The sequence below is a fragment of the Patagioenas fasciata genome, chromosome 1 (assembly GCF_037038585.1).
Source record: "Patagioenas fasciata isolate bPatFas1 chromosome 1, bPatFas1.hap1, whole genome shotgun sequence".
NCBI classification, from domain to species: Eukaryota; Metazoa; Chordata; class Aves; order Columbiformes; family Columbidae; genus Patagioenas; species Patagioenas fasciata.
In genome coordinates this window covers 122231279-122375457 of record NC_092520.1, presented here as the reverse complement: position 1 = coordinate 122375457, position 144179 = coordinate 122231279, and the positions used below count along the sequence as shown (strand labels likewise).

At 39.5% G+C, this 144179-nt stretch overlaps 1 protein-coding gene across 5 annotated transcripts; it reads right to left on the bottom strand.

The window, feature by feature from the left end:
* Nucleotides 1–32858: 32858 nt before the first annotated feature.
* NECTIN3 (nectin cell adhesion molecule 3) lies at nucleotides 32859–132811 on the bottom strand. Of its 5 annotated transcripts, XM_065853780.2 has the most exons (9): nucleotides 132356–132811; nucleotides 104298–104636; nucleotides 97895–98191; nucleotides 95915–96032; nucleotides 90631–90782; nucleotides 77089–77227; nucleotides 76097–76178; nucleotides 66290–66352; nucleotides 62384–65738 (listed from the first exon to the last, which is right to left on the bottom strand). In XM_065853780.2, exons 1-9 carry the CDS (start codon nucleotides 132576–132578, stop codon nucleotides 65562–65564), a joined length of 1590 nt encoding a protein of 529 aa, XP_065709852.2. In that variant the 5' UTR covers nucleotides 132579–132811; the 3' UTR covers nucleotides 62384–65561. The 5 variants fall into 5 exon arrangements, with proteins under 5 accessions (XP_071669818.1, XP_071669821.1, XP_065709852.2 ...); XM_071813717.1 differs by lacking the exons at nucleotides 62384–65738; nucleotides 66290–66352 and adding an exon at nucleotides 32859–32898 and having other exon boundaries at nucleotides 132356–132809; XM_071813720.1 differs by lacking the exons at nucleotides 62384–65738; nucleotides 66290–66352 and adding an exon at nucleotides 40126–40146 and having other exon boundaries at nucleotides 132356–132809.
* Between the last annotated feature and the right edge of the window lie 11368 nt (nucleotides 132812–144179).

The following is a 144179-nucleotide window of genomic DNA, read 5'->3' as shown; positions in this document are numbered from 1 at the left end:
AAAATCACATCAAGAGTCTTATTATATGACTCCATTAAGAAGATCTTTTTAATCAATACATGGTATGCAGTCCACATAACTCAATTTGAGAAAATTTTAACTAGATTATATCTTGGCAAGAAGACCTTATAGGTCACTTTAAACTCAATTTTTATCTGTCCAAATAATGAACTGTAGAAGGGTAAGAGATTAGCACTCCAGAGTATATTTTAGTTCAATCAAAGGTTTCCTGAGAGGAAGCTATTGTACTGAATTGTCAAAATCTTGTCTGGATTATCATATAGACAAGAAAACCCCCAAGAATTAATATCTGTCAGTTTCCTCTGGCAAGATAAATAAGGCACAGACAAGGTGCTAAAGAAATGCAGACAGTCACTTCCATTAATGAAAAAGCTTACCCGAAACAACTGCGGGAATGCTAAAAAAGAAAATAGTAACAAATTCCCCAATACAAAACTATAAAGATGATAGATATTTGTGAGACATTATTCAAAATATAATTAAATGTCTTGTTTCTCACAAACAATTCTCAACTCTTCATTCTTTTCACTCACAAATGATTGCTACCTTTCTTCAGATTTCCTTCTTTCCTGTGAACATCAACACCATAACCCAACTTTTACCCTGCGTTTTTATCTTCAGCTTTTGAAGAGAGTAGCAGGTGCAAATCTCAGCATTTCTATCCCCTCTGGCTTGCACTTCCATGCACAGAAAGCAGGAGGGGGAAGAGAATTAAGAGGCAGCCTGACCTGCTGCCTTCCAGAAGGGAGGCCCCACTTCTATCTCTGTAGCTTTTGACAGACTTGTGTCTCATACATTCTTTGGTGGCTGCCAGGAGCTGAAATGCCACTACGTCCCCAGGCCATCTGTTCCCATGTTTCCCCATTTTTCAGCCTTGAGAAGATTTTTCTTACTTATAGCTTAGAGAAAACTTTTTCTTTTTTTTCCCCCTCTCTACTAAGGATGGGGAGAATTGAGCATCTTCTCACTGCTACAGTCCTTTACCTACCCACGCAACACTAAGTCCCCAGTTTCAGTGATCTGTGCCAAACTTTCACTTCTTCCAGCCCTTCTCTATGCTTTCCAGTCCCTGATCACACCGTAGACACAGGAAAGGCTGACTTGCAGAGTGCTGCACCACCCCTGAGACCCTGTGCCACTGGCAGGGGCTGGAGGCACATACAGAAGCCAGGCTGCTGGCTCCAGTGGGCACTTTGGGTGAGGGGCAGCTGTCGTAGCAGGTTGACCAATGCCTTGTCCTGGCTGGAAACAGAGTGTCCTGGCTCTGTGCTGCATGTGAGCTAGCTGGGCAGTTGCTGCAGCTCACAGATCTGGCCTCAGAGGAGACTGCTGTCTATCACTGCTCCAAAATGCTGTCAGTCAGCAGTCCTACCCATCAGTGATGAGCAAAGGCTGATGGACACTGCAGCTGCTGGGGCACAGTCTCTCAGGATTCCTCAGGGAGCCACGGCCCTGTGACTTACACTCAAGTCAGTGACAACTGAGATCCAAGAGCTTTTTACAAAGATAAAATACCTCCCTCGAGCTGGCTGGCTTTATCTAGCATTTGAGAAAGGCAAGCTGCTCCAGAGCTGGCATGTTGTACAGGAAATGCCTGGAGGAGCTAGGGGAGAAGGGTGACTGTATTTCTGCAGGGACCTTGAATGGAAATCCCAGAAAACATTAAAAAGAAGAAACAGTGGTATAATCCCTCTGTGTCATGTAAACCACTACATCCTGCATTTACTATGAATGCTGGATCAGGCTGTGATAAGGCTCTGTTGCTAGTACCAACAGACAAAGGCTGGCCTATCTCTGGCTATCAGCCTCATTACTGTTTCTGGAGGGCCTGTTTTCCTACTGCCTGATATAGTTGCATGTGAGCTTCTTATATTTTCTATATGATGAATGGGTAACTTGGGTTATCCAGAAAAAGTGTAATTAAAAATAACATGAGGACAACCAGACAGAGATAAGTTAATATTAAAGCACCTGACCAGGCCAGGTGCTTGAAGATATTACTGAAAAGGTCTTCAAGTTAAAAAGAAAACACTAAAACAACAAACCCCCCACCTTGACAGATTATTAAACATTTAAAGCTTCTGGCAATAAGAGCTGCTAATAAAGAAACAGTGTAAACCAGAAGGCAACAGCAGCAACAGTAATTATGCAGCAGAATGATTAAAAAGCATGCAGCTATAATGACTCTAATCTATTTTATGAGAGGAAGTCAAAGATTCAGCATTCAAAAAAAAAAACAATTAGGGAGCAAGGGAGAAGGAAAAATTCTATTTAAACTGAATTCTTACAATCAAGTGATAAATCAGTCATGAGTAATTGTAGGAATCACTGCGGCTCACCATGTTTTGATAACACTGGCTACTCCACCAGAGACTGAAGAACTGCTCAGTTTCTCAGCATCTCAAGGGACTCCACAGATCAGTCTGTGAGAAATTGTGCCCGACAAACTGTGCTGCTTGGCTGGAAGAATATTCAGCACAACCAAAATTAAGATTGCTTCAGATAACTTTTCTTATTTTCATAGCAACAGAGCTAATTTCAGTTCAGTGTCACCCAACAGGCTCCTTACCCTTAACTACTTTTAGATATTTTGTTTCATTTCCTCTTCCTGCTTTTCCTTTGCATCTTTCCTCTGCCAGATAAGAGTTTTTCAGCTAGCAGCTTCTCACTGTGACACTAGCCAAGAAAAGGTTGTTTTTGGACATTTGCCATGTCCCCCGTCCTCGGCAGAAGCCAGGGAGTTCGAAGGAAGAACAGGAGAAAGATGCCTGGGAAAAGCTGAGGTGATTCCCATCCCCTCCTCTCATAAAGCTCTGTTCCTTACAACGGGACGCACGTGCCTGAATGTGATGTTTCATGTGCTCCCTCATGTTCACGGCTGGACAGGATCCCACCCCTCATCATGTCCTCTCTCTTTAGCTGCCAAACTTGAACGGCTTCTGGCTTTGTGGTTCCTCCAGGGATGCACTCACACATTGGCTCTAAGAAGTCCTGGAGGTGAAAAGCCAGCTCTTTCCCAGACACCTGTTCACACTCTTGAAAAGGATGCTCACTGTTAGATAGAGTTTCAGGTCATGCACCCCTGGATGCAATGTGGGGTAACCCCTTCTCAGCACAAGCCCAGGCTGCCCCTGCCCTTGTCTTCGCCAGCTCACTCCCTTCCAACTTCCGCACGCCATGTCAGCCCTGTGCCCATGTAACTGCACTGACATTCACCGTCACCTGTTGCTCCAGAAAACTGCCCTCAGAAAGGGCGTTGTTTTTTACTGTACTCTCACCTGATCCACAGACCTGCTGGCAGGGAAGAGAGACAAGGTCTGGCATTGGCAACAGCCTGGATTTGGGTCGGACTAAGTGTGCAAGAGAAAAAGAAGTTGTACTGAAAACTTTCTATGCCAGATTAAACCGACCTGTGTTATTCTAAAGGTTATGTTATTCTGTTCCCCTATTTGTACCTTCCTGGCTCATTCTCGTGATATTATTTTATGTATCAAAAATCAAGGCCTTTCTAAAGCTTCTGTGTTTATTCTTGTAGCTTTTTCCTCCACCTTCTCCTGTGCAAATATTTTTTTGAAACACAGAAAACAAAAACTGACACAATCAAATATCCACCTTACAAATATCAGAGAAAAAACAAAACAAAACAATACCACACATAAAAAACAAAACAAAACAAAACAAACCCAGACAAATGAACAAAACTCCCAGCAAAAAAACAACCAACCAACAACAAACAAAAAAAAAACCCCAAACCCAGCAGCTTTCACCCCACAAATATAGACATGTCTCTGTGAGAGAGATCTTTCACATGGGCTCTTTTTGGCCTTGTGGTATTGGAGAACTGATCTGACATGCCTTCATTTCTATAAGCACCTTGAAGGTCTGTGTGTGCCAGGATGAGGTCCCTGCCCTTCCACATCATTCAGAACATGCAGAAATGCTTCTGAGAGCAGACAGATGGATTGAACTAAGCACCTCACATGAAAGGATTAGTATAACAGATAAATAGCAAGAACGTGGATCGGGTTACAGGAAAAACCTGTGTGTTGAGATACAATATATTTTCTTATTTGCTGCTTTTCTACATACTTTCCCTTTTTATATTTGGTGCACATACATTGAAAGAATTTTTTATATAATGATAATGTACCTCTACTTTCTGCAGAGTAAGTGTTATACCCTTATCAAATACTTTAAAAGTCAATTTTCACAAAAAGGTAGGAGACAAAGAAACTCCAAGAAGGACCCACCTGTGCCAAAGCTGCTCTGCTTCTCAGTATTTCCCTGAGAAAAAATCTTTGACCATTATCATCATATGATGCCTCCTAATGTGCTTACCATTCAAACTTCAGAGTGAGATGCAATTAATTAATATGGGTTTACAGGCATTATGTTTTTAGACTTAGACGTTGTTGACAGCCAGCTGACATTAATTATTTGTATTATTGACATCTTTACACTGTTGAAAGCTCTCTGGAGAAAAGCTTGGGAACACACCAGAGGTCATGAAGAACCATTACTAAAGGAGGTAGGAAGATGTTGCTGTCAGACTGCTGCAGACTGGGAAAGCAGGTGTTGCAACATGCTGAGCTCAGGGTACCTTAGGTATTCCTATTGTTTTCATCAGTGAGGCTCAAATGGCAGAAAGCCTGCTTCGTTTTTTTTAAAACATCACTTCAAAATATTTAGGTGCAGCATGACCCTCCCGAGCTTTGGGATGTGACTTTGGCACAAAATACAGTCAGAGAGAGAAACCTCCCCCTGTCACATACACACACATGAAAAAGCAATTTAGCCCACCTCAGCTAGGTGCTCATGGGCAGGTGAGTTGAAAGTTAAGCGGGTCCCTGAGGTTTCCTACAGAGAGGCATACACACTAAATTAGCAAATAAATGAGTCAAGTAATTAGCAGAACATTTAACTTCAGAAACAACACTAGAGAGGTGAAGCTGTAGGGATGCTGAATAAAGTTCCAGAAATCAGAGAAATCCAAGCCACAATGCTGCAGGTGGAGCAGCATGGCCTTGGTGATGAAAATCAGGCAGACACCAGTCTGAAAGCAGGTGTGAGGGATCTGCACAACACCCCCAGTGATGCTGCCTGCACAACAGTAGGTGGGGGGGAAAGCAACCTTGGCGTAACCTGGGGGTCAGTATAAGACCCACAGCTGTCTGAGAGGGTGTCTGCTCAAAAACTGGTAGCATAGGGAGGAAATTACTGATGACCATCAGCTGGATTACACAACAAGCAAGGGACTACCAGGAGACTTCGGGAGCAGGAGTTATCTGGAAAAGAAACAAAAAGTTACAAAAATTTGTGACTGTGGAGAGAGATGTTGGAGTAGGAGGGTGTTAGCAGAGTGGTAGTCAAAACTCAGTTAAAAATTCAGAAAGTTGTAGGTGTTTGCTAAAATTTTGTTAATGTCTAGTACTGTGGTTTACATTGTTGATATTGATCCTGAACATGTATTTCATTGATTGTTCTTTAATTACTTTTCATTAAAAAAAATATATCAAACTACATAAATTGTACGGCCTTTTTCCTGAGAGAGTAGGCAAAATACATGATGCACATTACATAGTGAGGAATTAAGGTATCAGAGAAACAAATTGTCCAAAGGAAATGTTTCCTGCTCACCTGTAGGTGTTGAAGTTGAGGTGAACACCCACCTGATTCTCATGCACTGATGACAGCTTGTGAGCCAAAGGGAGGTAACATGGCCACATGCTTTTCCCTTTGCCTAGCTCACGCAATAGGCCAAAGAGAGGAATGAAATAAGAGAGGATTAAAACATTTCCACTCAGAGAAAAGTTCTCCCCCTAATTACATGGGCAATAATAAGGAATTTAGCTTTTTCCTCTCTACACATGTCATATTGTGCAGTAGTTTTTAGGGAGGTACAAGCAGAGGAAACATATTAACAATACCAACATGGGATGCTGCTTCCCAATCACCAGCACATCCCCAGAGGTCACCAGCCATCACTGCATATACCACTGCTCTACAGGTCAGGGGAAGACACACTCATGTTTTAGGTTCTGGTGGCTGCTTCTGTGAGTCTACAGCAGAAAAGAGGAAGTAAATGCAGCTCAAAAAGCTGTTTAGTGAAGAAGTATTTTATTAATGATCAACAGCACAGATTTAAAAGTTTCAAGTTTTAACAGCTTTCCTTAATCATTTATGAATTGCACCCCAAGAAACACAGCAGTGCCTTTGTCACCTTCCCATCAAACGACTCTCACTTTGTTAGGGTTTTTCCTGATCATGGTTGGATCACAGCTCCCTCCTCCTCTTCTTGTTCTGCTTTAAACACAGGATATAGCTCCCTGAGGTCTGCTGTTATCCTCTGTACCCCAAAGCCAACCTCAAAAGCTCCCTCTAAGATTGAAACACATGCTTGTCTCTGGTGGCCTCGCTGCAGTTTGCAGCGTGCTTCAGTTAGCAGAACAGCCAGCTGGGGCAATAAGTCAGAGAAAGGCGTTGTTCCCAGAGTAACTTGTTTCCTTTATCCACTCATTAGATTAACACATTTCAGATCAAAGGTAGACATTAAAATATCTAAGAAGCAATAGTCTGAGGTATTACTTAAATTTAAACTAAACCATCCACACTGTCTCAAAAACAGTACTGCTTAATATCAGGGCATACATCTATACCTGCAATGCTCATTACACTGGCCTGCCTGAAAATTATCTAAAACATCTCAGGTAGTTCATTTTGTTGCTAGTTTGCAGACAATTACTGAAGTACTGAAACAAATAGGAACTGCACTCTATCAGATCAGAGCTGCAACATAGCAAATAAGTTCAGTGTCTCTGTGATCAATGCTTTTGATGCACTCAACATTTGGGTAACATTTGCAACTTTGCTGCAGAAAAGGTCTGATTCGCTCTGCCAGCTGCAGAAAATCTCTTATCAGTTTCAGCTTCCCCAAATTCGACTTTACATTTTTAGTACTCCAGTGTGAGTTGTCTTAATGGAAGTTGGAGTTCCAGGAAAAAATTCATGCACCAACTCCCTGTGTCCAAACAATGTGAAAAGCCTTCGGGCTGCTCCTGCTCCACCATCATACAGAAACTCTGCCATGCATGGAAAGCACAAGAGAAGCCCTGAAAATTGCATGAACCCTTTGCCATAGAAGGTTCCCAATAACACCTTCCAGTAAAACATGCAGGACACAGGGGTAGGGAACAAGAAACCTTTCCTGGCTTTCGTCATGCTTTCTCTGGAGCTTTAGATAAGTGTTTCATATTTCCCAAGTGCAACTCCCCAGATGGAAAATAAGATGATTCTTTCATGTCTTCAAACTGATTTTATGGTTCTCATAGAGTATCTTACCAGATATATATGTATATATGCACACATACACAATACCTTCCACGTATAATGCTTGTAAATACTGCAGTTGACATAATGGGTCCTGAAGGTACCTCTAAATGCTACTGTAATGCAAGAGTAACAGCAACAGTGAGCTTGCTAAAACCCCTATTGCCAACCCTTTGGCGAGGCCTGAGTAGAGCCTATTTACACCTAACAACATAATTCAGACACTGAGTCTTGCTGGCATTTTTCATGTCAGTGTCCCCTGTCCATTTGTATCTGAGGAACAGGATGTTCCTGATGACAGCCTGCAATTTCACCAGTCTGTTAGAATCACCAGGAATTGAACTTTGTTCTTTTTTTTTTTTTTTTTTTTTTTTTATTATTATTATTTTTCTCTACACCTCACTTTGTCAGAAATCTCGTTTGTCAGTTGTGCTGTCTTGGTGCACCACTCACCCCACCAGCATCTCGCCAATCTTTTCTTCAGTACAGCTCCTCACAAAAGTGCAATTTGCAGGTGGCGAAAAATAATTCTCATCTCAGAAAATTGCCCTACAGTTCTGGTAAAAACTTATACAAAAGGTGTGATGTATATTAAGAACACAGAAGAACCGATGTTAATAATTTCCGATGGTAAAGTCAGTGCACCCTTTGTCTGGTGAGGTGGGGGAAAATCTCATCTGTGTCCCGATTAAGGTCTCTCACATCAGATATTGTAACACCCTCTCCTAATAGCTTCACAGTATTGGCTCATTTGAATTTTTCCTTCATTTTCTTTTGTCCCATTGGCTTTCTGACCATCCTGCTCTTATTCGTTTTATTCCTACAAAAAAAAGGTATCACTGGATTCTTGTGAAATAACTCACATCAACTCTACAGTGATTGTTGGTGTATGACTGCGTCTTTGTTTTTTGTACCAGAGACCCTCTGCTGTTTTCTGTCACCTGGGGAGACAGAAATTTGGTCCTAGTTTCCAAGTAAACTGCAGATGAAAGAGTCTTTGCCTGCTTTGTTGTGTTATAACCTCAGGCTAGAGCTTTAAAATATATATGATTTTGGTCATTAAAAAAAAAAAAAGTAGCCTTTTTCCTGTCATTTACGTTCTCTATACTTTGTGCCTCATTAGAAACACGAGAGAAATACAGGCACTCTAACATGATGGAAAGGCCAGCCAGCAGCCAGTACATTTTAAGTGTTAAAATGCACACAGAAAAATAGTATCTAAATGTAAAGAACAAACAGCTTTTCTCTTAGCTTCTATTATTTTCTGCATTTAAAGTATAGTAGTCAAAACAAAATCACAGGCTTTTAAATCAGTGGAAGGAAGCGAATGGTAAAGCTGACCATGAATTTAATAAATTACTGCTACTTAATAGCTGTAGCCCACTGTGGCTCTTCACAAGAAAATACGTGTCAGCCATGTCACTACTCGGGGAATAATCATTCTCTGAAACTCATCTACTTGCTTCTTTTTATTGGCAGAGTATAACTGGTTAATCTACCCTATTTCTGCAGGGAAAAGCTGCTCCCCACAGGCAGGCAGCCCCTAATCTCTGTGGACACATGAGGAGTAAAGGGGCATTTCCAGCTCTGAACTAACTGCTGTTCACTCAGGAAACAGTTGCTGCCTGTCTCAGGGCACAGCAGAGGAGGGTTGTACCTTTCATCATCAGATACCAAGGTAACATCGACTGGTTTTCCTCTCTCTCAACTCTGACACGTTGCTTTCCTCATTTTAAGCATCCAAAAGCAAGAGAAGAAAGTTGACTGTATTCCCCAGAAGAGAAATCCGCAAGCACTTGTGCTTGTGTGAACTGTTTCTCTTACCTCTTTTCACAAAAGGAGATGGCCGGCAATTAGAAGGCAGACAGTGCTTTGGGAATAATTTTGTGACACTCTCTGTTTTGGCATTTCAGAAGCTGCTCCTCAATTAAATTCCCACAAATAGCAGACAAACATCCTTTCAAGTCTACCTCTGGACCAGACTCAGTGTCATTCATGCCCGTAAGTGGTGCCTTCTACTTTGTAAGGCAGAAAGTAACCTACTACACAGACTGTCAAGGTTAGCTGAGCTCTTCTGGGACCCCAAAATTTTACCAGAGGAAGGCTAAACTACTTGGCTACGTGGCATGTTACAGACGGAGAAAGAGAATAACCGTCCCCAGTGTTTCTGAGGTGGCCATTTTTTAACCCTTGCTCTCGATGTTTGTGGGGTAAAATGGCACACCAAACCCATAAGAGCGCCACCTATTTTCATGACTCTGTATCATTGCAAATACAGAGAAAACTCCAGCCATTCTTCTCCTTTTAAACATTTCTTGCTCCTTGCCAGCTCCATCTCCTGCAGCACAAACACCTTTCTATCCTGTCAGCCAAATGATTTTAAAGCTGGCAGGAGTGATGTTCCAGGTGGGAATGGTGCTGCACCACTTAGCCATAGTGCATGCATGTGTGTTTGGAAAAAGCTAACTTCAGTGTTTAATTTGTATCACTGCTTTGCACTTACTAGAGCTTTACTTCAGACTGCTTTCAGTCCTGTCACAAGCTACTCATCTGTATCTTACACTTAACTACATATACCTCCTAAACAATAACCCATATATGGGGGGTTTTGGGGAATTTAATTTAATTTAATTTAATTTAATTTAATTTAATTTAATTTTATTTTATTTTATTTTATTTTATTTTATTTTATTTTATTTTACTTCTAAGTAGACATTACCCTAGCTGCTCCCAGTAGTTAAACCTGTCTCTGATTTAAATGTCATGCTCTGGTACATGATGTTCCTGTTCACCTCCTGGGATCCACCTACAAACCATATCAATACACCATGCAGAACACAGATTACAAGAGGTGCCACCCAGCCACCTTTGTGCACATAGTTGCTATCTCTCTCTTGCTGGCAGCTTTCCCAGCAGCATTGCAGACGGCAGACACAGCACAATGAAGAGTAAAAGTAGTTTATTGGCAGAGATGAACACTGTCACACAAATTGCAGACAGCTGCCCTAACACATCCTGACAAGGAAGCTCTGATTGAGCTTGACATATACATGATATACAACTCTCCAACTTGCACAAAGGTCTTAAGGGAGTCCATCGGAGACCTGTTCCCCAGGTGAGATGCAGGTTAATATGCCAGGAGTTAGCCAGCATTTCTACTCCCTTGTTAATATAAACAGCAGCAACTTGCCTTAAAGAGGAAGGCACGAAGTGACCTTCACTGCCTGGCAGTCAGCAGTCCTAAATACAACAGCAAGCACAGCACAATACGTTACAAGTCTCAGAATGGTTTTTAAAAAGAGCTGGAATGTAATAGCTGCCTCCCCCATGATATCTCAATTCAGCCTGCGACTTCAGCTATTATGCGTTCTCTTGCTAAACCTTCTGCAGCAATTGCTCCAGCTGTTCTATGCCTGAGGGCTGTGTTGACTGCACAGCAAGGGCCCCAGAGGCACATGTGTGGTACAAAACAATACCACATGATAGGGCACACAGCAGCACCTCCTGAATGTACATGTGTCCACTACCCGGCTGAATGCATTCACTTCCCTGAGGTTGCCAAGCACTACCTGGATAGCAGTGCATCAAACCGTTCCTCCTCATCAAACCTGCAAGAGAGCAGCCAAGTTCAATACGAGAGAGATAACCCTGCAGATCAAGCAGAAAGATGCTGTAGACTTGAGCAAGGAAAGCATCGTAACAGAGCAGGTGGCCCTTGTAGGAGGAAATGCCTGGCTGATATAGCCTGCCAACGTTTTGAGCTGCTCACCAAGCATCTTTGCAAAGGGCTGAAAGAATACATTCCCAACAAACTTTCAGACAGTGATTCACTTTCTGAAATCAAAAAGCTTTATAAAGGAAGTGCTTGAATTTTAGTTATCTGCTTATTAAAAGCAGCTTGAGCAGGGCTGAATGTTTTCATGAGGTTTCAGGCAGCTGCAGTACCTGCAGCACTAAAACGCATTCTGGACCTCGGTGTTGCTTCCCTTCCCTCTTCTGATAAGCGGCATTTCCTCTGCAAAGGTTGCCTCTAACTTATCAGTTGGTTTTTATCTTTGCCTCCTAGCACTCATGATCTAAGAAAACATATTCACAGGTTGTGACGATTCTTCTCCAAACAGCCAAATGCTGATCCATCTCTCCTCCTCTGCAATTCTCTTGGATGAGACTGTGCTTCTCAGAACAACACAAATCAGCTGATACCAGACTTCTCTTAAGCAATAGTTTAAGATTTTTTTTAAGTTGTAAATCAACAGCACACAGTGCACGACAGTGCTAGATATTGTAATAATATTGTATATAATTCTCTAAATTGCTCTCCCATCTTGGAGACTGTTTCTGAGGTGACTGGTGACAAGTATCACAATAGGGAGCTCAACCACTGCAGTGGGCTGCAGAGCTCTGCTCTGGCCACACTTCCTCAGAGGAGCCTGGCACAGCATCCTTGCCCTGTGACCCAGGTGACAGAATGGCTTACTACAGTGAGCCACCTTAATTGTGCTCCTCATGTTCAGCTTAACAGCTGGTAACACAGGCATATTTTTCATTCACCTTCCACTTAGCACTGTAGAAAACCTGAAGTTTGATACAGGCTACAGGTTCCACAAGCACAAGCCGTCAGCTGGACAACATTTTTATTCCAGGTTACCACAACACACAGCACCCTAAAAAACATCTCTGGTTTAGGTCTAAATACTTATACAGAAGAGCAGTTCAGCCAAGTACCTGTTTGAGTTGTTCCTTAGCATTGTTTTTTTGGATGAATTAAGGGAAGAGAGGACAGATAGGCAGATACAAAAAGCGCATTAGGAAGCCACTAACTCCAGAGAAATAGCTGTCAGCTTGCTTTCTCTCCCATTCACGTGGTTCTGAGACACAAGGTAAAATCTTATGCTGAAGAGTAAAGTAGCAAACCAGGATCTGCAGTACAATGTCATCTATTTTTACTCTTCTACTGCTTCTCAAGTGACAGTCACTTAATAAAGAAAGTCTCTGGGAGCTCTGTGAACAAGTGCACTAAACATGAAATTATGTCTCATTTTATTTCCAGTCCCTTCACATTTATGATGTGGTTCTCAAGGCTTCTCATCACAATGCGACCAAGCATCTTCAGGCGTTTGCTAATACATTATCATTGGCTCCTCGCTAAATAAATCATGCACAGAAACAACTTTTGAGTCATATTGCATGTTAATAGTCATTCAACTTGAGAACAGGAATTTCCATTACCTAAAATACATTTCAAGGTAAAGCTCAGGTAGAAAAAATAGAAATTATTTTGATGGTCACTTGCCCAGGTCTGCAGTACATTTTTAAATAAAATGCAGGGGACCACTAAATCTTCACAATCTTCTTGTTTATCAATCGCCAGAAAGGATAAATATGTGATCCAAAAAGCACTTATTCAGCCTTAACCTGGTAGTTTGCCACAATCCAGGTTTTTAAAAGTATCCTGAAGAAAGCTCCCGGAGAATCTGGGATACATTGAAAGAAGAATCTCCCTGTAGCCTTATTAAATGTTTTAAAACCCCATTTTCAAATGAGTACATTTAAATGGGATTTTGCTCAGTTAAAGGAGTAAATTTAAACTGGTTACTGAATACTTACCTCCTTTACACTGGTTTCGTGACTCCTGTATAGCATGTGCAGTATGCATTTGCAAGTTGTGGCAATGGAGGTTTCAAAACCACATCTAAATTGCTGTATCAGATTGAAATTTTTTTTGTCAGGCAGGTTAAAATTTAGAAGTTCTCAACCATCCAGATAAAACCCTGGGGAGAACAAGATCTTTTTTTTTTTTTTGGGGGGGGGGTGGGCAGGAGGGGGAAGGGTGGGGAGGAATTGATGGTTTGTGGGGTTTTTTCTTTTTTTCTCCCAAATGTGCAAACACAAACACCACACACCCCTCTGTGCTCACACAAAAGAGAAACAGGAACAAAAATCCTGACTACTTTTGCCCCTTTGAAAATGGGGCAAACACCATGAGCTGCCTCTCAACTGCCTGTCTGATAAACCCTGCCGGCTAAAATTTTTAAAGAGCCTGAGGTACTCACTGGAATAACGGCTGCTATATAATATGGGGCAGAAAAGCCCCCACTCCACCACAAACTGCCTTTTCAGGGCCAACAAGCCTCACTCCAGAAGCCTGTTTGCCAGCTATGGCCGCCCAAGCGCCACGCTAGGCCTGTGCTTTCTCCTGTGCCTGGACATGCCTTCTGCTGGGGAATGCTGGGGAAAGTTGCAATCTCAGGCTCATGCTGAAAGGTTATGTAGTTGTCATTGCTCCAAATCAACTCTTGCCCCATCTGCTTCCCCGGCATCTGTTCCCATAGTAGTTCCTGGCTCCCCCCAGCGAAGGAAATTGATCTGCTGCATGCTGCCGGCGCTTGAAGGGATCGGAACGGAAGAAGCAAAACTGGCGCTGTAGCAAGCGCATAAGTATTGCACGAGCCCTGTTGAACAAATCTGTTCTGCACAGGGCACAAATCACTGGCAATGATGAAATTTTTGCCTGTCTCCAAGATCCCTGTGGAAGTGCCAAACATGATTCTCACTTCTCTGGTTCCTAGACAGGGTAGCAATGATACGTGACTAAGTTGGGAGGAATAGTCATCTACTGTCATTTGAGAATAGAGTTATATGTGACTTACTAAAGAGCTTGAGACATTTTGATAAGGTCTAATACCCTAACTACCTCAACAGATGCCATAAGTACATCTGTAGGGAAAAGAACGGAAACATAGGGATGTACATGAACAGCAATAAAAGGCAGGGTGGAAAAATTAGGAAGAAGTAACTAATTTATTAGGAACAGAAATGAAGGGAATAGGGAAGAATCTGAAACATAAAATTAAACAACTCGATTGTAGTCAGGAGCCAGACCATGCTTTTCAAAGGCAGGTGAATTTACAAATGCAGACCTGGTTTAATAGTGTCAAGACTGCACAATAAGGATGACAAGAAAGCACAGAACAAAACAAAGGTCTCAAACTTACATTTTGCTCACCAGAGCAAATATAATGTCCCAACACTTACTAGGAAACTCTGGTGAGTGGGCTCCTAGCAGTGCCCTGGTGAAGCCAGGGAATCAACTGAGATATTCAGAGAAGTAGGCAGCAACAGACAGTATTGAAACATGTGAACAAACGCTTCTTGCTTCTAAGTCTGATGAAGATCTGGACCTGTAATTCCCCAAATTGTCATTAAATACTTTAGTCTTCCCTTTCAATCCTGAACCAGGAGTCCAGGCACAGCATTTAATTAGTGTCTCAATTATAATTTACATGTTTGCTCATCAAGTTCAATAAAGATCAAACGGCAGAATTTTGAGACAAGTGGCTGTGTCATCAGTGATCTCCTAAGGGGTTACTTATTTGAAGGTCAGCAATTCAAGCAGAAGATTCTAAAAAAGCAGTTAATCAGTATAAATACTTTTGGCTGCAGACGCTGCCCCTGCCAGCAAGTGCCCAATTCATTTGATCTTAATGGACTAGAATGTATTTCACACGTCACAGCAACAGACTGGTCCTAAGCTGCAGTCACCAACTTCAGAGAGGTCATATCCCTCTAAGCAATATTTTCTATCAAGCAAGTCACAATTGTATTGTAGAAAATTAGCAAGTGATTCACTAAAATAACCTAACTACACCAGCTGCTGAAAGAAAGAGGCAGAGAGATGTGCAGTTGAACTTCAAATATATGTTCTAGTGGCTAGAAGCCTGCTTCTCAAATGAAACAGTCTTCCATTTGCCTGATCTCCTTTCAGCCATCTGTCATCAGCCTATTTCATAAAACATTTGTTTCTGATCACTGGAAAGGAAGAAGGCAGGAAAGCAACGAAAAAATCCTCAAAATCATTATGTCTTTTTAAATGAAGCTGCATCATCTTTGATTTTATCTCTCGTCTCCCTGTAAAGTCTCCTATATGCAGAAAATGTAGGAATTTTCCTTCAGCATAGGCATTTGCAGGGACTTTGGAGATGAAGAGAGCAGAGTTCTGATCTTGGATGTCACAAGCAAAATACATAAGGAATTCTTCCCACAAAGCAGACATATTATTTATAAATCAAGCAACTGCTGGAAGAACAATGCCCAAATATGCCAACAAAGCTGCCTGGAAGTGACATCTGTAAGTCTTATCTGCCCTCTACATCCCCCAAGAGACACCTGCACAATAGTAACACTTGATGAACAAACATAGGCAAGCTTTCCAGAACATGTTTCCATGTAAGGAGGAATAGAGAGGACCAAAATCATTAGTCATACCCCTAGACTGAATTGCTGGAGGTCAGAGGCAAAGGCAGGACATGGAACAAGGCCAACAACAGCAGAAAGCTGAGTAGTTCAAACACACTCATCTGATCCCAATGCAGGATACATACCATGCCACAGAAGAAATCAGCCACCCCAAATATCTGTCAGGACATCCTGGCAGGAAATCCCTTCATAGTCTCCTGGTTTGATGCAGAGTCCCTGAGCTGCAGCTCATTCTGCATACAGTTGCAGAACGGAAGGGAAGGGAAGGGATGCTCTGCCATTTGAAGCTGCAGTTTTTCATTACAGCATCCCATCTCCAGACACAGCCAATGCATAGTGTTCCAGAGGAAAACCTGTGTTGGGAAATTAGCTCCTGAAGGTAAGCATTTGAAACTCCAAGCCTAGGAGACCTGACCCTTACCTTAATGAAATGATACAATAGGTAAAAGCATACCGAAGTGCAATACATGAAAGCCTGGTCCACTTGCAGCCATGAAGTGATGGGACCTTCAGACACCAGATTTTGTGCCACTCTGACATCAGACCTCTCACCTTCTTCTGATGATGGCACTGAACGACTTGTCAAGTCTCATTGGGAAGCTTGTCATGCCATCCTAAATTATCTAGAAGACTGGTGGTCTGTCCAATACAACCAAGACACTGACCCATGGGCTGAATAACTGGGCAAAAGTCTTCATGTTTCTTTTAGAAGGCAGAACATCTTCCTTGATGTTTTGCTTTCTTTTTATAAATCCTAGGGGCCTCTGGTTGCCACAGATATTCCTCAAGAGCTCCATCTGGGACAGTACTTTCCAAGCTCCCTCTGTCTTCTAGCCAACTGTTTTTCAAGGCAGTTAGGATGTTAAGCAAACCCTTGCTCTCAGTTCCTACACATATATATCACCTTGCTTTTGTCTACATCAGGAGGCACATCACCAGAACACAGCCATACAAGTAGACAATCTTGATTAGTGCCTCAGTAACATCCATGTTTAACGTTTGCTACTATCATTTGCAAGTTATATATTGCCTCAGATTTCAAGTCATTGAAATCAGAAATATTCATCAACACTGAATCAGGAAAATATCCATTGCTAAGAATTCACAAACATCCTCTCATTGACACATATGTTGAGATATGCCAGTAAGCAGACCAGTACTGAATTAATCTGTTTTCTGGTAACATCTTGTATGATTTAAGTAGGTTGTTTTTGTTTTGGAGTCTTTGTTTGAAGACAAAAAAATCAGATGTTACATGGCATTTATGGCCAAATGTATCAGAGAAACCCAAGCAAACTGTATCAGTTCAGTTTCTTTTGTTCATCAGCTATGCAGTCCTACAAAGAGACAAAATTAATATCACCAAGGCCATCCATGCATGCATTTTAGACCAAGCTTTATGGACAGAGTTCTAAATTAACTATTTCATTAAATTGTTCAGCTGCTGAACTAACGAATCTACAGTTTCATCTCACCATTTTAAATTCATTTACTCTCATAAGCTTTACCTGTTACTGGCAGAGATTTTTTTAGCTGTCTCCAACCAATTAAATTTATTGCAAGCTTCTGTCATAGTCTTTTTCCTCAGACTTTTGCCAATTACAGAAGAGACTTAAAAATCAGCAAACTCAAGACTAATGTGGCTAAGATTACACTCTCTGCTAATGAAATTGAACTAAAACAGCTTGGCACCAACTGTAACAATATGAAATAGGGCTATGCAAATAACTGATTTTTCAGCTTGGTGCAAACTTAAGATTTTTTGCCTTAGTTAGAATAATTATTGTGTTGTCTTAAAAGAAATAATAAATGAAGTGAAACTAGTTAGTGTTGTTTGCGCTGAAATAAACTGCTCTGTTTCCTTGTTGATGGTTTTAACCCGTACAATGCAACTAAAATGCCTGAGCATTATTCACCAAAGAAAGGAAAAGGAAGAAATTGATGACAGATGCTCTTTCTCCCCTCCTCAGTCAGATTTTAGAGGACTCAGTGGAAACAGGGAAGCCCTTTTGCTGCATGCTGAAGAAGACATGTCTTCCCTTGACAAGCTGTCACTCAATCCCTGCAGATGATTACAGCACTCTGATTCATCGGCACTGCCTTCCCATTCCCCAAGATTCTGAGCTGGGAAGGGAAAATTTTGATACCCCAACACTTGGTTGCATTCTCTGCTCTAATTCCTGGGATGCCTGGTTAGGGATCAGTAACCTCTGAACTGGATGAAGGACTGCAAGACGACAGGCTATGGCACATCTCCAGCTCGGGTAATTATTACCAGCTGGAATAGGCCTGCACAGGGGAGTAGAGGAAGCTTTTCCAAGGTGAAAAGCAGCACATCAAGGCTTTCAACAGCTTCTCACAGAACAGCCTGAATCTCCAACTCTGTGAGTTTTTTAGTCCAGTGATTTAAGAGTCATGGATCCATGAGTCAGTTCTCAAACATTTCAGGTCAAGGTTATTATTGAATCATAACCATTGTGAAATGCGTTGCCTCACTTTTTATGCAGCATTTTTTCTTTCCTGCTGTTTGTATTGTTGCCTGGGTGTTGCAAGCAAGCCTTACAATACAGGAACGGTTTAACTCTCCCACCTCTCCGTGCATAGATATAATTCTGCCTCCCCTCATCCCCATGCTTAGTGTATTAACACACAACTCATTCAAGACTGAGAGCTTCCTGTTTTTAAGCATGGAATACACCAGAGGTGGTGGAAATGTACAGTGCTGTGGGTAGAAGGGAAAGAATACCAGTAGTACAAGCTAACACCTGCTAGACAAATATTCTGGCATCACAATCCTTAACGTTGTCTTGGATGGCATTTGAAAACCAAAAAAAATAATTTGGGGAAGAAGACTGGGTGAAACGTTCTTCTCATCTTCCCCTCTTATGTCTCAGTCTACCCCTTGAAAAATGCCCTTATCTAAGCAGAAATGCCACAAAGAAACTTCCAGAAGCCAAAATCAATCTCCAGGCCACAGCAGAGAAGAAACAGAGAGGCCTGTTTGGGTGCAGCCTGGCTTTTATGTCTTATCAAATGGTCTATAAACAGGGTCCTCTCACTGCTTTTGTTTTTCATCTGGGTAATTAAACCTGTTACCCCTGTATAATAATACAGTAGTAGGTATGTAAACTATCCCACGCTGCTTTTTCAAGAGAACAGGCTTATCTCTGCTGTATTTGCAAGCAACAGAGATACAACAGTAACCGCCAGCTATTTTCGTCTCATCCCGGCATCAATTGTAAGGCATTTTTATCATCACAGTTCAGGGTTCAATCCTTTAACATATTTTTTTGGAAGAAAGAAGAGAGACAGTGCAACATCCGTACCTGCAACTTTGTAATTCAACTGCTAGATGAATACATGCGTTTAGGAGTTGAATCCAGCATCAGGGTGACTTAGCTCCGATGAAGACTTTAACGCAGGGAACTGACTTTTATGATAACAGACACTAAGCTCCCGAAGGAAAAGACAAAGTGCAGACATGCCAACCCACCTGTTCATTTAAAACTGCTTTGGAACAGAAGACTGACTGCCAAAAAAATCTCACTCTAAATCAAGAAGAAAATAATTATGCTGATTAGGCACTTACATGCACTTGTTATGCCACTGTACATGTGCCACTGTACTCAACACTGGTGAGGCCCTACTTTGAATACTGTGGTCAGTTTTGGGCCCCTCATCACCAGAAGGACATTGAGGTACTAGAGAGAGTTCAGAGAAAGGCAGTGAAGCTGCTGAGGGGCCTGGGTTACAAGTCTTATGAGGAGCAGCTGAGGGAACTGGGGCTGTTCAGCCTGGAGAAAAGGAGGCTGAGGGGAGACATTATCACTGTCTACAACTGCCTGAAAGGAGGTTGAAGCATGGAGGGTATTGGTCTCTTCTCTCAAGCGGCAAGATGAGAGGAAAAGGCCTCAAGTTGCACTAGGGGAGCTTTAGGTTGGGTATTAGGAAAAAATTCTTCACAGAAAGGGTTGTCAGGCATTGGAACAGGCTGCCCAGGGAAGTGGTGGAGTCACCATCCCTGGAGGTGCCTAAAAGGCCTTTAGACGAGGTTCTTAGGGACATGGCTTAGTGCTAGAGTTAGGTTATGGTTGGACTCGATGATCTTGACGATCTCTTCCAACCAAAACAATTCTATGTATTAAGGGTGAATACTAGTCTCTGGTTAAAAGCATCTGCCCTGTCATTATTGTTCTGTACTGTTGAAATTACTTCTGCCCTCTATCTTTTACATGTGCAAATATTATAATACCACTGAATAGCTGCCATCAGGACTTTTCCTTCAGTACAGCTCAAAATATTTGATTAAATTAGGTTGGTTTCAATATTGTAATTTTATATGCAAGGGAACAGAGGCAGAGGGAAGGGATTTACCTTGAGATCTTTCAACAAATCTGCAGCAAACTTGGTAGAGGGCTCACTCAGCTCTGCCCTAGAATTAACTAGGAGGGCAGCCCAGCATTGCCTCAGCCCTGGGGCTGGATGGAGACACCTCTGCCCACCTGCCCTGGGGCATCCACTGGGCAGGGACCACCCTATGTGCAACAGCAGAGTCCTTTCCCAGGCTCCCACTAACCTCATCTAACAGCAGCAGCCCACAGCTGAAAAAAAGCCAAATATTGGTCTTTGGAAGTAATATCTTTTAAAGAGTAGAGAGAACAGATGTCCATGTGTTACGGTTCTAATATAAATATCAAGCCCATTGCTTCTGTTGCCAGGCGTTCAGATTGTGACTTCAGTTTTCCCACAAAGGGAGCATGTAAGTAAAGCACAGATGGGGAAATATTAGTTAAACCACCACCAAAAAAAAAAAAAAAAGAAAAGTAATTGCTTTTATTCTGCAAAAAAGAAACAGCATTTCTAGAAAACACAAATGCAATTCCAAGCTAACTGTTGAGTACTTCTCTTAAATTTAGATGGAGTGCTGGATCAAATTTGTAATCAGGATCTAAAAGATGTAAATTCTTGTCTTCTGCAAAGATGATTTTTTTTTTTAAATCAATATATATTTTTACACTACTTAAATGTGAGATCATTCCTAGAATAAAGGCTGAACCTGTTCCCACTTTCCTAAAAATATTTGGCACATTGCAGAATCACTCTGATTAAATTTAAAAAATCTTTTTTTTTTTTTTTCACCCCATTCTAAGAGAAGACAACTATTTTCCAAGATCTCTCAAGAACAAAAATGGGATTCTTACAGATACCTTTTTAAACTGTTTTTGTTTGTTTGTTTGCTTTTTTTTATATGAGAGTAAGTTTCCTGGAATGCTCAGTCTTCAAGGCGATACATGCACTGTTAGAAGTCTTCTCAAAATATATATGGTCACAGAGAAAATGTAAAGGTGCACGCCACAGTACTAGTGAGAATAATATCCTCCAGTCCAAAGAAAAATATTGGATGGTCATAAGCAAAAGTCAAATCATGGGGAACACAAAAAGATAAACACTAATTAAAAAACAAACAAACTAACAAACAAACAAAACAACAAAACAAAAACCAAGTAAAAACATGCGACAAGCAGCAATGCAGTGGTAGAGAAGCAGCCTTAATGTGTTTAACCAGGACAGCTATTTTCTACATGCTACCAACTCATTTGCAGCCCTTGAGGTTTCAAGTTCTGTTGCTTGTACGCGGAAAAATTGTGTTTTACAGTTTCTATTACCCTACGACCTTTACCTCATAGGGCAAGAAATTCCCAGCAAAACAAAGGAAATTTATAGCTGCAAGTCTGGAGCCTCAAAGAACAAGTGGAATCAGCAAGTTCAGCAATCAAATAAAAGGCTAGGAGTGCAAGCAGGAAAAAGAAAATGGCTTCCGCAGATATATCAGAACATGTAAGAAGTTTGTCAAGATTTGTCACCAAGAGGCAATGACTGCAAACAGAAATACAGGAGATTACACTTGACCGTAAGAAAGAAAATTGTTTTACTGTGAAGGTGATCAAACACTGGATCAGGTTGCCCAGAGAAATTGTGCGATTTCCATCCTTGGAGTCACAGTCCTGGACAACTTGCTCTAGCTAACCCTGCTTGAGCAGTGGAGTGGACTAAATGGTCTGCAGAGAACCATTCCAACCTCAACCTTTCACTGTGTGATTTTCTGTAATGGGAAAAATGGCACCCACATGGCAGCACTATTGCAGGCTCCCCTGCCTTAGTTCAGTGACTCTGGTCCAAACAACGGACATTTACAGCTTCCAAAGCTCATTCAAACTGCAGTGACTGTCTCTTCATCCCTTGAAAAAGAAGCAAAGGAAAGTAACCTTTTTCTCTCAAATTGTTTAATAAGGTCCTAGACTGAGAGCAAAAATCCTTGATTTCTTCCCTGGGAGTGGACCAAACATATTTGTAACATTACCCCTTCCCAAGTCTGGGGTAATAAGCTGTCAAGTCATCAATGCGACAGTTTATTTCACTAGTGACTAAAAAGGCTTCGTTTACTCCGTGAGACTACTGAGGAACAGATTTTCTATCACAAAACATGACAATGTTACAGACTTTTCACATCATTCCTTTAAAATTTATCTGGGGCTAAAACAGATTGTAGGAGTCAGGCAGTAATTACTGTGTTTTTCTGCTGACTTGAGCTAGTTTTGGTTCACTGACCACCTTGTCGTGTTTTTCTTTTATGAGAACTAAAACAAGTAAATAAATAAATAAATGGAGTGAAAGAAATCACCTTAAAGATGGAGATAGATCCTGTAAACCATGTTTATCGGAATGTCAAAGTTCAGCCATTAGCAGCACATTTTATATCTAGATTTCCTTCAAAAACTGCCCTCCATCTAAACATGTCCCTGATAACCTGGAGAAATAAACTGATAAGATTGACTGTCTCAGTGCAGAAAAAAATAGTGAAAAGAAAACAAAATTTGCCTCTTCTAATGATTAAATATCAAAACCTACAAATATACATGAGGTGTCTCTTCTCAGATCACCAGGAGAGAAAATTTTGTAGCTTTAAAACCTTGCTTCTCTTTCTGAATAATGGTCTGATGACTGTGATTTCAAAATATATATTAATGCTCTTACTGCAAGTTTATTCCCAAAAGTCCAAATCACCAGCAGAAAGGCAACTCAGGAGGTTTCAAGAATAAGAGTTGAAGCAGCAGAAGCAATGACAGCCCATTGAGTACTTGTGAATGGGAGCTGTAGAAATCAAAGCCTTTGCTTTCTGCTTTGTGGCTTGATTTACTCGGCACTTACTCAGGCCACTGCTTTGATCTGATGTAAACTTTCTCCCATAGCATAATGTCTTGTTTTTTAAGGAATTACGTCCCTGATCAGATTTTTGTTTCAATAACTACCTTCTTTTCATCGATGGATGGTTGATGCATGGTAGAGTGGGGTAGAAGCAAAGAAAGAGAAATCATGTAGAAGCAAGTTATTTGTGTCCAAAAGCAAACTGGCAGTATTTGTTCAGGTGGAAGAAAATCATACTAAACACAGTGAATTATTACAATGTTTTATCAAGAGACTGCATACTTCTTGAATCAAGACCATTGACTTTCCATTGTTCACAAAATCAACAGCCAAATTGAGGCATTAGTGACCATCAGTTTGGACTGAAAAGCCAGTGTATAATTTCTGCTAATTTACTCTGTACACAGTCTAGTCTTGCCATGCCCTTGGATGTAGCTCCTTTTAAGCTAAGACATATGTATAGATCTTGGAGGCCATGCATTCAAACGACTGTGCCACAAGTGAAAAAGGACATACAGAGGCTTTAGCAGTCCAGGCATTGAGAAGGAGTGTAGAAACATATTTTCATTTCACTTCTATCGATAAGAAAAAAGGTTTATGAGATTCACCAGCAAGAATGTGCTACAAAAATACTCCAACATTCTGCAACTGTCTAGAAAGAAACTGACATTTATTAATCAATCCTACTCGTTCACAGCCCAAATGAGTGCCAAAGGCTGATTTTCTTATAAAAACCAAGTGCAACAAAACAAACAAACACATAACCCCATAATCAACCAAAACCCAACAAACAACAAAAAAACCACACAAAAACCAAACCCACCACAAAACCAAAACAACAACAACAAAAAACACACAAAGCGAACAAATCAAACCACCAAAATGATGGCAGAACCAGGAAAAGATAACTTTCATCTTCCCTTGTGGGTCATGTTGAAGAAATTACATACCAATGTTTTCTAATGGTACCTACAATCTCTCTATATTGCTCTTGCATGCTTTGACAGCTTAGGACAGGCTGAGTTGAATTTTTTCCTCTTTGAGTGAATAAGGAAGGTTTTAATTTCTATGAATGAGATGTAAACTCTCGTTTTAAAGAACAGAATAGAATTTAAATTCCACTCTCACGAAGATGAAAAATTAGATTATCTCTGACAAAAATTACACTGAAAAGTGAGGAAAGACGCTTCTCCACTCTAATTAAGAGACAGAAATTACTTTGAACAGAGGTCGCTGTTTCCAGATCAACCAGGGCCGTGGGCGCTGCCGGCGCTGTCCAAGGTACTGCCGGCCCTTCCCCAGCACCGGCGGCCAGCGCTACCAGCTGCGGGGAAGGCCAGGCTTAACTGTAAATAGGGCTTAACTTTCAGTGCCAACCTGCCAACACTGTCCCCTGTTGAGCTGTCACACGACCCATGCTAATTTTGTTGTAAGGTCCTGCAAAATAAGTGTATGCAATGGACCCTTACGCCCCTCCTCTCTGTATTCAGTCTGCTTTGTTAACCATGACACACATCACACTGCTCTGCTCTGCACTGGTGCAGCCTCGCCTGGAGCATTGTGTGCAGTTTTGGGTGCCACAGTATAAAAATATATTAAGCTGCTGGAGAGTGTCCAGAAGAGGGCTACAAAGCTGGCGAAGGGTTTGGAGAGGAGGCCGTACGAGGAGCGGCTAAAATCACTTGGTTTGTTCAGCCTGGAGGAGACTGAGGGGAGACCTCATCACAGTCTACAGTTTCCTCACAAGGGGAGAAGGAAGGGTAGGCACCAATTACAGAACCTGAGGGAATGTCAGGAAGATGTGCCAGGGGAGGTTTAGGTTGGACGTTAGGAAAAGGTTCTTCACCCAGAGGGTGGTGGAGCACTGGAACAGGATCCCCAGGGAGGTAGTCATGATCCCAAGCCTGTCAGTATTCAGGAAGAGACTGGACAACACCCTCAGATACACGGTGTGAACTTTGGGATTGTCATATGCAGGGACAAGAGCTGGACTCGATGATCCTTGTGGGTCCCATCCAACTCAGGACATTCTATAATAAGCTAGAAGAACAGGAGGGGAAGACAGTCTTGATTGTTTAAAACAAAACCACAACACACAAATGTTCCAAGCCAGAAACAGTGTCTGCTGACTCAGAAGCCATGACAGTCAATCCATATCTGAGAAGGCTAAAGATTGGCAGAGACACAAGCACAAGTAAGGAGCTCTTGAGAGCGCTCAGAGGCCCAGTGACTTGCTAACCTACAGCTCCAGTCTTTATTGCTCAGTTACGTTCACATCCAGCTGCAGCGTAGGCAGCCGTACTGCAGCAGCAGTTGTCTGGCACAGTTGTGCCTGTATTTGGCACACACACTCTCCCTGTACATTTTTATTCATAACCACATCCTGGAACTGGCTTCTCAAAACCATTTGCAATTTAGGCAGCACCAGGGGAAAAGCAGAGGAAGAGCTAGCCTCGGAAAAAAAAAAGACAACATACTAGGTAGCTGTGGGTCACATTTACCGCTAAAAGTCTTGCCCTGTGAGACTCACCTCTTCCTAACATAAGGTAAGGTCAATCCTGTCAGGTCCCAGAGGCACTGACATCATTAATTCCTGTAACTTGCCTTTCCTCCTTACCCTGTCTCCCCTCCTCCGTCCAGCCCCCACTTCTTTCAGGCCCAGGGACACAATTTTGCCTTGGTCAGGCCCCCAGGTCTGCTCTGACACGGACCATGTGGATGCTAGTGCCTGGCCCTGGGCCCTGCTGCCTGACAAGGTTCCCTGGCCATCACCCTGGGGCCACTGAAGGACCCCACCAGGAGACCTCCAACTCAGGGACCCCCTCACACTGCGGCAGCCCTTCTTCTCCTGCACCCTCAGAGCAAGGTCACTGCTGCTTTCTGTGCCCTACACCATGTCACTGCATCAGAAGCAGACTATCAATGGAAAAGGAGACAGCTACTGTTAGACTTACTGCTTCAGGAAGCCCATTTCACTGTCTGGAGCATCACTTCTTAATGGAGATAACTTACTCACCTAGCTGAAATGGGCAGCCTACCCATAGAGAAAACACTCCTTGCTCTGCTGTCACGTGAGTCAAGATTGATATCACCCTCAGCATATGGCTTTGTTCTTCCAAAATATTCCCAACGGTCAGTCATTTCACACTCTTCTGCCTTCATCTTCCTCATCCTCCCTATTATTTCTTTTGAATCTGACACCTTGTCTTCTTCCTCTATAGGCAAGTACAGCCAAATTGCATAAGCCCATTGCATAAATCCCAACTGCAAACACTCCAAGACGCCTGTCATGATGTCTTGTTTCTTGTATTCCTCTTCCTCACCACTCCCCCCATCAACCCCCAACTCCCTGCTGTTCTCTATATTGCTAAGTCTTCAGACAAGAGCTATCTTACTATGATTTTTGCCCTGATGTAATGCCAAAGGAAAACTATCTTGCCAGGTTATTAATGACAATTATTACAATAGCAAATTCAAGAAGAATTCTTTTGCAGCCAAATTAAATATCTGAAGTAAGAGCAAGTACAAGTGACGGATGTCAAAGAGCTGTCAAATCTCTGCAACCAGTAGCCTATTCCAACCTAAAGGAAAAGCCTCCAAAGTAGCACTGAATTATAGATGTTTTAAAATTACTATTATTTTTCATTGCAGAATTGGAGAGAGGAAACATCACACAAGAATGACAGAATCCAAGGCTTCTGTGCGCATTCATTACCCCAAATTTGCAACTTCAAAAAACTTCTTGCAGATATACTGGCTACCTTAGAAAATAACAGTCAGTTTTCATTTCCATTTTGGTCAATTTGTGGGAAAAATCAAAGCAATAAACCGCCACAACTCTGCTGTAATCAAACTTACTTTTTTTTTTTTTTTTTTCCGTCTTCTGCTCCTTTTGCCATGTTTGAAGCAAGAACAAAAGGTTTTCAGCCAAGGCTTCAGCATGTATGCACAGCCATGTATCACTGAGTACACAAAACTATTATTACATTTCCCCTGCTAAGATGGACTTAAAGCAGCATATTTAGCAGAACTGCATACAACCTCTATATTAGCCAGGAAGTGGAATCAGAACAAGAAGCAGACATGACTCTCTGTCACATGCCAGAACATTTGTTCAAAGCCACATTTTTTCTTTCTCCATACAGGTCTTTTTACGAAGTGTGTTTCAGAGGTTAGTCTTTGCTGAAGATGGAGCAAGACAAGTGAACTGAGTAACAAGAAAGCTCTATGGGCAAAGTCTTTCCTCCTCAGCAACCTTTACTCCCCTGTTTCACTGTTAAGGCTGCAGAGCTGCACCAGATGGGATGGAAACTTCCCTCCTGGGTTTAGAGACATTTGTTCATATGATGTTTGTGCCAGCACAGAGGAGGCTGTGCCAAGGGAAGACACCATGAACATTTGATTCTAGCTGCAGTGTTTGCCTGAAATACAGGCTGCATTTCTTTACCCTCCTGTAAGTGCTGTTTCTGCAGCACCGTGAGGGCTTGCAAATTAGGCAAAATACTTCCTGTTAAAGATTGTCTTAATTTTCATCCCATCTTTCTGAGCTGGAATCTCAGGCAGTGAAAGAACATCTAAGAGGAGGAGCTTGGAGCCCAGCTTTTAAGTGTCATCCTTGTTATGACCTTTCTATATAGAAGACAGAGTCATAGAATATCTCAAATTGGAAAGGACCCATAAGGATCACCAAGTCTGACTACATTTGATATCTCAATTTTATAGATTCAAATCAATCACCTGATAGACGCATTGGTATATAGAGAGTTAAGCAGGTTGCAAAATAAACTCTCTAAATGATTTTCAGTCAGCAGGGAACTCCTCTGGCTAGATAGTGTTGGCTGGTGTTGGGAAATCCACATGCCAGGAAGAAACTAAACAAGTGTATTTAATTAAGAGCAATCCTAAAAGCATAGCTTTTATAACTAATGTGTTATAAAGGAAACTCAAATCCTTCAGAGACATCAGAAAGACTGAAACTCCAGTGCTGTTTGTCTGCCAGTCAAGTCTCAATAGAGAGTTTTTCTGTCAGCCAGGTTTAAAGGCTCAGGCTCCAGACACATTGAGTGTGCATAAAAACAATATCAGTTACACCAGAACTTTTTGCTGTATGCAAGCTTTGACAGGCTGAAGAATAATGTCCCCCACAGAGCCCAACCACGAGTAAGAACAAAGCCCATATGGCTGAGTTGCATTGTTCTCTTTTTCACATGCTACAAGCTCCTTTCATCTCTCTCAACAGATAATTTCTGAGCTCAAATTTGCTAAAATATTTAAGCTATAATCCATCACTAAACAGAAAGCAACCCTGTAAAGCTTGCAATCTCCAGCCTTACTAGAAGTTTCTTCTACTTATAAACAACAAATTGATACCTGAACTCAAAAGGCATCTTTCAGGTCACATCTTTTTAAGGAAAATGTGCCCTTCTGCAAAAATTATTACATTCTATCACGCTTTTCACCTGGTTATTATTCAGGCTGTAGTCTCATTAGCATGAGGACTTCCTACAGGCTTTTATAGCCTGGTAAAAGTCCCAGTATGCATTATGGCCTTCACATATTAAAGCTGCATAATACTATTACTAACAGAACACGGAAGGGTAATTTACTGACAAATTACTGTAATTGAACACACACAATCTACTAACAATGTTCTAAGAGAAAAATACATTATGTATAACACAGAAATATCATATCAAATTTTAAGAAGGGACTCAAGTCAGCAAGGCAGGGTTAACACCACCTATTAATTATAGCTATTCCAGACAGACTCCTCCCTGGCTTATTTTTTAACTATCATTAATGTGGGCTCCACAGCTGTGTCACTGAATGCTGCTTTTGCTGAGGCTTTGCTGTCTTTATCATTAGCAAGAGTTACTGAAGTCCATCCTGAATCTCCGGTGTTGCAGTATGTGCTCGCACTTATCCAGAACAACATGAAGAAAAAGAAATATATTCCTTTATATGGCAATATCCTCTTATGTATTTGAAGACTGCTATTACATTACCTGTCAGATTATTCTTTGAGGTACTTGAGGCTACCCACAAGTTTTCCAGAACCTATCTTGTCATTTTGATCCTCAAGGTTTCCTCCAATTGATCCTTCTTTTTCTGAAAGTGTAGTGGTCAAATTTGGATATAGTACTCCTGTTGCAAAGTAAGTGGAGAAATGAGCTAACATCAAACATCTTAGAGATAACACTTCTGGTTACACTGTTGGCTATTGCACCTTTGTTGCAATTAGTGCAAGTGAAGATACAACAGATCCACGTAGCTTGAAATCAGATCTCACACTATAAAGAGGTAGATTAAAAATCTCTTACCCTCACACTTTAAGAGGACCGTCAGTATTTCAGGAAGCTGATTCATTAATGCTACCTCTTAATGTTGGAGAGAGTTTACTTCCAACAGTGAAGACTTCCCAAATTTTGTTCCCACTGGTTGTCACACTATTGGGTCAGAGTTATCAGATGCACATCCAGTTTTTTAATATTGTGTTCAGCAACTATTTTGAAAGAAAATCCATATCTTCAAGCATATATCTGATTTAACACATCCCCAGAGGTATCCAAGAATCATGACTATTGCTTGTTTGACATCTTTATCTTCAGAAAATTAAATGGGAAAGAGGATCAGCCACTGAGCTGCTAAGCAGAGTGGATTTTCTTACAACAATAGAACAGTATTAGCAGTAGGCACAACAACTGAACTGTGGATAACCAAACTACCCATGTATCACAGACCAGAAGGAATGAAACACAAAAAAAATGAATAAAGAGCAGAACAGATAGCTCACATGAGGTACCATACCTCACATGATCCAGCTTCTCAGCAAAAGACTGGGAACTTTAAAAATATCAAAGCTACTTCTATAAAGAACAATGAAGGCATTTCTGATAATCTGTTCCCACCCACCCTTTAGTTACAGCTTCCCCCGGCCTCTTGTAGAAACTGATACTGAACTCAAACAGATGACACTATTTCACAATGATTACACTGGCACAGTGTGGCAGTTTCCCTCTCCTTCCTCACCAATGTGCCCAGTAGCTGTCAACTGCTAGAATTTAAAGCCAAGGGTCATGCACGTAGTGGAATGCACTTTATTCCTTGTCTTCCAAAACATCATTAGAAGATAATCCAGTCAGCATTTCCAAATAAATCAATGATACCTTCAAGGCTAAAGACGTAATGTTATACTTTATGTCTGACCACCTCCCCCTAAAAAAGATTCTCTTCAAGAAATTGTCTGCAACAGGAATATATACTTACATCATACCAGTCTTCAAGTAGTATAGAGTTCATTTATTCCTGTTATATTTCCCTTTATATTTTTGATAAGTGTTTCTCCATCTTGTCAAAACCCTTCCCCTTGCTCAAATTCACTATGGAGATTATCACGACCCAAAGCTTTAAGATAGGAATCCTAAAATCATTATGAGAATAGGTACTGACATTTCACTTTGGAGCAGAGGCATGTCTTTTTGTTTCTTGGTTTTTATGTTTGTTTCAATCATTCTCTCATCTGGGTACAGAAGAATCATTCAATGTCTACCTATAAATTCTAACAAAGCTGTGAATAATTCATGTAGTAGAGGAGACCAAATTACCACCTACCCGCACCTGTGGATACCAAGGGATTAATAATCATTTATAAGCTCCCTTTTCTCTTAAACTGCATTCCTGTAGCACCAAATAACATACTTGATCAGCATGGCTGTCAGCTTTGGAAAGCAAAACAGATGCATCACTGTGAGGCAAAAGTTCTTTTCCAGATTAAAGAAAATTCATGACAAGGCCACTCTGTAGATCACCTCACCCCAGACTTCGAGGTTGGCACCTTATTTCACAGGAGAAGAGCAGCATGCACTTACCTCACACCTTCAACCTGAGAGTCCATCTCTGCATTAAGGGAAAAAAAAACAAAACAGAAAGCCTCAGGTAAACACCTGCTTTCTAGACAAAGACAGAAATTTTATATCCTAGCAGACCTCCTGCTCCAAGAACAGAGCCTGAAGTGTTGTCTCTGTTGTGTATGTCGAGTTCAGGTCACTCTAGCATGCAGCGCGCTGGATGATGCAGAGCTCTATTCCAGTACAAGGGTCTTTGCCAGGTTTTGTACTAATCACCATTATACCAGTATGCCCCAGCAATGGAAATGATCCAGAGTTGCTCTCTTCTGCAGGATCAGCATTCAGAAGCACACTGAGATGCCCCATCCTCTCCTGGAGAGAAGACACTGGCATTCCCCATCCTGTGGTAAGCAATGCCCCTGGGATCTCTCTGCCCTGCCCCAACCTCAGGGGCTGCCACTGAAGCCAGGAGGGCTCTTGGTCCTGCTCCCACTAGGTTTTCAGAGACGAGCCCAGTTCAGCACTTAGAGATGCTGCATCGGTCCCGTCTCCCACATCTCATCCTTCCCCTCTGCTAAGGGCTCCTGTCTCAAGATGATACCAAGGGAAAGGCCCAGAGACACTTACCTGCAGCACCTCCCATCTCAACCTGCCACACATCCTGAAAATGAGCCCCTGGGTCATTCCCAGCTGAAGATGTTGCTTGTCCCAGCGTGGTAGCTGGGCACATCATACCTTGCTCCAAGACCAGCAGTTGGGCACGTCACACCCAGCCACTGACATCCCAAGCATGAAGCTCCTGAGCCAGCACTGAAGTAAGGTCTGAAGCAATGCCCACGAAGAACATGAGCCAAACTTGTTCCCTCCACACTGGCATACTGTGGAAGAGTCACAGGAGTTTTCCGCCTTATTGCCAACCTCATTTATCTTCTTGCTTGGCAGCTAGGTCACAGCTTGCTGTTGTGCCTCTAGTGTTGCTAACCTTTACTGAAAGCTAGAAGCTGTGAACGCTACTGCACTGCTGTGTGGCTCCTGCCACTGGTAACATGGACAATATTTTCCTGGAGGTGAACACAGAAAATGCAGATTTGAGTAAATGAAATAATGAAATCCTTTAACCTTTTTTTTTTCTTTTTTTCCCATTAAAATTTGTTTCAAAAGAAACTGAAACTATTACACACTCAAAGAAAGCTTTCTTCTTCCATGTTACCATAAGGAAGAAAAATAATCTTAATTTTAGTTAACATTTTTTTTAAAATCCTGAGATTTTTAGACAGACAATATGAAATATATTTCATTGAACTATAAGCAGCAGGAAAATGTCCAAGTCTTCCTGCAAGTTACAGCCCCAAATTTACCTTTTTCACTTACCAGAAAATACATTCTCATTAATCTTTAGTAGTTCACTTTTGCCCTGTTAGTGTTTTTTGTTTGTTTGTTTTTCAAAGTTTATACCCTATGGATGAAACAGTCCCCAAATTCAAGTTCGGATATTGAGAATATAAGGAATAGTTAGTTCCCAAATATTTGCAAGGTAAACAAGAAATCTTTTACCTCCCCATGGCCTTACGTAGCAATCTTCATTTTCCATTAAGTGTTTCAGTGAAAGCCAGTAAAGCTTTAAATCATAAAGCTACCTTCTCTGAGAAACCTAAGGCATTATATTACATCCAAATAACACAACAGGCTTTGATTGCTTCTTAGGAATCATCACAATACATAGCTATAAATTGTTTGACATAATTGTTTACTCCGTGGTTTCAGATGCCAGCAGCAGGTAAAGACAGATGTGTATGACCTAAATCACCCTAAAATAGCACGGCTACTGGAAGCTGTTTACAGTAGTTCTTTCATGAGAAAGATGCATGGTCTGGAGTTGGAGTACTTCTCAAGGAGGTCAGAAACAACATGGACTGTTCCAGATGGAGTCTCCTTCGCATCTCCTTACTGTCTTATTACAGTGTTGTACCTAACCTGTCAGTTGGCTTTGATTCAATTTGTGGGTCTAGTTGATGCCAACTTCATGGCAATTTCCCAATTCCATCACATTGCTGAAATTACCCAGCTGGAAAAAAACCCCCAACCAAACAAAAAACAAACAAACAAAAAACCAAAACAAATAAAAAACCAACCAAACAAACAAATACAAAACAAACAAACAATCAAAAAAACAAACCAACCCAAAACTTACCAAGAATATACCAGGAACATTAAAGAATCAGAAGTTTAGTGCTTCCCTTCCCTGCAAACAATATGAAGCAGATCAACTAAACTAAGAGCAGAAATTGGCATGAATTATGCAAGATATCTCAACTGAACATTTTTTTCCTCTCATCATATCCCTGCTTTACCTAACGCAGGAAAATTCTTTCAGACAGCTGTTATTTTTTTTGGCTTCTTCCATACATCACCAGGAACACCTCCCACTGGGTTTCTCAGGAGACTGCTAAAATAATATAAGTAATACAGTGCAAGTATTCTATCATTAGTCATCAGGATTAAGATCATTCTGGCTCTGTCTGCCTCTCTCCATGCCTTCTTCCAGTGCATCAGCAGAGTCCTTTGTTTGTTCCCTGGGAACACACTCGTCATTCTTCAATCCTCGTGATACCTATGTGACAAGTTATTACACTCAAAGCCTTATTATGGGCAAAAAGGGAAACACTTCATTTAGGAAGTCAAGAATTTATTGTTAGACTAATTAAAATTTAACAGCCTAACTAAAATACAATAAATTGTTATTACAGTGCAGTTACAATGATATTAACCTTCGTAGTACCAATTACCTAAACAATCCATTGCACAGCTCAGTAACACAGTCATATATTGCTATACAAATCGTTCACTGGTGTTATGTCGTCTCTCATCCTACCACTTTGACTGTCAAGTGTGACAGTAAGTCAGCTTCAGGAATCAGCTGGGGGGCAAGGACAGGGGACCAGAGTTGCAGCAAGTTGTCAGCATCCCTGCTGCTTTGCTAGAAGCAGCATCATGCTCATGATGGGATTTCTACCCCTCCTTTGCTGAGGAGTATTGTGCTGGTTTGGCTGAAAAGGAGTTAAATTTCTTCATGCGGTTAGGAACTCTTCCTTTTCATAACTAGCGTGGTAATTTTTTTTATTTAGTTTGAGTATAATAATATAGTACCCCAGGATAGAATTAATCATAGAATCATTCCAGTTGGAAGAGACTCTCAGGATCATCGAGCCCAACCATAACCTAACCTAACTCTACCACTAAACCGTGTCCCTAAGAACCTTGTCTAAATGCCTTTTAAACACCTCCAGGGATGGTGACTCCACCACTTCCCTGGGCAGCCTGTTCCAATGCCTGACAACCCTTTCATGAAGAATTTTTTCCTAAAATCCAATCTAAACCTCCCCTGGTGCAACTTGAGGCCATTTCCTCTTGTCTTATCACTTGCAACTTGGGGGAAGAGACCAACACCCTCCATGCTACAACCTCCTTTCAGGTAGTTGCAGGGAGTGATAAGGTCTTCCCTCAGCCTCCTTTTCTCCAGGCTAAACAGCCCCAGTTCCCTCAGCTGCTCCTCATAAGACTTCCGAACTCTTTCTAGTATTTCAACATCCTTCTTATGATGAGGGGCTCAAAACTGAACACAGTATTCAAGGTGGGGCCTCACTAGTGCCGAGTACAGTGGCACAATCACTTCTCTAGTCCTGCTGGCCACAGTATTCCTGATACAACTCAGGATGCTGTTGGCCTTTTTGACCACCTGGGCACACTGCTGGCTCGTATTTAGCCAGTTGTCAATCAACACCCCCAGATCCCTCTGCCAGGCAGCTTTCCAGCCACTCTTGCCCGAGCCTGTAGCACTACCTGGGGTTGCTATGACACAGGTGCAGGAGTCGGCACTTGGCCTTGTTAAACCTCGTACAATTGGCCTCAGCCCATCGATCCAGCCAATCCAGATCTCTCTCTGTATGGCCTTCCTACCATCCATCAGATCAACACTCCCACCCAGTTTGGCGTCATCTGCAACCTTACTGAGGGTGCACTCAATCCCTTCATCCAGGTCATTGATAAAGAGATTAAACAGAACTGTTTTTCTTCAAATAAGGTTTTCACTGTTTTTGAGACGGAATGAAGAGAATGTTGGAACTTACTGTTGCCCTAGCTGTTGGCTGGGTCACTAAAGTCTTTCTGGGCTTTCAATCTGCAGGTGGGAGGCAGCCAGGAAGCAGGGGCATAGATGGGACAGACTTTTTGACTGACATCCAAGGCTAATCAATGAAAATATTCCGTGCCATTATCATCATGCTTCGTACTTAATGGAGTTGGGTTTTCTGGCTCAGAAGACCTGTTCTGCTTCAGCTCCATTCTGGTTGAGTTCCATTCGGGAGTTCCTTTAGTTTGGCCCTTTGTCGTTCTGCCATTTTGCAGTGGGCCTCTGTGTCTTTCTGCCTTTTTGGTTTTTTTTTTTGATTTCTCCTTGGGATCAGCTGTTCAGGACAGCCTTTTCCTGGGACTGGCTGCTCAGTAGGGATGGAGTTTGTGAGGAATTGCATGGAGTATCACTTATTTCATATTTTATTTTTATTTTATGTATACATTTAGTAGTAGTAGTAGTATATTAGTTTTATTAAACTATTTTTACCTCAATCCATGAGTTTTCTGACTCCCCTTTATAATCTTTCCCCTACTTGGGGGAGTGAGCTAGCAGCTATCATGGTTTTGATTGCTAGCTGAGGTTAAACCACGACAAGTATGTTGGCAATGGTTTCTTGCTTCTTCCTCCAGGGCCCTCATTTGAGTATTTTTATATATTTTCTAGCACAATTTTACACTTAAACCTTTCTTCATTGATCTGCAACTTGATATTACATCCAAATTTGCTACAGTAAGAAACTACTTCCCCCTGTAAGTCGGGTAACTGTTCTTTTTCTCTTTGTTACCAGTAAAACTGGTTTCGTCCATCTCTGAAGTCCTTTAACTGAGCATGGTTGAGTTGTTGAGAGACCTAAGGCCTCCATTATTGTCCTTTGTCTATTCCATTATCACCCCATGCTGCTTCTCCTCTACACCACATCCAGTGACTTCTTTGGTGGCCTCCACTGTCATACCACACCTACATTACTTCATGTTGCATCACACTATGGTCATAAATGTTTCATTCTAATAGCTACTTGTTACAATTACCTATATTTGGCTAAGACAAAATTAGGCAAAGTCAAATAAGAATCAGTTCCAAGGCCTTACAAAGTGATTAAGTTTACAAAGTAAGCAGGTGACAGGTCTACAATGACCAAGAAGTCCCACTCTTCCCAAAACATCAAAACTCAGGTCTCTGTCCTCAAGATTTGTGCACAGTTGCAGCCACTGAAAAGCAGTGTGCACTTCTCTGTGCTGCTTCCAGTCCCATAAGGCCAATTACATCCCTTCATAGGCAAAGCAAATGCTTGGGAGATAATTAAAAGATGATTTAGGAGAAAAACTCAGCCACCTCAGATCCAGCTATAAACAGATGTGAATGCACTGGGTTCTTTAATTAGCAACCTTTGCTCCAGAGAATCATTGGGTTTGTTTTGTTTCTATGAACATAGATCAGATTAAAAGCAATGGAGATCAGGAGTTTAGCAGCTGGAAATGGGGAAATTGTGCAATTCCTTAAAAGCAGGTGTTCTAGGAACACCAAGAACAAGTCAGTCAGATGTATGCTATTCCTGGCTGTGCACCTATTACACTTGTTAGCCAGCCAATTACACCTTTTTTTTTTTTTCTGCTGACGGTTGCATTCAAGATCTTGAAAGTTTATTGATGCATTTATCATTTGTGCTCATTATGACAAGGTTTCATCCACACAAGTTTTATCACCTTGTGGCAGCCTCATTTTACATGAGTTTGCAGCCAAATTTCAGTCAAAATTGTTATTTGTTCTGCTGAAATACGCCAGGAAAAACTGAACTGTAACTTTATCAGAGCACAAAACAAGCCTATACCATTTTTCAAGCATCCCCCCAATGTCCATCTTCAAGTATGAGTGGGAGGGGAAGCTGCTGGCCCACTTTCCTCTCCTCAATACAACGCTTCAAGGACAATATCTGAAGTCTGAAAAGTACTTGCAAATTTTTCTCCCTTTTGCCTAGACCAGGAGTGTCAACTCATTTTCACCAGGGACCACATTAGCCTGGCCATTGCCTTCAAAGGGCCGAATGTGATTTTATGATTCCTACATTTATAGTCCTAAAATTACATTCGGCCATTTGAAGGCAATGGTGAGGCTGATGTGGCAGCCAGTGAAAATGAGTTTGACACCCCTGGTCTAGACTAACGGGCTTTCACAGAGACTAAATATAGTCGATTTTTATCTATTAGGCTGCGAAAAAATCAGTCAAGTCCTGACAGCATAAATCAAATGAAATAGGGTTTTTTTTCAAATATAATGTAGCTTAGTGAAGCAGATGTTACCACCTCCTGGCAGAGAAAAAAGCCACATTTACAGGTGAAACAGTCCCTTAATACATACTGAAAAGTCTTCATAGTGGAATATTTGGTGCAATCTAGAAAAGTCCAATTTGTGAAAGCAAGTAATTGCCTACAGCTATCTTTTGAGATCTACAAGGGAAGAAGAATTCCATTGAAAAACATACCCTTCTATGCTCAGCAGGGTCTGCAGTGCTACATCCTCCTTACACAGAGCACCACACAGAGTGCAGCTTGTAGAAGACTGAAGATTGTGAGGATATTCTCTACTGTTATATATATTCACAAAAACAGAACACTTGATCTGTTGGAGCTGAACCTATTCACCCTAAACCAAATTCTACTTGAATGAAGTTGTCCTCATTCAAGATTGCATGTCAACCCAACTCTGTTCTCATGGAATTGTTGAGGTGGAAAGGAGGGCCTATTGATTGTCTAGTTCAACCCCTGCTGAAGCAGGGTCAGCTAGAGCAGATTGCAAAGGACTGTGTCCAGTCAGGCTTTGAGTATCTCTAAGTATGGTGAGTCCACAACCTATCTCAGCCACCTGTGCCAGTGCTCAGTCACTCACACAGTTAAAAAAAAAAAAAAAAAAAAAGGCTTTTCTTATGGAGTTGGATGGAATTTTCCGTGTTTCCGTTCATGTTCACTGCCTCTTGTCCTGCCACTAGGCAATAGAGAGAAGAGTTTGGCTCTGTCTTCATTATTCCCTCCGTCAGATATTTATACATTGCTGAGATCCTCTCAAGCTTTCTGTTCTCATGGCTGACGAGTCACAGCTCTTTCGGCCCTTCCTCATTTGAAAAATTCTCCAGTCCCTTAGTCGTATCTGTGGTCCTTTGCTGGACTCTCCCCAATATGTCCATATCTCTCTTCCAGTGGGAAGCCCAGCACTGGACACATCACTCCAGATGTAACCTTGCCAGTGCTCAGCAGAGGAGCAGAGGAGAAGGATCACCTCCCTCAGCCTGCTGCAAATACTTCTGATGCACCGCAGGATGTCATTGGCTGCCTTTACCATGAGGGTGCATTGGTGGCTCATGGTCACCTTGCTGTCCACCAGGACTCCCAGGTCCTTGTCTGTAAAACTGCTTTCCAGAATGATCTGTGATTTGAGCCTATGAACACACAGAAGCACAGGAAAGCAAGTCCTCATTTCTGTGAGCACATGCAGTAATCATCTATGTCCAGAAGATGTGCAAATGTCACACTGGGCGTAAAATGGCTGGATTAGCAAATACGCTGTACTATAGCTGGCATTCATTGATTGTATTTGAGATATTCTGTATTATTTACTTTCCTCTAAAGAATCGCAGGGAGCAGCTGGAAAGATTTTTGACACAACTGGCTAAGCCTCTCTTATATCTGACATACTATTCCCATAGTCTCCTGTATAAACTACTGTTTTCAGTAAGTGTGAGAACACCTGGCTGCCTGCATGCTAGTTTTACGTGTAATAATGTAACCTCTTGATCCATAAGCTGAGAACGTCTTGAAATTTCCAACAGCAATTTAAACCACCTTGAACCTCGACCTGAGTACTCTCAAGGGGCTGCATTTCAGCCAAAAACTTCCCTGGCTGGTATGGCCTTACGCCTTATGCTTATTTCCCATGCTTCATACTCAGATTCAACACCAGGCTGAAAGCATCCATTGCTGACAAAGGACAAAAAGCAGGATTAGTCACATTTGAACATCCGCTTCTATCCCTTCTTCAACCTTAAGAGCCTTTGAGTACTTGCCAAGTCAATTCTCTTTTCATTTTTATACAAGTCTTTGCTGATTCACAGAGGTGGAAGAGGAAAGCAATAAGGGAAACGCACATGTTGCAATACTAAAGAAGAGATCTTTGTGTAAACAGCCCAGCTGGAAAAAGTAAACAACAGAAACATTATGAAACAGTTTGATCTTAAGTTTCCAGTCGAGATATGTGGATCCTCCCACACACAGACAATACTCACACTCCAGGACTGCTTGTAATCAAGCTGCAATCCGACACATGCCCTGAGGTCCTGAGTCCACACTGCACAATCCATGTGCACGAAACTCAACAGCAGTCCTTTTTTTTAGCATATCTGAGAGAAAAATCTGTGCTTTCTCTGCATACTGGTTGTGTGGAGCCAAAGACAAGCAAGGTGGAACATTTTAGAGTGGCTTCCTGCTAATGAGCTAACATTTCCAAAGTGGGCTCAGGCAGATGCAGCTATAAAAGTGCTGTAATTCCCATTCATTGGCCCCTAGTGGAAATGAAGCAATGAATAAGACAGCTGCTTAACAGTGATCCAAGAAAGAAAATTATGATTAACATTTGTCTTATTGCCTTGATATCTTCCTTCTTTCTTTATACAAGGTGACATGTGCTGAACCTAACATTCAAATAATGTTTTAGCACTGATTTTTCTTCCTTCTATCTACAAAGGTAAACATCTACATCAAAAAAACGTTTCTGATCTACTGAGGCATGTGGCTACCCAACGAGCATGTTTTCTCTCCCTTCAGTGGAGCTCTGGTGTCGAAATTATCACACTTTCCACCCACAAGTTCTTTGAACCTTTAACTTCATATGACACACAAAGTAATTCCTCCATGGTCTAAAGCAGTTTGGTAAAAGCTGGCATCATTCCTCATCTCCCACATATAACCCAGTTATTTGAACAACATGCCATTAAATAGCTACAACAAATTGTCAACCCACTTGGCATGTAACCAGTGGGCTGAGCAAGGAAACCTCCCATTGTTTTAGTGCCTAGGGACCTGCCTTATTTACTGTTTACAGTACAATTCAGCATCATTTCACTACATCAGTCATCATCTATACTGAGGCCACAAGTTATTCAGAGAACTTGCTCTACCTTTCAAGAGCAGCGATCTCCAAGCGCCAGCCAGTTCATCACATCCCATGTTATTCTCCAGAGCACCCATGTTCACGTAACTGAGTCAAGCTCCTGCACAGCAGTCACTGCACAGCGACACTCTTTCTGGAGACAGGCTCATTTCAGACTTCTGATTCATCTGGGATCCTGATCAAATTCTTCAGCTGCTATAACTGTGGGAAGAAAGGTGTGGAAATACCACTCTTGAGCAGAGGCTCAAATTCAGGCAAGTCCTGCTTCCTAAATAAAGCTCAGGGGGATACAAGCCTTTCTTCTAGAGTTAAAAGATTTACTGGTCTGCCAAACACTTATTTTGGTGTATTTTCTTAGAGCAGAGGGGCTTCTTTGAGCCTTCTCTGAGACAGGCTGCACAAACCCTGGGCTCATGCTAGATAACCTAAGCTAACACATGCTCACAGCAAAGTTTTTCCACAGCCACATATTTCTCTTGCAGCCATATAAGCAAAACTGTGAAGCTGCTGTTTGGCAACATTTTTTACTTGCCAAGACAGTTTCAGATACAGACTCTTAAAAGTAACACCATCATATTTTGCAAAGTTTTAAACATTTCCTCTCCTTCACATCTCATGTACTTTTTACTCTAAATTTATGCGGAAACTAACCTTCTGCATCGCTTAATTTTCCTTTACAAAGCCATTAGATACATCCCCCTTCAAGAACTTGAAATGGAAGTATTTACATGGCTGTATGCCTTGTGAAATTCAATACAGTTGCAGGGCACTTGGGGTATACCTGATTCTTCCCCTCCTCCCATCATAACACTTATACAACTGTCTGCAGAGTAGCTTGCACAAGTAATAAAGGAGGGAAGCTGAGAGATGAAGGCATGACTTCAGAACCGAGCTGCTAACCATTTGACATCTTTTGTAGATAAGGATCAAAAAGGCAGTCCTAAGGTATCAAAAGCAGATGGAATAACTTGTAGAAGGTGTCAACTCTGATGAATTCAATAAAGAACACCTTAGAATTTGAGAAATTGTGATTTTAAAAAATTATTATTTTTAAAGCAGGGTACAAAAAACCCAGAAAAACATACACACAGAAGGCTGCTAAATCACCAAACAAATCAGAAAAAGATATTCTCTTGAAAAGGAATAAGAATTCCTGAGAATGAGATTTCTCTTCGGTATTCATATACCACCTAGAACATTGTCTCTATTGCTATGGTGCCGAGAGGTGACAGACAATAACAATATTCAAAGGAACTGACTTGAAGGGCCATTTATTCACTTTGAGTTTCAAGAAAAAGGTTTCCCTTAGCTTTTCTATTAAACATATAAAAGAACTTGCACCAAAGGCATCATCTGAATCCACACAACTCCCTTACTTGAAGTATCAGTAGATAGAGCAAAATGAACAGATACAGCATTTTTACATGTAGCGATTCCCCCAATATTTGGTCAGGTTGGCAAATAGTGGTTTTGTTGCAGGAAGCTGTACATTTCCATGTTCCAGTCTCTTGCACCCAGAGGCACACCAGTAACACCAGTTACAGTCCTTTCAGACCCACCCTCCCCACGTCTCTACATGTAGCAGGTGGACCAGCAGCTCATCTGCTCCTCCTCTCTTAAGCAGTTTACATTTGGATTTTGTTTCTTCCAGGCTTCTTGCTTGAATTTTTGCAGCTGGCATTTCTTTCTTCCTCTGTAGTTAGAAGCTACCAGATAGTGTCTGACAGATTCATCAGCAGCCTCTGTCATTTGACCTATGACAGCTGACTAAGACATCTGTATACCTGGCACTTGTCCTTCTGCCACTCTAGAGAACAGCTGTCCAGGTGCAATGCCGCTTTTGAACATCCAAACCATGCAAAAGCAATGACTCCTCCTACAAACTGCTCATGACTCTACACCACATAACATGATATGTGATCTGAGGCTGAAAAGTCTTCATGTCCTCTTCTAGCAATGGAAAAAATTAAACAGGAAAAAGGAAGGGCAAGATTTTTAAGAATCCAATCTGACTTTCTGTAACAAAAATAAAACTTCATGTGCAATAAGCACACTGGCACTAGTATGCATTGCACAGGTAGAAGCACGCTTGAATAAGAACTTTCCAAGTTATTTGTCAGATCAATCACTGCAAGCGGAAACAACAGGGTTTTACTGACATTTTCATATTACAAACAATTTTTATAATATTTATACATGTATTTCAACAGCTGTGCTAGCAATGCCCTTGGTAATAAACTTCAGATTCTCCAATTTCTTTGTACCTGCTATATTTAGATTTGTTCCTCAAACCTCTTGATCTGTCTATTGGCATAGCTCATCAATTGTCAGCAGCATATTATTGTAACTAATCAGCATCTTAGAATTAGAGACAATGGCTTCTGAATAAAATTCGTTGACTGGAATCCTTTTCGAGCCAGTCAGCAGCAGACATTAGGGAAAAAGCTTTACCATTTCTAATTTTGTGTTATTGATCCAAAAATGCTAGAGATAAAACACTGCTGGAAAACTTCCCAGAGATTATGTCAATATACACTGAGTATTACTACAATAATTTTTAAGAAGCAAGACACAGTGATTCATCCCTTTTCACATGTGCCTGGACTTTGGAGTTACCTGTTATGATTTCCATACCATTATCTGGACTAACTGAAAAGTTTACCTTTCTCTCAAGATTTAGTTTTAAGGTTTAATAGGAAAATTCATCCCAACCTGAGCAACAGTTCTCTTAGTTTAAGTGTCCAGATCTATTTGATTTTGTAACTACACAGGCAACTACATGTATGAGCTCCAAGATGTGCATTTTTGGCATGTTGCCTTATGTTGCAATTTATTCTTGATGTAGCTTCACAGAGATCAGTCAAGGCAATCTCTGGACTTTGCTGCCTCTGGAACATCTGCCCAACATAGGCTGTGAGAAGATCAGCATGACACACCGCACTGGTGGAAGCCGTAGCATTTGGGCAGAGGGGCAGCCTCCAGCTTTGGGCATGCTCTGAACTCAGGTCAGCTGGGAGCCTTGCCTTCTTTTAAAGGCAATGCACTGCTCCTTGGCTGCTGAGTGGCATTTTGCCTCCCAGAGGCAATTTCCCAGCTTCCAGCATTGTTACAGGCATGAATCACCTATAATTTGGCAGGCAAATTGTTATGTGGCCCAGCAAAAAGGTTACTAACTCCAGGTAGAAGCTATTTTAAGATGCTTTTATGGCAGTATAATTTTTCCTTAGTTCTATTTCTAGTGGGAAATAATTTTTTCTCAATGAAAAGAAAAATATATCACTCTACCATCTTTACAGAATAAGATTATTCAAATGTGAATTAAACTAATGTCTTTACAAAGAAATCTTTGTTTGCAGGCCCAGCATAACAGAATGCCAGTGAAGTTTAAACTGATGGCATCACCTTTCCCAAGGCAGGAAACCTTCAAAAAGAGCTGTAGGAAGTCAGAAATATCTTTCAACAGTTCATATTCAACAGCATTGACTATTAGTGTCCTCTCTTTAACTCCTACTTACGTAGCAGAATTTGCTGTTAACCAGCTTAAATGGTATTAATTTCAACTACAAGTGTCCCTGGCACCCTCCAATACCAACCCAGAACTATCTAGTTTCCACATCAATGTGGGTTGTCAATTCGCAGATCAGCCTCCCCAGACCAGTGTCCTGAGTACACGTGAGTTTTAAATGTCTGCAATGATCACTCACGTTCAAATAACAGCACAGAAGCAACAATAACATAGACTCTGTTTCTCTTCTGGTTGATTTTTTTTTTTTCCCCTCGTCTTTCAAACAATGTCATTTAAGCTCTTTTTTCACTCTAGTCTTTGATGGTACTACAGAACTCGGCAGTAGGGTGATGAGAAAAGGTACAGCTCAATCCAAGACCTACCTTGCTGCAAAACACAGGAGTACAACACACTACTCATTAGATCATCAGGACATCTTCCTGACACTGCAATGTCACTCATGTGAGAGGCTGAACACCTGCCTGTTTCAGGAGACTCATTGTCCTCTGGGACATATCCATGCACTGTGTAAAATTTATTTGTCCCTCCTTGCCACATGCAGATTTAGAGAAAGGAAACGGAACAGACATGGTTGACGTGCAGGGAAAATACATCACATTAGTCTTCTCAAATGGCAGATTCTGGAACACGCATTTGGACTGTTAAGATAGTGTTTAAAAGAACAAAGAAAAATACAGCCAGAATGGCAGTAAATGGACCTACATCAAGTCATAAACAAGCAGAAAGCTAGAAAGTGGGTTCAGGCTCTAATTCAAAAATTGTTGGGACAAACTCACAGTAATACAGCTCTGGACAGCAAGATTCACGACAACAGCATCAGTTTTACCCTGAACGACTTTCCTGTTACTCATTTACCATCAGTTTCAACCAAATCCCAAACCATGATTTCCAGTGTGACACCAGAGTGAGTTTTCAAGCATCAGGCTTGATCTTTTGTAGATATTCCTTCCTTGGTATCTCTATGTAACCATCATAATCACTTTATGAGAATATCGATGCACATGGATTTACCAGTGTCTATTGCAGGATCCAACATTTGTACAGTTATTATTTCTGTTCTGAGCCTAAGTCCATCACTTTTCTGCACCATATTTTCCTCTTGCTTTATTCATTGGTTCCAAATCTAAGGGGCCAAAGGAGGTGGGAGGCAGGAAGACCATCTTTTCCAAAACATCCTCTTTGCAAGGAAGAGTAAGCTGCTTGGGCACAGGCAATCTGAGCAGTTTCTTGGACTACAGAAAGACAGCTTCCTTGATGAGTACATGACAGTACAGGCTTTCAAATGAGCAAGTAAGTGCGGGCAATGAATAAATAATCCAATAGCAGAGATGGCAAGTGTGCCACTCAGCTAAGATTTTTTTTTTATTATGAAAGAAAAAGGCTCACTAGAGATTATGGGAAAACTTCTTGGAGAACATGCTTTCTATCGGCCAATGATTTGTGCAAGGACTGCATTAGCTAACTTGTATTTCAGTGCTATTGATGAGAAGCAGCTCTTTGCATCCATGGCTGCATGTTCACATTTCTGAAATACTGCACTGTTGCCATGAGCACCACTCATGGGTTCCACTGTGTCCTGTACAACAGCAATCACATACTGGGTTCCCTTGAGTTCAGAGATGATTCTGCTAAGCTTTGGGAGGCATAACTGTTACAGATTCAAGCCTAAACAAATTGAGTTAATAGATTTGTTTCCTTGGTAAGGAAGGAGATTTTAAATCAAACTCATACAGGTAGCAAGCTTATGTTCAAACCCAACAGCAGCAGAATACATCAACCTGTAACACTATTGTCCTCTAAAGAGCTTTTCTGTAATTTCCAGTGAGCTTTTACCATCTTTATGGGGAATAAATCTCAGCCACTGATATATGCTTAGCTTTTCTGCCACTGACCTGTGATGAGGAAATGAACCAGAATTTCTAGAATAGTTCAGAACTGCCCATGTAAACTTGCTTTTCCTCTCCATTTTGTAGTCTTGTTTCCACCTATCTGTGCATTGTGCAGTCTCTTCTGATAGCAGTACAAGGCACTGCATTTCCTGGCCAGACTCTCATCTTAGGTAAAGCAATACAAATCCAAACAACTGTATCAATGAAGTGTCTTTGTTTTGAGAGCCAGCTCGACTTCTTCCTCTCTAAAGATTTGCCACTGTATGGAGTATTTTCAAATCCTAGCAGAGATAAAGGTTAATTCCTGAAAGCTTAGCTAGGTTAACTAAACAGGTTAACTGTGTAGACATTTATTGCACAAGCCTACATTCTATTTTCTTTCAGTAATTACTGCCCCCCCAGAAGAAAGATTTTGAGGGGCAGTCATTCCAATGAGGGTTAATTACTTTGTGTCTGATATTTGTCAAGAAGCAGAAATGAAGTCTCTGCGTTTATCCTATTGAAATTATTTTATTTATCATAATTAACCACAAGCACCAGCCGCTTGCAGGTTTCTTGTTTTGTTATTTACTTATCTGCATTCAAGTGTTGTCTGCGACCAATATACCACCAAAGTGTTTCAGTGCCACTAGTATTTCATTTGTTACCAAGCATCATCCTTCTCAGCATTGTAGCAGGAATTGATACTGTTACACCTGAGCTCATTGCTATGGAAAATGAGGAACAGGGATCCCGCACAAAGAAACTCCCATTGGCAGTGTTAACTTCAGTACTACTGCAACAACTGGGCAAAAAGAAAGCAGACAACTATGAGGAAAAGGTATCTGGTATTCTCCTTTTTTTTTTTTTTTTCCAATATGAAAGCAATTTATTAGAAGTAAGATGACCTACAAATAAGAAGGTCCACTGCTCTGCAAATGCCAGGTCTCCTCATGTTCCCACTTAGCTCTACTTGATTACATTTTTCCAGCGCTCATACAATGAATAGTCTTGAGAAAGCAGTATTTGCCTCACCAGTTCAAACCATTGGCTAATCCAGCCCAGCAACTTCACTGCAACAACAGCCAGGTCTCCCCGCTGCAGATCCGTGTGGAAGCACAACAGGTTTGCAGCCTGAAGTAAGCCAGTCTGCATGAACTCAGCCCTCGGCTCCCAGCTGCAGCCCAGCAGCATCTGCACATAGTGGACTCGCCCTTCCTGCTGAATACACTTCCCCAAAAATCAATATTCTAATCAAGGCACATGCTAGAGATGTTGGCAAGGACATCCTCCTCCCTAAGATCCATGTTCTGCCCACAGCACCCTGCTCTGAATGCTCATAGCCAACACCACCCCACAGCACCCAGCTTCCCCTCCTGCCCCCTTCCTCTCCCCGATGGGCAGCCCTGGCTTGGGGAAGGGGGCCAGAAACACAGCCTAGCCCCCTCATTAAGGACTGTTTTCCTCCTTACAGCCATCAGAGATCTGAGACAGGTCAGCAGTGTTTGTAACCGCACACGCAGCTGGAGACCAGACAGATCTCATTAGGCATTTACAAATCCGCCTTTAGAATTGAAAATGAAGCTCAAACACTGAAGCGGCTGCAGAAATGCATCTTTGGCCAGTCTGTGTAAGTTCTCCATTTACTCAGCACTTGGAAGAGCCTCACAGGGATCCTGCTCAACATGCCATGGCACTGTAAAAGTTTTCTTGCAGGCCTTCTGATTAGTTCAGTTTTCTTTATTATTCATCAAGGGATCTGGAACACTTGTTTTCCAGATTCTTCCATGCTGCCAATCCAGGCTTTACTGCAACTACAAACTGTCCGTTCTTACTGAGGTGCAGGATTAGAGATGTGGGGGATATAACCAGGCCTGGACAAGCACGACATGTGCCACTTTACATTTACATTCAGAAAGGACATGTCCTTGCAACCTTCTCAAAAAGCCCAGGTCTTTTCTTCGAAGGCATTTCTGAACACCAGGTCAGAAATACTCTCTGCCCTTTTCTGCGCTGACTGATAAGCTTACACATATTGAGCTTCAAAGAGAACACCGGAAGGGCATCCCAGCTCCTTTCTGACATACTAGACACACATACAGTGTGTGTGGCATCTCTCCTTTTCCTCTTCCCTCAGCCATTGCAGAACAAGGCAGGCTGCCTCCTATGTCTAACTGCTTTCCTTAACAACTAAAAATTCCTTTCAAATTGCAAACAGTTTTATCTTTCACCCCTCTCTCCAGCCTTTTGAGGTTTTTGCTGTGTCCTTGATATGAGACTCATCAGTGCATTCATACTAACACAATTAAAAATCCTTAGAATTTATGTGCATTTATATGCAGTTTCCCAAACAAATTTAAATTCTTTATGCATTTTGTGAAATATCTATTTTTCATCACTTCTAGTAAAGCAACACCTCTATTTAAACATGTTACATGCTGCTCCTTGATGACGCTCTTCAGCAAGCAGCTTAGGACAGGAAGACAGGACTGAAGATTTTCCTATCCAAAACTGAATAGGGAGAACACAAAAAAGCAGAGGGAGAACAGTTATGTAGAAATGTCATGTCAATCAGCAAGTTCCTTTCATCAAACTATCATGTTTAGACCAATAACAAAATGGCAAACAACAGCAAAAAGTTTTTACGTATCTTCAGTTCACAAGTTTGTGACCCAAGCACATGCATGTTTCTGGACAAGACTATCTCCTGTATTTTTTGTCTTCTCTGACCGTTTGATTGTCTCCTGCTTACCAGTGACAGGCTGTTCCAAGTTCTACCTTCTGAGTAGGAAATCTACAAATTAAGTAGTCTACAAATAAATTGCTAAAAAGAAAGCGGAGAAAGGGATTACTCTATGTCCACATCTGTACAAAAGAAGGTAGAAATCAGACGAGCCTGTTCACTCATGGTCAGTTGTGCATCCACACCCTTGGTTATGCATCCATCACAGCCTAAACTTTCACGACATAGTTGATCAGTCAGCACTATATTAAACTGAAGGAAATACTGCTTCCCTGAAAATGGCTATTTGAATTTAATGGTAACTATTTTATATCCCAGGGGTATCATCACTATTGCAGTCAGATTTCTGCAATTACTTAGTTCTTCATCTGCCTTTGATGATTACGTGGCACTTCTCCAAGGCAACACTGGTTTGTGGAGTTTAGTTTCAGAAAGCGAAGAAACCCACAAGCCCTCAGATTTCAGCATAGATGGCAACACCAGCAGCGAGAGAGCTCAGGCTGCAAATCCTATGAGACAGTAGCTGTCTAACTTCTGCTGTGCTTCAGTGACTGGCAACTTTAGCACTGACCAGAGTTGAGCTGGCCCTCTGCTATGGGGCTTGCAGCTGATGAATCACATGTTGACTTAGTATTTCAGGCATGTTAGAAAACCAGGTAAAACAAATGGCATGGGGTTTAAAACAATTCAGGTTCCATCGTCATCTAAACAGTGCTGGGTTACTGGGGAGGTGCCATTTATTTGTCATCACATTACAGGAGGATTTGTTTTAAATTTTCACCATTGCCTGCCTCAGTCATGCCTCTAACACGTACTACTTTGTACTAATAGTAAGAAATAGCACCTAGGCTTTAGACTGTTTTCTATGTTGGAAGATCCTAACATATTCTGTACATTTGGTGAAGCACATTCAAGACATTTAATCACTTGCCCAGCAGCGAAATACTGACATCTCAGAGTTGCAGAGCAATACATGCTTAGCAGCAGACATCAAAGCAGTTATAAAGCATTAAATTGACCTAACAAAATCAGATAGAATTACCATGACTATACCTAGGCTAGAAAGAGTCATCAGTGTTGAAAGAGTTGTGAGTTGCCAGTATTTTCTCGTTCTTCAATGAGTCAGGCACCTATTGCTGTTCTGCGAGAAGACAAAACACCCCAGGAGACTTAACAAGCAAATTGAGCATACTCACTAGAGGAATCGAAAAAGCCAATCCAAAATCCCTATTGTCAAGCAACTTCTGCCTCCATCGTGCGGGGGCGCTTCAGCATGGAGATTAATAATGGTTACTCAGTCCATCCTAGTCTGTCTCTCAACATCCACTACTGAAGCTTTTCTGTTTTCAAAAATTAACCCGAGCAGGGACAGGAACCTTGCTTTCTGCCCACCTGATAGCTTAATGAGGGTGATAGATTCTCTCCCCTGTCTAGCAAACACCTCCTTGTTTGTATAAACCAACACATCTCCACCCAAAAAAAACCGCCCCATTTCAGAGCAGTACCTGGCCTTGTGGCCCCTTTCTTTTCCATGGCTCTTCACTGGATGTACCTCTACTATGCAAAATACTGGGGTGGGGGGGGGGTTCATTTGGTCACCCTCTGCACTGTTAACAGTGGAGTTGTCTATATGAGTTGCATTCAGGGCTTCAGTTTCCACTGCAAGCTGTTGAAGTCTCATCCAAAGACATCACTGCTGTTACAACTACCAGCTTCCCATCCCTGTTGTTGGTGAACACAAAAGTATCTATTTCAGATGCAAAAATCAGGCTTTAAATGTATCACAAATCATTAACTGACCTCCAGTCAGCAGGCCCCTTGTGCAGGTCGCAGAAGAACGTTGGGTGGGAGCAAACAGGCAATTACAGTTCCAGCAATACCTGACTTATTCAAGGTGCCCTGTTCAACCAGCAGCTCACCAGCCAGCGACACTCACAGTGCCCCGAGAGTTCACCATACTAATTGGTAGGATTTCAAGTGCACTAGAAGTCTGCTCTACAGGACTTCCTGGCCACTCTGATGGAATTAACTTCATCCTAATGCCTCAATGTTCATATTATGCATCCTCCTCCTACAAAAATAGCATTTCCAATAATTAAAGCCAGGTTACTCTACCAGCCACTGAGAACACTTACAATGCCACCACATGTGGCAAAGGAACCACATACAGATAAAGAACCTCCTGCTGTTTTCCATGTGTTCAGATAGGGGAAAAAAAAAAAAAAAACAAACAACAAACCAGCAACCCTCTTCTACATTTTAATAAATAACACTAACACCTAGAACATGAATGTTATGTGTGCAGTTTGATGGAGTATTTGGTATGAGATTTGAAAGCCTCAGTAACAAGTGTTCCCAGCAAAGCAGGACGGAGGAAAGGCTTGGGAACTACTTATTTCTTAGGTGGTTACATCCAATAGTCTGACATTACTGACTGAGAGCTCAACTTTTTTAACCTGGGCCAGTGAAGGCCAAGGGAGAAATACAGCTGCTGTATACAGATGCACTAAGAGAAAACAACCATGACACCAGAATGGAAAAATTCAAACCAAAGACAATTCATCTTAAGAGTAAATATGGATTTACCAAATATGCCTGTAAGCTGGAAATCAGGAGGTCTCCAGCCAGCAGAGCTATGAAGTGCTTAAGTATTCTTTCACAAAACAATAGCTTTACAGATGAAGTAATGCCAGCCTATGAAACTGAATATAAGAGCAACTAGATGTGACAGTGGGTAAGCTTACTTTCACAGCCTGAGCTATCCTACTAGTCTTACATTTAGGTTCTTTCGTATTCCATATGTCCCAGCAGATTTAACTGGGACATTTTTCACATACTCACCTCCCCCTGTCACCATCTCAGAGCTCAAGCATTTGTAAAAAACAGGGAAACAGTTCACCTTCTAAGGCTTTTGATCCACCAGTCATCTAAACGAGGAAGATGAAAGCACTTCAGATCTCTGGGAAGCGTGGCCACCACTTAGGTTTTCTACAGATAAAATATCTGGGACTACACAAAATTTCAAAGTTGCAGTAAGCACTTCGCAAGACTGGCAAGGTACATAGCGTAAGATCTGTTAAAACCTAAAGCAACAAGTAGCCTGTGTTTGCTCTGATTTCATTTATAGCTTGGGTAATTCAGCAGCCATACTTTAACTTGCTGCTGTCAGTTCAGACAGCATTTATCTCCAGGTTCATAGATGTTACCTAAGTGAGTTTCCAGGAGAAGTCTGCTTGGACACTAGGGTGTTTAACTAGCAATATAAAACTAATCCGTGCCTCTCTTTCACTGTTCATCACATCATTTACAAGCTTGTTTGCACTGTCAGCCTCAGGCAGCCTTAGTGAAGCCTGGGAACAGTCACCTTCCAGTGCTTGCATTACAGATGGAAAGTGCTTACTTCAGACCAAGACACTAACCACAAGTAGCAAACAACACTTTTGAACTCTCTTTCCTCACTGGTCAAAACTAGAAGCTGCAGAGTGGATCAACAGCTAAGAAAAGAATGAAAAGCACTGTTTAAAATTATATGGTTCTGAAGCAGACCATGCCTCTCTCCCTCGACCTAATTATTTCTAAAGACAAATAATTAACTGTTTGTTACCAGACACCACAATGCTGCTTTCTGGTGGTGTTTTCAGGGAATGGAATATGGAAGGAGTGGGGGGAGGGGGGTGTATATAGCACATAGCTTTTTTTTTTATAACAAACCAAAACCAAACAAAAAACTAGACACACAAAGAGGTACATCAGTCTTTATTCTGACAAATAGCAAGCCACGTCCTTTTTTTCACTCATAACCCTCGACTCCCAACATGAGTTTTCCATAAACCCTGAATCTGGGTGTTCCAGTGACTAAGAGAAAAATCCACCTGTGTCTTCACCTAAACCAGATTATATTTGAGTTCTGCCAAAAGGGAATGATGCCTGCAGGACAGCAGAGTTCACTGCGTCAGGCTGCTTTGTCTTCCAAATACCTCACCCTTCCAGATCTGAACACAACAATGATCAAACAGATTCCAAGAGAGCAGTGTGAAAGGTTATTTTATTGTACAAGGAGTCAATATGCCTACCAAGTTAGAGACAGCTTCCTGAAAACTGGGAAAAAGTCTTACAAATTAATTCCCCAAAACCTATGGTAAAGGTAAAAGACCAGCTAGGTTCACAAATCAATATATTTACTAGAAGCTATCTTCTTAGGAAGCTACCCTACAATAAACCACACTATGTGATTACTCTCGAAAGTGATTCCGTCCTTACAACAGAATTTAAGAAGAAACAGGACCAATAAAGTGTGACTGTATCATTGCTCCTTTTCCTACCCACAATTAGTGTTTGTTTGGGTTTTTTGTTTATGTTCTGTGTTTGCTTGTTTTTTAATAAAATATTTTAGCTGGAGCAGGTCTCTGGAGATGAATAAGTAGTATTAAAGTCACTATGAAGAGACTGAGCTCGTCTGAAGCAGCATCTACCATAACTGTCTGGTTTGCAGATATAACCTTCAATTCATTACCATGGCAGCAAAGAGTGAACCGTACCCCTGCAGCATAACAACAAGTAAACCACAAACCCACAGTGTGACCAAACACAAAGCCAATTTTCACTTTATGAAAGAATTAAGATTTTTATCAAGGTCAAAGTTTAGTGACCACTACCCCGCATAACTATATGCACAGTACACACATGTATTAAACTAAGTATATATCAGGATTCCATTTCTCAGTTACAGAAGCTTAACTTGATCCATGTGTTAAAAATCACAGGAACTGAGCAAGCAGAAAGCAAATGTTGGCCTCTGCAGAAAAGTATCTGGGGGCCCTGGTGAATGATAACATGGACATGAGTCAGAGTGTGCCCTTGAAGCAATGAAGTCAAACTACCTACTGGGTTGGATTAGTAAGAGTGTAGGCAGCAGGTCAGACAAAATCATTGTATTCCTTTTCTCTGGATTTGCAAAGCCCCATGTCAAGTTATTCTGCCTAGTCTTGACCCTCTCAATTCAAGACAGTGGCTGCCAAGTCTCTTGCGGTGACTAGAGGTGACAAAAATTTTCAGACTTCCAAAATGAAGCAAGCATACAGTTGAAGCTAAAGTATGACACTTTTTTATTTTTTTTTTTCCCAGAAAACCTCCTCATCTCTAAATTCAGTCCATCACTTCAGTCTCCTGAGGCTGTTCTGCTACCATATGTAATTCTGTCTAAGAGGAACATCCTATCGGTTTTTCCTGTGTTCACAAGATAATCTTCAGTCTTTTTTTATGCAATTTCTTAAGCATTCAGGGCACTTCTAGTCACTGCAAGCAACTGCAAAAGAAGTAGTCCTTTAATTACATTCACACCCCATATGGTTCACTTCAAAAGCACGGGAGTAGATTCAGAACTGACAGCCCATCACAATGTTTAGCAGGGATTTGTGGGATGAACAGTATGCATTCAGTACGGCAGACTGGTGACATTGCAACCAAAACCACCTGCTATCCCATCAGCTTCATACAGAGACACTTATTGGGCTGACTCACAGCTGCTATACCTATGACAGACTACGCCACACTGATGAGTATGTTTCGATCCACAAAGAGTTTGTTTCAATACCATTTTAAACTGCTGAAGGTGTTCCCCTCCTGATGTAAAAGGCTTGTTTTCTTTCCTTGGATCACTCTTGCATCCTAAGATGCACTCAGACAAAAATAAATGGAGAGAAGCGGCATTATCAACAGATGTATAACTAAAGAGAGATATATTATCTGCCTAGACTATTGCTTTCATTCCTCAGCAAAAAGTCCACTTTCAGAAAAATTTCTGACTTATTATGAAATGTCACAGCTGAATAAATTTCTGAGAGGCAAAAACATGAATGAGGGAGGATACTGAGGAAGAACACATACTTGAAGCAGTGCAGAACTAAACCAAACTTATTTTCCTTCCAGGATATTTTTTCCAGTAATCTGGTATGCAGAATTTGTGCAAGACCCTGAGATGCAACAGTATTTCACTTCACAATAAAACTATGCATCTTCAGATTGCACAATGGCTAAAAGGAAGCCTAAGTTCTCTTGAAAAAATTTACCATGAGCTCAAATTAGAATTTCATTTGTGTTTTTTCAAAGGTTTGCAATTTGGGAAACACAAGGGTGTTTCAGTTTAGTATAAGCACCTTCGCAGTACAGGCAGTGTTCACTCTAATAGGAAAAGCAGGGAAAAGCTATGCACAAAGAGAGAAAATTCACTTGAAAGGGTGGAGTAGCATTGCATCATGATGGTAATATCATTTTCTATTCCTCTATATCTTATGATGACCACACAAATGGAAAACTACTCGTTATGCCAGTCACAGACCTAATGATGGTAGCAGTTTTGACCTGGCAATAACTTTCAGCTTTCTTTCATAACTACCTGTAAAGGCCTATGTGGAAAGATACCATAACTTTGTCCTGATATTTATTGTTTTAATTGAAGATAAATACTACACATTATAGGTAGTTACAGCAACTAGCCCCATGTGTTCACTTAACATGTTTTGTGAACAAAAAGCATTTAAATAAAAGCAAAGCAATTCACAGAGGGAAACACACAAAAAGATACCTTTGATATTTATTTGTAAATAAAAGACTTAATTTTGGGGACTAGGTAGGAGAAACCCAAACAGCAAGGCAGACAGCTCGCCTGTATTAATGTACAAACTACTCAGAGATACATTTTACACTTGGGTTGAATTCCATCTTTTATCCCTTTCCCAGCTGACTTCAAATGGTGACTTTCTAGAATTCCAGCCTTACAGAAGAGCTGGCCTTGCTGGCCTGTGAGTCTGTATGAACGCCCAGGACTTTTCTTTCATCTGCACTTACAAAACAACTGTGTGCTTTTGCTGGTATTGAGCCCAACATGCATTAAAAAAAATAAATCTCCAAGAGGCTGCATTATCCTTTTACTTTATTTATGGGAACACTCAGTATTGAAGACAGTTTTTTGACACCTTTCAAAGCATTCAAGAATATGCCCAATGAAGAGAGCCGGATTACATTTAAATTATTTCCTGATACTAATCAGGGTGAGATACAAGCTCCTTAATGAAACTGAAGCTATCCTGAGATAGAGTCAGTGCTATCCAGATGCACAGTAGTCCTCAAGAATCACTATTGTCTTCAGCCTCACTTCTTTAGTGCTCTAGTAAAGCACAGTGACAGCCTTTAAAATGGGCTTTTTACACTTGCGTGGAAGCATGTACCAACTTTCTACTCAGTCAGTTTGTTTTTGTTCTTTTCAGTTTGCACTAAATATTGCAGGAACTTCAGAAAACATCAGGTATGCCAATAAGTCTACAACAACTGTCATTCCAAACACACTTGTTAAATGCACAAACACATAGAAAAGACAAAGCTCAGTGAGAAGACTGAAGACTCAAAGTCACAAAGGGAGAGGGAGAGATTATTATAAAGCCCTAGATAAAGGGCTCTTGTTTAGGACTTAATTGTGTTAGTCAAGCATGGACAACAATGTCTGATCTTTCAAAATGAAATTTCCATCTCCAAGGAAAGAAAACAATGCTTCAATTCAGAAGAACAGCAAGCCTATCTTCATAAGAGGAAGTAGTAAATAAGTTTCAGGGGAAATATTAAAAATATTTACATTTCCTAGAAGATTTCAAAATTCCACTTATAATATCCAACAAATATTTTGTGTTGGAGTGTGCTATTACTGATACAATTAAACTTTGTAAGAAATGCTAAGATGGAGTTTGTGACAGGGAATGGATGGTTTCCTGACCTACATCAAGCCACATGCACAAAGGGGCAGAGAATCTTGTCATATGCAATTTGTGTGTAGGAAGCTTAGAAGAATTTTCTTTCATCTATTTCCCTGCACATTATAAAAAAAAAAAAAAAAAGATTTATTACTGTGTGGTATCAGTGGATGCTATGAAATATTTTTATTTGCACCAGCAGTGACTTGGCCAACTGGAGTTGGGGCAGCTTCAAGGTATGTAATGTTAAAAAGCATTCTCCCACTTTTTGCAATCTTTGGCACACCTATAATTGGGTACATGATGGTAAGTGCACAGTTTCCCAGACACACCTGTCTGTTACAAAAATTCCAGAGAGTAACACAGTGAGCTCCCATATAAACTGCATTAACTAAGTATAAGCACTTAATGCAGTCATTTCAGATTCAAGTTTACTTGCATATCACCTAGGTGTGTGGTTTTGTTTTGTTTTTTCTCTCTACTGAAAGTTTTCTCAGGAATGGGAAGAGATGAATTGTATGTATTCAAATTAAGATGCTATTAACATTCTGCTGTGAATTGAAATAAAATATCAACAGCAAAAAAAAAAAGCCCACTAATACATTTATGATTCCATGTATTTTCATAAGGAAGTTCTTCCTTCTAATGCAAGTCAGAGGTATTTCAGATGGGACTTGTCTAATGGTGCTGGAGTAGGTCCAAAGCAGCTCCAAACACTTTCAGAGTATCCATTAGCCATCCATAAACATACTCTGGGCTGCCATAGTTTCTTTAAATCAATGTCTCAGGACACCAATATAAGTTCCTTTAACTCTAGAATATTAGCATTAAAAAAAAAATATATAAATCCTCAAAATACTGCTAGAAGTGTCAGCAGGGTGGATGAGGAGAGGGAAGGGGCAAGGGGACAGGCAGAGTCAAGTCTAGCACTAAATTTGGTACCATTGCCAGTTGCAGATGTCAGAAGAACCTGAATTGCAGAAGTCCTTGTGCCTAAGTTACTAGGTTGCCCAACAGAAGAGGAAGAGACACTTCAGTAACAGACCTGGAAGTCAAAGGTGCAGCGAACATCTCTAGCATCCACTCATCTCCACCTGTGTATTTCCACTCCCACGGCTTTGTCTTTAGACAGAAAATGCTGATGACTTTTTCAAAGAAAGCCTTGCAAAGTTCTTAATCATCTTCAGGTAAGATTGCTTACTTTCTTCCAAGAGAAAGACTTCTATCTGAAGCCTGAATGTTCCATCGCAAGAGGAGCCAAGTCACTATTTGCTATGGTTATTCAGTTGTAGTTTAAGCTGTTTTCTACTTTAAGATACAACTTTGTGTTCTGGGACCTTCGCAGCAGTTTCTTCCCACACCTCCTCCCTCTTTTTTTTTTTTTTTTTAAGAGAACTGAGTTATTTCTCAATACAGTAATCCAGCTACTTACTGTATAATCAACACTTTAGATACAAGTATCCATTAGGCATTTTATTCCACATAGATATCCATGGGGTCAATTACGCTTGCTGTGCAAATCATGCACTCAAGCCTGATCAGTGACACTAGAAATTCCCTTCAGCTTTCTAGATGAATCTTTTGATGGGCTAGGGGACAGCTATGCAGCTATTTAACTTGTATACGATCCAATCTTAAACAGATGGTGAAACTTGGATGTGATTTCATAGTAACACATTTGAAAGTGACAATTCTCACTTTGTCTCAAAACTGTGGCTTTTTGAGTTTTTGATACCCTACTACACCCATCAACATTCAGCTAAATAGCATCAACACCCAAACTAACCAGATTCCTCCTGGTATTAGGATACATCAGAAACTGGAGAGCTTTCTAGACAATTGTCACCTTTAGTTTATTTAAAATGGTTTCAGAAAACTGAGAAGTCAGTCACTGCTTTGGTAGAGAATTTTTTTTTGTCAGTTCCTAACACTACTTCATTATGCTAAGGGCAAATAACTCCTTTTTACCATTAGGAGGTCACAATATTTTGTCATGAAATTCCAGTACTGAACACGCCACCTCACTCGCTCTCCTGCCTCAAGAAAGCAATTAGAGAGTAGTCTAAATGGTATATATTGCCTTCTTGTATAAGCAGAGGACTGTTTCCTCCAAGCTATTACAGTCTATTCCATGTTTGTCCTTTTACTTGCTTACTCTATGTCATCCATCACCTAAAAAGTAAGGTGATTTAAGCATTTTCAATGTTGCATCTTCATTTTTTGGGCTATAAGGGTAGCAGATGTTGACAAATGTCCCATTTTCCACTTTGAAAATTTCTCACACATACATCTCGTGCTGTTATAGAACGTAAAAGAGGTGAAAAAAAATTATGCAACACTGCATCTCAATAATTTCCATATAGAGTCAAAAATTAGTTAACAGTGTCCTAAAAAGCCAGAGCAGATGGATGAGACAAAAATGGTACAATATAAAACCTATTTTTCATTTTAGAAATGCATTAGATATTTTCTCTTTAATAAGGTCCTAACTAGATACATTAGTGGGAAATATTCAGCCAAGAATATAAAGAGAAATGAAATTCTAGGGTAAACACTGGTGCCTCTCCCTGCTGGGGTAAAAAAGAGTAACTGAGCAAAGAAGAACCCTACAGATATAGAAGGAGAGAAGGTGTAGGGAAAGGGCAGTAGACAAGCGAGCTTTGGAATTAACAGAAACAAAGTAGGTTCTCTTAAGGTGTCTGAGACCTTTTCAATCTGAATTACTTTAACTAATAACCCCAAATTGAACTGAAGGAAACACTGTAAATCTGTAAAGCTCCCTGTTAAAGAACAGAAATTATGCAGATGCACATTGCAGAGGGTAGGCAGGAGAACCTGCAGGTTCTGGTTTATGTAAAGGCAGGTCCACCTGGTACAAAGTCAGAAGACACCAGGGGCTTTGGTGCTGATCAAATGAACAATCCTGCAATGAGAGATTCTGGAAAGTCATCTTTCTGTCCAAACACAAGCCTTGATAATGGCGACACCAACTCTGGAAAATTAAAGACTGCTCAACTTTGTGGTATGTAGATGCATCTGTGCCATATGGCTACAGGCATTGGGTCCAGCCAGGAAGGACTCCTGACCTTCGGTGCAAGAGGAATTCTAAAGCAGATGGCTCGACTTGTTAGTTTAAGGCAGCGGGACTCCTAGGACCCAATTTTTTAGTAGACAATTTAAAAAGTGCTTGAAAAACCAACACGAAACACATCCGAATACATGAGACTTTTTGCCTTACTAAATATTTGTTATGTGTTACTAATCCAGGACTTCTAGCAATACTCCTGGCCACAGGAAATGGATCCAGCTGACAGTAAGTCACACATTAAAGTCACAAGCACTAGCGATGAAGCATTGTACCCATAAACCACCCACATCTTCCTCAGGCTACCTTAAGTCTTTTTTCCATTTGTTTAGCCTACCTGGATGAATCAATCTCCAGATCATGTTATCTAGTCAATCTGGATTTTAAAGCTACTTGGATCAATACAAAGGCATTTTATTTGCCCATAGGAATTTCTTTCTTCTCTGCTCATGTCAAAGGAGGGAAGAACTTTGTTAGTTGTGGGACTAAACCTGGGCAGCTTCAGTTTTTATGCTTAATAGGAACAGTCACATCAGTAGCTGGTCTGGTCTTGAAAGAGCCCATTTAATCAAACAGAAGACAGAAATCAAACCGCTCTGTTTTCATCCAGCATACTTGACAAGGAATTCAGCTTTTGTCACAAGTGGTACCTAAGAATAATTGTTCTGATATTACTACAGCAGCTCAGAAAAGTTATGTAGATCTGTGGACTTTTTTCTTCCCCTCTTATGAGTACAACACACTATGGTGACAGGAGAGAGCACTCAATCTTTTAATAGGTGTCTCTCTCTCCCTGACCAGCATGCAACTCGTAGGACTGAAGCACCTTTTGCTGGTACATTGCTGTGTTGTACCTGACCTAATACTGCACGTAGCCATCATTCAGCCAGAAAAACTTCCCTTTCTGAAGTCTGTTATGAGCTGAATGCTGTAAACAAGCAAACACTGCCCCAAAATATTCTGCTGTCAACTAATGAGTTGTTCAAGCCCAGAAAATCTCAAGTAATACAGAGAACTATACGAAACTTCTTAATACGACAGGCAAGATGAAGTGTCAGAAAATTGAAACTGCAGACACATCATCCCCTACAGACAGGACTTAATGCAGCAAGACCACTAGGAGCAAGATTTCAGATATCCAAGACAATAACGAACAAATAAAATTGAACATTGGGAATAGGACAAGCGGAAAGAAAAGACAGGTAAATCCTTTGTAGCATCTCTTAAACACTTTGCCTACAATCCTTAAGTGGTATAGCTGGATTATTATTTCCATATAGATGCAAAATTGAAGTTACTTCCCAGCATTTAGATGGAAGTCATATGCCACTGGATTGGAATCAGAGGCAGAAGTGGCAGACAAGGATTTAGTCAAAGACATCTAAATTATCAAGGTATATTAAAAGCAGTAAGCATATCTGAAATACTGTCACAGGCATCCTAAAATCTCAGAACCCACTAAGGTAAGGTTTTACTAGAACCAGAACAAATTCAGATGCAATGTAACAGCAAATAATTAAACTTCTTCCTCTGGCAACCAGCATTATAAAAATAGTAGTTATTTCCTTTAAATCCATGTTAGATTATAATTCTAATTCATCCCAGTGCAAAAATACATTTCAAGTTGGAATATAATGAATCTGCGGCTAAACTCAGTCAAATTAAAATGACTTCTTAATATATCAAGTATACTCTATGCATTCTGCATGTAGTCCTGGCACAATAAATTCAAATTAATCTAAGCTGGTGAGTAAACTGCAGCCTACTTCATCTCCAACTTGGTCTCAAAGTAGTGAGCTAAATTCCATTTGTACAGTCTTGATTACCAGTCACACAAATGGCAGAAGAATCACAGCTTGACTTTCAGGCTCCTAAACAGAATTTATTTTCTACTGGCAATTGAAGGTTCCAGATTTAGATACAACATAAAATCAGCTCAAGTAAGATCACAAAACAAGACTAGGAAAAGCTGCACTGACGGGCTGTTGGTGCAGATTAAAATGCCTAACACATCTCTGTTTGGTTTGACATTGTTTGAATAATTATTACTAAGATTCACAATTTATTTTTTGTGCATTTTCATCCAGTATCATTCAGCTAAAGGTATGGAGCTAATTACCAAAACCAATGCCATACTTTTCAGTAAAGCGTTATCCTGCTGAGATTCAGCTACTCTCCAGCATTTGCTTTTTAATAGCTGTCATCACCTTAACAGTTCAGCATAACTTCTACACATCTTTTTAGCACTTCATTAGAACATAACTGTCCTTAACCAACTTCACAACAACTGGCCAGGTCATTCATGTCTTCCTACACTGAGCAGGTTTTTATAAGTTTCCCCAGTATTCCAGAGCTCTAGACCACCAGTAGCATGAAATCAGGCAGCACAGCTTTGAAACAACACTAAAAATGCAGGCTAGCTTAATGTCAAACTTAATTATTTTGATGACATTGTAAGACATGTTATATGTGTAAGCAGCAACAAAGCATTAGCTTTGCTACTGGAAAGAAACATGTTTCTAAAGGCCAAACCCAGTCTTCAAGTTCTCTAGACAAAAGCTCCCAGGCCACATCACACCAGGCAACTGAGCAGTTAAGAACAACCAAGGCCTTTTTTTCTCTTTTTTTTTTTTTTTTTTTTTCCTTCTTCCTGGAGCTTTAGCTCTCCCAGTCAGTAATCTCTGATGTCAGTTAAGTTGCCAAAACAATTTTGTCTGCTCTGTTACTACCGTAATCACATGCAGAGCCTTCAAACACCAGGGTGGTTCAGAGTAACTTCAGATCTGTGGCACCAAAAAAGTAACTATAGTGTATTTTAAGCACTTATCTATACAACAATACAGCATTCTGCAGCCAAATTTGTGTCCCTCAGAGAAGGAAATAGCAGTTTCACTGCCATAAGGCAGCAAAAATTAAGAACTCTGAAGTTGAAAACCTCCCCCTACTCTTCATGAACTCAATACATTCGATCATTTTGTGACCAAACAACAGTAGTCCTTTAATAATCTTGTTAAGTGTTTCCTTTCTTTTAATTGGTACGTTTTCCTAGTCTTCCTTTGCATTACATCCACAAATATTTTGTATGTATGCCAAATAGTACATCTTATTTTTCCTATAATTAGACTAGCTTGTAGAATTGAAATATTCTTGAGCAGAGGACAATTTACATTTATCAAAGCTAGAGACGTGAATTAATACTCTTCCCCTCCATTCCTACCTCCCTCAACAGTGATTTTGGTTGTTCAGTTAGGTGCTGGATTTTCACAAAGTACCATATGCCCCCTGTTAAATTCAACAAGTCTTGAAAAGGTATTTCATTTCAGCATCCAGCACCACAGATATTCAAAAGTGGTACTGTTAGGAAAAAAACCCACATGCTCCACATGTACTAACAGAGAGTAAGAAACATATCTTCAAGAAAGTGGATGCAATTTTCTATACCTTACGCAATCTTAAATCTAAACATATGAAAAGTTTCTATTTTAATGTTTTTATTAAAATCAAAATACAAATACAAACACTTGAAAATGTACAAAAATAAAAAAAGGACATTTTCTACATCTTAAAAAAGCAGATCAAACTTACTTCTGTATGTGCAATCCTTTCTGTGGGAAATCTTGATTGGCAGATATAGAATGCTCTGAAGAGAACAGAAAAATGCCAAATTCCCTCCCCACAAAGTCCAGCAACACTTAAGACTACAAAAAACATGTAAGAAAAATCTAACACACTAAATGTCCCTGGAACAGATTACAAAGAAACCATTTCTAACAAGTAGGCATGATAACATATTTCCCTACTGACTTTAGGGCAAACTATGTGCTGATGCATAGTGTGTAATTCCAGCTTTCTGTAGTTTGTTGATACATAACTTGAGCAACAAAGTTGGATGACTTTTTTTAAGTTATTTTTACAAATTCGAAGCAGCAATTATAGCTTTGTTGATACCATTTTTCCTTCCTTTTTCCCCCCAAAGTTTCAACTCTCCAAATAATAATAATGTATCTGCAAATAATAAAACGCAGTAGAAGAGGTCTGAACCCAAAATAATTATTTTCTTACATAATTTGTCAACACAATAAGAACCGAAATGATCACCTGCTGAATATCACATCATACTAATGAATGTAGTGGAAGCATTATCACAATAACACAGTTTTGAAACATTCTATATCTAAATATTTTTTTGTATGAAGTTTGGCTTAGTCATATTGATCAAATTATGTCAAGCAGTGTAGGTCATTTGAATGTTCTGTCATTCTATTTGGCCAAGACACTTTTCATGTTCTGACAGCAGATGTTTTTTGGAGTTGTAATAATGTGAGGACAAGTGAGGCAGCACTTGTAGAAAGAGGTAGCTGCTTAAACTGACATTATTGGAAAATAAATTTTGGGGGCACACAAGACCTTCTTCAGGTCTCAAATACAGCAGGAGGCTTTAAAGTTGAAAACAGTTGCTCAGTTTACATGAATGTGCTCAGTCCCTTAGAAAAAGCAAGCTGACACTGGTTTAAAGAAAGCTCCCAAGAAACAGGTTCTCTCCAGGTTTTTCTTTGCCATTGCTTCAGCTGTCGACTTTATCCACATAACACAAACATGCTCAGCAAGAGAACATTTAACATCTACTTGCAGAGTGTCCAGAACATGGGCACCCAAGCCATAATCTTCTAGTTGGTACCTGTAACAAACTGAAAATATTTACCTAGCCCTATTGTGGATGGTGATCTCATTAACTTTTACTATGATGATGAATGCAGGTTCTATAATGGCATCCTGCCTGCAGCACACTTGATTATACCAGCTTCCAATTCTATTGCTTCTACAACTATGACTCTTCCCTCTGAAAAATCCAACCATTGGCAGAGGAAATGCTAGTATCACAGAAGTTTAATTCTGTCACAAAAGTTAGTTCAGTATGACATAGCCATTCTTCTCAACATTCTGTCTTCAGGTCATCTGACTGAAAATTATTGTTGTGTATTCTGTACAGAATACACACAAGTCTTTTAAGTTTCTCCAGCAAATTTTAGTCAGTGTCTTGTTTTCTGCCATCTTAAAACATTTTAAGATTGTCCTGTGAGTTCATCTCAGCTAATACATTATACACTTTTTTTGTTTTTACTTGCTAAATATTTTTTAATCCAAAGGAAAACTCATTTTTCTAAAAAGATCCTGAGAACATTTTTCAACCATTACAACACACTCATGAAATTTCACATGGGAATACTGTTAGCACTGACAATACATTAGGACATTCTCCAGTTACTTCACATGACTGGTTAAGATTAACAGGACAGTGCTGAAAACTACTTGAAGTCTACTGAGGCTTTCCTTTTCTTGCTAAGACATAAGGACACATTCTAGACAGTTTTATTGCAAACTGAAAAGAAATCAAAGAATGTGAAACATATTTATTACCAAGCAAAACACACTCTGCAACACTTAACATGGGAGTCATACTTCGAAAATTACTAAATCGCAATTTGTAGGTAAGACATAGCTATGTATGAGACACTTCCAGGAAGTTTTGTCTGTCTTGTCATCTACTTCCAAAAACTAAGTTTCATACAGATCCTCTGTGAAACTACAACCAGCAAGAATATCAGCTGACGTCCAGAATCAATATGAAACAAAAAGTTTCTGATGTAAGGGAATTGTTTCACTTTTAACAAGGTGAGAAGACACAATATATGTTATGAAACAGCAAGTCAATATTTGAGAGGTAGCCTAGTTGCTTGTTTGACTGGGAGAGGTAGAGCTGGTTGAGAAATCAATAGTTAAGGCCAGTCAAAATGATAATTATCCCAAGTTCTCTAAAATGCAAAAAAATGACACTCAGCTTCAGACTGCTTATGTCACCAGGGATTCAGTTGTCTTGCTCATATTTACTCACTTTTAGGTATCACAGAATCACAGAATGTTAGGGATTGGAAGGGACCTCGAAAGATCATCTAGTCCAATCCCCCTGCTGGAGCAGGAACACCTAGATGAGGTTACACAGGAAGGCATCCAGGCAGGTCTTGAATGCCTCCAGAGTAGGAGACTCCACAAGCTCCCTGGGTAGCCTGTTCCAGTGCTCTGTCACCCTCACTGAGAAGTTTCTTCTCAAATTTAAGTGGAACCTTTTGTGTTCCAGTTTGTACCCATTGCCCCTTATCATTGGTTGTCACCGAGAAGAGCCTGGCTCCATCCTCCTGACACTCATCCTTTATATATCTGTAAACAGTAATGACATCACCCCTCAGTCTCCTCCAAGCTAAAGAGACTCAGCCTGAGTTTATTGTAAAATATCCATTCAGGGACAAAATGCTCCCAGAAATAACCAGGGAGACAGTTTAACTACATTTTGCCATGTGTCGACCAATTAATCTAATTTATACATCTTATGACTATGAGGGTTAATAAAGCTAAATGGCTCTGCTCTTTTGGCAGGTTGGTATAACTACAAAAATGAATGCATACCAAAGGCTAGAAAGCAAGTTAAGTCTTAAATTACATAGGGTTTACCTATATAAAATTCTCCATGCAATTTCTTCCCACGGGAAAAAAAGATCAATTGTTTTAGAGATAAAAGCCAATGAGACCTATTGGTTATACAGTCAACGGGTATTAAAACACTTATATTTTGAAGGTGAGACATCTGGGTATAGATTCATACATAATGCTCCCTCGGATTGATGTAGACTCTTCCAGGTCCTGAGTTTTGTGGGTATCTGCTGCTCCAGTTTTTGTAGTATGTTTGCTGATAAGCAGGATACATCGGCTGAAGACCCTCTTGTTCCTGTGGCTCTTCAACATCACAAGTAAGTTGTCTTTCATTCATAGCTTTCTAAACACACACAAGAAGTAATCAGTTCCATAGTTCATGTAGAGAATCACTAGTTCCTATTCTTGTTAAAGCTTTAAGCAAAGTAAAAGGTGCATGATGTCCAAAACAGTCCTATGACTTGAGAAACATGAACTTAAAAATTCCAATCACTAGCAAACAAACGACAGAAGTGCTAGTAACTACTCAGAGTTAATCTAAAATTTTTGTTTCAAAGGAAGTTAGTTTTAAAGCTGAATAAATCTAAAAAGCAAAATACAAACTATGAAGAAGTCTGTTAGCACTCCTGTGCTTTGTTATTTTATTCAACTAGAACTTCAAAGCTCTAGTGTTTATGTATTTAAATTAGTCAGCAAAACTAACTAGGAAATACAGCATATTAAAATGAGATTGACTCTTTCCACTTCACAGACAGCAAACCCACATACTCATAAATTATTGACTAGGATGGACAAATACTTTGCTCTTAAGAAAAAACATTCTTCTAAGGTCATTTAAAGGAACAAGATGAAATCAAAGCTTCAATCAGGAGTTCAAGACATCTTATTATTTACCATGTGCTGCAAGTTTCCAGCATCTTTCTCTGTGTACTGGTTTTGCAAAGCAAAATGTTCTTTCTGAAAGAATGAAAGTTACAATGGACACAAGTCAAAATTCAACACTGCAGAACATGTTTGGTTTATACAAAAACGCCAGTCATCACAAAATACACTCTATCTTGTGAATTGTCTTAACTGACTACCATCTAGAACACTTCTCACAAGCTAGTCTCTGGCAGAAAGTATATGCTGTTGTCAATTTAGTAAGTGTTGTTTACATATATTGGATTTGTACTTTTTTATTTAAGCACAGGCATGTTTGAGAAAGACTAAAAAGCTTTTTTTTTTTAATTTTAAGATGACATCGATTTTTAAATGAGCCACAGCTTAAAACAAATGCAAAATCCAAAATCAGTTCAAACGTTTTCACGAGTATCATAAGCATAAATATTGAGTCTGATACTGAGCAAAAGTATGTAACCAAAAAGGAATTTAATTGTAGACTACTGATAGTAAAAGGGAGTACATTTCTTGTTGTTTAATTCTATCAAATTAAGAAAAGTACTTCCTAGTGAAAAATTAAAAACTTCTAATGAGACTACACAAAACAAAGGCAATGCTTTTCAGTAAAATTAAAATAATTTACAACTTGTCTCAAAGTCTGTTTTGCTAACTAATTTTCCAACTAAGAGTCCATACAGCCTAGACGTTTTACTACTACCTTTTTCTGTGAAGCCTAAAAACTGAAAGCATATCTCTCCAAAATATTATTTCAGAGGTCTAGCAAGGCCTAATAGCTAGTTGTACATCAGGAACTAATTATCATTCTATTCATAGGACAAGACAATAGCTAATAGCAAGTAACAACCCCCCAAATGTGCATCTCATGAACACCCTGCATTTCAATGGCAACTGCAGGTCTACTTCTACTGTTCAGCACAGCTTGCTAGTTAAAACATAGCCATGTAAAGCAGTAAATTCTTTTGCAATTCAACTAAGAGTCCATTGCTCAACTAATTAATCCTGTTTGAAACCTTGGCTGTGCTAAAACGGGAAAAAAAAAGACAACTGGATGGGTCCTGCTCCCCGATTCCCCCTCCTACTTACACAAGTAGCCCTGGAATAGCTTTGTTCTGCAGTTAGCTGCCCTTCTTTGGTTCCCAAAGAACAGTCTCACCACCAAAATCAATGTACAGTGTGTTTCAAAAAGATGGAAACAATTTCAAAGCAGTATATTTCACAATGGCAGTGTGTTACAATTACATAAAAATTTACAAACAGTTTAACGGGTTATCAAGTGGTAATCATTTGAAACTCTATGCCCTGCCCTTGCAAGTAGTAAATAGTTTCATTCATGGGCTAGCAAAAAAACTAACTTATTTACAAAACCATTAATTCAAATGCAACTTGTCATTTAGTATAGGTTTATATTCTTACCTCTAATGTGATTATATCTGGGAGACAAATTTCTACCCATTTCAGGAAGAAATGCTTCCTTGTCCTTTTTCTGGGCTCCATCTAATGAATACACTGCACATGCTACAGCCAGCACACTTGAATGCTTATTTTCAAATCCCAAGGAACTCAGTTCTTTGTTAGGCATTTACAGTTTTAAACTCTATCAGAAGTTGCACTTTCTTCTTTTCAACCTTAGTTCTACAAAAGAAACACTGTACTGCAACTATGCAATTGCATCTCTGCAGATGAAGGTATTTTTTCCAGGGAAGATTTAGCACAACTAAAAACACTTCCTCATGAGCAGAAAACATTTCTACAATTAAGTCAGCTCACTGTCAGAGGGGTCAGTTTTGATCTGGACCACTTCCTACCTTTGTGGCAAGTTAACACTTCACTAAAAGGCACGTAAACTCAATATTTTTACAGTTACACTAGTGCCTAATGGCACTATAGGGAGAAAACAGAAGCACAACTATTAATGATTTGTCCCATTCTAGGCGTTCAGACAACTGAGACATTACAGACTAGGAATTTTCCCTCCCTCCTGTTCTGTAACATAGAAGTTTGAATAAGTAGGAGTTTAAAGCCTCATTCAAGACAAACATAGCTTTCCTGAATATGAAATGCAACGTCTGAAAACACCTGCTGGTTAAATCTGCAACATAAACAGAGGTCTGCATATATTATTACTGCAGTAGATCGATACATTTATGAAATTATCAAGAACCAATACCATTCGCACAAACATTTCAGAAATAAGACTTTGATTTCTGTTTGCTTTCAGTTTAATATGGTGATTCTTATCCATTTGCCCAGTTCCACCAGTCAGTTCACTTATCCCTTTCACACCTCAAATGGCTTTCAGAACCATACCAGAAATACGTCCATGTTCCATTTCAGATATATTGGTAAAATCTTTAGGTAATAATTATGTTTCTAAAAATCAGTTTAGCTTTCAACAATAAATCTACATGAGCACTAGTTTACTTTTTAAAAATTAATATTACACCACAAGTTTTATATTAGAGCTAAGCAATATATAGATTATGATGTCAGTTACTTAACAAAAGATTCAAAACAATCCCTTCCTTTCCAAAGTATTTTGTCACGATTATGATGGATTAACTTCTTTACTGAAACAACTAAACATGCAGTTAATCATCACCTGAGTTAATGGATAGTAAACTTTAATCATACCAAGCAATGCTATCTGAGAATTATGACTTAGGGTAACAGCTTACACTATGGCATCATCACTCCTAATTAAGTTCTCCCCTCTACGCCACACTTAGCTACTAGTTTAGGGGCATGATAGGCTACAGCAATTGCTTTTGCACAATTGCACATTCGTTTGTTTCATAACCCCAGCTTTTCCCAACAGCTCCACAGTGGCAGCAACACCACCAATCTCAAGTAATGTTTCATTCTTTTTTCTTCCTTCCCCTTCACATTTTACTTTTCCACATTCATTACTTAGCTAAAATTTTGAAGCAATTTTGAATTACTTGACTTTTAACATGACCTGTAAACTCATTGTGAAACAAGGTGAAAACTCATCTAATGTTTTCTACTTTCCTCACTCCTCCAATGTTGTTCTTCACTATTTTCACAGGTCTATTTTTCAAAGTTTTGCTTGTGATACTTTCAGTCTTGTAATTCCATTAAAAGGTGTTTTTGTTTGTTTGCTGTGGTGGGTTTTTTTTTGTTGTTGTTGTTTTGTTTGTGGTTTTTTGTTGGTTAGGTTTTTTTCTTTTTGCTTGTTTTCCCCCTACCTTTAATGTCATTTGCTCTTCAAGTCTCAGAATATAGTCTGCACATCTATTCTGATAATATGTGCTTTCCTGTTTACCAGGAGACATTACTCTTTCAGACCCAAGCTAAGACCATGTATTCACCACAAAATGAGGTAAAACATGCGGGGAACAAGAGCCCTGACATCACCAAAGGCTAAAAATCTGTCTGCTCTAGAATTTCTACCAACAGCACACACAGATAGGATTTAAATAAAAACTGGAAACCAGAACGGGAAATTCCAGTGGGTGTATTTATTCAATTAAAACTAGAGACAAAGGAAATCATCTTGCATGGCATGAAAGCACAACAGCCTTGCTAAAAACAGGAGCTGGACCTTTTCCTGCCATGAAGCAAGTGATAGAACCAAATCATCAGGTTCTGTCAAAGAAAACTGGTGCTGAGTTACAGTGTTCCTACGCAGTGTATCTGGGGTGTTGTGCTTTGATACTTACAAGAGTTTGCATTGTCTTACCTTTACATTTTATAGAATCATAGAATTGTTTAGGCTGGAAACGAATCAACATGACACTAGGCTTAGAAGTATTGTAAGTGATCTTCTAAAATTTGATCCAGAATTATAATAATCTAGTAAACGGTGTTATATGCTTTTAACTGTGCTAATACAACTTCACCATCTTCTTTCTCATGTTCAATATGAATACAAATATTACCATTAAAGAACTTTACTGTTTGACAGGGTTGCTTGGCTAAATATGTGAGGTGTTCTTAAAAGCTGCAACTCTAAAGTCAGTCTTCTCGTGGCTAGAATTACCTACAGGGATGCAATTTCCCTGTTCTACTTTTATTTCTGTTGCTACAAAAAAGCCTTATTAATTTCTGCATGTTTCAAGAACTCTGAACATTCATGCACTACATTATTCCAAACAACATTTTTTCCTCTTTCCTTCAGAAGCACCTGTCAACTACCCATAACTTCAGTTATTTCAGTGTCAAAGACTCCATCTCAGTTGCGTTTCTAGGCAAGTGAAGACGTTCTAATTCTTAGCGACATTTGAAATATAGTGAAATTAACTGTAATGATTCAAAGGATTGCCTGAACTTGTGCACTTCTTTCCCACTGCTTTTATAAATATTATGCAACAGACAAATTCCTCTTCAAGCCACTGGAATTCTTCCATTGTTCCACTTCCTCTTATCCTCCTGAAAACTCAGTTGCCAAGTAGAAATCCCTCTCTCACCAAGGACATAGCCTTCAGGTTGCTCACTGCTCTTTCACATGTCATGCAAAAGTAGTTTTGAGTAACAGAATGGTATTTCCATGACAAAAGCAGTAACTTTGTTGCTAAAAAAGCTGATAAAGATGAACCTAGAGTAAATAAAATATTGACACTACCATTTTTTCTTTGTTCCACTTCATATTCCTACAGTTGGACTTCTGTCTCACTCTTTTAGGGCCATAAGTAAACTGGTTCTTATCAATTCTCAAGTGATTCACATGAATACATAAATTGCTATCTGCCAATACCAGTACAGAGAAATTAAGTATTCATTTACACAGTACTTTTACATACATGTAGCTTATTATTAATGTTAGCACATTAAAGCTCCCAAGTCTGAAGGAGTAACTATGAAAGACATTGTCTGTCCAGTATTATAAAATCTCAACAACAACCCCCTTCATTTTAATACCAACACCCATCTGCTCAGATATGGGTAAAATCTAGGTAACTATTGACTGCTGGGACACAAACAGCAGAATTTCAGTTTATTCACTTGCATGTGGAATACTTCACAAGATTCAAAAAAGCTACCACACATGATTCGAACAATAACTGTACAGATGATGGAAAAAATTGCACATTGCATAAAACAACTTGCCAGAATCAGCTCAAACTGAATCAATCCACTTTCAATCCTCAGTTTTTGTGAGTATGCAGAAGACACCATTTAATTCACTCTCTTTTAACTTTACTTTGCACCTTCATGCAACCCTATCATTTCCACTCAGATTAAATTTGATCATCTGTTGCTGCTGACAGTGCAGTGACAATTCATCTGTAGTTCTTTTCAGTGTAACAAGAAGCTTGCACCCGAACTATCTAGAGGTTCACCAGTGTGCTTCTCATTTGTGACTAGACAATGCAGTTCAAACAGCATTTGGAACATAAACTATGTGGCTAGTACAGACTTTCAGACAGACATGACTAAACATCATGACAGGCTACTAAATTGCCTGTTTTGCCTCTTTATGGCGATTCAAGTATTGGTTTATTACACCCAAACAATGCAACCAATGACTTCTTGGTTAAAGCTGACACGTATTTCTATCAGATAAAGCAGAAGTTCTTGCCTCAGGCATAACAGAGTACATGTTGATTATAGGTAGTAGCAGCTAGGAAGACTCAGCCTCCAGCTCTACTCAGTTTTGGAGTTCCACAGAACAGAAAAAGAACAGGCATCCTAACAATGTTATGCCAGTATCTTTTACTTTAAAACAAAGCATAGTTAACATCTAGCCTCAAAAGAACTAGATTTCTCTCCTCCCTTTCCAAAAACAACTTACAACTGCATTTATGCAGCTTGAGGGAAATGTATTAAATTCAGTCTGTTTAGGGCCCTTTCTCTATTTACAAAATATATTTAGGTAAAGCATTTGATTATATGATCAAAGACTACAGTCAGCTTCAGCTTTTCTTAGTTTTTAAGTATTCACTAAAAGAAGGCACAGTGATGAAAACCAAGAAAGAATTCAGACAGACAGTTCAGAAGAAGAAAAGAATAAGTTATACTTCATGAGTAGTTCTGTAAAGGATAGATAATTGCATTTCCTTCTGTTGTCATTTTGCCATCTAGCAGTACTACAGATGAACATACAACACAACAGTCCATATCTTCTGATTCTGTAAGATAATCCTTTATGATAATACTTAAAGCATATTAATGTATTAGCAGAAGTATGATTCAACAATACTGCACTTGTTGAGTAGTGCAGTGACAGGAGAAAGAGCTACTACACAGCACAAGATGCCCAACCTAAGCACAGAAAAACATTGACTTTTTTTGTCATCTTAGGTATTCTACCACCTTCAAGATCAGAAGACAAAAGATTACTACGTTTTTTACCAACTAAATGTTTCATGCCTTCATAATGATATAATCATCAGGTTGCTACTAAAAGCAGGCTGCTGTTAGAGGATGCAGGAAGGCAGCTAGGGTAGCCAAGGCCTCCTTAGAATTACAGCTGGCGAGAGGGGTCAAGGACAGCAAGAAGAACTTTTTCAAATACATAGCAGATAAAACTAATACCAGAGGCAATGTAGGCCCACTGATGAATGAGGTGGGTGCCCTGGTGGCAGAAGACACAGAGAAGGCAGAATTGCTGAATGCCGCCTTTGTCTACTCCGCTGGAGGCTGTCCTGGGGAACCCTGTACCCCTGAGACCCCGGATGAAGCCAGGTCAATGGAGGAGTTTGCTTTAGTCGATGAGGACTGGGTTAGGGAACAATTAAATAGTCTGGACGTCCATAAATCCATGGGTCCAGATGGGATGCATCCGTGGGTGCTGAGGGAGCTGGCTGAAGTCATTGCTAGACCGCTATCCATCATTTTTGCCAAGTCTTGGGAAACGGGAGAGGTGCGCGAGGATTGGAGGAAAGCAAATGTCACTCCAGTCTTCAAAAAGGGCAAGAAGGAGGACCCGGGTAATTATAGACCGGTCAGCCTCACCTCTGTCCCTGGGAAAGTAATGGAACAGCTTATCCTTGGTGTCATCTCAAGGCACATCAGGGATAAGAGGGTCATTAGGGGCAGTCAGCATGGCTTTACCAAGGGTAAGTCATGCTTGACCAACCTCATAGCCTTTTATGAGAATGTAACAAGGTGGATGGATGATGGCAGAGCGGTGGATGTGGTCTACCTTGACTTCAGTAAAGCCTTTGACACAGTCCCTCACAGCATCCTCACAGCTAAGTTGAGGAGGTGTGGTCTAGACAACAGAGTAGTGAGGTGGGTTGCAAACTGGCTTAAAGAGAGAAGCCAGAGAGTGGTGATCAATGGTGCGGAGTCCAGTTGGAGGCCAGTATCTAGTGGAGTGCCTCAGGGGTCAGTACTGGGGCCAATATTATTCAATATATTCATTAATGATTTAGACGAGGGAATTGAGTGTACTATCAGCAAGTTTGCTGATGACACTAAGCTGGGAGGAGTGGCTGACACACCAGAAGGCTGTGCTGCCATCCAGCGGGACCTGGACAGGCTGGAGAGTTGGGCGGGGGATAACCTGATGGAATTTAACAAGGGAAAGTGTAGAGTCCTGCATCTGGGCAGGAACAATCCCAAGTTCCAGTATAGGTTGGGGAATGACCTATTAGAGAGCAGTGTAGGGGAAAGGGACCTGGGGGTCCTGGTGGACAACAGGATGACCATGAGCCAGCACTGTGCCCTTGTGGCCAGGAAGGCTAATGGCATCCTTGGGTGTATTACAAGGGGGGTGGTCAGTAGATCGAGAGAGGTCCTCCTTCCCCTCTACTCCGCCCTGGTGAGACCCCATCTGGAACATTGTGTCCAGTTCTGGGCCCCTCAGTTCAAGAAGGACAGGGAACTGCTGGAGAGGGTCCAGCGTAGGGCAACAAAGATGATTAAGGGAGTGGAGCATCTCCCTTATGAAGAAAGGCTGAGGGAGCTGGGGCTCTTTAGTTTGGAGAAGAGGAGACTGAGGGGTGACCTTATTAATGTTTATAAATATATAAAGGGTGAGTGCCACGAGGATGGAGTCAGGCTCTTCTCAGTGGCAAACAATGATAGGACAAGGGGCAATGGGATCAAGCTGGAACACAAGAGGTTCCACTTAAATTTGAGAAAGAACTTCTTCTCAGTGAGGGTAACAGAGCACTGGAACAGGCTACCCAGGGAGGCTGTGGAGTCTCCTTCCCTGGAGACATTCAAAGCCCGCCTGGACACCTTCCTGCACGACCTCACCTAGGCGTTCCTGCTCCAGCAGGGGGATTGGACTAGATGATCTTTTGAGGTCCCTTCCAATCCCAAACATACTGTGATACTGTGATCTCAGAAAAGTTTATTGCTCCATTCAGCAACAATACTAGCAAGTATTACTCAACATAATATTTGTGATACACAATATTCTTTTCACGCATTGCTTTCATGAGAAAGGAAAGCTTTTATTGGTAACTCATATTTGCTGAGCTTTAATAACCAGTGATCACATGAAAAAAATCTGTAACAATATATTTCAGTGTTACTAAGAACTTAATGAAAATCCATCTTAAAGGTGTGCTCATTTTTTTTCCTAGGGCATCCCTCTATCAGAAAAAAAGGCTTCTATAGGTCCTTAAAACTGCAAAGGTGCACCAAACTACTGGAAAAACAGTATTTGTTATAAACAAGTGACTACCCGAATTATCTCAGTCTTATAATTCAGCACATCAATGGTTAGAGTAACATAATTTATACAAAATAATGAAGATGGAACAACAATTCCATTAATTACAATATAATTCTTGCTAACAGTATCAAGTGATTAAAGTTTTCTTCAGTGTAAGCGGAAATCTAAAAATCAGACTGATATAATATAGATCAAAAAAGTATGACACTTCATGGGCTACAGCCAGGACCTACAGTTTTCATGAACAGACTGGTTCATTATATGAAGTGCAATAACCAACACTGTTAACTGAAGCTGTCTCACATGAACAGGTCCCTGCTGTGTTGCCCAGTGAAGCCTCCTAAATTAACCTGGAATTTCACAAACAGCCCAATCCAGTGCAAAGACATGTGGCACCTAAGAAGGGCAGTTCCTTATCCTTCCTTGCTCCCCACTTATTTTAAGTGTCTCATTTGCTAGAATTAGCTTTTCAGTTTATCATCTTTATGATCCTGTTATATCTGACTACACCCAGAAAAACACTAAATACTGGTAAAGACCTTCACTGCCTATTGCTGTTTCTTTTGGACAGCTTTACTTCAGATCACATGAAGCTATCCCTGAGAGGAGATGAAAAATATAAGTAATTGTCACAGAATTAGTACAGTGTCTTTTCTTGCTAATAAATTCAAGGAAGAATATAAAATTAGAAGTTGCATAATTGTAAGCATTTAAAAGTGATCTAGTGATCTTCACTGGGAATCATAACCATACTGTGGTAAATTAGCCACACCAAAGCCCGAAATCCGATGTATCCCCACCACTCAAACCCTAAACAGCTTAAAAGAATGGCAATTTTTACTAATAAGAATGAAGGTGATGATGCTGATGTAACTTGTTAAGTTATGAAGTATATTTGTTCCCCCGTATGAAGACTGTTTTATAAAGCTATGTGTATTCACATAATCACCACAGAATTTCAACTACAGCTTTTTCTACTTCAAAAGGATCAGAGCCTGCCAAACACTATTAGGGATACAAAAATGATCTATCTACCAGTATCCTGACCTTTAAGGATGAATTTAACAAGGATATAAAAATCAGACAGTTCTGAACCAACAATCAAAAGACTCCATACATTAACAGGAAAGCAAAATCAGATTAAATTAACATGATAATGGAATTTAACACTTTTCCTACCTAAGATATATATATAACCACTTACTCACCTGAAGCATAACTTCTTTCTGTGGTATAGAGCATGCTCTTTCATCGCATGAGGATGGTTTCTGAGTGGGTGGAAGATCAATCCTATAGTAAAGAATGAAATATGACATGCCATGTTTATGAAGTCCAATTGAACAGTCAGTTAGATACTATTTATTTTACCTGCCCAATCATCTGACACTCAACATTCAGGGACACAAACCTGTCAGCCAACGACGACAAATAATACGGAACATTGTAATGTTAACAGATCCACCACAGGCAGTAATTCAGCCACACACTTTTTGTAGAAAAGCACCATCTATAATTTGTTATTCATTCTGTAAGGTGTTAAGCAGACTAACTCCCATGCCACACACACTCCAGTTAAGCAGGATTAGGCACTACTGATATCTAGTACCATTTCTAGGTTTTGAGATAAAGCTTGAGCAACATTTTCTACTACAGCCTTTCTCTGAAAAGCCTTTGAGAAAGCCTTACAACCTGCTACTATATGTAAGACTTCTCTATTGTCACCTCCTCGGTGAAAGCAAATGGCTATACAAATAATTAAAATGTTTAACACTATCCACATAAATTTGCTTCAGCTAAAGAATGTAAAAGAAACAAACAAGAAAGCAGTATTTCTAACCATGTTACAAAGTACTCAGTTGCTAGCTCAAGATATCTAAATGCTGAAACTTACTTTATGCTAGATGCTGGAAGTTATTTTTTTCTAGTCCTCATTAAGTATATACAGACCTGACAGACATTTTCATTTCTCATTCAGTTTAAGTGGAAACTGTATACAGCATGTGCGGAAAGGCTTCCTTTTTTTTTTTTTTTTTTTTTTAAGAAATGCATGTGATTTTACATTTGTCTACCCTGAAAATACAGCCCTGAAATTATAACGGCTGAACAGCTGCTAAGGAAACTCAGACATTTAAACTCCTGTCTAGAACAAACATTTTCTGCACACTACTTTTGGTTTTAAAAAAATCCAACACATACTCACACTTTATCAAGATAGGATGGTCTTTTTTTCCTTGGGGTCAGCAGCACCGTCACAAAGATGGTAATGATAAAAAGAGCAAGGACTGCTCCAATCACAGCCCCTGCTACAGCAACAGAAGATGTCTGCTTAAATGGCATATCTGCAATGTGATAGCACAGATTACATCTTTAAGAAGTTAGCATACTTTCAGTACTCAGGTACACTATTTTAGCATTGCTCTGAGAAATGTGCCTTCTTCCCATGACCAAACAAAGCTTTGTCCTTTGCTAGCACTCTTGCAGTCTTGGCTTCAGTCAACCAGTTAAAAAACTGGTTGAATTAAGAAAGTCATTAATATAATTTCAAAAATTTCATCCACTACTTCTAGTAAATACCAGCTGCATGCTTTTATTTTTTGTTTTCAAGGCAAGATGAAGTCACAGAACACATGCTTTGCACTTACATGAGCCACTGAGATGTTAATTCAAAAAGCTAGACAACTATGGCTTTATTTGCAATTTTTCTTTAAAGCCACTGAAGTCTGCAGAAAGGAAAAAGGGAAACAAAATCAGGGGGAAAAAATATACCACTAGGAGCAATGAACATGCAAACACACTAATATTTTGCTTACACTTACAAAAGCAACCCCAAGACTATCTAGCTCTAGACTTCACACTTCAACCTATGAGAAAGTAATTTCATGAATAAAATTTTAATAGGGGTGGAGAATTTTTTTAAAAGCGTTTTTCTTTTGACCTCAGCACTTTCAAATCCAAAGTGTACTTATTCTCACCCTTGTCAGTCTTTAAAGTTCACCTGTTTCACTACGCTAGGAACTCAGTAAGTTTGAAATCTCATAAAACTGTGAAACCTGCTATCATATTGTAAGTCAATATCATCAACCTCAGCATTTTAAACTTGCACCAATAGGCTTCTCAAAAAGTTGCACAGTTGGAATAATTAACATTAACTTCACTAAAACTTTGACCTGTAAAATATAGGTAGCATAAAGAAACAACGCTCTGATCTACACTAATTGCTGGATCAGAGACATAACAGCAAATCAGTTTAAAATTAACGCAGATCTATACCTATACCACATTCCTAATGCAGTTTACCTCAGCTATTTTCCTCCAGAAATAATCATATGCTGTGTTTGTCCAAATACCACACAGTCATCCTCTATTTAAACTCTTACCAGAGGGAATTTTAGGAGCCTTTTCAGCTACGTATTCTATTCACTAGTCAAAAAAACCCCAAACAACTATCCAACCTGTTTTATCAATTACTCATAATTTTAATGCTGTTCTGCTCATACGCCGGTTAACTGGGCAAAGTAATTTTTTTTTTTCATCCTTTCATCATTCGTTTTCATCATTTAAAATAATCAATTTCCAATAAGATAAAGGTTTTCTGTCCTCTCACTGCATATGAAAGACCTGACAGCAACACTCCCCTGGGACCAATCATGCAGTTATGTTTGAGTAACAGGAAAAACGCATATCAAACAAAACTGAAACAAACATTTTTTTGTGTTAAAGCTGAGGAATAAAGTCACAGGTTAACAAAACTTACAGGAAGCTAATCCACTCCAGAAGATAAATGTAACAATACCACTGTCACAATCATTGTTTCATTTCACAAAACAGCTTTCCCGACGTAACTTCCATTTGTCTGTCTGATACCAGTCTGTATACCTAAGAACCATAATTCCCATTTCTCCTGAAGAATGTGCATATGAATCAGTGAAGGCTCACTTAACCACTGCATTTTAATTGACTTAGGTTTAGCTTACGCTGGGTGCCCCCTTGTTTAAGTGAGAAAGTTAGAGGTAACTAATGTACACTGCTAGACCCAGAATTCACAAAGACACTTTAGTCTGGTGATTATGACTTTGACCAGAAGAGTTTCTTGACGGTTTCACACTGTACTAATTTTACAGTGCCTTTTTTTTTTTCTTCCCGGTAAATTCTGTTATAATGTTAAAACATCGAAGCACTATATTTTCAATGAAAAGTTCAGCCACTGAATCCCATTTGGGATGAGATGACAATAGCCACTCATTTAATTCCAAACACCAGGAAAAAAAAAGCAATATCCCACAAAATGTAGCAACATACAGGAAACTGAACTGTGTGCAATTACCACAGGGCTCACTTAATTTGCTTTTTTGAGTTGGTTCGGGGAAAAAGTAGGTACAGAAACTATTAGTCTAAGAATATGAATGACCAGAAACTCAAACTACCATGTCAAACTCAAAAGCCAGAGAATGCTTAAGATGCAGGGTGCCAGCTACACAGCATTTTAACCACCAGTTGGTCAGAACGAAGGAAATTGATTCACTCTGAGAAATATGGTTAAAGCAGAGCCACGGCAACCGAAAACAAAGAATGTTGTGTTGTTTGTTTTTTTTTTTTTTTTTTTAAATAAATGTGAATCCCAGAGAGGGTATCAGCTGTACTTAAAGTGAAACTCTTTGGACAGCAACTATCCATATTTAACATTCTCAAGGTTCATACTTTTAAAAATAGTTTCTAAAGGCACTCATTTTATCAGGTTAAGGTCTCCAAGGGGAACTGCTAAAAAGCCCATCTTGAACAGCTTAAAGTATTTAAGTCTCTTCTACCCAGCCTCTGGTTTTATTATGCTTTTTCATTTGCAACTTTATATATAAAACATTTTAGAACACTACCTGTGTTCCAGAACGTAACAAAAAGTTTATTCACACAACAGCCATTTGTACTTACAATCAATTCTTTATACAGCAGACATAACGTACAAAACATTGCAGCACACGTAAGTCCTATCCCTATTATCAACTTCAACTCCAAAGCATTTCAACTTCTTAACCCAGAGGAATTAAATATATATATATTTTAAAAATCAAAACAAAAAATCCACAGAGACAAAAGCAAAATATCCCATGTGGAGAACAGGTTTATGGTTAATGTTTATTTCCAAGTAACACCATCTTTTAAAGATGATATATAAAGTAGTTTTTATTTGAAGAGAGGTATGATGTCTTTATTCCAGAAATAATTTGGACAAGAACCTTCTGCTAGAAATGTAACTCCTTCCCTTGTGTTTACACTCAAACTACAGATATACACCATATCATTTGCTATTGTTATTGAGACTTTGGTCAATCGTGTACCACTATTCCGTCAATCCAAATGTGAACTGAAGTTGTTTAGGGATGTTTTGCCATTTGAATTTCAAATAAAGCCGTTGTCTTAATCTTTTCTTGAAGACATGCAGTCATATGCAGTCACAGGGTAATGTCTACAACATTCAATGCAACTATTCTTGTGAAGCTCTAAATGTTGTAAGCTACCAAAGATCATGAGGATGGAAAAGACCTCCCAGCATGAACACTCATGAATCAGCTGTAACTGTGCAGCCCATTTAATTTTAAAATTAGCAGAGATTTTTCCCTTTTCGGGTTTCAAATACTAATAGCCTTATCAGCTTCATTTTCTCCAGCTGAACACTTAAAAATGGCACTTCAAAGGATCTACTATTCTAATCATGAATTTATCATTGCTCTGTATTTCATCTAAAGTTATTTCATTCCTCCCTACATAACCAGCAGAACTAGTGTGGTGAACCTGTCCAAGACAAAGTAGAACTACTCCAGATGTCAAATCAGATGTCCCACATACAATGTCATTATAAATAACATATTAAATCTTTTATTTGCAGAGAAAACAAATCCACTGCAGTACAGAGACTCCACAATTTATCTAAACTCCTATTTCATAGATTCTGTAGTTGCACCATTGGAGAGTGTGTTTTCACTATATGAAGTAGCAATGCAAGTGTTCACTTCCCTATTAATAATCTGAAATTCTAGTTACCCTCTTCAAAGCAAGCATTGTAACTTATTCAGAAGCAGCATAAAACCGCTGTTTTAACTTCTGGTCAAAAAAACTCTAGCAGATGCTTTGACACCTCTTAATGTGCTTCATGTTTATTGGCACGTGGGAAAACAAGCAAATTCGCACTAGCCTCCAGCTTAGAAATCTACTGGAGTCTTTCTAGCTGTGTCCAATTCTCCAGCTTTCAAATTCAATGGTAATATTCTCACAAAGCCTCAGAAACAGTTCTCTAAAATTGTACCCTGTGTACTTGCAAAAAGTCTCGTATTCATTAATAAGTTTTGACACCTTGCCAATTACAAGCCTAACAAAATATCTTACTGTATGTATATATATACACACACTAGCATAAGCTTTAGAAATCAACAACTATAAAAAATAATTTTTCATCTCATTCAAAGACAAGCCTTTGACCTGTTTGAACAGTTACTCCTCAAAATCTTGTTCATAAGTTACTTTCAGTGCAATGACTTGTTTTAAGTACATAGTTACAAGAAGGCTCATTAAAATGCTAAGAGGTATTCATTTTTGTGCAGAAAACCCTTAAAATAAAGCTTTGATTCTGCTGTAACTCATTTTACTTGGTATATTATTTGTTATACAGAAGCATTAAGTTTACCATGGGTGGTATCAAGATTGGAGTAGTTAAGTTAATCTGCAAAGTAAATGCCCCCGAAGATTATATTTGATCATTGCCTTAGGTAAACTCCATTTTAAATCAGAGAGCCGAGACAGCCACTATTTGTTCTTCAACAATTTTGAATGGCAACTTTAATTTAGTCTTTTTTACCTCTGACATAGACCAATATAAGCACTCTGCAGTAAAACTCAAATCTTAAACAGTAGTACAGCATTGGGAAAGAAAGCAGCTCAAATACATTTTCCCCAGACTCAGTATTTCCATTTGTCAAGTCACAATATAAAAACCTTCAAAAAAAATCAGTTTCAAAAAGTTTATTCCTCCTCTTGCGTAAGTATAAACAATCCGAAAGTGATCAGCCAATGAAATGAACTGTAGGTACATGTTTAGTTTTCAGTGGTTACTACACATACCACTCCCTCCGAGATATTACCGAGCCATCTATGTGAGAAACAAAGTCTTCTTCATTGTCATCATAACATTCACCACCCATATACTTCATTCCCAATGTTCCACTGTCATAGTAATCCATCGGTCTTTCATAACGCTCCTGGTACCTGTTAATATTGTCTATATTGTTCCACTCTGGTTTTTCAGGGTCTTCTAAATAATCTTTAGATATTAAGCTGTTCATTGGATGCTTTATTTCTTTTTTTATACTGTCAGGGTAAGAATCCATATCATCTGACTGAAGAACATCTACTTGAGACTCTTTTTGCATATCTGACGGTGGAATGTAGTTCTTAGCAAAGTAGTCACCACGGAACGTCCGTCTTCTCCTATAGCAGATAATTCCAACCAGAACACTGACAAGTATGAGGAAGAGCGCCCCACCCACCGCACTACCGATGACGGTACCCCAAGTGTCTTCCTGCATTGCTGGCAAGGTTGATGTTGGGAAATCTATTATTCTAGGTTCTGTTGCTAAACCTGTGATGCCATCAGTCGAAGGATGCCAGGGAACCGTGGGCAGTCGAGTGGTAGTAGTAGGAGGATCTAATGGAAAGAGCAAAGAAGCAGACAAGACACAGAAAAGGCACAGAATGTCAATGCAAGCTAAATCAGTTAAGGGTTTATAAGAGAGCAAAGTTGATGGGTATGTTCTACAAGAATAGTTTTTCATTCTCAAGGTCATTGTGCTACAAAAAGTCTTCTTGCACTTTCCACAGGCTTTGAACTAGCTTCATCACATGTGGTTCTGAGCTATGCTGCAGCAGGATAGGAAGTATGAGGAGAAAAAAATAAAACAATCTTTAAGTAGACATCTTGCTTGAGCTCCTTAAAGTAAGGAGATGCAGCTTTCCTGCTCAGATGTTCACAGTTCATTTTTTACTTCCCCTATGGAAGAATGCTGTCTATCAGGAAAAACCCAAGCAGTCCACTATATCTTACCAGCCAGCAGTTAGGAATATTGGATCAAATTAACTGGTTATGCCACAGAGTCAATTATTCCACACAAAATTCCCAGTTCAGAAATTATGCTGGACACTGAGTATAAGAATGAAAAACTATAAGTTGTGTGCTCAGTCAGCAACACGTGAACTACTGATTTTTAAGCTATTCTCCAGAAAAAACATTTGTTGCATTAATACAACTTACTCAGCTTCACCTTAGGATTAGTAAAAGAAGCATAGTTAAAACTGGCCTGTATTAATCTCAAAATAACACTTGAGCAAGGAGCTTTCAGAATTTTAAAATTAACAAAAACCAACCCTGTAACATTTGAAGTACAAATTACTTCTATGATTTCCTCCTAAAAGCAATTTGATCCCTCATGCACAAATAAATTTCCATATTTATTCCTCAATATAAAATATCAGCTTTTAAAATTTAAATTCTAAATTTAATGTTAGGTTATGCAAGTAAAAAAGAGATTGTCAGACACGAAGCTTCTCCAGCACTCAGCTTTTTCATTTGTTCTTTAGGTCTACTGGAGATGCATGCATCTGTATTGAAGACATGGTTGCAAGTGATGGGCTGATGACACTGAGAAAGCTTCCTGAGCTTATGCCAGTCAACGGCAATGTCACATGCAACTCTAGCTTCTACTTTTGTGCCACACTGAATAAAACTGCGTTTTTGCCTTGGCCAATGCAAGGTAATCTTAAAATCACTAAAGTAACAAACACTGAACATGTTGTTATAGCTTGAATCTTTTAGAGAGAATATTATATTAACAGTCAAGTAGATTATGTTATTATTTAGTTAAATTCCCATCAGCAAGATTCATGGAACTACTACTACTACCACCATACTATGGAGGCATCCTATATTTACCACCACAAAAAGTAAAACAGATAGAACTGCAGATTTGTCAAGCTACCAGTTATTTGACAAATCATAACTTTAAAGACCCATAGATATGATTCTTAATCCTACTACTCAGATGGCCATACAATTATCTCATACTAGATAAAATTGCCATATTTGTCACGATCACTAAAATATGGAAATATGTACTTCAGACTGCACCTTGCTGCTGAATGCAACATTTTAAGCTTGACATAATAAGTAAAGTTTTATACAGATTTACAAAACACATGATTATATTACTTGGCTATGTAAAAGTGGTGATTTGTTAGGGAGGTATACATAAATGAAATTAATTCGACAGAAGACAGGAAACTGAACAAGGAGGATGCACTACCAAAATGAACAGGAGATATCTGGATTACAATTTTAGTAAAAACTGATTTTAAATGAGTTTAATAATTTAACAAAGTAGTATAGATTAAAGAATTCAAGTTTACCAGTGTTCCCATGTCCCACAAATCCATAGGTCAAGAAGTAAAACTCAAAACCCTCTTCCTTTAAAATGTATTTGCAACATTTGTTAGCTTAAAACACAATTTCAGACAGTACTAGCACAATCTTCTTCCAGGCAATATATATATATCTATTTTTTTAACTGGTTTTGTAATTGTTCATCTATTAGACTTTGATATTGAGGTCTTAGTTCTAATCCTCCATACCCACAATATATAATACACATTAATGAGTACGTAGCATTCACCTTCTGGCAAGTTTAACCACCACATGTGTGAAATTAAGTTGCAAATACACTCTATTATTAATATATGAAAATACCAGTGTTTTATGGAAAGCTTTTCCTTCAAAACTTGCTTCATCCACCAGCTGTCAGGTTGTCCAGCTGCATTATCTACAAGCACTAGTTAACATATTCATCTTAAATTCATTACAAATGTAGAACAAAATTCTGAAAACAAAATTGGTTTTAGGTTAAATACCTCTTGATATCTGGTTTTGTCCCTTACTATGTTCAGGGTCTGTTCAAATCCTAATTACATATACCCTGTACTAATTATTAGGACAAGGAAACCTTCCACCCCCCAAATTTCTTTTACTATTACATAGCTACCACCCTCATTAGAACAGGATAGGAGACAACTGAAGAAAGCAAAAACCTATTTCCTGGTATGAAATAGTAAACCCATCAGCTGCCTCCATACATAAAAAGATGCCAAGTTTTCCTGTTTTATTTCAAAGCCTTTGACAGTTTTCTATCAAGACAAACAAGATTTGCTCTTTATTTCAAATAGACCTCTAATAATACCTTCTCAAACAAAGTACCATGGTCCTTGTACCATATGCTTATTTTCCCCTCTATTACTTATTTTCCAGATGTTTTCCATGAAAGTCAGTACCAACTTTCAGCAGCTTCAGTCTGATATTTTTATTTTTCTGATAAATCACAATTCTTGACACAGTCTTCCCAGCTCTTGCAATACAAACAACTTATCATGGGCCCGTGAGTTTCTACTGTCGAGTAGAAACATGCAGCTACATGATATGACTCATTTTCCCAAACACTACATCCCATCCCTCAATCCCCCTGCAGCACGTTCTCGTTCAAATGTCCAGACCCCATCTTTGCTTCCATGGGAATTCAAAGCTAACAAGAAGCCCAGTGTCAGAAAGATAAATGGGCAAACAGACGGATGGATCACCCTTAGAACAAGACCATTAGCTTCAAAATCTTAGGTTAAGTCCTATCTTGGTATGAACAAACACACCATCTTAAAAATCAACTGGAGAGAAAAATATTTTCAAGCTACAAACCATTTTGAATTTAGCCTATTATGAAATATTTCAGGGGTAAGGTGATGAACTCTGTAATAATGAAGAAGCAAATTAAATAGAGGCACTAATCTCCTTTGGCTAAAATTTGTCAAGCATTACAGACACCAAGTTTTAGCAGGGAAGATGCCTTGGCTAGTTTTGTATTAATACAGACAAAGTCTGTCTAATTCAAAAAACATGAAGTCTAGTTCTCCCCATTTAAAAAACAAAATACAAACCCCACATTAGTCAAGATCCACACTTCAACTCCCACATCACTTTCTCTGCCTTCTGCAAGACAAGAACCTGCTATCACTTACTTATAATCCAAACGTGAGTTGGCTTGGCTGAAATTACAATCTCCCCTCTTTGTAGTTCTCATTTTATAGAGTAGAAAGTGTTTGCCTGTGTATGTATTATATGTATGTTTGCACAGACATATTTACCTCTATTTCTTAACATGCTGTTATTTCTAAATTTCCCTTAGATAGTAAGTACCTAAAAATTAAAGTACTCGATAACTTGACATAGTTTGGTATTATAAAAACAGCCCGCCTTTTCAACTGCTGAAAAGCTCATGTTGCAGCTCCTCTACAACAGCAGGGAAAGCAGCCTTTCCATGAAAGAAGTCTTTCTGAATTTCTGATATTAAATGATTTTGAAATTTATCATTGTTTCACCAACCATTCCCACTCTAAAGGTCAAGTAGTGGCTAAAGACACTGTGTAATCCTTTCCCTACAAAGCATCTTGTGTACACAGGTTCCACATTGGAGTTAAACATTTTATTTAGGATTATCTTCAGTTTGTTCCCATTTTGGCAGCATTATAGATAAGAAGATTGTTTTCAGCCTGAAGCAACTAATAATTTCTTTGATCAGAATCAATGATTCATCTTCAAAGTTCAGTGTACTTTTGTGGTTTCTAGCTGGGATTTGTGTGCACCAAGTAGAACACTTTAGCATTTATTTGGGACATGAGAAAAACTGTTATCATTAGCACAGCCTCGAGCTTGCAAGGAATATTCGGGAACAATGTTGAAAGTTCAAAGCCCACTATACCAGCATGCAAGCTAGCAGTTAGGATATCCTGGGACCCTCTTTTCTATATAGCTGAAAAAAAAAAGTAATTTATCAAAATATCTTCTAATATATGCTTTGGAAAATACAAGAGTACTTGTATTCACAATTCTCTCTCAGAACAGAGGTCTATATATATATACACATATATGTGACGAACCAAAACAAAACTCATTATCAGTCTCTGTTTTGTTACCCCTGAAAACATCCACTCTACGAGAAGGTGATTCTGCATTTACAAGTCACATCTTCCTAGAATTGCTAGGAATGCTGGCTAAAAAAGGCTGGCTTTACTTTTAACAAAAAGCAAAGTCTTCCAAAGGCAATTATTTCTAAAGATCACAGAAGAAGAAAGAATACTCCTATCTGAATGCAAGTCTCTCACATCACCTTTTTTTCTTGCAAATGGAGAAATGAGAAGCCTCAGGAAACAGTATGAAGGCAAGGGAACACAGAGTCAAGAAAATAAAGCCCAGTCTCCTGTGTAAAAAAAAGAGTAAATCTATAAAGATTAAGTGCTCTACACTGACAGCTTGTTTTGGAAAATCTGTTGCTCTTAGAGTAAGCCAGGAACTTCAACAACACTTGATCACAACCCAAGTCCATAAGGAGCAGGACTTGCTTTTGCTTGACAACACAAGCCAAGTTTAACTTTACATCACTGAAAAGTAGGAAGTAGTGAAGATATCTGTACCACAACTTCAATATTTTAAGAAGTCTCTAGCTTTAAACACCATTTTAGCTTTCCCCTATCTATATAAAGGTGTATCATTTCCTAAAAACCAAAAAACACAACAAAAAACCACAACCAAACCTAAAACTGGTGACTCTACCTTTTATTCCCTGTCAACTACTTCCATTTCCCAACCCCACTTGAGGAGTATTAACATAAAGGTTAGGAAGAAAATAGAATTTATTAAAAATACACTTATTTTTAACAATGCATATTAGGACTAACAGCATTTTTTTGCTCATCTTACCTTCCAGTCCTACAACACATTTCAACTTACTAGTTATTCTTTTCTAGTGGTTAAAAAGCTTGACAACTACCAGCATCATGACTGTTCAGAAACATTAACTTCATAAATCCTCTTTGACAGCTTCATAATTAAAATTTGAAAGATGGCATGATCATACAGCTTTGTTAGCTTCAAAGTTTCTGTTTATATTTTTGCCAAGTTTTATACAATGGAAAATAGCTAAGATAGACAAATAAGCTAATTACATGACTGTTCTATAGTTCAGCAGTCTCATGCCCACCATTACTAGATAAGATTTGCTCAGTTAAGTCAAATATTAAGGTAGTAAGCAGTTTGACTTAAAAGTTTACTACTTTAGTCTTATTTTCTGTACTCCTGACAGAATTTATGTTCCCTCTGTAGAGTAACCTGAATTACTATTATTTACAATCAACAATTTTCCTATTTCATAGTCACTTATCCATCCTGCATCCTTTTAAGTGTATTTCAGCTATTTAAAGAGCCAGTCACACTGAAAACTTAGAGTTACAACAAAATGTGCTTAATACCAATTTCTGAAAAAAAAAATACAGGTGCTATGCTTTATGAATGCCTCACCTCTCTCACATTAATCAAGTCTCCTATATACTAAAAGTTAATATACAGTGCTTTTAATCAGTTTGGCATAATCTTCTCTAAGGTATGTAGAGCAGAATACTGAATGCTTGTCTTGTATCATTGTTAAACTTGCATGTATGACTTGCCTGAGCATTAGTTGTAGTGATACAGCATCAGATTTCTTCTAAGTTGTTTAAAAAGGACCTGTGTTTTCTTAGATGTTGATCATGCTACACATGCAAAGATTAACAAGAAGTTTTTAAAAACTGAATTTAAATGTCAACTAAAGTATTTGTTTTGACTGATATGCAAAACCATGGCCCTCTATGATCTCTAGCTAGCTGAGGTTCAGTTTTGACATTCCCTAAAAACAGACAACTTCTACTCTTTGCAATAAAATTACTGAAGCAAAACAAAGTTGCTGAACAACACTGAAAACCAGCACACACCTCAACAGTATCCATCAGTCCATGTCAAAGATCAACTACTGCAGCTTAACCATCTCTGCAGTAAGCTAGTTTATGTTGCATTTGCCATAGGCTAGAATTTAAGCCATCACTACAGCTTGCCTAGCACACATTTCTATTATGCTTTTCAAAAAAATTGATTCATATTAGGAAACATCATATATGATTTCATAGTTTGCCCCTTTTTAGTCTGTTAGTCACAAACATAATTTCAATGATAGTCTTATATTTTCATGCATGACAGTCACGGCAGAAAGCGTAAGTTCTACTTAGAGCAGATCATATTCACAGATCTGACAACTCAAACACTGGGGGACTTGAAAAAACTTCCCTTCTCTTTACAGTTAGAACAGGGCTGAGAACAGAGCTAAAAACTGTACTGTTGTTTTCTGAGCACGTATATTTGAATATTACATTCCAGGAGAATATTTCATGCAATCTAATGATTTTTTTAATTTTTTTTTTTTACTTGATACATCTCACAATGTGACAGTCCTAGTAACTGTTTTGAGACACAGCCATGAGTTCTTCTCCATAAACGAAGCATTAGAACCAAGCATCTAAAAGTAACTTCTTACAGAAGTGACTTTCATATTAATTTGCAGCACTTCAGTTTTTCAATACATAGAATTTTATATAATTTGTTTACAAATAATTCCACTGTCTCAAACTATTTAGAGGTTTCCAGTTAACTAGCTCATTAATTAGTCAGTTAATCAGAACTTACTAGTCTTCCAGAATAGCCTGCAGTGTAGTTATGTCAGTCTGACTGAAACACTATCCTTTCTTCTGGAGATGCGTGTAACTATCAAATATGGATTTTGATGTATGCAGCTTCAAACATCCTGTAACTTCAGTTTTAGTCTTAAGTTTACATACTTATCTCAGCCCTTAAGTGTTCATATTTAAAGTTCTTACAAAGAAGGCATCTATGTTTGTATCCTGTGACTGGGTAACATGTACTCCAACACTTAATTCACATCGTGGAATAACTCATGTCAAGAACTTACTGAAGAGCAGTAACACCATAGAACAGAATGAAGATTTAATTTTCATGTCTGTATTCTAAGAAATTATAATATATTAGCACTTACTGATCAAGCAAGGCATTAGATACTTTAGTTAATCCATCATGAAAATCTGGAGCACTTTCTCATACTTGTATACCACTACTCACATAGACCGTAGGTCACGTTGTTCTTTCACAAAGAATGTGCCACAGTAAAACATTAACTACATTGTATTAATAGATACAGGAATGTTTTCCAACAGCACTGGTGCTAAAAACACACACAAATTTGCCATATTCTATAAAGTAGATCAGCAAAAGTTCTGTGTGAGATAACTTTATGATTACTGGGTATCTGCATCTGGAAAAAAGGAGACCATGCTTAACTGGAATACAATACACAGACTCAGAACATAATGATAACTTAAAGCAGAGAATCTTTGACTTTTTAAAATGCAGTTGTTCCCCTCCCACTAACATCTCTTTTTTTCAATGTATTACACATCAAGCACTGTTTATTGCAGACATTATGTCTTGCCAAATGCAGGTTGACACTGGAAAAAAGCAAAGTTCACCTACCAAGACAAAGAAATAGTCTCAGAAACACTACAGGAACTAGCTTAACCTTAAGAATTTCCACTGTATGTTGCCATTATTAAGTATCAGCTTAATGCCAAGTCTTACTCTACCTCTCAAGTCCATGCTTCAAATAGCTTTTCACACAATTAAAAGGCATAAATATTTTATGCATCAACTGGCTATTCAGTTTGCCATTTCAATGACTGACTGAAAGAAAATCCAAGTTAATACACTGTCTTTACTGAGAAGACTTACCCAATATGTAGATGGTCTTCTGATCACTTTTCTGACCAAGGGCATTTGTCACCTTACAGATATAAGTCCCAGTGTAGTTGTAAGTCAATGGGTTACTGAACTGCAGAGTGTTGTTGACAGATAGCAATCCTTCAGGCCATTGTCTATCCAACCTAAAAGAAAAATCATATTTCAACCATGAATCTTTGACTAAAGTCTAAATATAACTAGTTTAAAATCATATCTGTAATGTTTAGGGAATGACCTTTTCACCGTGCCCTGACACTGTCAGTGGGCTTTTACCGGATATTCTCAGTGTCCACCTGAACACTTAGTTTCTGTGCCAACTCCCTTAAATGTCAGAGCTGCTGGCACTAAGAAGCTGTCTACAAATGCACACCAACACAACTAAGAAAACATTATCTCAGAAGAACTTGGAGGAACAATCCAACTCAAGCTCTGAAAACTAACAGTCAAACTAAGAAGTACTTAGACTGTTGCCATGATTATCTTCCAGTTCTTTTGCATCCAGCTGAGCTGTCACAATAAGTATTTCTGCCAGTACACAATTTATAGGAAAATTTGACTAGGATTTCTGAGCAAAAATTCAAGCACTTTCTTCCCTCCCAACTTTACCCTTCTCATCCCCATCACTTCTCCATATAAAGCACTGAAACTAAATTTGCTGCTTGGTGATACATTCAAGGAAACAACTGGTTAAATAAATGGTTTCCAACCAACTGTTTTATCCAAATTTATCACTTCGCATGTGATTGTAGTATCAACTGTGGAAGCACTAAGCAAGGGCCCTGGAACTACTTTAACAGAGCTGCCCATTAAACAGCTGCTTAATTTCATGCCATTGCATCCCATTTTGCTTTTATCTAATGATCTAGTAACAACTAAGCAAGACTAAGTCAACATTCAAACATGTGATGACAAGGTCTCACTATCTTGGAAGTATTTTGCAAGTATGATTTTTAAAAGTAGTGTCAAACAAAAAGCCACCCCTGACACTTTAAAATAGGCACTCGAATGAAAAAATCCTCCCATTTAACACTAAATGTGATCTACAACAAGTGTAGGTTCAAGACAACATTGATTTGCTGACAATGATTATTGCCCAGAATTGCTTCAGCATGTAAGGTTTACAAGTGATTAAGCACGCATTTCATAATTCATAGTACCAAAAGTATTTCAAAAACACAAAAAATACTTAATTGGTTTGAAAGCTCCATTTTAAAAGTCCTCATACATAAAACATTTTAAAATATTACTGACCACTGAAATACTACTATTCTAGCAAATACAATGTTACCTTTGCTTCCAAGAGGTGAAGTTTTTTGGTACAGTAGTTCTAGAAGCTATAATAATTTGAAACCAGTAAGAAAGCACAGAATTTCAATATAGCCACTTTATACTTCATTAAACTGTCCTCCTTTTGCACAGAACTTTTTTTCCCCCTTGAAGTTCTTTATTCATTAATATTACAGCTTCTTATTGCTCAAACCAAAAGTACACTATAATTCCAGAAAGTTAAGCTTTTCTGGTAAAAGTTGGTTTAGCTTTAACCTCAGGAAGTTTAAGTGACCTCTGAAGGTTGAAGTACTTTAAATGTATTCAAATATGTATATTTCTTCTGGAATTGGAAAGAGAAGTTGTATTGATCAGCTCTTACACACATCTCAAATTCAAATGAGAGAACTGAGAACTCAGTTCATCTGAAGAAACAAGTGATGCTGCTGTTGAAAGCCCAGCATGCTTTTCTCTAAACACAGGAACTGTGCATTGAAATTGCTCATCACACCAATTTTGAGCTAAGCGTTAGATGGAAGCCTACTGTAGCACATACAGAAAGCACACATTTTACTGAACCTACTTGAGAGTAGCCATGCCATTCTGACTAGAGTTAGTCGCAATACTGACTTAAGGTCTCAATGGCTGCTTTTAGGATTGAGACAGGTACTCAGGAACTGACCAGGAAAGGTGCCTTCCTGAATTTGATTTTCACTAACAGAGAGGGTCTCATGGGAGAAGTGGTGACTGGTGGCTCCCTTGGCCACAGTGACCATGAAGTAGTGAGGTTCAAAATCTTTGCTAATAGGAGGAAAACTGCCAGCAAGACCTTAACACTAGATATGAGGAGAGCAGACTTCAGTCTGCTCAGAGAGCTACTTAGTAAGATTCCCTGGGAAAAAGCTTTTGAAGGCATTAGGGTCCATCTGTGTTGGTTGAAGTACCATCTACTAAAAACACAGGACCAGGCAACTCCAAAATGTTGAAAATCTAGCAGGCGAGGCAAAAAGCCAGCTCAGTTGAGCAGGGATTTTCTTGAAATACAGGGAAAAAAGAAATTACATGGTCAGCAGAAGCAAGGTTGGGCAACATGGAAAGACTACAGAGATGTTGCTTGCCATTGTAAGGAGGAAATTTGTGCTGCCAAAGCTCAAGTAGACTCGAGTAGAACTGAAGCTGGCCAGTACTGTGAAGGACAACAGAAAAGGGTTTTTCAAGCATATTAATGGCAAAAGGCAAACTACAAATAACATTGGCCCATTACTAAATGAGCACGATCACCTCATTAACAGGGATACAGACAAAGCTGAGATGTTTAATGCTTTCTTTGCCTCAGTCTTCAACACCAAAGATAGACTTAGGGGCACCCATAGCCCCTGGCTAAGGAAAACATGGTTGCATGAACAATAAACTCCCAATAAATCCAGATCTTGTACAGGATTTGCTGCTTAAGCTAGATCCCTACAAGTCAGTGGGGCCTGATGGGATTCATCCAAGGGTACTTAAAGAGCTGGCCGATGTCATAGCAAGACCTCTCTCTGTGATTTTTCAACACTCCCAGGAACCTGCAGAGGTGCCAGATGACTGGAAGCTGGCAAACGTCTCAATCTACAAGAAGGGCAACAGAGATGACCCTAGCAACCACAGGCCTGTCAGCCTCACTTCTGTGCCTGGCAAAATCATGAAGAAGATTGTCCTGGGAGTTATTGAAGAACATCTGAATGACAACACAGTCACTGATCCCAGTCAGCACGGGTTCATGAGGGGAAAGTCCTGCTTAATAAACTTAATTACTTTCTATGACCAGGTTACCCACCTAGTTGACCAAGAGAAGACAGATGATGCAATCTTTTTGGATTTCAGTAAAGCCTTCAATACTGTCTCTCACAGTATCCCCAAGATGTCCAGCATACAGTTGGATAAACACAGAATGCAGTGGGTGAGCAACTGGCTGATGGACTGGGCTCAAAAGGTTCTAGAAAATGGGGTTATGTCGGGCTGGCGACCAGTTGCTAGGGGGTTCTGCAGGGATCCATCTTAGGGCCAGTTCTCCTCAATGTCTTTATAAATGCCTTCGACTCAGGACTTGAGGAAATAATAAGTTTACCAATGACTCAAAATTGGCAGGAGCTGTTGACACTCTCTCATGGGTAGAAAGGCCTTGCAGAGGGATCTGGACAAATTGGAGAACTGGGCAATCACCATCCACTTGAAGTTCAACACAACCAAGTGCAGATTTTGCACCTGGGACACAGTAACTCCGGCTGTACATACAGACTAGGGAGCAAGAGGCTGGAGAGCAGCCCCACAGAGAGGATCTGGGGGTTCTGGTTGACAGCAAATTGAACATGAGCCAACAGTGTGCCCTGGCAGCCAAGAGGGCCACCCGTGTCCTGGGTGCACCAAGCACAGCATTGGCAGCCAGACAAGGGAGGTGATTGTCCCGCTCTGCTCTGCACTGGTGCAGCCTCACCTGGAGCACTGCATTCAGTTCTGGGCAACACAGGATAAAAAGAGTGTAAAGCTACTGGAGAGTGTCCAGAAGAGGGACACAAAGTTGGTGAAGGGTTTGGAGGGGAAGCCATATGAGGAACAGCTGAAGTCACTTGGTTTGTTCAGCCTGGAGGAGATTGAGAGGAGACCTCATGGGGCTACAGCTTCCTCACAAGGTGAGGAGGAGGGGCAGGCACCAATTTCTTCTCTCTGGTGACCAGTGACAGAACCCAAGGAAATGGCAGAAAGATGTGCCAGGGGAGGTTCAGGTTGGACATGAGGAAAAGGTTCTTCACCCAGAGGGTGGTGGAGCACTGGAACAGGCTCCCCAGGGAGGTGTCACGGCCCCAAGCCTGACAGTGTTCAACAAGAGACTGGACAATGCCCTCAGACACATGGTGTGAACTGTGGGGTTGTCCTGTGCAGGGACAGGAGTTGGACTTGATGATCCTTGTGGGTCCCTTCCAATTCAGGACATTGTGTGATTCTATGAGTTATGGTAATGTTTTATTTTTCTGTCAAACTGCCATTGAACAACTCCAAATCAACAGCACATTTTCAAACCACATTATGACTGCTGTTACTATCCACTAAATTATATCTACCATTGAGAAGGTAAGAAAATGGATTACAGCTTCACACCAGTATATATTCCTGTCATTTTATCAACAGAAGCACTATAACATTGCTATGTATAAATTTACACTGTCCTTAGGGAAGTTATTTCCTTTGTTTCTACAGGCAACAAATCAATTTAAAATAGCTAGGTTTATTTATTTATTTATTTTCCTCTTCACAGGACAGATTTTGATCTATGTTTTTATTGTCTTCCCCTGTCTCTTGCCCAAAGTATACACAGGGCTCCAAAAGCAAAGCAGAAAATTTCAGAGTAGAGTCCATTCAATCCATACATTCATGAAATACAGCTGTTATGTAAGGATTTTTATATATTTTTTTTTCCTCTCACAAGACACTTATGTTCAAGACCTAGTTTCCATCACTACGCAAAACAAAACATTTATGTGTCCTGGTAACTGCTTGAGCACTTTTGAAAAAGATGACAAATCTCATAACTCAATTAGCAGTTTTTGCCATCTCGACTGTAATTTCCAGATTTTAAGATGTACATACACAAAAGCCTGTTCAAGTGTTTACATTCTACTTCAAGTAAAAATAGAACTAATGAAACAATAGTTGGATCCATACTAGATTTATTGGGCTCTGCTCTATATACTACAATATATACAGTATAGTCTACTTTATTAAGTAATTACAAAGCATTTTATTCTGAGAGCAATGACACCCTGTTCAGGCCTGTAAATTTATAAGATATCCACTTACCCATATTCATACACACACCTCTTGTATCCTCCTTGTATCAGCCTTTAAAAGGCTAAATAATACCATTACAAACCAATACAAGTCATACTTCTTGTTTTCAAAACAGGCTTTTACTTGAAACTTAGAGATTATACCACTTCACTCACGCAGCAAGCCCCTTTTTATGAATATTTACCTGGTCCACATAAATTCCATAGGTAATGGATTTGCATCAGCATTACATCTGAGCTGAACGTTCTCTCTTCCAATGAACCAGTTTCCATCATAGCCAGTTATGGAAACTTCTGGGGCATCTGATAAAAAAAGATTTAACCTTTTAAAAATAACAATATTTTCTCTAAACATAAATTGTGTGTAATGGTCAGCTCACTGGAACAGAGGGTAGATTTTGGTTTTTTGTTTCATATAAAAACCCCCACTAACAAAATATATACAAAACACCAATATAGTTCCAAGCTACAGCATAATACGCAGCAGTAAATCAGATCGGGAACAATAAGTTGTTTTAATTGGTGCAACTACCCCCTGTGTGTTTTCAGCAAACAGAGTACTTTGGGGAAGTGAGAGGACTTCTGAAAAAAACAATTAGTTTCTTCTGAAGTGAGGAATGGTAATTCTCACTAACAACATACAGCAAAGGATCAGAAACACCATTTTGAGAAGCCAGGTAATGAGGAAATCAGCAAAAAGTTCTCAGATGCCAGTTAAAAAGGTTAAAAGTTATCCACTGGCATCATAATGTGGAATTATGTTGTTGTGCCTCTACAAAGCAAGGAAGCCATTTCAGATAAGCCAGAGAGCCCCAGCTGAAACATTCAGAATCCAGAGAACAGAAGAACCAGTATGATTTGGTATCAGCTCCTACAGCAGAGATGAAGGAATAGTTACAAAAGTTGTATGCATAACGGAAGACTAAAAGTAGACTAGACAACACAGACATAAAATCTCTGCTTCTCACTTGCTGCTGTGTTGCTTACAATTTTGTCTTAAGTTCTGAAAAATACCTTAGCACTAATTTCAGATAAAAATAAGTTTAAGATGAGCTCGCCCCCTCATTTCACTTTAAATATGGAACTTTGTTCTCTTATTCACTGTTTGATACATTAATGGGAACAAATAATTTTTACTTCTGTTTCTATATCAATGGCACTTCAATCTAGAACTTCATTTCAGCATTAAAAAAAATATACAAGTACTAATCATTATTTTATGCCCAAATGAGTGATTCTTTACCAAACAGAACAAAAACAAACCCAGAAGACATTTTGGTCAAACCAAAATAGCGAAGTTTCCTTTCTCCAGACATTAAATTTCTTCTAATTGAATTGACAGACTTCTATGACTTCGGAACTTTAAAGCAAAACACAACTGAGACAGGACACCAGAAAAACCCTTGAAAATAGCTTGTTTTGGTCACGTATGCGTTGTCTAACAAAAAATGCATCATATGCCTAAAGGTATTTGTCTTCACTGGTTTTAGTTAAGCAGCGTTGTTAAGCCATATTACTTTGTATTCACATGTTTTAAAGCAATAAACTTATTCAACAAACCTGGTACTGGTTTGAATTAGATGAACAACAATAATTAGGCATTTATGTATTATGTTCTTGTTTCCTTATGCAAATCATAGTGGAAAAAGCTTAGTGAGCAATTTGAAAATAACTTACTGACCACCCTTATCACTTACTTTCAACTTGTCACCTCAGACATGAACCTTCATTAAAATTTTAATATTGCTGAAATCGTAAAACAATATAAACAGTTTACAGATCAAGTGACTTTGCTCTTCTATCTGTAATCTTTTCAATGTTAAATATAAACATGAGTAATAATGTTTACCCATGAGCCAATATCCAAAACACACAGTAGAAACATCACAGTATCCTAGCTTGGTGACTAGTTTTGTTTTAATTTTTTTTTGTTTGTTTGGGGTTTTTTTGTTGTTTTTTTGTTGTTGTTGTTTTTGGTTTTTCTTCATACAGTTATCCTAGGTTTCTATTCCTGCCTGATATACCTCTTACCACATGCTTTTCTATACAGCTTTAATTTTCCTGAAGCAGTAAGTGCTCATATCCTTCACATGGAAGGTTTACATCAATAAAGAGGGTGGTCATAAGATATGTGCCAAGTAGTAACGACCTTAGAGAATACTCACACTGTATGTCCAACACATGAGTGTATCTCATCTCCTTTTCCAAAGCAGGGTGCCTCACAATACAAGTTATACGTCTTCCTCTTGCAAAGCGTGTAGGGACAATCATATACTGACTGACAACTGTCACTGTTTCATTTGGAAACAAAGTAGAGCTGGATTCCATTTCACCGAGACCTCCTTCCCATTCAATCTCTGCAGCAGGTTTTCCAGTGGCTGCTGTACAAGTCGCTGCTACTGTCCTATTTGCACCATCTATTAGAGGGCCTGGTCCTTTCGTTAAACTCACAATAGGTTCAACTAGGAAAGGAAAAAAAAGTACATTAAAACAAGAAATACTCTATGTCTTTAAAGCTGTTGCTTTGTAGAAGAGACAAGATCTAATCCATTTGCAAAGTGCCATGTTAATCAGATATCCTAGAAATAAGACCATGTCATATGCCAAAGATGATAGCTCTGCAAAGCTCTAGCCTGCTGATACTGCTTTGTCCACTCTTTAAAGTTAAATGTTGTTCGTGCACTACATTTAATGCATTGACAGGGAATTCCAATGCATTAGGTTCAAAATGCCAACTACAGCGCTCCAATCGCAGTGTCTGACAGACAGCATAAGATATTGAATTGAAACTACACCGTGATTTAAAAAAAAAAGTTAAGATTCTGCTGCACTTCCAAGCATTAGACTTTCAAGTACTAATCTATATTGTTAGTTTGTGCCACTCCAAAGCTATTTAATGCAGTGTTGGTAAGTATAATATAAATTGATTCCATGCTGAAAAGGACAGTTAACCTCTAAAAAAGTTATTATACATACACACACTTAATATTAAAAAAATCTAACATGCACACAAATACAGTCTTATATAAAATTTGTGTATGCTTGATATACAAATATTTTTTTCTCTAGATAAATAAAATTCTGTCTATATAGATTCTTGTGAGTAAATCTCTACAGAAGTAAAAAGTTTGAACTCAGTACTATGTCCAGAACTCAAGAACTCTGCAAGTGGAAGGATGTGACCTCCTGCTCATATCTGAAGAGGGTGGTTTGTTATTTGTTCCATTACACTAAAAGGAAAGGTAACTGTACTACACAGATAACCTGACAGAAATGCGTTTTCTCTTCTATGCTTACAAGTGCTTAAAGAATATACCTCGTTACCAAACTGAGGGTTGGTTGTTTGGACAGATACTGAGAGAGTACTATTTTCTACTTGGTTTCTTTGATCGCCTACCCTCTGTGATTTGTTAGTGACCCTACTGTAAACAAATCTCTTCTAGATCTCTAACATAGCTTCTTTCAAAATTTGATTCCCTGCTTTCCAACTCTAGCAACAACTAAAGCTTTCTGCAATGAGTTTGGATATTTGAACTGATGTACCTATGAAGCATTCCATCATCTGAAAAAAAAATCTTTAAACCTAATAAAGAGAACTTGACATTATATAGCTTTGTTATTTGACCCACAATTTGGTTTCCCTGATTTAACAAACATTACTACCTTGTTCCACCCAAATCACTAGTAGTAACCTTTTCAATAGCTTCTGTACTATTACTGAAATGCAGAAGTAAACACCCAACTTTACATTTCGTGTCTTACAAGCACAAAGACACTAATTTGTGCTGTATCCCCTTCCAGATTTCCACCACAGTGAAATCAGTTAAATGAGAAGCTATCACTAGGTTTTCATGACAGAACTTATAGACTCAAATTGTTTCAGCTGGAAATAAGTTTAATATATTTCAGTCCTTTGAATTTTCCTCAAAAAAAAAGTACACTACCCCAGAATTTTTCCTCTACCCTTTTGTGACAGGATATGTAGTTCAACAAGAAGTCTTAACTAAGGTAGCAGAGATCTCCATACCCAAAGCAGGCTACTGAGTACGCTGCTTCACTTCTTTTTAAAAAAAAAAGGCTTCAAGTATTACGTGACAGTAGCCAGAACACAGAATATAGATTCCAAAAAGCCTAGCTTCTCTTAAGATTATCATTATTATGAAAAAGCACACTTGGCTTTCTAAAGTGATATCTGAAATTTATGAGACTGGCTAGTTTCAGAGCCTTGCGTACTACTTAGTTTTACAGTTGTCAGAAAAACACAAAGCTGAATTATTCAAAACTACTTGACTTCATAAAACATACTGAGAATAAATCAATGTGTTTTGGTGCTTTCATTTTTTTTTTTTTCATATTTCACTAATGTTTAGGTTTCTGCTGTCACATCTTCCTATAAGTCATGATTCTTGGACTACATACCAACTACAACAAATAGCTACATGCTAAAAAGTGGAAAGCAACTGCTGCTGAGATACTCGGTTCCGTAGTCTATCCTTCACGATTACTTTGTCCCAGCAACTGAAGCAAAACCAGCAGAATTCCAGTTACTCTTTCTACAGTCTATTAATAGCTGTTTCACTCATGGATTGAGACAGATATCTTGAGAATGAATCCCTAATTACAAAGGGGCCACTGGCATCTTGCCTCTCACATTGGGCAACAGCTCCTGTTTTCAATTTGGCAAAAAGATTACACTAAGCGTGGGTTAGTAGGGCTTTTTGTGGGTTTTTGGCTGGCTTTTTTAAGTGTAACTTCTATATACACAGACTCACAGAAGCCCTCTTCTGTCCCAGGACCACTCAGTGTACCACATGAACCATACTGAAGTGTTAGAGAAGCTGCTCTACCCATTCAGTAGAAACATTATGCTCTATTCATGTCAAATGGAAAAGAAGGTGGTAATAATGCTTAGTTTGGGAAAGGAAGCCACCAAACCCACAAAGATCCAAAAGGAGAAAGAACCTGCTTCCATAGTGTAAGAGTTCACGGGCAGCGGCAGTCTTCCCCATCCCCTTTAAATAATCAGAGTAGATAATCTCTGTCTATTCAGCCTGTGTATCCAAAGGTCAGTTCACATGGATTATTTCATTCATATATTTTAGGAGAAGAATAATTACACAAATCCAAAGCAATATTACAGCATGAATTATATTTGAGTCATAAGAAATGGTGGATGAAGTATGGAAGCTAGACATGCAGCTGTTTAGGAAGTCTCAACTAGCTTGCACATCTGTGCTATTCCTTTTACTGATTGACGATCATTACCTAATTTAACCCTGTGTAAGCTAGCTTCCCCTTACGTTCACGTGGACAACCAGAGATGTTTTAATGTGCAAGTCCTTACACTCCTTTACAGAAAAAAAAAAAAAACAAAGCATCCAGAAAAGAGCGAGTCTTAAATCCTACTGCATTAATTTTTCAGGGCTCAAAGTTTCTTCTTGGATTTAAGTACTTCATAAGCCTTTTTCAACTGCTTCTGTTAGTTTTAAAACTAATTTTCTTCTGTCACTGTGCACAGGAGGTCTGGATGAAATTGGCATGATAACAACAAAAACAGTATTATTTCCACTTAACATTAAATTCACTAATTCCTTGGCAACAGCACAACCCTAGGAATTGTCAGGTCCTCTTTAATCACAACTGACATTTACTGGAATAACTTCTTTCCAAAACAGTATTTCTACTTTTTATTTTCTCTCCCCACAAAACCAGATGCCTTATATTTCTCTGTAACTTATCATGCTCACTAATTAATTCTTTGACTTTGGCTGGTGTTTTTTTGTTTAAGACCAGTCAGTTCACTGATTTTACTCTTTGCTTGATACTTTTTCTTGGCCTAGAGTATTGTGTGGTACATGTCAGCAACTAGCACCTTGCAAACAACATTCATTACTTTACCAGAACTGAGAGGATCCATTTGCCATACTGTCTGACATACATCTTCCCTTAAATGCTTATTGTAAGAATTTCTTCATTAGTGTGTCTGGGATCTATTCATGGTGACAGATCTACATCTACCTTTGAAATTCTCATCTATGCAACTCATTCTTCACTTGTAGCATTGGTAAGAGCTAGCCTGCAGAAGAACAAGATCTACTTTATCAATACCCATGCTAAGAAGCCTAGCTCAGTAAGACAGTAAGAGTCAAACTGAATCAAGTATTTAAAACAGTCATGTACAACACGCAAGCCATCCTGTCATGCATCATCTTTGCTGCCTTCAGACACCATTTCAGCCAGTTTAGTCACCATCTTGAGAAACAAACAGCTTGGCACACAATTCTCAATTTTTTCCCCCTAGTTTAACCATGAAGAGCCAAAGTTTTAGACAAGGCAAACATATCTGTTTGACTCGAAAAGCATTTTCATATTTTCACTGTTTTAACCTTTTCTTTTACTGTGTATTTCCTTAAGACAACATGAAGCATAACGTGAAGCAAATTGGGAGTGAGCAAGGTCATCACACATGGTAAGACTGTTAAACTGAAGCAGCATAAGACGGGTTCTAAATATGGTCTTAAGTGATCAGTGCACTCTGGCAAAATAAAGGACATTTTATCATGTAGTTATTTTTCCTCCATTTGTCTTCAGTGTCTTTGCCTTATCCTGTACAAGCATCCTACTACATGATTAAGTTACATATGTCCACTACATATAAGAAGGAAACTAATTCTTCGCTAAATAGGAACAGACAGGGTCTAGAGAGAAAGTCACTGCAGCTTGGACTGGAAACAGTTTCAGCCTAGGACATGAACTCCTCTCCTCACATAAGTGAGAGTTTGTTTAAAACAGTGGGAGAATATAGTCAGAATAAAGTTGATTTTAAGTCACATCAGGTTTTAAATTTTGATTGGAGCTATTCCATGCTTTAAGACTCTGGTGAGATTGGAACTGATCAGCTCAGGCCAGTAAAGTTGAAAGTTACTCAGTTACATGCATATTCTGAAAACCATTACTTGCCCAGCTGTACATGCAAGCTAAGCAGCTGCTAATTAGGACAGAAAGGCATCTTTGCAAATAGTAGCTGAGTTTTGCAATTCTGAGGTTTGATACCAAGTCACTGAGAGGCTTAAACTGTCAGCAACCATCTACACCAACTACAAAAAAACTATGATCAGGACCACTGTTGGCCTGACAAATACTTCTTTACCTATTCCAACTGTAATATTTGATAATACATATCTTATCAAGCAAGTTGCTGTCCTCCTACATTTTCAAACATAGAATAATAAACTCAGAGGCCATCCATTTGCTTTTCAAGTTGTTCCTCATGTTCTCCATAAAACTAAAATTTGAAGGGCAAAATGGACAGAACTACTAAAATAATCTGAAAAAAACCTTAGAAACAGGGACTGACCGGAAAGCATGAGGGAAAACAATAAGAACCTTCCACTGTATGTTGACAAAGCAGAATAGCTGAAACTTAAAGTCAAAAGATAACTGCAATAGCCACACACAATCACTTGTAGCATAGCCAGAAGACAAGGTAGAAAGAGAGCCATAAGGCCGTATGCTTTGTTTATCACATAGAACTACTTCTGGCCAAGTTAATTGTTTTGAATTGGATTAAGCCACTTGCTCTGATGCATTTATTTTAATCCATCTTGTAGTGAAAACCAGTTTACATAGTATGCACTACAGCCATCTGATTAATCTCATATAGTATCCTACTACTGCAAAAAGCAGAGATGAAAGAAATGAAAGAAAATCCTAAAAACTTTTTATTTTTCCTTACAAAAATAGAGTCATTGAGGACCACCTCAACTGCAGAAAATATCACTTCACTACTTGCCATGGATAAAGAAGTTAACTTACAGTATAAAACCTTCTTATAACATAAGGAAAGGGAAGTCAATAGGATTTCAGGTTTCATGATAGAATAATCATTTTACCCCATACTGTACTACCACCTAAGTCTGCCTCTGCTTCAATACTAGTCCTTTATGACAGCAACACTGAAACCTAAACAAGATATAAAAAAATTAGTCTATGTGAAAAAACTGAGTTCATATAAGCTTCGCATTATGGCTATCCACAACCAGTTAAGGGCTTAGATTGACTCTTCCCATAATTCCCAGTAGTAATCTAGGTAGTTTTGCTTTACATTTACACTGTACAGAGAACAGTTTACATTGCCAGCCCTAAGCAGTTACATTAACTTATATTAACAACAAATTTATGAGGAGATTTAGGCAAGGTAGCAGCTAAAACTGTGTTTGGCAGCTTCTCAGCACACACATACACAGAAGTCCCTAGTATCAGCATTGCCAGTTTTAAGTTCTAAAGCACTATCCAAATGTTTTGATTAGCACGACGCCTAAATACAAACTGCTTATTTACTTTTGATATCTGGACAAACAAAGAGCAAGTTCTAAAGAAGCAAGACCCAAAAGTAGTCTCCTCAATCGAACTAGTAATACCAACAAGACACCTGTTAAAGACTTGCAAATACATTTTTTTTGTATTGTCATTGATTAGAAAGTAAAATAAAACGTATTAATAAGTTTACAGAATTTCACTAACAAGATGATATTAATTTGACCTCCTTTGATAAAGAAGTTGACTTACCTAGTACTGTTACAGTTGTTGATGACTGTGTATTTCCAAGTGGGAATGTAACTGCCTTGCAAATATATTCTCCTGCATCAGAAAAGCTTACATTTTTTAAGATGATTGTTGCATCAGTAAGCGAATAGTTTTTAAATGACACTCTTCCTTGGTATTCTCCTTGAACAGATATTCCATATTCAGGATGATGAACAGCAATAGTCTGTGAACTTTTACCATGTATCTTCTCCCAAGAAACTTGTGTTATTGTTTCATTTACATCAATTATGCATTTCAGAGCAACCTTCTTCCCCCAAACTGCTGTCACGTGTGGATCAACAACTGGTCCAGCTAAGGCACCTAAAAACAAAGCAGTCATTAGTTGGTACACAAGGAGGTTATGTCTCAAAGTCTTCACATTAAACCTTCTCCAGTAAGTAACTTGCCTTTTTCCAAGAGAATTCCCCATACTTTCTTGTGAATAACCATATTCTAGCTGATCCACAGCAGTGTGGCAGCATTACAAAAGCATGCTTTAAACAGAAACATCAAAGCTAAGTTTAGATCAAACATTCTTCAGAGAATACCACCACTAACACACAACTTTCTACAAAAACGACCTAATAATTGTGTAACAATTTTCTGTGAATTTAACCAGGTATGAGCATTGCGTGTATTCAGATTTACTGAAAAAAAACCACAGTAATTGAACAGGGCACTTCAGCAGTCATTATTGATCCAGAGCATCAGGTAAACAGTTAAATTACTCCATTTATTTCGACTTTTGGAAGTATAACACTCACAATTAAGATAATTTAAAGGGAAACGCATAAGTGAAACATCTACCACTTACCATGCTAGTAACTACTTAAAAAGGAACAATTAACAAAAAAACCCCAAACAAAATCCCCACAACCGCAAAGCCCACCACAAACCACTCCATCTTCACAGTTACAGTCAATGTCAGAAAAAAATTTCAGCTTCCTTATCCTAGTTTCCAATAAAGGATATGTACTACCATACATACGCACTCTTTCTGCTACAGTGTAGTGCAGTGTCTTCACACTAGATCTTCCCTCTGTATTAACAGAGTATATATGCAAGAGTAGGTGTAGTCCAGTGTTCACTTCAAATTCAATGTATATCTATTTAATACTTACAGTAATTTCAACAGTACCAACTGCATTCTGAGCTTAGCATTTTATATGACCTTTCAAGAAAGGAAATCCACCAGGACAAAGCAGTTCATTAAACTGGTTGATAATTTCTTTGGCCAAACAGATGCTCCAGCAACTTCAATCATTCCTTCTCTTGGAATAAACTAATACAACGCAAAAGAATCAAAGTCTTATTCCACACTGTATTTCTTATTACTGTGCTTAAGTTTTAACAGTCATTTCAACTGCTCTGATTTTCTCTTCAGTTATCAAATCAGTACTCATGCTGTTGCTGAGAAAGTTCACCCATGAAACAAGATTCAAGCCTAAATTTTAGTAGTCCCATTTTCATAAGCATGAAAAGGTCATTCAGCTTGAGACATTAGCTGCCTTTTCAGCCAACAAGTTCCCACAAAAGAGAAACCACGTGTTCAGGAAAAGAACTATCTTTATGCCTTTATGTATTAACCCATCTCTAAGAGCTTTCCACTTCCCAGCAACTGATTGTTCAGTGTTCAAACCATAACTAAGTCAATGAAGTCACCTAAACAAGTGATTTAAAGATTAAGCTATGGATTTCTTCAGTATAAAACTACTGAAGCTAATAATATGAAATCATTAAGTTGTACAAATAAATATAACTAAGCCAGAATGTTATACCAAGATTGTTGATACACCGGTCACTAAGAGAGACTTGTGAAGGGGGAACAAAATAGCCAGAAAACTCAAAAATGGATTAAGTTTCATATAGAGAGTATCTACCATGACTAACCCACAAGCAGTGAAAGAACATATCACCTAGTTGTCTTATGCCTCTTAAACTAACACATACTATAGAGACAGACATTGGAAAAAAAGCAACTATTTGAACACTGAAATGCACAGAATTTTCCTCCAAATTTTGTCTCCATTTGCCATTGTTATACTTAAGCATAAGGTGGAATGTTCCTTAGGAAGTATTGAACTATTGCCTTCTACCTTCTATCTAAATAAGGCTCACAAGTTACATATCTGCAATGTATTTCAGAATGTAAAGAATATACATAACCTGTAATGTCACTTAAGTAAAAAAGACACTTTTGTTAGAAATGAGCAATCTGCAATATTTAAATCTACTGAATCTTAACCTGTACTGAACCTTAACATAATGATTATCTGTATGTAACTCCAACAAATTTAGTACAGGAAAGCCCTAGAAGTGAACTTCCAAAAAAGCTGCTTGGACCTCAGAAAGGTAACAAAGTCATTCCAGATAGTAGAACGCACAAGCTGTTTTGTCTGGGTGGTTTTTTTTTTTTTTGTGTGTGTGTGTTTTTAGTTTTTTTTTTTGGACAACTGTACTTCTAATAATTAGAGCAGGACTGTACAACTGTAACAACTCCTACATTTACACAGTCCTAAAATTACATTTGGCCCTTTGAAGGCAACGTCAAGGCTGATTTTGCACCTGGTAAAGTGAGTTTGACACCCCTGGAATACAAACTTTAGTTACATAAAGATGGACAGAGTACATTTAACAAGACAATACGGCAGTTGAGGGGAAGTGATCGTCCCGCTCTGCTCTGCTCTGCACTGGTGCGGCCTCACCTGGACCACTGCATGCAGCTCTGGGCAACACAGTATAAAAAGGACATAAAGCTACTATAGAGTGTCCAGAAGAGGGACACAAAGTTGTTGAAGAGTTTGGAGGGGAAGCCATATGAGGAGCAGCTGAAGTCACTTGGTTTGTTCAGCCTGGAGAAGAGGAGACTGAGGGGAGACCTCATGGGGCTACAGCTTCCTCACAAGGGGAGGAGGGGCAAGCACCAAACTCTTCTCTCTAGTGACCAATGACAGAACCTGAGAGAATGGCAGGAAGATGTGCCAGGGGAGGTTCAGGTTGGACATTAGGAAAAGGTTCTTCACCCAAAAGGGTGGTGGAGCACTGGAACAGGCTCCCCAGGTAGGTGTCACAGCCCCAAGCCTGACAGTGTTCAAGAAACAACTGGACAACACCCTCAGACACATTGTGTGAATTTTGGGGTTGTCATATTCAGGAACAGCAGTTGGACTCAGTGATCCTTGTGCGTCCCTTCCAATTCAGGACATTCTACAATTCTGCTCAACCAACAGTTATCCCTTTTTGAAGATGTGAAAATAAAACATGCTTCCCCACCAAAGAACACTTCAAACAGCTCATTTGTGCCATGAGAATATCATGTTCTCACATGAAGTCCATGAATATTTCAGAAGTCAAACTTCTTTAGCGTTGCTACTTTCAGGATCCACAGACTGAACTGAGCAGGCCTCATATATACTTGTATACACACACTCGCAGCTATAGAACATTCAACAGTTATATCTTATTGTTGACCTTCTGCAATAAAGGAAGTAGAGCCAGTAGATCATTACACCAAATTTTGCACATTTCTCATCTTCCAATACATGTTCAGACTCCCAAGACAAAAAAAAAAATCATCTAAGCTAACTATTTAACTTGAACTTACATATAGTTTATGTAACAGCATATATACTCTAACATGTTTAGAGTTCTTAAAACAGTTTAAAGCTCAAGTGAGAACAACCACATCTTTAATTTGCATAGCATCTTTGGATTTAATCTTCAGTCAGCTATCATTATTTAACTAACTTCTTTTGGTTGCTGAGAAATCAAACTAACAGGAAGTGAATTACTATGCTGATAGGTAGGGCTCTCCAAGACTCAGGACTCTAAGACAGGTATTTCCTTTGACATTGATACTTGCACTCAAGAGTCAATATTTTGGTCAAAGATTGTACTTAATGAATGCTTAATGAGGATAATGACTAGCAGCTACATGTCTACTCCAAACCAAAGCTTTAGAAGTTTACAATGCACAAGATTCTGAAGAACAAGACATTTGAAGACCACATTATCTATCTCCTTGACTGATCAAACGTACTGATGCATAAGACACATTTACTGTTTTAATAAAGCCTAGCTCTCCTCCTCTTGAAATCCAGTACTGACATCCAACCATCTTCACTTGCACAATATTGAAGTCCTCACTTATCATTCTAAGTACCCTTTAAGGAAACAATCTGTATTCACTTACTAATCAAGTTCTTATTTTATAACTTCAAGGCAAAAAACAGCATCAAGAAGTTTTCTTATATTTTTCTTTAGATTTGGTATAGCTTTTGTGAATCTCTTCCCCCTTTTCTTTTTGTTCACTTGTAAGACATAAAAAAAAATAGCTTATGTCTTCTCTCTTATTTCCTCAATCATGTGTGACCTGACAGGTCATATGTTCCAGCATGTCTGAAACATGGAATGAGGTACTTGTATAACCCACTTATTGAAGGTAATAACAGATGAGTTTTACTGGTGGGTCACAATAATCACTTGAGTATCATACTGCAGTATGGAAACTAGTCCCACTCATTTCAAAACTTTGACCCAACTGTCTAATTCAGCCTGTAAAAAATGTTTCAGAAGTCTTCGTACCACCCAGCCACACTTCCTCCTTTAACAAAACACTTCATACTACTGTTAAGATCACACATGCAACAGACAGGGGATTTACCTTGTTTTGATCAGCAAGAGGTTGTCCAAGTACTGTTTCATATGCAGCAAGGTACTGCCATCTCCAGCACCTTTAGATGTTTCAGTTTTAGTGAAGACCCTATGCACTAACTGATTTTTTGATCAGTGCTTGTAATACTTCACATCTGAGACTATCACAAAACTACCTTGTGTCTAAGGCTAACAGGAGTTGAGTAGGTGGATACTCCTGCTAGTTGATATACTTGACACACCTATTCTCCAATCTATTTCGATACATGCTAATAAGACTCAAATTATTTCACAGAAAATCCTGTTAATTGCATGCAGACACTGACAGTCCAAATCTCAGCTTCTCAAACTGTGACAGTTCCTCTCTGTCTCTAATTTTAACAACTTGAGCCATGAATAGTAAATTACTGTTTTTTTATAAGTCCTCTCCACACATACCAGGAGACTGCCCTGCCTCAACTTAAAATCTTATGATGAAATAATTTCAAAGTTGAGCAATGGATTTTCTCATTTGAGAGTGCAGAGAGGGCAAGTATAAGCTTCCTGTTCTACTATTTCTAGTAAAACACCTTCCAGAGGAACTTGGTTTTGGCCCTTCGAATTCTGACAGTTCTGACATCCCCGGCTCCCTCCCCAAAATTAGCTGCAGTATCTCTTCATTTTCCCACTCGTCCTTCTCATCACCACAAACCAGATTTCAAAGCCCAGTACTGCAAATGTATCTTGGTCTGAATTGTGCAAGCTGTTGTTTTATTTCAGATAAACACTAGATTTGATCTTTTTTCAAAAACGAAGTTTTTATGAGGTTTACATTGGAGAGCTGGTGAACAGAGTTTCAGATATTGCACAAATCTTACTCAGAACAGGAAGGCACTTACCATTCTCACTTAACTTGCCAAAAACAGGTTGAAGAAGAACAACAAAATCCCTAAAGCTCACTTCTAGTATCAAAAAACCACAGAACTAGGAGCTATCAAATACTGACCATGTTAACAGAACCTGTTCACTTGTAAACCATAATCGAGCTTCTCTAACTGAAAAACGATACCAAGGAAATATAGGATCTTGAAAATATAATGACCTTTTTAATATAACAAAATACTCATGCTATGAAATAAGAGTAGTCTCCACACTTCCAGCCTTTTTACTTGTTGTAATAAACAGTAGATTTAGATATTTTCTATATGGAACAGCCATGTACGGGTCTCATCACAAAAGCAATCTATTTGGTTACCTTAACAGCACACCACTGGCAAGACAGAGAGACCACAGTGACAATTTCTAGCCACTTATTTTGCCCTAGCTGTCAACTGTTTCCACAAGACAATAAACCCAAACTGCAGAAGATCACAAATCATGAACTTTTTCCCTACGTCAGCAAGTTATTCAGTTCATGGGTATATCTAGCCTTAGCACACACTAACACAGGGAACTAAGAAGAGCTCCAATCAAGAGTGGAGCAGAACAACAAGAACATCCCATTGTGGTGACAGCAATTTGCTATGTCAGCAGAACTTCCCAAGAAACACTCTTAAGGTCAGGCTAAGCATTACTGTTAGGTCAGTTTAATTTTAGACAACGTCAGAAAGCTTAAGACTCATTCTTCCAGCACTCCTTCTCCTGCATCAGCACTCAGTACCTAAGAGTGCCCTGTCCACAAAACTCACTTGTTTTCTTCTTGATTTAGCCTTCTATATCGGTGCATTCCCTGCCCAGTCAATCCCAAGTGAGAATGCAGAGACAACAAGAGCAAAACCACACAATCTAGTGGCATTTTAAGATTTGTTTAGCTAGAGCATCAAATCACTTAAGGACACTGCAGAAAACAAGCCTGAAACCTCAACTTGAGGCTTTATAAAAATATATGCTTAAATTACTGGGAAGAAGTCAGTGGGTGTCTTTTGAGTACCAGAGCATGATCAAATTACTGTGTTAAAAAAAAGATCAGAACCAAGGAGTGGAAGAAATTCAAGATTAAGTAGTACAAAATGCTTCAACACTAGCTTGCAGTTAGAATTATTAAGCACTTAGGAAAAAAAAAAAGCACATACATCAAAGAAACAGTATTACAACCCAGCAATGTTCTTACCTAAGAAGGACCTGCTTTATCACAGTCTTCACTTGAGGTGGAGTGCTAGTTTACCAATAAAGTTGAAGGGGGAAGTTGCACTGGGAGCAGAAACAGGCATGAGGTTGGCTTCTGTAAACATTACATTTACTAGACTCAGCTCAAGTGCCCTTTTTTTGTATGACAATCATGGGCATTTTTGTGCTTGGTTTGTTTTGTTGTTTTTGTTTTGGTTTTTTTGGGGGGTGGTTTTGTCGTCTTTTTAAGCAAACCAGAGGTACATTATTTCCATCTTAGAAGAACAGTTCTTAAAACCTCGTAGGATTTTATACAAAAGCCTACCGGAAAGCAAAAAAATTTTGGTAAAATGAGGTGTAGCAATTCAACGGTTTGAAGCCAAGACTACTGAAATCCTCTTGGCCTTTCTCTGCAATTCACAGCTATCTCAGGCTGTTTTCTCATGTTATTAATGTTCAAGGGATCCAATCTTTTGACTCCAGAGGTCAATTTTGCCTGATACTAAAAGGAAAATAGGAACATGATGACAACTGTTTAAATAATGACATATTCCTACGTTTCCCCCATTGTACTGTCACGCACATTCACCACTTGAAAATTCACCTATTAACTTCTGAATGTTCTATACCTAGAAACAGACCAAAACTAGGCTAAAAACTTAACTTAATATAACATGAAAACAGATCTCATTTAGGTGACTGTGGTCTACATGCCTACAAAAGCTATAGGAAGGGTAGCATCATTTCTAGTTGAATACTGTAAAAAAAAAAATTCAAGAAACTTAGTAGTTAAAGACACTGGCCACAGGAACTAGTTGAGTTTGCAAACACATGAAAAAAAACTCTTAATTTCCATACTGTCTCAATCAAGATTAAAATGTTGCTGAAGGGTTTTGGGTTTTACTCAAAACATCATGCTCAAGATGGACAAACTTTCAAAGTTTTATCATGGGATGTTCTGCAGAATGTACTTTGAACCTCCACCTGCTGTTTATACATATCACATCATTTCTACCAAGAGGCTATTAAAAGGCCAGATAACACAATACTGGACAAAATACCCTCATCCTAATACAAATGGGCCAAGGTGATAAAGTATGCAAACCTCTACAGCACCACAATAAACACTATCAGCAAGATTGACATTTTCATTACAGAAATCAAGGAAACATTAGAAAGAGGTACTTTACTCCAGTGTAGTACAAAGCCTAAGAAAAAAGGTAGTTAAACTCAGAGTTCAAAACATTCACATAGCTTGAGCCCAACTCATACAGTCATGAGTTGGAACTTCAAAAAAGCTCCACACCTCTGCACTTTAAGTCAGTCATGGTTGTGACCCACTACTCTTACAATGCTGTTTTCTTCACGTTATCTGGTGCTTCTGCTCTAGTTTCACTACATCCACATAGGGTACACGCTTTGCCCCTGCACAGTCTGTTTCCTACCATACTGCACAGATCTTCAGTATTATAAGCAGCAGGAAACCAAATACCATCCAAGACACTAGAGGAAAGTTTAAAAAAGGTTAGGCCCATGATTCAAATTGACTTCTGAAGGACACACTTAGAAATCCAATTTTATGAGGTTAAAGCTTTAAATCTAACTAGTCACGAAGAATGTTTACAAAGTCCCATGAACTTTCAAGTTTTATCTGGAATTTCAACCTAAACCATACTAGCATCAGTGTCTGTTTTACATGCTCTTACATTATAATCTTCTATGTTTGTTAACACACTGCAAATTAAGACACTTGTGTTTACCCTGAAACTAAACATTCAGATGTTTACAAGACATGTTGAACTAATAAGTAAGGCAAGCTACAAGGCAGCTGGAAGTTCTTCCGTAATGAAAATTCCAACCTCTGTTTAACCAGACAAACCTCTAAATCCCTCTCCCTTGAAAAGGAAACAAGCAAAACTACGAGGTGCTCTTTTTCCAAACAATAGGTCAGCCTCAAAAGCAGGACTAGAGGAAACATCTCATCCTTTGTCCCACTCCCTCAAAAAACTAGTAGTAAGAGTAAACAAGTAGTTCAAAACTGATTCATAGAAATATACAGCACTCCCTCTCCCTCAACACCATAAAATGCTTCACTTTCCCATTTAAATAAATTCCCCAAGTACCAGAGCAATAGGCATAACTATACCAAGGGAAAAAAAAAATCAAGAGAGATCAAAAAAGCAGTTATTCATCTAACTCAAACATTTGATTGAGTCCCAGACTATCTTCACAATTTTTTGAAACACAAAAGATAAGTCAATATTTCTGACAAACTGATCTAGACAAAAAGGTTAAAGTTCTCCTATGTGACATCCAGTTTAAACACATAACCAAAATATCTAACAGATATAGCAGGAGGTCAAAACGAGCATTGCGCTTCTGTTCTGTTTCTCAATGGGGCTGCCAACTAACAGTGTTAGATAGAGAAAAACAAGTGAAGTTCCACATAACAAATCTTTCCCAGTCTGAAAAAAAGCTTCAAATTCTAATGGGTGCAAGTTACAATAGCAGTCAGCAGGAACAAGTACCAGATACAGAATGTTAATTAACTGGTTAGAAAGCAAAGCCTATCCGGAAAGTTACAGCAAGTATAAAGTGATTATGTTCTGAGAATTGAAAGTGTCACTCTAGAACATGCTACATAATACATAATATTTCAGATATTAGCCACCTAGAGTCCGAAAGCAAACAAATTGTGCTCAAAGGCCTTGAAAAACACAACCTACAAGGAAGAAATCGTTGTTCTCAAAGAAGGTAACCCAATAAAGATCCTGAAGTATTCAAACTGCAAAAAGAGAATGCCTGCACTGCTGAGTATACCTGTGCAGATTAGGAAGGAGAAACTGAAGCAACAACAAGAACACCACAAATCCAAGCAACAACAAAACTTGCTGAAGAAAATATTTAATGCTACAGAAACTGAATTCCTCAAACGAACATGCTAGCCAAAGGAGTAAACCTCCACAACCTGCAGAAAGGTTTGATGTTTAGTTATATAAAAAAAGAAGCAGCAAAACTAACCTAAACTGATCCTGCACTAGGGTAGAGGCATGATTAGTTTGAAGATTTTGATGGTCTAATTACTATAAGATTACTAACAGGCATTTTTAGCAAAGTAATAATCTGGTCTTTCTCCATATTCTTGTTACCCAATATGGCACAACTGCTGATGGACTCAACTACAAGCTCTCAGGAGCTTATTTGCAACTATCCATTCCATATACTTACACCACTAGGTCTCTCAGGACCATTTGATTCACCCAGACCTCACTACTCTGAGAAGATTTCAGATTACATTGCTTTTAAAAGTCTTCTCATTCCAAATCCTCTTAACTAGCAACCTGCTGATTCACATTTTTTCTACCCCTATTTCAAGACTACCCTCACTTCCTTTGCAAATCAAGGAACTAACAGTTATACATGAAGAAATTACCAAAAACCAAAAGAAGAATTTAATTCAGAAAACATCTAGAATGGCAAATTCATTTTATTTTTAACTCTCAGCTATTAGCACCTAAAATTTTTGAAACCAAAAGTTCTGTGTTCAAGAGCACCAGTGCTTTTAGCTAGCACATATTTACTTATTAAGATAGAGCAATTTCAAATACTTTTTTCATCCTCAGGTCTACTGCTTTTAACTTGAATGTTATATTCAACTTCATAATTAAATAGCTGATTTCTCAAATGTTTTTCATCACTTGCTTCTTCTATTTGTGTCCTTTCCAGTTACTCTTTTGAGTAAAGGTTTTCTTCAGTCTTCTCTATTACTTATTTCTTGAACTCTGATCCACAAGCAGATATTCGGCTTTCGTCATGTGTATTTTAGAAGCTTTTAACTCTTCAAAGCTGCGTATATGAATCCATACAAAACCTCTGTTAGCACCAGTTTGTCCTCAACTGCGTCACTGTGACATCCTTAAATCACTTCAAAACTAGTTTTCTTATTCTCAGTGACAAAACTCTGAGAAATAAGAGACAGACTTCAGCTTTGAGAAAAGTAACTCATTTTAGGTATGTTCATTTATAAGTTGTTATAACCTGAGGTTAAGACTTAAGTTTAGCATTGCTTGCTTAAAAATTATTCTAAAAGCTCCATTTCTTCACTTATTTGTAGGGCTGTGAATTCAAGGTGATGACAGAAATTCTACTCAGGAGATCCAGAGTAACACCTAATCACTCAGTTTTAGTCAGCTTCAGCTTTTCTGCTTTCTGTAAATCAAGTACGTTGAACTTCATTTGCACTTAAGTCAGTCCCATCACCTACTACCAACTGCCTTAAATGATACCAAAAGGCAATTACACACATGACACGAAAATTGCCACTTTCTGGACATCAGTTCATTCTTAAAAGGTTTTCATTCTAGTATGCTCTTCAGAGTCAAGTCCAAAAGTTTCAAAACTAGCATTACTACACTTTAAGTTCAACACAGATGCCAACATAATATGACAGCGGACATGTTTCAAAACAATATACTACCTAGTTCATACTTTGTATGTACAGCTGCCTTCACGCGAGATCTCTGGCAAAGACAGCCTCTCTTTCCTCTTAAAAGTGCAAAACTGAGAAGATAACACAGCTTCCAGTCCACAGCCCAAACTTTTAGAGATAAACTTGAGATATTCAAGCTGCAATAAATCACCACTATTCTACAACATTCAGAACTAGATGCAAGACGCTCAGCTGTGCCACTGAAGGAGGTGAGGCTTACTGGAAGATTTTCCTTCAGATGAGAACAGCACTTAAGTCAAAGACACACCTGACGTAGGCAGGATTGCTCATACAATTGACTGTATAGATGAAAAGAAGGCACTGAAAGATTGATATTTGAATGCAAAATAAATGTGTGCCCTGATTTACATAAGTTATTGCAGAGTGGGGCAGGGGCAGTTTAATCACTAATACCACCCCTGTAGCCTTTTATCTCTCAATATCTCCTTGATAAAATGCTTCAAAAAGGGAAGACACTTTGATCACAATGGCAGCTCTAGATTGAGATTCCTTCCCTGCACTCCACATATAGTTCCCCATCAGCTGGAAACCTAACAGCATAGCTTGTCACACTAAGGCTTTGTGCTCTCACCAAGAAAAAAAAAAATTACTAAGAGCAGTCATTTTTTAGATTTGTTTGTTTGCTTTTAAGCTCAAGGGACTAAAATTGCACAGACTATTTGAAGAACAGGTAAGCAAGCAACTTACATGTTGGCACAGCATGTTCTGTTTTGTTCCCTTACTTCAACACATTATTTGCCTACCACACTATTTTAAAGATAACTAACACAGAAAATAATCAGTCATGGAACTGACTATCACATACTCAAAGCCTTCCTTCCAAGTATAGAAATCATCAGCTCAGAGGTGGTTATAGATATGTGTGTGTGTATATATATATACATAGTTTACTCCACCCTACACAAAGGAGGGCTCATGGGTATCACTGAATATCTATCTAGACTTTAGTTCATTTCATTTGAAATCACTCAGTTTCATAAGGTCTTCCATAATTTTGTGTAAAACATCTTTATTCCAACTTGTTATGAGCAGCAAGTATCTATGTTCAATCAGGGTACTTCACACTCCAGGAAGCACAAGAGACGAGATTCTGCTATCCCCCAGCACCACCCAAAAACATAGCTTCCATGATATGAATTCTCCCCAGAAAAAGATACTAGCAAGACCACAGTGACTCCTAACTGAAGGTTTGGGCAGGTAAATGCTCTGCCATACTTCCTTCCAGACTCCAAACTTCACCACTCTTTATCTGGAAAATCAATTTAGCGCTATTTAATGCTATCACAATACCTGACAGCTTTTTTTTTTTTTTTTTTTTTTAGTGTAAGAGAAGAATCAGGGGTGGGGGTTTGGACACTAAATACCACAGAAGTCTGAAGAGTTACTGCCTATGACTCCTGCTTCATTTCAAAATCGAGGACTTAGCAGTGACACTGCAGCATAGCCTATTTCACCCAGCCACCAACTTGCAAAAACATGGGTTGATATTCCAGGAGACACACACCAAGTACAACAACCAACTTGCATTCCAAGTTGTTTCAGTACTATCATATAATAAACTTGCAGTTACATAGACTAACAGAAATATAAGGCAACTGCAGTCAGAATCCAAAAATGCAATATGAAGTGATCAGTATAGGATTTTTGTCATTGCTGTTTGCTGTCTTTTATTAGAAGGTAGAAAGCCTGTATTCTGCCACACAGCAATAGATACATACACTCATACTAATCACAGGGGTAAATGCCACGTGTATCTTGGTAGTTTACCTAGAAAGCTCATGTCTGTCCCAGAGTCTAAGTTATTAGCAGTAAGACATTCTTCACTTAATCATTCTGACTTCTTCTGTCAGACCCAGGCATTCAGAATGCTCAGATCCCAGGAAACATTATTTATTAGTGCTAGCTCTTAGAGGAAATGCATTCACAGAAAGCCTGTGATGTCTCCAAAGTGTTCAACAGGTCACCTCTGACACAGGTATAAGCGGTATTCATAATTTCTAACCAAGACACCTACCAATTACCGCAAAGAAGTGAACTCCTAGGCATAGATTTCTTCATAATGCATTTCTCATGGGCAAACAAACTCTAATACTGATTTAGAGAATGAGTTAAGAGGCACTCAGTCCTACTCCAAGTAGGTCCAATTGTATCAGGCTGCTTGGAGAGTGACCCAGTCAAGTTTTCAATATCACAGAATAAGATTCATTCCTCTACCACTTTGGCCACCTGCTCCAGTGTATGATCTCCCTCAGAAAAGTACTTTTCCTTAAACTGAATTTCCCACACTTCAGCTTGTTTCCATTCCTGCTTGTGCTGTATCTCTGAAGACGGACTTGCTTCACCTTCTTGACATGCTCCTATCAGGCAGCAGTAAAGGTTCCTTCCCCTCTGCAGGCTGATCAGCCCAGGCTCTTGCAGCCTCTCCTCACACAACCAGTGCTCCAGCCCCCAATCAACATGGTAGGTCATCACTGGGCTCACTCTGGTATCTGAGTGTCCTTCCAGTATTGGGGAGTCCCAAATTGGACACAATGTTGCAATGCCAAAAAGAGGTGAAGGATCCCTTCCCTCAACCTGCTGTCATGCTTAACACAGCCTGGGATTTGAGGCTCAGTGAGGATTCCCTGTTCTTCCATGCTGACCTTCTGCCAGGCCAACTGGACTTCCTGCACATTGCAGGGGACATTTATTGTAGTTTAATGAGGTTTGTCTTGAAGATTAGTCAGCTGTCCTCAGCATATTTGCCCATCAGAACAGTTTCCCCATGAGAACATTACAAGCAGATTCCCGAGTAAGAAAAAAATCTTTCTTCTACAGTCCAGGGTTATGATTCTAGTATCAGTCATGACTTTTCTCAGTATTTCAAACTCCAGTCTCAAAGTTAATTCAGCCAACAAGGCCACTACCTGTTGTATCATCAAGTTCTTCTTTGTTTATGCATAATACCTCAAGCAAAGAATTCTTCCTAGTCAGTCCATGATCAAGTGCATCAGCAAGTTATCTTTAACATACCCCAGATATCTCCTGGATGGATTGTGTCCAGCTCTATTGCTCTTTCAGCTGATGCCAGAGTGGCCAAAATCTCCCATGAACACCACAGCCTACAATCATGAGGCTTCTTCCAAATGCCTAAAGAAGGCATCTACTTTTTAATCAGGCCACCAGTAGCAGATACTTAGTGGTGTCAACTGTTTTGGTCTGGACTCTTAGCATTACGCAGAAGCTTAACTGGCTTGTCACCTGCTCAGTGGCAAAGCTCCATACATTCTGTACACTCTATCAAGCACTACCTTTCTCAACTTCCTGAAAGGCATGGATCCAACTAATCGCACTACTCCAGTCATGCAAGATATCCAATCACATTGCCAGCATCCAAGCGAGATGATAAGTACGCAGTTGTGCACAGTCCTCATTTGTGCTGCCTTCACAAGGGGAGGGGGGAAAAAACCTCTTCCATCATGTCACCCTCAGGCACTTCTTTATTGCTCTTCATGTCTTCTTTTCAGAAGAGCGAAAATATGAGGACAGCTCAACATACCTAGTTTATAGCCTTCCTACTGGAAAGAAAACTCCCATCTTGCTTTGTCAGATTCTGACTCTTGCTCAGTAATCTTGTTCCTCAAAGACAGCTCAGTGCTCAGTGAAGCCAAAAGTCCTACCTCCAACAATTGCAAGACGCATTCACTCCTACCCAAGTCTTTCACCCTCACTGGGATATGCACCCAGGTTGAGAACTTGCACTCATGCCTTCTGCCTTTGCTCTCGGAGTTCTTCAGTCACTCTTGATAATACTCAGGGTTATGCCTGGCAGAATCATGAGTAACCACGTGGATATATGCAAAACGTAGCAGTCAAAAGACCAGACTTAGTCTCTCCATAACATCCTGGATCCAATGGCCCGGGAAGGGGGGAAAATCTCAGGACACCAAATCAATCAGGAGACAGGTGTCTCCAAACCTCACAAGAAACTCCCTCTAAAAACTATCACACTCCTTTTCTTTCTAACAACACTAAGTCTTCCACACAAAACAAGAGACTATTAAGATGCACAGAACTAGGCACAAACATGAAGAAACTACTAAGCAATATTTATGTCCCCTGATAACTAAAAGTGGTAAGACTACAATTTTAGGTACTCTCCTAGCAGTACAAATAGGAGCTAGTAGCCAATAAGTTAGAAAGATTTCTTAAATAGAAATAATTCTTTATAAACACTTTCACAACATCCCCCTGTTGATACCTTTTTGAAAGACAGTAAAGGTACCACTGTGCTGATACGCCTTGCAGATACTGCTGAATGCATGACCTATAGAATTAGCAAATCAAAATGTGACCCTGCATGTTACCAAAAGCAATAGCTGACTGAGGTATCTTCATAAGCAAGTCTTTCTGCCATTCGTTCAATTAGATTATTACATAAAGGTCCAGAAATGAAAAAGAAAAAATGTTTTTCTTTCTCAGTTGCATTTAAAGTAGCAAATATTTCAGTGCCTGGCAAAGCTATAAACCTACACTGCAACTAAGGTAACCTTACAGCAGAGAACTTCAAGCCAATAACATTGTATTGAAGTATTAATAGCTGGCTGGTCTGTAACTGCAAGTCTTAGTAATCGCAAATTAATACCTGATCCTTCAGACACTTCCCAGTATTGACATAAGCATACTGCAAAAGTTTGCCAGAATCTACATATTAACTGTAAGACTGCATGGCACACTTGTTGGAATGACAGTCAACTCAGTTGGCTATGAGAAGCAATAAAGATCTAAATCAAGAATTGGCATATTTCCATGTCTATATTTATAAGCATGTAAGTACTACATCACTACTTAATAGTTTTGTGTACTTTCTGTTCTTCCCATACTACACTGCACTTCTCAGAGACCATTTCTCCATATATTACTAACAATAGCTTAAGTTTGCCTTTGTCTATGGACTCTGAGAAACAACCACCAATTTCTGGATTTCACAATGTGGTTAACTTTGTGTTCAAACAGAAGGTTTAATAAAAAGTGATCATGCTTAAGTTTTCTAGAACTAAGCCATATTTTACCTACTCAAAAGTAGAGGTAGGAGGAAGAAAGACTTCTGGACTGTTCAGTCAATAATGACAAAGAGTACACAGACTGTTTTCATTTGTCTTAGGCAAGTAAGTTCATTCAGCATAAACACAAGATAGTTTAACAAATCACCAAAAAAACCCCAAACTACTTTTAACACAGAGTACCAGCAATGCAGCTGGTATTGACAAGCTGAAATGATGGCCAATTAAAGCTGTGTCATATAGAGAAGCAGTGTCTAGGAAATTCTTATTAAGAAAGAAGCTTGAAGCACAAACATCATCTCCTGAGGGTAACAAACAAACAAACAAACCCACAAACAAACAACAACAAAACCCAAACCAAACAAAAACCACAACACCCACACCACACAAAACACACTACACAGAACATTTCAGCCATTTGGGGGGAACAAAAACAATGGAAAAAACTTTAATGGGATATTACTTTTACAGAGAACGATTAAAGCAAAAAAAAAAAAAAAAAAAAAGAATCCAAGCAGAAATGGACATTGCCCCAGCTTTAAATGGAGAAAGGAACATGGCACCTTCAGATAAAATGCCTGCAGCATTTGGTGTTTTCAGTGTACACAATCCTTCCAGGAAGTTCAAGGATAAGCTAGCAAAAAATTCTGTACAAGTAAAAACTCTGAATTTCTTAAAATAAGCACCCGGATAACAGAATATTTTCTTCTTTTTTTCTCATAGTTGTTGGGTTTTATGGTTTTTGTTTGGTTTTTTTTGTGTTTTTTTTTGTTTGTTTGTTTTGGTTGGTTGTTTTTTTGTTGTTTGTTTGGGTGTTATGTTCCCCCCCCCCCAGCAGGGTGTGTGAAATTAATTTTAAGGAAGGACCTAAACTTCTGTTAAGCATACAGCAACAGTTGTATTCAGCACTCCCTGCCCCCACAATTTTACCTCCTGCACTGAAATTAGAAAACCACTAAAAACTGGTCAGGAACACTGACACATGATGTCCTAGATGAAGGAAAAAGACTATCAATCCCTAGGAAAATCCCTATTCCCTGAAGTAATTCACTGCTCCAGTGTTGTCTTCCTATATATCACCTACTCTAGAAAGAACGGAGGTTTTGGGAAAAGAGGGGAGGTTGTACTTTGCACTACATAAAGTTGCAAAGTTTCCTAAATTCAGGAAGACAGCTAAACACTGGCTTCACATTTTCAGTTATTTGTAAAGTTTGAATGTTATCTGCAGATTCTAAAAATTTCATGCCTAAATCTCAGCTGCCCATGACAAGATCTGATGTGTTACCAGCTACATTACAAAGTCATGCTGATGCCTGCTGCCCCCTGCATTGCTGACACTGCTGTCTTTTTTTTTTTTTTTTTAGCTCTTAAGGCCATGCTCAACTTAGACCATCAACCCTTACCTTCCTGACGTTGCCTGCATGTCTGACACTGCAGCTAGCCGGCAAGTGAATGTTACACACATCTCATCGCGAAAAGCTTTCCAATTACATTAGTGTTGGCCTTTGTAAATTCTTATTTTCATCGCAGATATTTCCTAGGTATCATCTTTCCCACTGAGGCAAAAAAAAAACCACGCTCAACCCTTAAAACTGTCACTGTACTCTAATACCCCATTCAAAAAAAAACCAACCCATAATATTGTAGGTAGTCATGACAAATTACATCTAGGATCTTGGAAAATACTTTGGCAAACTTTACACTAGAAAAATTTTATGGCCAAAGTATCTTGATTTCACAACAGAATTCAAAAGATCTTGAAATCACTGAACAGCAGCTGTTGTCTTGTTTTCTTTGCACAGGAAACAACTGTAATACCAGGAAGTCCTTTTTTAATGTAGATAGGTACAGACTACTGGAATTTATTCACTGATGTTGAATTGATGGTGCCAGAATGACCAGCTAATAACAGAAGCATCTGTTATTAAGTGCAAAATTATTGTAATCTGTGGGAACTACCACCATATCAGCAACACATGATCTAGGTCAGGGTTGTCAAACTCATTTTCACTGGAGGCACATCAGCCTCGTGGTTGCCTTCAAAGGGCCAAATGTAATTTTTGGACTGTATAAACGTAACTATGCAACCGAGAGGCTGATGTGGCCCCAGGTGAAAATAAGTTTGACGACCAGCTATTCCAGCAAGTTAACCCTTTTTGTCCAGGAACTGCATTAGGACAGTAAACCTTGGTAGCTGATAGCCAAGCGTATTAATTCTGTAGAACAGCTGTTCTATTTACTGCCAAACTACATTTTCAGTATTTGTCACAATGCCACTCAGCTCTGTGCTATAAGGGACTGGTTTTACCAGCTACTTATTGAAGTAACAGAAGACATGGAAGCAAGTCTTTAAAAGACTCTCTAGAAGTTAGTACTTACACTAGAAGTTAATAATGGGATCTAATTTTAAAGTAAGCTTTAGCAGTCTGATTCCTTTAGAGAAAAATTTGTTTCAGACTTTTTAAATTTTAATCTTCATAGAAAAAGACTTCGAACCACTTCTACTTTTCTTCCAGGGATCACAGCTACAGTATACTAGCTCCTGTCTACTCATGCACAAAATGAGGCTCATTTAGACTGAAAGGGACTTCTGAAGGTTGTCCAATCTTATCCTCAACTGAAAACAGAGCCAACTTAGAAGTCAGATCAGGTTGCTGAGGATCATACCATAGCCAGGTTCTGAATATTTTCAAGGGCAGAGATTCTACCACCTCTTTCGGTGCTTCATTCTCTGTGTAGAAAAACATATTGCCAAGACATTGTTAGAATTTCTCTTGTAGCTTGCATGTGTTGCCTCTTAACCTTTCCCTGTGCATATCTAAGGAGAACCTGTCTTCATTTTCTCTCTCACCTCCTATTAAACAGTCATAGCCAGCAATTAGGATCCCCCATTTTAGACTTTTCCCAAAGCTGAACAAACTAACTTCTCAGCCCCCAACTCTCTATCTTAGTGGCCTTCCGCCGACACCTCAGTATCTGCCTTGTACTTGGGAGCACAAAACTGGGCACAGTACTCTAGATGTTGTCTCACAGGCTCCAAATAGAGTAATTGCTTCCTTCAACTGTCTGACCATGCCCAGTATGCTCCTTTTACACTACAAAGGCACATACTAAACCCACAAGGGCCCCTATGTTCTCTCCTGTAAAGCTGCTTTTCACCAGTTAGGATCACAACTGCACTGCTGCATGGGGTCACTCTGTCCCAGAAAGACTTGGCATCTGCTTTTGTTTTTTCATGAGGTTTGTGCCAGTTATCTCTCCAGCCTGCAGATGTCCCACTCAATTAGCCCTAGTCTCCAGCATATCAATTGCCCCTCACAATCTGGTAGCATCCACAAACTTGCTGGAAGTGAAAGAGGGGACAGAATGCAGACATACTGGCCCTGGACTGATCCTTAAAGTCATGCCACCAGGAACAAGCCTCCAGGTGGACTTGATACAGCTGCTCAGAAACTTCTGAGTCCAGTAGTACATGCAAGTTTTCACCTACTTAATAATCCACTAATCTAAACCATATCTCACCAATTTGGCTACAAGGACACTTTCGGAAACCTCACTAAAAGCCTCTCAAGGTTCATAGCACTCCTCCTTTGTCCACAGTCTTGTCCTATATACTTACAGCAATCAATTCAGGACCTCTTTTCAGACCAGTCTCAAATTGTGTAGACAACTCCTTTTCTTCACTTCAGTTTTCACCTTATTTGCAGCCACATCAATTTATCACACATAAGCCATGCCTCTTGTATCTCAGCAAACACAGCTGTAGAGTAGCTCTCTCAAACTATACCACCAAGGGAGCTTTCACTAACAGTATCCTAGAATCCTGTAGTCCTCAGCAAGGCAGAACACTCCCAGCAGAATTTTTAAGATCTTACATGAAGCTAACACAAAAGTATTCATCAAAAACAGATTTATATTCTGATTTGTCAGAAGGTAATATAAGTTATTAAATGTTCACGTAAAAACACTGATGCATCAACTGTGATAATTCATCTGGTTATAGTCAAAAGCCCTACTATTTTACAGCCATTGAACTTAACAGTTGTCTCATACACATAGAATCATAGAATGGTTTAGGTTGAAAGGGACCTTGAAGATTGTCTAGTTCCAATCCCCTGCCATATAAGCTACATGCAGAAGCTTGAACTATGATACCACAAACTGCTGAAACACAGATACGCAGAACTTGGTGTATTTCTTCCTATACAGGATATCCTAGATAAATGCATATATTGCACTTGCCAATTACCAGAGGAAGGCTATTTTGTTCTACCTCAGCCACCAGTAACACACTGAAACTTTCAACAAGATGCATTTAAACCTCCAAAGTAGTGATTAATGGTGTGGTCACAACCATCACATTCTCATGGTTGATTTCTTTAGATCTACAGTGCCTCTTTAAATGTTAAAGTACCTTACAGAAGTCATAACATTCTGTTTCAAGAAAGTTTACCTTTTGAAGTCAAGAGTGCATGGAAGTGTTTAAAGCACAGAAGCAGCATCACTGGAGAAGGGCCAATCAGTGGGTTTTATAATGCAAATACTATCAATCTTCATAAATACACTCAAAAATGCAATTAAGTTTAACAGCTCTTGATTTTTGCTTCTCTGACCTCTAGTAATCACCTTCAGCAGAGTTTACCAAATACATGTTTATTGTGGCAAGTGCAAACAGGTGATGTAGGAGAAATTAAAGAAGGAATTTGGGGAAAAAAATACTGCAAGTTAATACAAGTCAGAAGTTATGTCCCCTCAAATCTCTGTTACTATGAACAATTTCCTTGCATTTGATGTAATTTAACTTATGCTTGACTAAAATGGCCATTGTTCTATCAGATTATGTACACTGGAAAAAAAAAAGCAAGTAAAGCCAATTATGCAACTTGAACATAATCTCAACTTTTTCATATTCTGTTTCCACCATCCCTTCATCCAATAGGCTGCTCTTAGGTGCACTTGTCCCAGCAATAATTAGTTTTCAGCTTAACCATATGCAGCATGGGTGGTATTGCAGGTTAAAAAGAAGCAACAGAAGTGGGCAAAGAATGCTCACACAAAACAGAATTAAGAAAAAGTCAAACACTAATTTGTAATCTTCTAACTCAAAGGCTAGTGAAAATAATAGATGAAAAAGTAACTAATACATTAATCACGTTATCTTAGTTTGTTTCTTCCCCTGATCTGCAGGCACATCAACTATGGAGACCTGTTTGAATAACCTTTATTCATCTTTCAGTGATTATGTTTTTTGGCAGGAGATTGCCATTTCAATGATTTCAAATTCTGCATGTGCCAAATTCTGCATTACAGTAATAGCACTAGCACCTTCTAAGTATTTAAAACAACAGTCACTTCAGGAAAACATTTTCTTGTGTTCAAACTAATCCCAAGAAGATATTCTGCTAAGGGCAAGTTGAAAAACTGTCATGTTATAGCAGCTTTGACTAATGGGAAAAAATAATGATCCCTGTAGGCATATACAAGTATCTTAAATGACAGATAATGAAAATCTGATATAGGAGAGGGGAAATCTGCAAGAGCCATCTACTGCTGCAGGTAATCCTAGTATACCAGGTCAACTCAAGACAAGACACACTTGACTAGCCTTCAAGTTGACAATACAAACCCATGCTTTTTCGAAGTATTACAACATGAAAGTTGCTTTTACTTCTGCACACTACTTGAAAAAACAACTTAAAAGCAGCAAAAATACTGAACAGAAGAATGCAGTAGTGATAAAATAGTCTGGAAGCTCATTACTTTTCACTACCTGAACAGCGACTTTCTTGACAACATGCTGATGTTAAACTTTACCTACTCATTTCCCCACACTTTGGAAAACACAGGTAAAAGGACAGAGAAAGTTTTGAGACTTTGAAAGGTTTTTATTCTTGCTGCTAATTTTATTCTATTGGTAACTCATGGACAGAAAAAACAATTTGAGTTCACATTTGAAAGAGTACCAAGTCTAAAAGTTAATTATCTTAAAAGAATGAAGAGAAAAATAATGCTTGCAGTATTCATCTAGTGGGTAATTAAAAACAGTTGGTTTGGTTGGTGTTTTGACTATGACTTGGAAGATGCTGTCCTGTGCCTTGAAGCTCTTCCCCATGTGCCTGTATACTAAGTTGTGCACTAAGCAACCACTAGTCTAGCTTTTCTAGAAAAACAGCAAGTATTGGCTGTGAGCCCCCTCAAGAGTCGTACTTATACATAACTACACCTCATTTTAACCCACTACTTTACAACTTCACTGTCTTTTCACATTCACGGGAGTAAGACAAGTTCTCACATAACAGCTTTTTCATCTCTCCTCATTTTATGGATGGAAAAACAAAATTAATTTTCCCTGACATCATCTTTACTGCACGTTTTGCTGTTTAATTGCTTCTTGCCTATTTCCTTGTATTTTATCCACATTCAGTCATTCCCATCTTTTCTTCCTTGGTTATTCTTGGGATTTCTTCCCATACTTCCATGACACTCTTTTCTATGCAATCCATCTGCTTTCTAACCAGGAATAGCGAACACTGTTAACGACCCCTTTACCTCTAACAAGAAAGCTTGATTAACCTATCTCATGCCTACTCCAATCATTCATTATCTTCTCCATCCTCTCAATATAAATACATGACTGCATTTCAAATAGCTATGACATGTGAGGCACTGAATGCAACCATCCTTCAAATAGGTACTTTTCAAAAATCTTGGTTTAAGTGGCCTAACCCTAAAAAACAACCAACACCACACACAAAACCCCACGTACAACCATAAAACATTCCCAGTTAGAACATACATCTAAAGATAATATAAAACAACAAACACCAACAACACACAGCATAACAAATATTAATTAATTGCACCTATAGCTATTCTTCACTAAGAAAATCTGGCCATTCAGTTAGCATTCACTTGTCAGGTCCCTAAGAAAATTCCTCATGGGAATGGCTGCACCAGTGTCTGTATACCAGTCAATATAGCAGCCATCAGGATAAAAAAAAAAAGTTCAAATAATCCTGATTCAATACAACATATTCATTTGAAGTTGGAAACAAGAAGCCCAAGTACAAACACAAACAGTGCTAGAGCAAATAAATCTGTCACCACACAGCTCACCTTGAAGAGGCAACGTACCAGTACTCCAGAGCAAGCAGACAACACAAGCCATCTCAGCACCCTCACTTCTTTGCAGACTTACCTAATCAATCTGCAGCCACACAGAGATAAAGAGCTCTGGACAAAGTTGCATTCAACCACGGGACTGCAGGTCAAGCTGCCTCCACAGGAACAACTGGTGCAACATAGGTTGGAAAGTAACACTCTTCAAGTTTATTGCTTTTCAACAGACAACTGAATCAACACTAAGAAAGGGACATTTACTAACACCACTGCAAGTAGTTGGCACTTAGCAAAATTACCTTCTACCGGTTTGTATACCAGGTTTTGTATTTCTCTTACCCTGCTTCCATTCCATACTTACTTTCTTTCTAAAAACTGAGATTTAGACTGTCAATTCTAGACCTTCTAACTCAATTTTTCTTTGAGCTCCACAAACACTACTTATTAGCCCCCCACACTGCTTACTGAAGCAACACATAGCAAATTCCTCTTCCCATTTCACAGCAGATGCATTTACATCTGTGTTTTTGCATACCTTAAAAGCTCAAGCACCAGCACCTGAAGGGTAATCAGCTGGCACAGCTGCTCTTTAAAGGCACATACTTTGCTGCTCTTTCTACAGAACAGTCCTTCATTTCTCAGTATCATCCTGGGAGCAATACTATATAAAGGTGATAGGAGAGAGAACAACCTAGATTTGACTATGTTTCCAAACAAGATACTCAACTCTGTAACGTTAAAAGAAATAAATCCTGCTAGAGCCTCCTTTTGTTCAATATCAAGCAATCTTCATATTCCATGACATAAAATTAAGGAAGCGAGAAGAACATTGTTTAAATCAATAAGCTCTTAAACCTTTATGTAGCACGAGTGGCTAAACAACCATCACAATTCTTCTATAATACTCAAAGCATTCAGATCTTAACCCAAATAACATTATGCTCCCATATAGATGGGAGTCCTTGCACAGCAGAAGCCAAACATGTTAGTTGGCATCCTCACTTTTCATTCATTCTAAAAAATATTATTACTGCAACCTGCTTTTACCCTGTCCATACAAGTTTTATAACTATCTCTTTCAGAGCAATGCCAACTTGCACTATTTCCATGTAGTGCTACAGATAAATTATACAAGACAGTTTCAGTTTAAATAGCAGTCAAGGATTATGAACCTATACTATATATATATTTTCTTATAACATTAGCATCTACTTTTTGTTATTTTCTGTTTATTTTTCATGAGCACCACAGTTTAACAGTGATCTTGAACATGACCAGACATACCAACATGAAGAAGAGCTAAGAAAAGTTCCAAGCCAGCATACCTCATATTGAGTTATCCTGAAGTATAGGCTTGCTGGACTTCTGGGTGCTTGCGTTGGTTTGAGGTTTTTTTGGTATTGTTTTGGGGGTTTGTTTTTGTTTGGTTTTATTTGCAACCCCATTTTTCTATATGGTACACTGTATACTTGTGTTATCCAAACCTTTATAATCCAACCCATCTAGTTCCACCAGAGTCTGGAGTTGCTGTTATTTCAGATTCCACATGCATTTACTCTTTTTCTTCCCCTTTCATTTTTTTTTTTTGTTTGAGTGTTAGAGGTTTTTTGGTAATATTTGTCTGAGGAATTACAGATCAAATAACTCATAATTTCCAGCTGCCAGTCAAAATGACTGCATAAAAACTGATCTGATTTTACAGTGAAGTTATTCTACATGGGTTTTTTTTGTAGTGCTGTTTTCAATTCTTCCTTCTGCTAGAATTATTGGAAATGACCAACCACTAGGAAGAATGGTCACCAACAATAGTCAGAAATTTTGAGTTCCATCAACATCCAATCATACTCAAAATATATTTATGAGCACTCTTAACAACCACCGTCATTTTCCCCCCACGCTCATGTGTGACAGAGATAATGAAAACAATTGTAGGAACTTTCAGGGGTGAATAATGTACTGTAAAAACCAAGATATTGATAAAAAAATCTTCCCCTGCTCTTTACCTCACAGTACAAAAGTCATCAGTAGTTTTTTTAAGTTCCCCTTTTATCCATAGATTATACTTCAAAATTTTCCACTTGAAAAAGAACATTATTTCAATACAACATTCCCACTTTTGGCAAATGTTCTGAAGTGTTATCAGTGAAGTTCACATATGCCAAAAGGAATCTGGGAAGACTGACATCTGAATTACACTCATCAAGTCTAAAATAATAAGCCAGCTCATGACACAGCACATCCATGCTCTTAACTTCATTGTTACTATTATCTTCATACTTATATGTAAAAATAGCTTGGCAGGGTTAGGCCAAATCTTTAACTTCACATTTTTAATCAGAAAAGAGTAGGGAGACGAAAAACACTGCTAGTGCAAGAAGTTTGCCAACACTATGAAAACCAAGTCTTCAAGCCTTAAGATTTTGAAATGTGGCACCTTCTTAATACTGAAAAAGTCAATTTACCACAAAAAAGACAAATGCTGCCTAAGAAGTGTGTGTTTGTCATCAACTAAGAACTCCAAAGTTCCATGTGTGAGAAATTAAACTGCTGGATGTATTTTAAAGAGAAAGAAACACACTTTTTAAAAACAGTCAGCCAAGCAGACCTAGAGAACATAAAATAAGGCAATAGATCTTGTTTCAGTTTTTCAACAGTAACTTAGTTTAACAGCTGATGATCTATCAAAAAAAAAAAAAAGAAAGATGACAATTTAGAGACTTGATCCTGTAGTCAGGACATACTCTATACAACACCGAAAAATTTCTGCACAAGCAACTCAACTTTTAGACCACAAACATACATTTCATCTTCTCTAAAGAAGCACCCTAGTAGTCTCTGGCTAACAAGAGAATCACCTAGTTCCGCAGAACTCTTACGCTGTAACAAGTATTGCAGTGGTTATTCAGCTTGATTAGGACCACATTTGTCCTCTCAATTAAATTTATGTGAACACATTAGCTCTCAGTAAATTAAAACAATAATAGATTCACCATCAGAACAAGGAATGACTGTGAACTACTCTTCCTTCTCCAAAAGAAACCCTTCTGTCTTTCCTATAGTTGCTTTTCTTTAGGGACAGATACAACATACACAATTTCACAGGGTGCTCTTGAAACAAATGCATGTCTTTAAGCTTAAATTAGTAATAATCATCTTTTCTGAAAGCTACATCATTGCCAGAGGGGGGAGACTATTACATGCAAGAGCACAATCTTACAGCAGCAGTGTCTCAACTCCCTCCCTGAAAAAGCACTTCTCAGATACTATACAATGGCTTTAATGGTGGCATAGCTTGCAAGTTCCTCAGTATTTTTATCACATGAACCTCCAGAGACTACCTTCTCTAACTTGCTCCTCTTTCCTTCAAGGGAAAGGACACGGTGTAGCCTATAATAAAATACCCTTGCCAACTATTCATTACTGCACTGGGAATACAACAGCAGGATGATGGTTTTCGATGTGCTCTTGCCCAAGTCCACTTTTTCCCCCGCCCCCCAATCTTTCACTGCCGTAAAGATGACACTATACACGCTACGTTGCATGCAGTAAAGAAGAACAAAAAATCCTGCTCTGATTTCGTTTCCAACTGCTACGTTGCTTTCTCGTTTTCCACAAGAAAAAAACAGGGGGGTGGGGGCAGCATTTTCCTACGAGCGGTCACATCAAGCCGCATAGGGGGCCCACACCGCAGTGGCCCAGCAGCAGCTGCCCGAAATGAAGGTAATGCAGAGTACACACATACCTTTTCACAACAAGAAACAAGTGATCTAAAACCATAAGCCCACAGTAACTAGCACCGATTTCACCCTAATTAAGAGCAAACAACGAAAGAAGCCAGCAACACCAGAAGCAAAGAGTGAATCCTTCCTCCGCCGAAGTACACCCGGAGAAGATGAAGACCCACCGTTCTGTCCTTCCCACAGGCTGGAGGGAGGAGCAGCTGTGAATCTCCGCGAACAAGCGAAATTCTGCCATTCAGGACGGGAATTACGGCGGAAAAACTGCCGCCCACCAGGGCGGGGGAAGAGGGGGGATGTACCAGCCCCACCACCGGATCAGCAGCGGACAAACTTGCCCCGGCGCCCCGCCCCGGGCTGCGGCCGCCTCAGCCAGCCGGACGGCGCGGAGCCGACCGCCGAAGAAACTTCGCGCAGAGGCGCCCGGCGGGGCGGCTCCCGTCCCCGGGCCCCGCGCTGGTAACGGTCCCCACCGCGGCAAGTGAAGCTAACGGGCCGGCCGGCACAACGGCTCTGCCGGCACCCGCTTCGACCGGCCGCGACCTCGAAGCGAGTGCGAGTCCCGGCGGCGGCACTAGCGGGGGAGGCGCGGTTCTCGGGGAGAAGGCGGAGGAAAGCGCCCGGGGGTCTCCCAGGCTCAGTGTAGGCTCCTCGCCCTCCTCGCCTCCCTCTTCCACAGTCGTTCTCGGGGGAAGCTCCCATGAACCCGGTCACGTCCCCTCCGCCATGCCCGTGCGAAGGGCAGGCAACCGCCACCCCGCCCCGCCGGGCGCGCACACAAAGTTTCCCCCAACTCGGCCGAGTCCCCCGCGCTGCCGGGGCTCGGGTTTCTCTCCTCCCTCCACCCGCCCCCTCGCCCTGCCCCGGCCGCCAACGGGAAAAAGTTTCACTTACTGCAGCAGAAGCGAGAGAAAACCAGCCCCAGCAGCCCCAGCCCCGGCCCAGGAGACACCACCGAGCGGAGCCGCCGCTGCCGCCGCCGCTGCTGCCACCACCACCACCGGGGGGAGGCACGGCCGCCGGCCGCTGGAAAAAGTTCCCGGCAGGCGGGAGGAGGCGGCGAAGGAGAGAAACCAGCAGCAGGCTCCACAGCGGCTTCGGCTTCGGCCTCTGCCATGCTCCGGGCTCAGCTCCCAGTCGCCGCCGCTACGACACCCGCCCGCTCTCTCCCCAACCAGCCGCCGCCTCCCCGCAACGGGTGCGTGTGTCACTGAGCAAGCAAGCGCTGCGCGCCGCTCCCCGCCCTCCTCAGAGCGGGCCACACCACCCCGCCGCGGGGAGGGGGGGAGGGGGGGCGGAGATGAAGATGTGTGCCGCGCACGTCTATCTCGACCCCCGTCCCCCCACTTTTCCACTCGCCCGGGGACAAGTCGCCTCAACCCCGCCTTTCCCGGCCCACTCTGTGGACTCGCAGACGCGCCCGCACACCGGGGGGTTCCCCTTGGCAACGCAGGCGGCGCGGGCAGCTGTTGGGAGGGGGGGTACCAGAGTGTCCTCCCCCGGGGGGCTGTTGGTACGTCCCGCCCCGCCCCCTCTGCCGCCCCGCCCGTCACCGCCCCGAGCGTGGTCGGGGGCGCCGCGCGCCCCGGTTGACTCACTGCTCGGCCTCCTCTCCCGCTCTCTCTCGCTCGCCTCTCCCGCCGCCCCCGGCAGCCACCCGGTCTCCTCACCCCTCCCGGCGCGCTGCGTCCCTGCGGGGAAGGGAGGCTCCGCCACGCGTCTACCCAGCCGCTGTCCGGCACACGCTGGCCCGGCTGAGGCAGCGGGAAGCCAGCGAGAGAGGGGAGCTATGCGGCCGAGAGATCCCGCGCTGCCGGGCCGGGCGGCGGCTGCTCCGCGGCCCGGCCCGGTCAGCAGCGCATGTCCCGGGCGGGGTCCCCCGGAGGACGGCGGGGGACTGGTCGCAGCCAGCTCCGCCGGGCGCGGTGACGGGCGTTCTCGTTCCCCGGCCGCCGGGCGTCCGGTCAGGGCCGTTCTGGGCTCCCTTGGAGAGGGCGGCCGGCGCAGTTCTCTCTTCCGTACGACCGACCGTTCCTCCTCCACGGGGGCGCCCGCCCGCTGCGGGGCCGGGACGCAGCAGATTCCGCATGGGGCAGCGGGCGCTCGGCTTTATCCCCGTGGGTTTGCCCACACTGAACTTTCCCGCCGCTGTCCCCTCGCCCGTTACTCTGCTGCTGGCAACCCCCTCGTGAGAGGCGCGTAATGCGCTACCTGGTCACCCCCGGGGTGCCGGGCAGGGGCACCCGTGGTCACAGCACCTCCCAGCGCGGCTGGTGTCGGCACCTCGGCAGCCCAGAGGGAGCATCGAGTGCACGGGTTCGCAAAGATGTGGACCCCATCCTGAACCCGTAAGAGATGGCTGTACCCGAAGTAAAGACTGTGGCAGAACTGGGGGGGGGGCTGAAGGCATCATGGAGCAGCGTGAGCCCTCCACAGAAATCGCCAAATATGGCCCTGTGCAGCCCTCGCAGAGGGGTCTGGGGGGGGCCGGGGGCAGCAGGGAGGGTTTCTGTCATGCCAGCGCCTGCGGGGATTCTTGGCTGTGGCACAGCACATACCTTTGCTCTGGGTAAGGCTGTCAGGGATGAGGGCAGAGCGGCTCCGGAGGGAGCCATGGTGCCCCAGCCACAGGCAGAGACCAGTGCTGTAAGTGAGGTGACAGGGCAAAGCGCCCGCTCTGGAGGCGAGTAGGGGATTTGTGCCTTTGCCCAAGGTCCCAGGAGTCCAGCTAAGGGCTGTCTTGGAATTAAAGCAGACTGTAATCAGGTCACAAAATTAAAGGCAACTCTTCTAGGAAATACAGTTTCTTAGCTGCATCTTGGCACTGATCTGAACGTTGGTGACATGGGCACAATGGTAATGGATGTAACCACAAATCAGATTTTCGACAACAAAATACAGAAGCTCGAAAGAATTGTGTTGAGAATCTTGCTTCATTACAATCTAGGTGTGCATTTTCATTTCAAATGCACTATCCTTGCAAAACTTCAAGGAAAATATTGGATAGCTGCATATGCCATACCTACTGCTGAGACATCTACTGGGAGCAGGTTCCATATAAGCTCTACATTTTCCCCAATACAGTGTAATATGTAATAATTTCCTTTAATGGTGGACATGAACAGCAGTTTCTCTCAAAGCTATGCATGGTTAGGTTTATCAGATGCTCACAATAGTATGTTCATCCAGTCTTCAGCTACACTGAATGTTTGCCAATTAACTGGCCTCATTAATTTGTAACTGCGAAACAGAACAGAATTCAGGCAAAGAGATACTAGAGACAAACTGCTAGCCATGATGAACATTAGACATTCATCAACATTTTGCTATGCAAACCAATGTAACAGAGAGGACCTTCAAAGTTTTGTGAAATCAATGTAAATCCGTAAATCTAATCTTCAGCCAGTACAAAACTGTTCTCATGCCAATTTGCTCTGGGATTAGGACTCAGGATTGCTCAGGTGGTACACAGGATCTTGTCTGAAAGTGCGTAAACAGATTTGTGTGACAGTTGGTTTAAAAGGAAAAAAAGAGGTTTTCCCACTCTGCTGATACTTTTGAAGCCTGGCCCTTTGTTGTTAGACTCTTTGCTGTTTTGATTCTGTGGAAACCAGTATATTTCACCATGCCAATAATCCTAGCTAAATGTAATACTGAATTAATCATTAGAGTCCAATTTTTATTTACACTAAGAGCCTTTTTACATGGGAAAATTGATAAGCGTAATTGTAGCAGAATAATTTCTACTGGTATGGCTTTGCTGATGTTACATTCCAGGTAGATGTTGTAATTGGGTGTAATTATTGCATTTCCCTGTATAGATGAGTCCTGTATAGATAAATCCCCTTTTATAGTTAATAGTCAAAGCAAATTACATCTCATAATTACATTTACACCAAGTTTAAAGCACTCTTAGGATGCACAAGAAATATAATGGGGCATAGCGTAATTGAAAGTGCAACCCTTAAAATCCTATTTGTAACAACTATAATCAAATTGTCATCTGCTATAATATTTTCATTTCTTCTCATTCCAAAACAACAAAAGGCATTAAGTCTATTTAAAATAAAATGTTTTGAGGGTCTAGCACCAAAATATGTGCGTCGATTTATGCAGGCTAAGGAAGCAAATGTAGTTTGTCACATTTAAACAGAACTGTGCCCAGTCTGTAGGTAACATCTTCCAGTGCCAGATTCAGCACTGTTGTAATCAGGCATCCTGGGGAATTTGTGATACAAAAGGAAATTTGACTTCATGATATCAAGGCTAAATTTGTCTCCCCAATGCTTAGAACACTCCTTAAGGCATGATGCTCCAAACAATTAGTCTTGCATAATATTGTATAAATGCATATAGGACACACTGGCTCAGTTCTTGTAAATTCTTTGCTATTTTTTTCCATAAAAATATGGTTTTCCACCGTTGGCAGCAGTCCTGTTCAAAAGCATTTTTGAGCTGTGGAAAGACAAAAGACTGTACTTCATTTCCAGTCCATGTTTCCCTCTCTTTCTGGCCATTGTCCACCTACCTGCCCTTCCCCCCGTCATGAAAAAGAAAGCCCTTACCCTTAATTTAGACTGGGGTGTTTGGCAAGCATTTATTTCTCCCTTCTTAACCCTTTTCATCATTTGAAAACAAAGTCCTGAAGCAGTGTGAAATTAACTTATATGCATAACATTTGAAGTGACGGCGCAAATTCCTGCTGGAATGAAGGGCTATTCACTTCAGTGGGAATCAGCAAATAGATTTGTGGCAGAACAATGCGCTTTTCTGAAAACTCTCACTTCCATTCGAATGGATGGGATGAGGCCTCCCTGGCAATGCTTGCGCACCACCACCCGTTATGACCCTTTAAAATAAAATCACACCGAAACAACCCCAAACAAAACTTGCCTTTTTTTTCCATGTGCTTCCAGCTGGATGAGATATTTGGCTTGTTATTACACAGAGTTTCTGCAATTTGCTAACAGGTGGTTGTGTTTCGTCATCAATCCTTCAGCCAAAGTCAGAACAGTTATGTCTGTGGTTATGCCTCAACAAAATAACCGCCAGAGTTGCTATTTTCTGTGCTGTGCGGAGAAAGGTGTCTGTTCAATTCCTTTTGTACAAGTCCACGGAAAAACATCCCTGTAGGCTGTGCAGCAGGCGAGATTGACAGTGGTTCCAGCAGGTCTGGGGACTGTGGGCTGCATATTTATGTGCCTGCATCTCCTGACCCAGTGGTGGACTCGGTGCTCTGGTCGCCCTTGAACGAGTTTGGGAAGGCCTCAGGCAACAGCCCAAAATGCACAGTTTGGCTTATTGTGGGTAGATTTTGTTTGTAGTAGTGCTGGATACACTTAGGAATTTTGGGGGGAATGATGCTCTATAACTGTGACTTTTATTAAGAATTGACTAAGATTAAGAATATATTTTAAAGTTGGATTAGTCATCTCATAGAAAAATCTATCATGATATTTTGATTCAAATCATAAGCAAGCTTAGCCAAGAATAACATACATGCAGTCGCATGGTATATGATATTTTTAAAATTTGCCCAGTACTTTGCTTATTAAAGATGCCATACTTAAATCTTGTTTCAGTCAAAGACTATCCCTTTAAGGAGAAGTCTGAGTGACTGACTCCCTCTTCATTACAAAGTACAATTAGAAAACTGATTATCTTGTACTCAAGAGTGGCCCTGCTCTCACACATTTGTGCAAGAACTTTGTATCTCAGAAAAGTCCCAAAGCCTGTGCTTTTTTCACAAAGGAGTAATGCAGTTATTGCCAATAATCACCCTAAACACATTTCGTACCCATGGTTATGAGTCCATATCATCCAGTCTGTTACACAATGCACCCACAATTCCTGTTGTCTCAGCCAAGAGGTTTAAGGCTCACAGCCAGCTGAGTAGATTTCTCTCATACATTACTGACAGACAAAAAATAATAGATGAGGAAATTGCATGGTTTCCAATTAGATCTCTCTGCTTGCCACTTACCTTATTGAAAAAAAAGGACAGAAAAACTGAAGGATTCCTCTCGGAAGAATATTTACAAGTCAGACAATGCTTCCTCTGTTTTCTTTCTGCTCTGCTTCCCTTTACTGTAGTATCTTGCTCTCCTTCTGTAAGCCCATTTTCTTGCCTTTCTCTCTTCTATAACTATTTATGTACACTTGTATTGAATTGTGATATTTTATACTAATAAATACGAAACACCCTTGATTCATTTGTGTCTGTATGGACAAATGCACAGTTTGTTTGTTTTGTTCTAAAACTACCACATTTCTTTCTAGGCACAAGCATTAGTATACTTGAGATGGGCAAAAAGAGAACACAGTAATGTGAGAGAGAGAAAAGTGAAGGCAATGGCAGGGGAGTGGAGGGGAGGGGAGAGGAGAGGGAGAGGAGGAGTGGAAAAAGAGAGCTGTTACCATGATGTTTCAGAAGCAGTAGCATTGTGGTACAGTTAGAATGAGAGAAATAAACCCAAGGAACCAAACCCTGATCTGTAGCTGGTGTAGTGGAGGGAGGATGCTAAACCTCACTTTTCATCTCCCTCCCCCTGGGGCTGCTTTCCAGCCAAAACTATTAGCCAGAAGGCGAGGGTGCTGCCAATCTGCTTGGGTGCTAATTGGACATCCCTGTACTGCAGTTCTGCTTCCCTACCCATGACAGTGTTCTCTCCAGTGGCCAAAATAACACCCCCAGGCACACCTCCATGGTCTGTCTGATTTCCCTGCACAAGGGAGAGCCGCTGACCTGCCACTTCATCCAGCCCCCACATGGTACAGTGGTGGAGGAGGGATAATTACCCAAGATAGTCCTGGTTCAGCTCTGTAAGAAGATTCTTACTGTCCCAGTAGATGTTTCTCTCGTGACTAAAAAACCTGAAATGAATCTGCTTTTCTACAGGATCAAAAAGAAGAAAGATGACTTCTGGGGGAAAAAAAAAAAATATATATATATATATCCCAATAAGGTTTTATAGTGTATACCTACATTTCACAATTATATTTTCATTGTCCTGATTCACTGACATGGTCCCAGCACCAGCAGGAGGTTAGTTCTTGATTCAAGGAAAAGCAAGTTTTAACATTAATTTTAATGGGAACCTTTGTTCATTTTTAGTATCAGCTCTGTTACACTAGCTTCACTTAATTATGGGAGAAGAAGCAGGTTTAGAATTCCCTGGAGAAACTTCCTCTGTTTTCTTCTCAGACTTATTCTCTTCATCTTCTTAACTGTTTCTCCCTTAGTCCTTTCCATTTTCCTTGAAAGTGCTTATTCTTATCCTTAGAAACGAGCACATCTTGGTGAGAGTTTAACTACTATAAATGGTGTAATCTTGTTACTTCACTTTTCTTCTTTCCCACTTCCTTTTCCTCTGTGGCTTGATTGTTAAAGGCAGCAGGTTTTCCACATTGTGATGAGTGGAGTACACAAACCCAAAGGTTGTGTCTGCCTGTGTCCTAGGGATACAGCTTGGATTTGCAATATATGAAAGATGCATCAAGGTAAAATCACAAGGTAACTGCAATAACATGCTGTATTTCTGCTACTTGCATCCATGTTTTGTACTTGAAACCATGTTAACTTCTGGGAATTTGAAAACCAGCATAAGATTGAAACATGCCACGGTGAACCATGGAATGGAGAAGGAAAATCACCTTATTATACCTGGAGGTTTCTGCTGTATGAAGCCTGCATACATTGCAGTTTATATTATGTGATTTTTTAATATCTATAAAAATTAGTATTGACATGAAACTAAATGAAGATTTTTTGAGCACATACAGATAATTTTAAAACTTCATGTGGCAAAGAGGAATGCACATTCATTTTAGACAGCTATTTTTACACTTTTACATGTATAATTGAATTCAGAATTTGCTCTTCTACTTTCAGCCTAAAAAGAGTAGTCCAGAATGCACCTACACACTTTTCATACTTTGAAAAAAAAATGTAAACTGAAGGAATCTTATTAAATTTTAGAAACAAGCACAAAGAGTGCTTCATTTCTATACAGCTTTCTAATAGATGCTGCTAGAAGCATACAGAAAATCTTTAAAGCTCAGCTTTCACCTGAGCATTCATTGGTCTGTCCTAGGGAGTGTCATTGCACGAAGAGAAGTACACCGGTGCACATGGAAAGCGTTACTGAGGTTGAAGTCCTCATCTACATAAATACCTTGCACCGCTTCAGCTATTCCCATATACAAGAGAAAGCTGCATTTATAAAGAAAATACCCTTTTATCTATGAAGAAAAGGAGCGCTGTTATTGATAGTGACTGGATCTAAATTGCAATTGCATAACTCCTTTACCTAGAAATCACCTCATGATCAAAATTGTTACATAACAAGGGAAAAATCTGTGTAGATTAAGGGCACATGAATAATGGATTTTTTTTCTTTGGTCATCCAGCCAATATACGGGAAACATGTCATTTCAGTTGTGCCAAAAAAAAAAAGAGTTTAGTTTTTGGCTTTTATAAACCTTACTGACCCCTTCAAGTTAGGTCAGTTTCTAAGCAAAGGCATCATTTAGATGCGAAGTACCAACATTTCATTTTGGAAATATTTACTGTTTCATTGTTTCGGTCTTCCAGAATGATACATTCTGCCATTTGCTGGAAACTGTCCCAAATTCACAAATGTTTCCAGGTTCTGCAAAAATGATGTTTGGAATAATATTATTTTTGCCAGGGGAGGGGTCGGGGGCAAGGGTATACTTATACCTTGTTTAAAAGTTCACAAGGCCTGAGAATTTTTTTCCCTTAATTTACAGTAATCCACTGAGAAAGGATTAAGTAATCCAAACCAGGCCACCCTGTCACAGCAATACAAAAGTCCTTTTTTCAGTTTGCACAAAATGAATCAGCTTGAAGGAATATCTTAAGTGAGGTGTACAATACTGAAACACCTGACGTTCTTCTAGTGTCATCCTTTAGCAGACACAATCAAGGAAGCACACGGGCTTAGCTGGTATCTTTAAGTATGAGAAAAACCTAATTAAAAGGAAGAAAACTTGCTCTAAGTTACATGTACATGTAAATACCCTGAGAAACAAAGGCTGTAAAACATATTTCACCTGACCAAAAACTCACACCTGCTAATGCCTTATAAAATTAGTTGCGTCCTCAATGCTATCCTTCAACAGCAATTTCCAAGGCCCAATTATTTATTTAATTATCTAATTTTTGTCAGCTCGTTTACATTCAAGTACATTCAACAGCATGTCATGTGGGATCAATTCTTCAACAGCGATTTTATTATAGTTTCTATATAATGTTACTTTGGTATACCCACCCTGTTCCCACCCCTGAGCATATGGTGTCTCTTTTTTTAATACATCTGAAGTAAAGTACCAGCATTAAATATGAATCTCTTGGCTTTTGATGGTTGCCAATCCGAGAGTTGTTTACAAATGGTTTTGATATCAATTTCATTACCACAAGTGCTTTGTTAACATCTGCCCTGCAGCAAATCATCATTTTTATTTACTGATTTATTCATGTATCTGTATTTTGCTGTGAAAACACAGTCGTAACTCTTGGGCTTGAATCTATGGAAGGAATAGAGCAGAATGAAACACAGTCAGTCATGCTTTGCACTTGAAAGGAACAACACCATTATTTCTTTGTTTTCTGCAGTAATCCTAGGTATAATAGGTAGAATGGCAAAAATAAATTGAGGTCTTTTTTGCAATTCTCCCTCCCTCAGCCAAAGAGCCATGCTTTCTCTCATGTACGTCGTCTATCAAATGTTGTTTAAGGATCTTTTTTGCACCAGCTGCTATCCTGTTTCACTTTTTGCTTCAGCTAAGCTCTCTAAACAACTTGATGAGCATGAAGAACGATGCCAACCTGACAAATCCTATTTTTCGGATTTTTCTCCCAGAGTTACCCTGTCATGAAGCACCACGGTAGTAGCTGTATTCACTTTTAGGCAGTGAGAGCCCTCAGCCCCATTATCTCATAGTTCTGCAGATTAAGAACCAAGTTTGTGGAACTGCATTTTTTTTTCTGTTAGTCTTTTCGTTTGTTACCTGTTTATAGTTATATGAACACAAATATGTGTTAGTGTTTACAATTTGGCTGTGTAAAGTGCATCACGTGGTTTCAGGAGAGATAGCATCCAGTTCATGCGCTGCATTTTCAGAGAAGACTCCACATTCCCACTGTGGACTTCTGCCGTTAGCCTTGAGTGGTCTGGATATTTAATGTAATCATTTCAAGCTGAAATGGCCATTTTATGTTAGCTTTAGAGCTTCTCTAGTTTTATCAGTTATGTTCTTCCTCTGCTTGCAATCAATTGAATGAAGCAATAAATAAAATATGAAAATACAGAGAAGTAACAGATAGTCTCAATCATCCCTAAGCCCTACAACCCCTAATCTGGCTCTTTTAAGCATTTCAGAAACTGATGGTTTTCTATGAGCTGAATAATGGTGCAATGCTTTAGAAAGGTTCTACTAGCATGAGGTTTAAATAAACTGCATAAATAGTTGTCATTATTTGAGAAGCATAGTGATTCTAACAAATCTTGTTGGGGAGACGGAGCATTCAAGAATAAATGGCAACATAGAAATTAACCCGCAGAAACATGTAGGATTTCAATGAGAAATGAAGTGCATTTTCACCAGGACAGAAGATCTTCACACTTTGATAGCACCAAATGTATAACCAATTGTATGTAATAAGATTTTCCATAGATCCTTGGCTGAGACTTATCTAAAATACTCAGTCCAAGCCCTGACAGCCATTTTTAGCTGCATCATTTGTTGATTGTATCACTTCAGTTTCCCATGAGAAGCCTTCATCAAGGTCACAAGCTCTCAGAAAGACAGTTGAATAAAAAAAGCTTCTCAAAAATCAGAATGACTTGTATTCTTATTGCTTATGTTCTTATTAATAATCTTAGAAATAAGGGAGGAAACCAGCTTATATGAGACAATAATAAACATGTTCACTCGTAAGGATATGAACCATGCGTAAGAACTGGGGTGTTGACATTCTGGCAGGTTGTATGAGAAGAAAAGGTGATATTGGTGCTGTCTCTGCTTGTTCGGTCAATAAACAGAAGACATTGCATTCTCTCTCATGTATGTGGAAAATAGGATAAATTGTGTACTGTTCAACTCCTTTCCAGGAGGAAAAATGCTATAGTCTTTGATTTCAGTGTATTACAAACAGAGGTTTATGCCATTAAATATTTATATATCTCTGACCAGTAATACATAAGTACATCTTTTAAGAATTAGGGGCACAGAGGTAAAAGACAGACAGTAATTTATGATTTTCTAGTTACATGTTACTAGAGGAACATTTCTTGGGTTCTAAGCAAAACAGAATTATGGTTGCAACCCAGTCATCATTCTAACATGTAGCATTTATCCACTTATGCTTGTGTACATTTATCTAAATAGATACGTTAGATGCAAATTGTCTTATGAGTGACCTTATCCTTCTGCATACACTTTATTTTATGTGGCTGGTGGCAGGTGTGACAAAACAATGCCACTGACACATGTAGAGTTCAGTCTGTGTGTTAATCTTTGCAACGTAGAAGTCCTGATCTGACTTGGTTATAGTGAGTTGGGAAATTTCACCAAAACTATTTTTTTAACCAGAAAATGTAGATGAATTTAAATCAAACTTTTAAGAAGAGTGTATATGCCATTTTCAAAAAGACTGAAATTTCTGTTGCGAATGAGAATCTCCAAGACTAAAAGTTAGCTGAAACACGTAAAGCCCTGTTTACTGAATTATGTTTACTACATTAGACATCTTCAATAAAGAGAGAAAACGGCATGAGCACTGATAAATTAAGAAGTCGCTGAAGTACTGATGTGGGGATATGCTATCGGAGACTCAAATACAGTATCTAACTCAGGCAAGAGAGGAACCTTGATCTGGGTGAGGAAGTAATGTTTTACGTGAGATGCTAGAAGACTTGCTTTCAGGTAGAGCTACAGACCACTCATGACTGTTAAGTGTAGACATCTTGGAAAATGCCTACTGAGCTACTTTCGTGGAACAGAAATACTGTTTCTTATTCAGCTGTTATGACTGTGTCTATTGTTCCTGCTCCATTTTACAGTGAATATTTTTACATCCTTTATTGTTATAACAACAAGGACAGATTTTTTTTTTTTTCAGTTACTGGAAAAGTCACTGAAAGTACGGTTCTAAAGTGACTGAAATTGTTCACACCAATAAGTGTAATTTGGCAAATAATTACGACTGGAAAATATGGAAGCAGTATAAAAAGACCTAAAATGTTTCATTTTAGAAACACCAACTGCTTATTTTGACATTTTTTTAATGAATCGTTTCGGCTTTTCCTTTCAAGCAACACTTTTCATTGGCGAGTGGTCTGTATTTTTTAAAGACGAAATAGTTAGAAGTACATAATCTGAGAACAAAATGCAGCATTTCAATGAAAAATACACAGAAAGAATCCATTTTGATTTCAATGTAGCAGAAGACTTTTCCCTTTATTTTTTATTGTAATTATTTAACTAAAAAGGATCATAATTTACTCTGCTGTATTAGTAATGACTGTAGGTGTCAATAATCCAGTGTATATGGATCCATTTAGATCCAGTTACATTTTGGGAGGAAGAAAACCCCACAACTGTGTGACATTGTAATTGGTATATTTTATTAAATATTCATAGATAACACAGCAAGTAAAGGTGGGCACAGCATGTGTGAATGCATGACTAGCAT

Coding starts and splice junctions, on each gene's coding strand:
- NECTIN3 (XM_065853769.2), bottom strand. CDS start 132,578: ATGGCAGAGGCCGAAGCCGAAGCCGCTGTGGAGCCTGCTGCTGGTTTC. Junction 90,783..95,914: donor ATGGAATTTATGTGGACCAG/GTAAATATTCAT, acceptor TTTTTCTTTTAG/GTTGGATAGACAATGGCCTG. Junction 82,582..90,630: donor GAAGACCATCTACATATTGG/GTAAGTCTTCTC, acceptor TCTTTCCATTAG/ATCCTCCTACTACTACCACT.